Source organism: Phyllostomus hastatus, unplaced genomic scaffold, assembly GCF_019186645.2.
Source record: "Phyllostomus hastatus isolate PE091 unplaced genomic scaffold, TTU_PhHast_1.1 phas_contig_150, whole genome shotgun sequence".
Lineage (NCBI taxonomy): Eukaryota > Metazoa > Chordata > Mammalia > Chiroptera > Phyllostomidae > Phyllostomus > Phyllostomus hastatus.
In genome coordinates this window covers 19,521,368-19,650,236 of record NW_025333611.1, presented here as the reverse complement: position 1 = coordinate 19,650,236, position 128,869 = coordinate 19,521,368, and the positions used below count along the sequence as shown (strand labels likewise).

The 128,869-nt window shown below is 50.6% G+C and overlaps 5 protein-coding genes across 12 annotated transcripts; 2 read left to right on the top strand and 3 right to left on the bottom strand.

Annotated features, from left to right (window-relative positions):
* Positions 1–2,777: 2,777 nt before the first annotated feature.
* On the top strand, positions 2,778–21,213 carry SMIM3 (small integral membrane protein 3). Of its 2 annotated transcripts, none has more exons than XM_045824077.1 (2): positions 2,778–3,163; positions 19,850–21,213. In XM_045824077.1, exon 2 carries the CDS (start codon positions 19,861–19,863, stop codon positions 20,041–20,043), a length of 183 nt encoding a protein of 60 aa, XP_045680033.1. In that variant the 5' UTR covers positions 2,778–3,163; positions 19,850–19,860; the 3' UTR covers positions 20,044–21,213. The 2 variants fall into 2 exon arrangements, with proteins under 2 accessions (XP_045680033.1, XP_045680024.1); XM_045824068.1 differs by lacking the exon at positions 2,778–3,163 and adding an exon at positions 13,888–14,409.
* A 20,341-nt stretch (positions 21,214–41,554) lies between these two features.
* LOC123809169 (zinc finger protein 300-like) lies at positions 41,555–51,656 on the bottom strand. 2 transcript variants are annotated; one of them, XM_045824048.1, is made up of 6 exons: positions 51,547–51,656; positions 50,745–50,842; positions 50,123–50,166; positions 45,469–45,595; positions 45,137–45,232; positions 41,555–43,982 (listed from the first exon to the last, which is right to left on the bottom strand). In XM_045824048.1, exons 2-6 carry the CDS (start codon positions 50,773–50,775, stop codon positions 42,424–42,426), a joined length of 1,857 nt encoding a protein of 618 aa, XP_045680004.1. In that variant the 5' UTR covers positions 50,776–50,842; positions 51,547–51,656; the 3' UTR covers positions 41,555–42,423. The 2 variants fall into 2 exon arrangements, with proteins under 2 accessions (XP_045680004.1, XP_045680012.1); XM_045824056.1 differs by having other exon boundaries at positions 45,469–45,553.
* A 7,489-nt stretch (positions 51,657–59,145) lies between these two features.
* Positions 59,146–69,761, bottom strand: LOC123808221 (zinc finger protein 300-like). Its single transcript, XM_045822734.1, is given in 5 exon segments — positions 59,146–59,841; positions 59,843–60,177; positions 60,180–60,286; positions 60,288–60,544; positions 69,669–69,761. Coding segments are annotated over 5 exon segments (1,488 nt in total).
* Positions 69,762–80,410: 10,649 nt separating this feature from the next.
* On the top strand, positions 80,411–88,180 carry GPX3 (glutathione peroxidase 3). The gene is made up of 5 exons (XM_045819137.1): positions 80,411–80,577; positions 84,937–85,090; positions 86,243–86,360; positions 86,751–86,850; positions 87,228–88,180. The coding sequence occupies exons 1-5, from the start codon at positions 80,491–80,493 to the stop codon at positions 87,447–87,449; spliced, it is 681 nt and encodes a 226-aa protein (XP_045675093.1). The 5' UTR covers positions 80,411–80,490; the 3' UTR covers positions 87,450–88,180.
* Positions 88,181–88,612: 432 nt separating this feature from the next.
* TNIP1 (TNFAIP3 interacting protein 1) lies at positions 88,613–128,394 on the bottom strand. Of its 6 annotated transcripts, none has more exons than XM_045819114.1 (18): positions 128,221–128,392; positions 113,309–113,480; positions 112,018–112,152; positions 110,685–110,770; positions 109,169–109,252; positions 107,111–107,302; positions 105,092–105,186; positions 103,424–103,544; positions 100,171–100,260; positions 98,608–98,673; positions 98,325–98,456; positions 96,204–96,332; positions 94,101–94,232; positions 92,752–92,877; positions 92,178–92,243; positions 91,497–91,688; positions 89,990–90,080; positions 88,613–89,307 (listed from the first exon to the last, which is right to left on the bottom strand). In XM_045819114.1, exons 2-18 carry the CDS (start codon positions 113,442–113,444, stop codon positions 89,276–89,278), a joined length of 1,905 nt encoding a protein of 634 aa, XP_045675070.1. In that variant the 5' UTR covers positions 113,445–113,480; positions 128,221–128,392; the 3' UTR covers positions 88,613–89,275. The 6 variants fall into 6 exon arrangements, with proteins under 6 accessions (XP_045675070.1, XP_045675061.1, XP_045675077.1 ...); XM_045819105.1 differs by having other exon boundaries at positions 88,613–89,381; positions 128,221–128,391; XM_045819121.1 differs by having other exon boundaries at positions 88,613–89,381; positions 89,990–90,076; positions 128,221–128,391.
* Between the last annotated feature and the right edge of the window lie 475 nt (positions 128,395–128,869).

The window sequence follows — 128,869 nt, the reverse complement described above, 5'->3', positions numbered from 1 at the left end:
CAGCTACAATTTAAAAAGCTATAACTAAAATAAAAATTCCCGCATCAGTTTTCAGGCTAAATGCTTATTTCCTTGGGGAGTGAGCAAGCAAAGAGTATGACTCCCCTGAAGAGTTGGAGGCATTTTGCCCAAGAATCTATAGAGCAAAAAGAACCTGGGAATTCTTCCAGGGGAAAAGAGGAGGGGAGGGAGAGGGAAAAGGGGACTCTCAGGAGCCGAGGTGCCCAGGGCCTGACTTCTCGGAAAGAAGTGAGCTGCTTAGGGGTCTGTAAGGAGGGAGCTGGTATCCCAGCCAGGACAAGTCCGTGAATGGAACAAGGTGGCTCACCCCACACAGGATATGCTTGTAACTCAAAACTGTAATAATCTTAAGGTCCTTGAGCCTTAGTTCGCTTTGAAAGAAAGCATTTTGGAAGTGCAATTGACTTCAGAAAATATCTGCTTCAACTTCCTTCTTTCACTTTTGGAATCAAAAGACCTAGGGAGCAGGAAGGCCACGTGGCAAACCAGTGATAGAGCAGGACAAGAAGCCACGGCTTGGCGCTATATTCAGCGCCAGCTGAGGGCCCTTGACACCGGCCCACGGTGCACCCGCTCCCCTCTGTCTCTGCAGACCTCCACCTTTTCAAAAGAATCCTCTGCCACATCTCTCTGCTTGTATACCTCCGTGTTAGGGAGCTCACAACAGCCGAGAAAGCTCACTCTCTTCCATTTGCCGGCAGCTCTGTTAAACATTTTTTAGAGTGAACAGAGGACTGCCTCTTCTCAGCGGACACCCTCGGTTCTCGCTCAGCCTTCCGCCCGGCTCCCTCTGCCTCAGAACCTACCTCAGAGGTTTGCTTACAGTGCCCACGACTCCCGTCTCTAGACCAAACCTTGGTTTCTTGCAATTCTGTCTTTTCCAGTCTGTTTTAGAAGCCGAGAGGATGTTTTTTGCATCTAGACAGACAATTAATTACCTGGTGAAGGTTTCCTTCAGACTGTGGTGGCCGGGAGGGAACACAAATGTGACTGTTGATTGTATGTGTCACCTTGGCTGGGCCACGGTACCCAGATACTCGGTCAAACATATCTTGGTGTCGCTGTGACGGTATTTTCTAGATGAGACTGACATTTTAGTAAGTAGGCTTTGAGTAAGGCAGATTACGCTCCGTGTCAGGGGGCCTCATCCAGTCCGTTGAAGGCCTTACGAAAAAAGACTGACCGCCCTGGAGGAAGAGGGAGTCCCGCCAGCAGATGGCCTTTGGACTCACGGGCAACAGCTGCTCTTCCCCGGCCTCCCGCCTCCTGGCCTGTTTTGCAGGTTTTGGAGTTGTCGGCCTCCACAATCACACAAGCCCCTTCCTTGGTCAATCTGTCTCACTCTCGACCTCTCTTACACACACACACACACACACACACGTGCACGCGAGTGCACACGTGTGCAGGTGGTTGTGTTTCTTTGGAGAACCATGACTGATGCAGTAAGTTTTCAAGGCTACAACTGTCTTAAGGCACAACCTGAGAACTCGAAGGAAAAGCCTTGGTTAACTTCTCATCTTCCTCTGAGCTTTCATTCATTCGACAAATGGAGCATTTGTTCTGCACCAAGTGCTGGTGATAGAAAGGCAAATGTTGCTATCAGAGTTCTGAACTTGAGGTCTTGATAAAAATCAGACCCTGCCCAAAATCGTGAGTGCAGAGCAGCTAGGATTTTAGACTCTGTAAACAGACAGTCCTATTCTGGCTTTGACAATTGGCAGCTGGTCACCTCGGGAGGTCACTCAACCTTCCTGAGCCTTCGTTTCGGTTTTCCATCTATAAAAGCAGGCATTTGGATTAGATGATCTTGAATTTTCCCTTTGATTTTGGACACACTCAAGGCCTGTGTTCCTGCTTTTCAGAAGAAAAGACTGAAGAACGCTTGACTACTGACTTAAAAGTTGTGGGCATCGAGATAGGACCTGCAGCCCTGGTTACTGGGTGGATCACATGAGTGGGGAGGGGGTGACCAAGTTGGTTTGTTCTGTGTGGCAGCTGGGCGGGGCCTGGTACGCAGTGACAGGCCTGCCTGAGGCTAAGCTCAAATGGGCGGTAGACCGTCTTGCATTAAGCTACTTCACTGTTATCAGAAAATAAACAGGATGCTCAGAGACACGTTACAACAGACAACTACCCAGCTTCACGCTGGTGCTCTAAGTCAGTGGTTTTCAATTGCTGCAAGAATTTTTAAAACATGAAACACCTGACTATTTAGTCAGGGACACTGACCTCTTTCCCCTTAGATTGTCAAATAAAAAAAAAACGACAACAGCCAACACAACAATAGCCATCCTGGGTGAATGAATCAGAATTATACCTTTTTTGTCATATTGGCAAATATATATATTTATGTGGTGTGTGTGTGTGCTGCAGAATTTTAGTAATCAGGTTATGTGTGCCATGAGATGATAAAGGTTGAAAATCGCTCTAAGCCAATCCTCACAACGGAGTTGGGAGACAGGTGTTCGCATCCTCACTGGACAGAGAGTGATGGTAAGCAAGGCGAAGGAAGTCTCTTGTTCAAGATCCTACACTCGGTGCATTGCAAAGCAGGAGCTCAGAGTCTGGCTCTTCCATCCAAACCCAGCTGTGTCGAGTACACAGCTCCTTGTGTGCCCCTTGGGGGACACATTTTGGGTCGGCTCTCTTGGTTTACAGTACAGACAGCGGAGCCCCCCGCCCCCACCCCGCCCCATAGACGTAGTGACTGTTCAGGGCATTACCGCGAGCGCGTGACAAGGCTGCGAGGGGAACCCGAGACTCCTCTGTCTCTGCTCTCCCTTGCTGCCTCTTTTCTCACCCCCGGCCCGCGGGGAGCTGGGGGAGGAGCTGAGCGCGGTGGCGGCGGTCTGCCCGGGCTTTCCGGGGGCGGTCCCTGGCCGCTGTGAATTCTTGAGCCAACGGGTTGGAGCGCCCCGTGCCCAGCCGCGCGTCCCAGCCGCTGCTGCGCACTCGTGCTTCTCGGGGCTCAGAGGACCCGGGCACATTCTGGGCCGAAGATTCCAGGACTGGGAGCCGCTTCCCGCTCCGGGGACCCGGAGGAGCACTCGAACCGTCTCTGTCCCAGGAACTTTCCGCAGATCTGGTGCGGTACAGCCGCGGCGCGGGCCGTGCGTTCCAAAAGCAGCTGCGCGAGACCGCGGTGAGTGGGGCCATCGGGTGTAGTGCGGGGGCCGTCGGGTGTAGTGCGGGGGGCCTCCAGTCCTCTCGCAGCCCGTTATCCTAGTGGGCAGCTCCCAATTCTCCTCTTTCATCCCCTCTGCTCCCTCACTTCCCGCCTCCCCCGCCCTTCGTCACCTTTGCATTTCCCTTTTTTCCTTCCGGCAGTCCTTAACTTCCAGCCGCCGTCTACGCGGACTCTTGGCCCTGGGGGGAGGCGTGAGCTCGGACGGGTGAGCCTCAGCCTCAGGAGACAGACTTCTGTCCGGTTGTCGGTTCTGATTGTGTCAAAGCCCGGCGGAGAAGACACCAGGAGTTTGGAGTCGGGGCGGGGGTGAGGGGGGTGGGGGGGTGTTGCAGCCCTGGTCTGTCCCTGGTCTTTTTGCCGCCCTATCTCCCGGCCGTGTCTCTCCATCTGTGAAATGGACAGAAGAGCCTTCGCATACAGAAATCAGATGAGAAAGGGGCGTGCGAAGTATCTTGGAGGGAAGACCTCCTCCCGGCCTCCCTCCTCTCCTCCTCTGTCTCTGTACTGAGGACTTGGTTGTTCCCATCACCTGTTCCCTTGCTCCCTGTCCCTTCAGAAAATTCCTTGAGGCCAAGGACTAACCCTCCAGGTTCATCTCTGAGGCATCCTCAGCAGTTGGCGCAGGCCCAGCAAATAGATGCTCAGAGCGAAAGAATGAAAGACGGGAACTATACAAACCTGTACCACTGTCAGAGGTTCTTATTCTGACTGAGTGGCCAGACGGGCCCGTGTTCTTGCAGCTCCACTTGCTTCTTCCTGACCTCACCAGTCCTGTTGGGTCCTGGGGCGCCTGCATCCCCCCAATTTGTCTATAGTCTTCAGAACTCTAGGCTGTTGTCGTGAAAGTTGCTCAGTCATTCCAGTGTCTAAGATTCCTTGCACACCTGCTATGCTCTGTACCACCACTGTTGTGTGCAAGTGGTCAGGAGGGATGTGGGTGCCTGAATGGGGTCAGTGGGGGGGGGGCGGTGGAAGTGGAAAGAACAGTCCCCTCGGAGTCAGGAGGCACTGTGAGTTATCTTGATGGGGCATTTCCACTGGACCTTGTCCTCCCCTCTGTAGAATGAGGAAGTGGGCGTTAAATGACTGGCGTCCGTGGTGGAGCACCACGCACTCTCTGGGTTACGCAGGCCACTCAGCGATCCTCTGAGCACATTTGAGACAGCCCAGCTGAGGGAGCTCTGGACATCTCTCTCTGTCATACACACACCTGCAGTAACAAGTGCTTCTCTGCTCTACCAGGAATCTCCCGTTTTCAGCTGCCCCTGGGTTATGAATAATGCCATGGAGGTCACACATCGCGCTCCATCAAATCTTCCAAACAGTGATGTTTCAGGGCGTCAGGACTGTGGGCTCTACCGTGTAAAAGGTCTGGGGAATTCCCCCTTACTGGCATAGCCTGAGAATCACTGAGCTGTGCTGTGGTGTTTGAGACGTAAAACAAACTCGAGACTCTGAGGAGTCTGATTGAGAGCGTCACATTCTGAGCTCCGGGGTGACAGACACAGGGGTAAGGAGGTGGCCACAGCCTCAGCTGTTCTCCCAGCCATATTCTGATCCTTCTTTTAAAAAAGTGCACTTCTGTTTCTTCTCTGTGGATTAAATATGCAATGGAAGTGTCTCCCAGGAAAGGGGCTCTTTATCTGAGTTGGTCTTACGCTGCCACTGTTGGCTGTGGTCTCAAAGACAGAGACACATGAACTCACACTCACAGTTTCTAGGAGTCAGTGTTGGTGTTACCACAGCCTGCAGACCCCCACCCTGATTGGCTAGGTAAAAGGAATGATGTAAGCATTATTTGACATATATTGAGTGCTATGAGCCAGACACTATTCTAAACATTTTGTATGTACTAACTTATTTAGTCTACATCAAACCTCTGAGGTAGGGACCATCATTACATCCACTTTATAGATGAGGAAACTGAGGTCCGTAGAGAGAGTAAGTGACTCGCCCGTGGTCGCTCAGGAAGTAAGTGGCAGAGCTGTGCTTTGAATCCAGGGGATGTGGCTCCCGGGACTGTGTTCTGACCTACACTGGAGTTGAGGGCCTCTGGGTTCTGATCTGGCTTCTGTCACTTACTTGCAGGGTAACCTAGGGGGAGTTCAATGAGAATTTGACAGCCACTGCACTAACAAATTACTAGGGACCCCAGTACCCTGCCAGCTCACTGAGGAAACAGACAGTGAACATCAAGTGAGAATGATGTATTTCCAGGAGTTAGGTGGCCAGGAAGGGCAGCAGGTCAGAGTTGTAATTGCCTTATACATTAGACAACAGCAAACCAGACTCAGCATGAAATCACGTACTTTAAGTTGCCTAGTTGTGTATAAAGGGAGCTTCCTTAATTTTATTTTTTAAACGTTTTATTGTATTTTTCCCATTACCATTTATCCCCTTTATTACCACAATCCCACACTGTTGTCCACTGGCCAGTTGGGCATGTGAATTGCTGGTGACCCACTATTAGGGTCGGGGAAAATGAAATGGAAGAGAGAGAAAGAAAGAGAGACAGAAAGGGAAGACTGAAGTGTGTTTCCACTGATGACACATACCTGACACACTTGTCCCTACTCCCTCCTCCCGCGGCCCAGGCAGATGTTGGCAGTTGGGATCTTGCGGATAAATAACCTCCATGGGGCCAGGAGTCCTTCTTAACTCGGTGTTCGGACAGCCTGCACCAGCTGACTGGAGGGCTTTTATCTTGTTCTCCCAGACTTCCCGCTTCATTCCCTGGGGGCAGGGGGCATGGTCAAGGAAGGACCAAATGACCAAACAGGAAACATTTCTTTCTAAGTGCCCCGGTGGCATCTTAGGAAACACCTTGAGGCTTTTTAAAGGTTAATCTTCTCTCCCCCTCACTTCTTTCTGTTTTTTTTTCCTTTAATGGTTTTCAACCAAAGACCAAAGACCATCCTGGATCTGGGACAGGGCTCCAGGGGAGGTGGGGTGTCAGACCAGAGACAGCCTTTGAGAGCGGCCAGACCTTTAGGGACCCCTTTGTCCATCCTTCCCAGCTGACTGACAGGAAACTCAGACCCAGTTTGAAAGAAGGAATTTAGAATCACCCAGTGTGTTGGTTTTCTAATGCTGTCACAGGTTACCACAAATTTAATGCCTTAAAAAATCAAATATATTACTACATTACAGTTCTCTGAGTCAGAAGTCTCTCTGGAATAAATCAAGGCACCATTAGGCTGTGTTTCTCTCTGGAGTCTTTCAGGGAGAGTTGGTTCGCTACTTATCTGAGGTGTTGGCAGACTCCGGTGCCCAGGGTTGTAGGACCAAGGTGGCTGCTTTTTGCTGGCTGTAAGCTCAGGGCCATCCTCTGCTTCTGGACGCCATGGTATTCCTTGGCTCGTAGCCGCCTTCCGCCATCAGCCAAGCAAGCAACGGAGAGTCGTGTCCTTCTCATGGTGACTCTTCTACCTCCCTCTTCACTGTTAAGGACTCGTGATTAGATTCCATCATGAATAATCCAGGATCACCTCCCCATCTCAATGTCTTTAACTTTAATCACATCTTCAAAGTCCCTTTGCCTCTGTTCTCATGACCTTGCCCTCTGAACCATGTCTCCTTTTTTATAGTCAAGGTTCTGGGGGCCAAGACATGGACACCTTTGAGGGGTCATTATTCCACCTACTGTGCACAGCAAGGTGGGGGTTTAACGCCACTCCAATGCCCTTGCAGCCGTCACTGAGCTCCACTGACAGCACCCCCTGTGGACAGCCTCCTTTGTCAGGCCAGCATGCAGCAGGCACTGAGTCACTGGCAGATCACAATGATGGAGGTAGAGGTATAAACAGGACGCCGTGGATCTGGCCTGGGATTTTCCTCTGCTGGCTCCCTGTTGGCTTCTGGGACTCCGTGATTGGCTGGGTCAGATGGTACGTGCAGTCTTCCACAGCTCTGGCTGCTTTCTGATCTCTGAAATATCCTGGTGTTTTTCCATGCTCCAGCCACAGAGGAACAGATAGAAACTCAGACAGAGAACAAGTCTTTAGAGAATTTTGGAGGAGATAAGCCAATTGGGGTAAAATGAGAACAGAATGCTCCTCAGAGATGTTGGCTCATCGAAGAAATGTCTCTGATTTGATTCAGTTCACATTTTTGACAGTTGTATGTCCTGCCCATTTCGTCGGAACATAAGTCCCTGGTGCAATGGACTCTGTGCTGGGCTGGTAAATGCTTGAGGCTCACTCTTATATAATGGGAGGGGAACTATTTTCAAGAATCAATGTGAGCTGGGATGGCCTTTTCACCCTGAACTTGGCATGGGAAATCCCCTTCCCTTTTGTCAGCCTCCCCGTCATCTTCTAGGAACCCAGAAAGAAAAGGTTATACCCTGGGCAGCCACCCCCACCCCCCTCCACCCCCTCAACACCCAGCTCCTGAGCACAGGGCGTCAAAACTCAAACCCGAGCCACCAGCCCACGTAAAACAGCAAGAGCGCAGATCCTGGAGGATGCTATTCTGAAAGTCCAGTCCTCTTCTGCCTCGCATGCACAGGGTGGGCTGGGAAAGAAAGGTCCCCATAATCCCTCCTGGATGCACAGAGAGCCCAGAAAATGATCAAATCAACAATGTCTTTTTACTTTATAGATAGGGTTCTGACTCTTAGGGTTGTTGGATTTTCTGCGGGAATGAGGATCCTTTCTGGACCTCTGCCACTGAAGTTCCAGGAGTTGAGCTCCAATCTGAAGTTCCCGAGTCTGCCCATATTCTCTCCTTCACTGGCCTCAGGTTCATTAGACACTTGCCGTGTGCCAGGGCCTGTGACGGGTGCCGAGGGGACAGCAGTGAACAAGAGCGGAGGCTTCTGCTCTCCTTGGGCTTGCATTTGAGCAGGCAAAGATGGCCAACAGAAACAAGCAAACAAACAAGCTAATTTTATTTATTTTTTAAAAGATTTTATTTATTTATTTTTAGAGAGAGGGCAAGGGAGGGAGAAAGAGAGAGAGAGAAACATCGATGTGCAAGAAAAACATCAGTTGGTTGCCTCTCGCACTCTCCCAGCCCAGAGCCTGGCCCACAACCCAGGCATGTGCCTTAACTGGGATCTGAACCCATGATCTTCCAGTTCGCAAGCTGGTGCTCAACCCACTGAGTCACACCAGCCAGGGCAATAAGCTAATTTTAGATTGTGAAGAGTAGATGAAGAAGATAAAACAAGGTCTGAGATAGAGAATGACTGGTTGGTGAGGGTGGGTCCGAAAGTTTTCCGAAGAGGTGACTTTCAAATTGAGATCATGGACATTGAGACACTGGATCTTGAAAAGGAAGATCTGGGGGGAAGAGCATTCTAAGAAGAGGAAACAGCAAGGACAAAAGTCTCAAGGTGGGACCAGCACTTGGGACACAGGTCATTAGGTTACCTGGCTCTTAGGTGGCCAGTGGGCCCCATTCCTGGTACTTGAGCGGTCCTCTCTGTCTGGTCTACATGCTCCATTCTCCTCTGACAATCTCACCAGCTCCTGAGGTTAGAGCTTTACAGGGTCCTATAAGCCGTGTGAGGCTGCTCAGCTCCCAAGTCTACTGCCCCCGGAACCACCAGCCCCATTGTTCACATTCTGTAAGATGCCTGAAGAGAGGCCCCCAGCCTCGGTGACTCAGATTCTGTTCCCGCGGCCCCTTCTCTGGCCCCTGTGTCTAGAAGGAATGAAGCAACCACGAGCTCTGGCAGTGGTACCTGCAGGAAGCCACCTGCCTCTGTCTGCCTTTTCTCCCACTTTGGGACAACTAAGCGTGCCTGCCAGCAGGAAGTCATTTCTTTTATTGCCTTCTTCCTCTGAACTCCTTGGCGATAAAACTGGTTGGATAACTACTGGCAATATCTCAGAAGTGAACTGTTAAGCAGCAGTTCCGATGTGGAGGGTGTGTGTGCATTTGTGGTGGAAGGTCAAAGCTAGTACAGATGATCAAAGGCTGTTTGTTTACGAGACTGTCACTGTGGTTTCCTAGGTCAGAGTCAGAGTGGTCACTGCACCCAGACTAAGAGTGGGGCCTCTGAGCTCTTTGGATTTAGCAGCTAGTGCAGCTGAACACATATGAAGCCTTACCATGTACCAGACATCGTCCTGAATGCTTTGTGTGCCTCAGGTTATTCAGCTTCCCTGGTGTCCCAATGAAGCAGTTGCCATCATTCATTATTATTCTCATCTCATAAGCGAAACTGAAGCTGAAAGAGGTAAGCCTCTTGCCAAAGCCACAAGGGCGACATAGGCTCCCAGCACACGTGCAGCTCATCACCTCGGGCCTTTGCTGGTGCTGTCTGCTCTGCTTCTCCTGTCCGTCCTCTCCTTTCTCCCTTTCGAACTCCTGCTTATCTCCAAAGCCCAACTCCAAAGGCCCCCTTCTTCGTAAAGCTTTCTATTTTACGTAGACAAGAGCAAAGGAGGGAAGATGCATATGTTTTGAGTATCAGTTATGTTGCAGGACTGTATGTATTTGCCCCACTTCGTCCACACAGCAGGAAGGCACGACACAGTGCTCTCACCGTCCCCGTGTTCCAGGTCAGAAGACTGAGGTTTGGAGACTTAAAACAACTTGTCCACAGTCACACCTCCGAGGAGGGTGGAGAGCAGGGTTCAAATGAAGATCCTCTCGAGCGCAGAGCCCATGCTCTCTCTACCTCTCTCCTCTTCTCCAGCAGCACGTGGCTTGTGCCTTCAGCGTAGCACTTCTATGCCTTGTACCACAATTAGCAATCGTGATTAAGGCCTTTTTGTTCCATAAGAGAGTGAACTCCTTAAGGACAACCACTGTGTAATCTGTCTCTGTCTCCACACCACTCCTCCATCCCCAGTGTTAATCACGGGGCCATAAATGTTTTCTGAATGCAATTGAATTGCTACTCTACCACTTTCATACTTGGACTGGAGGGATAGGTCAGGGGAATCGAGCATGCAGTTGGTTGATTTAAAAAAAATCATTAATACTGATGAATCATCTATCGTCTTTGTTGATAAAGACATGGTCCAAGTTGGGGATGCTAGCAAACTAGCTGTAGAAGGGGAGAATATTTGCCCAGGTCACTAAGTCCCTACATAAGGACAAGAAGTATTAATCACAGAACAAACGATTGTAGAGTGCTTACTGTGTGCCGGAACAGTGCTCAGTGCTATGCGTGATTATCCTGAACCCTATGGGGCAGGTACCATTATTGTCCCACTTTCATTTTTGTTTTCAGCTGAGGAAATGAGAGCATTAGCAAGTTCAAGTAAGTTGTTCAAGGTTAGTCAGTGAGAAAGTAGTGGAACCAGATTTAAATCCAAGCCACCTGGCCTCCAAGCCTGCGCTTTTAACACTCCTCTGTAGTGTGAGTGTAGAGAAAAGACTTCCCTGCCATTTCCCAGGATTCCCTCCACCCAGAAGAGCGTCCATCGCCCTCCCAGAACGCAGGAGCCTGGGGATTTGTGGGTCAGGGGTTGTTTGTTCAGCACCTATACCCCTGAGGGCGGAGGGAAGGCATTCGGCTCGGGGAAGCGAGCTGGGCTGGGAGAAGTCAGTGCCGGGACAGAGCGGAGCCCGGACAGAGTCACCCCTTCCTCTGCTGGTCTTCCACCCTGTGTGCACCTGAGCTCGTCACGTTGTGCACACTCTCCCACTGCAGGTGGGATTCCAGGGTCTCCCCCTCTCTTCTCGGACGTTCTCACCCAGAGTGAGGAATCAATAAGTTACGAGGCCTATTCATTACTTTCTTCACTAGGTGTAATTGCATTTGGGCCTTGAGTCAAAGGGATGGAGTGCAATTTGGACCGGCATTTCTTTGTTTTTATATTTGTGTGTGAGTGTGTGCCTGTGAGGGTGTTTTCCTGGGAAAGCTGCTTAGGGCTCTGGGCCTCTGGGCTGTGTGTAACCTTTTACAAGTAAAGAGGTCTAATTAAGAAGCCTGGCTGGCTCTCACTGTTTACATCAGTTTATTCTCCACCACTGCCTTCTCGAGCCTGACCCCCACTTTCTTCTCTCACCTCCCATCTCGAACAGGGCAGGGAGGGAATTGAAAAGAGCATTGAACACCCGGAGGCCTGAGCACTCCCCTCTGTTCTGCCATTAACTTGCTGTGTGACCTTGGGCAAGTCACTGCCTTCAGCCTATAAAATGGGAGGTAGGGTATGTGGTTTAAACCAGAGAGTGTCTATTCTGTGCAGAATACCATTCGCTTGTAGAAGTCTCATCTGCACAGAACAAACCCAGTGAGATATTTTCCTCTGCACAGAACAAACCTGGTATTGTAATATTAGTTTTCTATTGCCACAAATTTAGTGGCTTAAAATGTACATTCATGATATCATAGTTTCTGTTATTTTTATTATTATATTTTCCACTTCTAGAATTTCTATTTGGTTCTTGAAAAAATATCTGACCCTGGCTGGGTGGCTCAGTTGGTTGGAGCATCGTTCCTTAAACCAAAAAGTTAAGGGTTTGATCCTCAGTCAGAGCACATACAAGAATCAACCAATGAATGCACCAGTAAGTGGAACAACAAATCAATGCCTCTCTCTCTCTCTGAAATCAAAAAACATGTCCTCAGATGAGGATTCAAATAAATAAATAAATAAATAAATAAATAAATAAATAAATAAAATCTGTTGTGTTCTTTCTTGTAGTTTCCAGTTCTCGAAACTCTCAGTCTTGGAGTTTTTCCTCTTGAACATAGTAGGCGAGGTCATCTAAAGTCCGACAGTCCCACTGTCTGGGGCTCTGTAGATCTTTTTCTGTTGTCTGTTGTTTCTGAGGGTTCTGTCCTGGTCATCTCATTTTTTTTCACTCCTGCTTATTTTCCGTTGTGTATTGAACATTATGTGTGAACTGGAAAGTCTGACGCCTGTTGTGATGTTATCTCCTCTAGAGAGGATAGACCTTTGCTCCTGCCAGGCACCCGGCAGTCTGGGACGACCTTAATTCAACTTCAGGAACTCGAATGAGGCCAATCTGCTTGTTTCTCAGGGATTGGTATACTTCTAGTTCACTCTTCGCGTTAAAAGTGCTCAGTGGAGTCCAACCTCCAAGTGCAAGGGATTCACTCCCCCTCTCTTGGCGGGCTTGAACTCCCAAGCCCATCGGAAACACTGCTTAGTCTCACTCTGTCCTCCGCTAGTGGGAATGCTCCTTCACAGGCCAGGCTCACCACCCTGGGTGTCCACCTGCTCCCAGGTCTTAGCCTGGTACTTCCTCGTTATTTGTTATTTCTTGGTGCCTTCAAGCATATTCTTTTCTTGGTCCAGTTTCTCTAGTTGTCTGCAGTAAGAGTGTTGATCAAAATGGTCTAGCTTGGCATTATTGGAAATAAAAGTCCTAATCTTGGTAGATTGCCTATCACTTCTTACTTCTCTAAGTCTAGAATGGCTTTTGGAGAAAAGTAGTAAGAGTCTGTCCTGGACTTAGAAGAGAGCTGTGGATCTGGCCCACGCCACGCACACACGCCGGGGTCTCTGTGGCTGCTTCGGAGGTAGCTGTCGGTGGCAGCGAAGACAGGGTCAGGAGACTTGCGTTAGAATCCCACCTCCTTAGCCTTGAGGTCGCTAGCCAGGTAGCCTCCTTCAGCTTTAGTCTCCACATCTATAGAGCAGCGTATCCCACACAGGACTACTGTGCAGCTGGAATAAGTTAACGTAGGAGACGAGGACTCGCACAGTACTGAGCACTCAGTGCTGGCTAAAGAAATGCGGGCTTATGTGATTTCGTGTTTGAGGAAAAAGGAGAGAGGGGTACTCAACTTCTCTGTGCGTCTGGGAAGTAAAGGAGCTATGTCTTCTGAGTAAATAATGCTAATTCCTAAAAGAGTTTCTTGTGTATAGCAAGTACTGGACGAATGAATGAATGAGTGAGTGAATGAATGAATGAACAAGTATCCTGGACAGAGTTACTTTTTCTGAAAGTGCCCAACCAAAAGCAATATTGCTCTGTCAGGGGGTAAAAGTCGCTGCTGGGGAGTAAGCCTCGTAGTTAAAAGGTGGACAGACAGCGCAAACTAGTCACTTTAAATTCAGTCATTCTAAAATTCAGACTTGTAGGAAATTCTAATTTATGAACTAAAAATAATTTATATATTTTGTCAGAACTAGAAAATTTGCCATATGATGGAATTGGCTGGAACAATGACTTTCATTTTTTTTGCAAGAGGACTTTTAGTTGCTTGGAAAAGTGGTCTCAGACTAAAACATGACGTTTCCTCAAGCCAGTGGCAAGCCCCGCCCTGCCCCCGCCCTTCCTTCCTGTAGTGGACCAAGTACAGGACCTGATGATAGGATGAATTTTCCACCTTTGGAGAAGGTGCAATGTTTTCTTCCTTTGGAGGAAGTACAATTTTGTACCCTTACGCTTAGTTGTGTTAATGGACACAAAAACAGCCATTTTGGGATTATCCGCTTTTCCGCTGAATTGTCTGTGTTGCTTCAACCCGGGGCTTGTGGCCCACGGATCCGATGGTGTCGGTGGTAGGTGACACCAGTGGCTTCCTTGCTTGTCGGCTCAGGGAGGTATCAACACAGTTTCTTAGACAAACTTATACTGAACATATGTCAAGGTTTATTACTCATTAACGAGGCCAACAGATAAAGTATGGCAGTTTGAAATGCTGCGGTTTAGGGCTGACGGCTATTTTCCCTCCCAGTCATAAAAATGTCGTATTTTTATTTATCAGTGACAAGGTGAAGTTTGTGGCATGAATGGTTTGGGCCATTTTCTGGCGTGACCCATTATATTCAGGAATAACAAGTAATATATCTGCAAAGCCACTGATAAGCGGATCGATCTTTGGTTGTTAATTAAATGTGCCAAGGCGCTGGGCTCTACGCACTCACTCACGCGGAGCCGCACTCACGCGGAGCCCGCGCACCCGGATGCCAAACAGGGGTCAAACAGAAGTCAGCTGGCAGCGGCTTGGAGTCCTGCTTTTTCTCAAGCAGATTTCTTCCAGCACGCCATTAAAGAGGCTGAACATATGGTTTGCGGAGCTGTCGTTTCGGGGACAAAGTTCTTCTTTCACAGCGGCGGGAGGTGGAAGTGACTGGAATCCCTGTTACGTGGGACGGATCGGCCCGCTCGAGGACACACAGCTGAGGATTGGGAGGGTTGAAAGGGAGATAGAGCTCCCGGTGCCCTCTGTCGCCTGGCCATGCGGGGGGCTGCCAGCCTTAGAGCCCTGGAGCCTAGGGGGCGGAGGCACGGGGCGGAGCTAAACTGCTGGGCTGCACCAGGTGAGCATTTCTGTGCTGTGGTTGAGTATTAGTTTTAGTTTGAACTGTACACGTGAAGGGGGTGAGCACCCTATTCTCTAAGGATATTGATCCGGCCCTGTTGAGTGAGTAGAAGCCCCGCCCCTCCCTAGACCCCTCCCTAGCACTCCAGAGCAGCTGCGCTCCCATCTGCTTTTTTGTGATGGAGGTTTTAAAAAATTTTATGTGTGAAAGAGTAATATTGGTACAGTCAAAAATACACTTTACAGAAAAAAAGCTTCATTTATTCATCTTGTTCTATTCTGTTTTGTTTGTTTGTTTGTTTAGGTAGGGGCAGTAACTTGATCAGAGTTATGTCTTTGAATGATTATTCTGGAAGGGGCGGGGTGGAAGGGGGGGTCATTGTTCTATGACTGGTTGTGGATGAGTCCCGAAGCCCGAGTTCCTGGAAACGGCAGGTTTTGCTGACGAAAAGCAGCCAGGGAGATTATGTGTTCCTGGCACTCGTAGTCACAGAGGCTCACGTTAATGGGCTTACCAGAAAGGGCTTTTGTGGGGTTCCTTCGGCCCAAAGCAAGCTAGCTGTTGAGGTAATCAGGACACCACAAAAAATAAACTCTCCCGCCCCCACACCTCCGTAGCAGTGTTCATGAGTCTCCTATGACTCATGCTTTCGTGCCTTTGAACTTGGAGAAAGTGACCACGTTTCCAAGGCTGAAGCAGGGCCAGCCTGTGCATCTGCTTCCTCTACAGCCCCTAGCCTGATACTCCTGTGGCCTTGGGGAGCCTTTCCAGAGGCTTCTCCTTCATCCCAGACTTGCCCAGATCTGACCACACTGGCAACGGAGCACCTAGGAATCAATTCTCAAATCGTAGTGCTAGAAAGGGTTGTAGAGGCCTTAGAGATCATTGAGTCCAGGGGTTCCCAAACCTGGCTGCACATTCAAATCACCTGGGAGATGAGGGGGAAAGCCCTTTCCATCTCCTTTTGAGTCTAATTCACTAAGTCTGGAACAGGACCCGGAAATCAGTGGGTTTTTTTTTTATACTGTCCAAACATGGTTCTCAGCATGCTTGCTATATAGAACTTGGTGACCACTGACCTAGCCTCATAGTTGAACCTTATTTGACTTAAAAATTATATATGTAAAACAACCATGGGACATCTACACAATGGAATTCTACTCGGCCACAAAAAAGATGAAAATTTAGTGTCGCAGGTTCGATTCCCAGTCAGGGTACATGCCTGGGTTGCAGGCCATGACCCCCAGCAAATGCACATTGATGCTTCTCTCTCTCTCTCTCTCTCTCTCTCTCTCCCCCTCCCTTCCCTCTCTAAAAATAAATAAATAAAAATCTTTAAAAAAAAGAATTACTACTCTAAAGCAAAAAAAAAAAGATGAAAATTTTACCCTTTGTGACAATGTGGATGGAACTGTGGAGAGCATTACGCTAAGTGAAATAAGCCAGTCAGAGAAAGACAAATACCATATGATTTCACTCATATGTGGAATCTAATGAACAGACTAAACTAACAAGCAAAACAGAGATAGACTCATAGATGGAAAACAGATGAAAACTAGTTGGGGGACGACAGAGTAGGGGGTGGAGAGTTTGAGCAAAAAAGGAAAAAAGACTCATGGACACGGACAACAGTGTGGTGATTGCTGGGGAGAGGGGGACAGAGGGGACCAAATGCTAATGGAGAAAAATATACTAAAGATTAAATTTAAAAAATTATATATGTATGTATTTACTCTTTTTAAAATAGAGAATTATAAAGACCCCCCCCACCCCAAATGCCATTTTCCCCTCAATCCAGTTGATGTGAAAAATGAAAAGTAAAGAAGACCTACAGACGACCAGCAGGTACATAAAAAAGGTGCGCAGCATCACTAATCAGGGAAATGCAAGTCAAAGCCACAACGAGGTGGCCCCTCACACCTGTTAGAATGGCGATCGCCAAGAAGAGATGCCAAGTGCTTTGTTGTACCCAAGGTGAGGACACAGAGAAAAGGGACTTCTGTGCTCTCTTGGGAATGTACACTGGTGCAGCCACAGTGCAGGAGACTATGAAGCTTCTTCAAATATGAAAAACGGAATTGCCATATCACCCAGCCATTCTACTCTTAGGTATTTACTTGAAGAAACTGAAAACGTTGATTTGAAAAGACCTACACCACCCCCATGCTCACTGCAGCATTAATTTGCAATAGCCAAGATGTGGAAACAACTCAGGTGGCCATCAGTGGGTGAGTGGGTAAAGAAAACGTGGTATAGAAATAGTGGGATATTATCGAACCATAATAAATAACGAAATCTTGCCATTTGCTACAATGTGGATGGACCTGTAGGATGGTCCATTATGCTAAGTGAAATTAGACAGAGAGAGAAATACCACATCATCTCTCTTATACACGGAGTATGACACAAAAGAGAACAAAACAGAACAAAACCCCAAACTCATGGATCCAGAGAACAGACTGGCGGTTGCCAGAGGCAGGTGGTAGGGGGTGGGTGAAATGGGTGAAAGGCACCAAAAGGTACAAATTTCCAGTTCGAAAATAAGTAAGTCATGGGGATGTAAGGGGCTGCCTGGTGACTGCAGTTCAGAGTACTGCAGTGCATATTCGAAAGTTGCTAAGAGAGTAGATCTGAAAAGTTCTCACCACAAGAAAAAAATACGTTCAGCTATGGGCAATGATGTTACCTAGACTCACTGTGGTGATCATGTTACAGCATATACAAACTCCAAGTCATTATGCTGTGCGCTTGAAGGTAACATCATGTTACAAGTCAAATTATAACTCAACTTAAAAAAAGAAAGAAAATGGGGCTGCTTCCTTGACAACAGCAAACTCCTAGGGCCCAGGACTCCTCCTCTGCGCCGCTCCCAGTGAAGAGGAAATGTCTGTCCGTGAACCTGAGAACAGGATAGGCAGGTAGCAGATGTTCTGTAAATATTCGTGAAAGGAACAAAAGCAGTACATTTTCATATGTGGGCAGTGCCTAAAGAAGAAATACGTGTTCATGTTTAGAAAATTCAAACACTATGAAGACACGAAGAATGAAAAGCAAAAAACTTAAAGGTCGTTGCCATTAACACTGTTTTGGGAGTCTGCCCATAAAAGATTTTTCATTTTTGTACCGCCACCTGTCTATCTACTGGATTCTACAAAATCTGACCCAAGGGAATTATCCTACCCATATTATCCTGCACTTCACTTTTTTCCACTTACAGTATTTTGGAGCTCACCACAGACCATCATTCTTTTGGATAACTATTAAATAAGTTAATATCTGTAATGCACTGGAGCAATGCTTGGTGTGTAACAAGCATTACATATTTGTGAAAAGAATGAATGGAAATTGCTATATGGCATTCCATTATCTGAATATACCCTACTTTTACTATTTATGGACACTTCTGTTATGTCAGCTGTTGTAACAGACGATGCAGAAATGAACATCCTTGTATGTGCACCTTGGGGACTCTATGCTGGTAGTCAGTGCCAAAGTTCGGTAGTCAGTGCCCAAATCAGTACCATCAGTATGGCAATCAGTACCTTCCTCGCAGTGGCAACAGTGGGCGTGGAGCCAAAGGGAGTAGAAAGAAAAAGTTAGTGACAGGTAAAAGCAGGAAGTAGGACTAGAATTGGGAATTTTGCTTAGACCTAGAATCACAGGATTAAAGATCTTTCGCTGTAGGAGGAGCCTTAAGGAGGCTGTTTGTTGTCGGCTCTGGGTGAGGACTGTATTACATCTGGGGTTCTCGAGCTGTGTGCTGAGCCCTGGGGAGCCATAGCGAACTCACTGGAAAAGTGAGTATTGGAGCTGCAAGATGCTTAACATTTCAAAAATATCTTTTGTTGGTTTTTAGAGAGAGAGGGAGAGAGAAACATTGATGTAAAAGAGAAAAACCGATCAGTTGCTCCCCTGGCCTGTGCCCTGACCGGGAATCGAACCCCCAACCCTTTGGTGTACAGGCTGACACTCCAACCAACTGAGCCACGCTGGCTGGAGCAAAGCCTTTAACATCTCTGACAGGAACAGTGATGTTTGACATCTCTCAGACATTGAGTAAACCACGGGCTCAGGACAGTTTGCAGTTGAACCCTGACCTCACTACATTCCTTGTGACGATGGTATGATTTGTGGGGCTGAGTCTTCAGTGGTGGCCGCGACGCTGCAAGTACCATGGGCCATGCATGTGGCATAGGAAGTGAGCACCCATCATCCGATCTGACTCTGAAGTTTCAAAAGTTGCACAGTGCCCAGTTGGTGCACACGCCCCATTTGTCAGTGACCGGTTAAGAATGAAAAATGTATTTTTTTCTTTTAATTTGCGCCTATCATATTTTTTCAGACAGCTACTAATTAGGACACAAACGCTTATTATGTTGTTTGAAACTATGGAATAAAAGGAACTGTTAGGTATTTCTTTTGGCCTGCAGTGCTGTCAAGAAATTACTAGAACACTAAGGGTGCTGTGCGTGAAAGAAGTTTTGGAACAGCTGACTGACATACTTTATCCATTAGGACTCTTGTAGCTGCAAGTGACAGAAACCAGATTGGCCCTGCTTAAGCAGAGTCAGAAATTAATCGGCTTATCATCTGGGATGTCCTGGTTTGCAGATGGCGTCAGGCTGGGCCGGGTCCAAGTGCCCAAATGAAGTAACAAGGCTCCGATTCCCTTTGATCTCTGGGACAGGCCCTCCGCATATGGGCCAGAGAGCCCCCCACCCGTCAGTTCTGGACTCACACCCTTGCAGCAGAAAGAGCCATTTTTCCCAATGGTTTGTGCAGAGAAGCCGTGGGGGGACTTTGGTCCATCTAGCTGGGGTTGCTCACCTGTCCCTAAATCGAGGACGTGGAGATTTGTCATGGGCAAACCTGAGTGACAGATCCATCCCTGTGCTCAGGAGAATGCCCTAAGACACAGAGTAGGTAGGTTCTTCGCAGAAAAGAAGGTGTTCCGTTACCACAAGGATGGGAGAAGGGGTACAGGACTGAAAGCAATGAGTCTCCCCTTTTATGGCAAAGGCTATAGACGGTAACATGGTAGTTTAATAGTGAAACATGGAGGCTCTGGAGTCCCACCCACCTGGCTTCACTTCCTTGGGCAAATTAACTACATCTGCATCTTTTCAGGCTTTAGAGTCCTCATCTCTGAAATGGGAATAACTGAAGACAAAGGCCAAGAAGTAAAAAGCCCCAACAATAGTCCTTACCTGTAGGGGTGGTGGTTGAAGTGAGTTTGTACAGGTGAGTCCCTAGCACCACGCCTGCCACTTAGGAAACCCTCAGTGAGTGAGGCCATTGTTGTTGTTGATCAAGCAGCCGTGAAGATCACGCGGCCCGTGAGGGGCCCAGGCTTCCGACTCCCGGAGCAGGTTTCCTTCCAAGAGGGAGGCAGGGCGAGGGTCCAGCGCACTGATTTCCTCTTTCCTGTCTGTTGCAGAGCGAAACAGCATGGACGCAGCCAGCCAGGTGCCTGCGGAAGTCGAGCTCCCCAAGCACATCCTGGACATCTGGGTCATTGTCCTCATCATCCTGGCCACCATTGTCATCATGACCTCCTTGCTGCTGTGCCCGGCCACCGCAGTCATCATCTATCGCATGCGGGCTCATCCTGTCCTCAATGGGGCCGCCTGAGGTCTACCCAAGAGGGGCGGGGGCGGGGGAGGGCAGCGCCCCCTCCCCCGGGACTCTTGCCCTCTCAGAACAGCAGCAGGAGGGACTTTGGAGTATAGATTCTGGAGCTTGACATGTGAGGGGAGGCCCAAGTTCTGTTTTGGTTCTTCCAGTGGCCAGCTGTGTGAGTTCCGCCAGGGGACCTGAATCCATGAGTTCCAAGTCCCTCATCTTCCAGATGGGGATTGGGACCCCTGCCCTTTCTACCTCAGAGGGTCGTGGGAACCCAGGACTTGGAGGAGGCCCAAGCTGTCTGGGAGCAGACACACAGATGGTATTGCTGAGTGCCGGGAAGCTCCGAAGAACCGAAGAACCTGACGGCTGACGCTGGCCTTCAAGGTGGCGAGGGAGACGCTCAGGGCACAGCGGCCCTTGTCGGTGCCCCTCTGGTCACACCACTCAGAGGCACCCTGTCCTCCTTCCAAGGGGCCATCAGCACACTGGTTCAAAGCTATTTTCTTCGAGGTGCCATTCCCTCGAGTTTTCTAATCTGGGAGGGAATTAACTATGCGGGGGAGATGGGTGGAACTTTCTAGGACCTTCTCTGTGCCAGAGTCTGCCCCTGTGCAGTCTGGAGGGGGCCTCTGCCGTTTCTTGGCAATGCCGAGGGAGCTGGGGCAACTCTGTCATTCTGCTCTGGACTCGAGTAGCTTTGACACTCTGGCAGTGTTGGAAAACGCAGAGTGGCTGAGCTCCCTGGCCAGCTTTCAGAGTCCCCAGCCCTCTCCCTTTGTGTGCCCCACACCAGGGAGCTCTGTCCCTCCGCCCCAGCTCCTGCTACGATTCACTCCAGGTGTCACTCCAGGTGTGGCCTGCACCCCCTTCACTCCCTCCCACTGGCACTGCAACCCATCCAAGGCACAGCCTTACAGCGTAAGAGGTGTTCCCAGGACTTTTGAAACCAACCCAAAACAATGATGGTTCTTTAGATGCTATGACTTATATTTATATAGAGAGATTTCTGGACCACTCAAGCTCTTTGACCCAAATCAGGAGCATCTTGGGGTGTATTAAATTATGTAAGAAGATAGCACAGATATCAGGACACCATAGTGTGTAAATGAGGCTTTTACTCTGATATGATCTCATTGATGTACACAACCAATTAACAATAAAGTGCTGGAACAAGCATGTCTGGGGTCTTTCTTTACAGAGTACATACGACACCCAGGAACTCAGGTCATAGGGCTCCACTGAATTCATGGGTCTGAGAGACACAGTTTGAATGTAGGAGCAGAAAGAGAAAGAAGAATCAAATCAACCTCCAGGGTTCTGGCTTCGGCAAGCGGGAGCATAGTTGTGCAATCCACGCAGACAGAGAAGGCAGGGAGAAGAACGAGTTCTGGAAGGAAAAATGAATTTAGTACTGGACGTGTTGAACTTGGGGTGCTTCAGAAAGACCCTTTCAGGATGCAGTTGGAAACTGGGTCTGTTTGTTGGGAGGTGACTCATGGCTGGAGGTATGTTTGGGGGTGCCATCCGCATATGGTAGCTATGGTGCAAAAGTGGCCGGACATCCAGGCAGACTGAGGGGAGTGAGGCATAAATGCGGAACTTGGAGTCCACTGAGCGGGAGTGAAAGGGGAAGAGAAGAAAGTGCAGCGAGGAGCCTGAGCAGGTCCTGTGGTGAGAGGCGATCTGGGAGGGGTGTGATCACACTCTGAGAGCTGGAATGAGGGGGAGCTTAGGAAGTGGACACGGTGGGACAGACCACTCTTTCCAGGAACAGGACTGTCCTGTGGGGGTAGGAGGTAGGAGAGGGTATCAGGAAAAGAGGTCAAGGGTAAATACGAAATGTAAACGCTGGGGCCAGCATAGCGTGGTGTGTACTGATGCACAGCAAACTTCTTACTATGAGTAGAAAGTAACTCTACAGGGTCCAGACCCTTCATCCTCTTCATGGACACACCGGTGCAACAACACACAGGCCAGGCCCATTTCTGAGAAATCCTAAGGTCAGTTTTGAGGCTCCCGTACCCCATGTAAGCACAAACCCAGCTGTACTGGAGCCAGTTGGCACACCTGTGGCACCCTCTTGCCGTAGTCCCTCCCACAGCACACAATTAAAATCTTCTCCCCAGGAAGGAGAGGAGAGGATTGCACTGTCCACCCCACATCTGACTTGCTCAGCGGGCTGCCTGAGGGTCTGGTCTGGCTTCTGTCTTGCCTGGCTCGAAACGTGGACAGGAAAGGACCCCGGGTGGGAGTCACTGAGAACCACAGCGGCAGTGTCCACTAACACACATTCATTTTGTGGCTAACAATACATTTACTTTAATTAAAGTAAGTTCTAAAGGCACTGATAATCCTTGCCAGTTTTCTGGAAGTCAGCGTGTGTGTCCTGAGGAAATGGGCAGTCACGTAGCCCAGTGTCTGGCTAGTGGGGCAGGTTCAGCTAAAGAACTTCATTGTGTTACCGCTCTCTGGACAGTGTGACCTCGATTTTCTTCCACACAGTAACACAATGGAAGAGAACACAAAGGCACCGGAAGTAGTCATGGACACCGGTCAGTTTAGACCTTCAGTCATATTGCTGGTGACACCCAGCGGAGGCACCTGCCGAACATATTGAGAAGGTAGGACAGTCTCTGGGAAATAAAATAATTTTACTATATGGGTTTTTAAGAATATAATGCTTGCAACTAACTTCTATAGTGTGCACTTTAAAATTGATTCTTAGAGACAAAGAGAAACATCAATTTGTTGTTTCACCAATCTATACATTCATTGGCTGATTCCTCTACGTGCCCTGATGGGGGATTGAACTCACAACCCCAGTGTATGAGGACGATGCACCAACCAGCTGAGCTACGTGGCCAGGGCTAAAATGTGCATTTATGAGGCAATTGTGAAACTGGTCTGTGGTGGTTGGTGTACTCTGTTGTTAAATTCAAAAAGAGCTTGTTAAAGTTTATTTATTTATTTCTTTACTTTTACCAATTCAAAGTGTCTATTTTGAATTTAAATTTTTTATGACACACAAAAAAATAGTACGCTGTGGAGGGAGAGCAGACATGGTCTGCAGGGCGCCAGTGAGCAGAGCTGACTAGGGTCCCTGGGGGTGCATTTCCCTTAAAGAAGAACTTCACGTCCACAGTTCCCTAACGTCTCTGCGGGCAGCTTCCGTAGCAGGTGTTCTAGAGTGCTGAGGTTAACTGCAGTTCATGATGCTCTAAAGGTCAGGTGTGGCAAGGGTGTGAGGAGCCAGAACTAGGGAAGCCTGACTCCTTAGCAGCTCTCAGCTTTGATTCCAGGATTCTCGGAACACACCTTGATTTCCTAAGTTGTGAACTTCTGGAGTGATGGTCTGGGACAGACAGTCCGGTGCTCCGTTGACAAAAAGAGCCACACCGCCCTCTGGTGACCATTACAATTATTCTTTCTAAAATTTTTAAAAATTTAACCTTTATTATTTTTTCCTTTTCATTGACTTTATTGGGATGGCACTGATTCACAAAATTGTACAGATTCAGGTGCACACTTCTACAACATGTCATCTGTACACTGTATTGTGTGTTCACCACCCCAAGCCAAATCTCTGTCCAATTATTGTTTTTTATTTATTGGTTTTCAGTTATTGAGGAAAAGCTCATTAAAGTCCATCAGTAATTAATAAAAATTAATAGAAGTTTCCTTAACTTTTTGACATTTTTTCCCTGCAGGGCATTTTCTTTGTATCACCCCCCACCCCCTCAAAAAAGACATACTTTGTCCTACTTTTCCTTTTGGTAAGTAACAGATTTTTGCATCTGTATCCCTGCTTGGTTGTCTGATGATTTCTTGGCAATAAGCTCCTAAGAAAGGATCAAAGATTATTGCTTAATTTGAAAGCTTTTGATATGCATTTTCCAATCGCCCTTCCAGAGAACAGAAAAAGATGATACACTCTCCACCTTGTTTTATAAGGGCAGCATAACTTTGATGCCTAAACCTGAGGAGGACATTACAAGGAACGAAAAGTATGGGGTACCATGTTAGCAATCTGCATCAATTTCTCTCTCTCTCTCTCCATCTATTTATTTAATGGTATGTTATATTTGAACCATATTAAGTTTATTTTCATAATGCAAGACTTATGAAGGTGTAAAATAAACTGTTGACAACCACCTCACTGTAAGACACAGAAGAAAAACATGACCATCTCAGTGGGTGCAGAAAGTGCACTGGCGCAGGACTTGGGTGCCAGCGCTTATTTGGAACATGATCCCAGGAAACACAAGTGAGGAAACGGGGAGAGTGAGGCAAAGGTGGAAGAAAAGCTGGGAAAAAATGCATCAATGAGAAACTGGACAAGCTTGCTAGGGACTCTCCATGATAGTGAGAAAAATGCCTCAGAATCACTCTAGCAGATGACGAGGGGCTGGGCCTTTTTTTTTTTTTTAATCTGCTCACTGTCTCTGGGCTTCTGGGTGTTCCTCCTGGCAGCTGAGCAAGCCCCCTGGTGCTGGAGGAAGCGCTCGGCAGGGAAGAGGAAGCCAGGCTCCTGATGTGAAAAGCTGCTGAGGAAAATCTCTCCTGTGGTCACTGCTGACCAGATGGGCCGAGGGGATACGGGGCAGGTGTCCACAGTGTTGCTACAGCATCCCAGAGGACACCTGAAGAGATGGGGAAAGTCACCCACAAAAGGGTGGTGACATTTTTTTTTAGAGCTAACTGGTTTTTCTTTGTCAAAAATAAATACAAATGTTGATCTAAAGGACCAGGAAACATTGACGCAGAAGGTGGTGGCGGGTAGCAGACACAGCTTCTGTTCTTTTTGGTCGGGTAGCTATGGAAATGTATTGGCTTTAGAAATTATGCTCATGTTTAATAGTAAGATTAATATGGAGCATATTATATAAGCATTACTATGAAGTGTATTTTTACCTGCAATTTTTAAAAAATAAATTCTTGTAGCAACCTATCAGGTAGTTCTAATAATTGCTATCATTATCATCCCATTGTACAGTTAAGAACATGAAGCTTATAGGGATTTAGAAACCCGCCGAGAGTCACAGCCAATGGAAACGCTGATATGCAGCCTGACTCCACAGCCAAGGCTCTTCTCCATCGTGCTCTCCTAAGACTTGATGTTTAAAACTTAGTTGTAACTACACAGCAGATCAGTGAAATAGAAAACATTAAGATGCTAGAGCTAATTCAAAATAAACCATAGATAAGTCACAAGTTTGTACATCTACACCCCCATACAGTTGTAAGCTGAGTGCAGACTATTCTGATTAAAAGATGAAGACTGTCAGATTGGGTAAAGTACCCAACAACACATTCCCTCTAGGAGACACAACTTCAATATAAAGACAACGGGAGGTTGAAACCAAAGCTGGAAAGAAAGCACCGCAGAAAATCTACCCAAAGGAAAGCTGGGGTGGCTGTGCTAAATTAGTCAAAGTAGACTTTATAGAACAAACAACAGCAACAACAACCTAGACGTAGGAAGGGATACACTTCAGTACTGTAAAAAGTGAAGATCACCAGGAATATATAATAAATCTTCCAGCCTCAGTATCAGCAACAGATGAATAGTGGCACGCCTCCGTTGTGTGACAATGCACGCGTGTTCATTTCTACACGGACTCTGGAAAGGAGACAAAACGCACGCTGATCAGGAAAAGAGGCCTTTAGGTCTTGAAGGGAAGGCCAGAGGTTGCATCACGTGAGCTCTGTTCCCAGCCTACGTGCTGCGGCTCCGTGACTCAGAGTTTCCGCAGCGGCTGAGCGCATCTCCGATCTCACTCCCAACAAGTAACCCGCCGCCCTCACTGTCTGGAAACCCCTGTAGCAGGAATGGGCTTCGGGCAGGAGAATTCATTACCGTAATAGGGCGCAGGGACCACCGAGTTGGGGGAGGGGACTTTCAGCGGATGTTTCTTCCAGAGCACTGGAATATCCTGACCTAAAGCAAAAGAAGTTTTTGAGAAGTTTTAGGAGATTTGAGCATGTCCCTGTGGCTTGACCCAGGCAACCTCGCAGGCAGGGATGCAATTATGGATGAACTGGATGATGTTGAACGTTGAAGACTGGGAACGATGGCTTCCTTTTTGTTAACCAAATACGAGCGTTTAAAATCTTGAGCTGATAAGCCAATGGGAACTTTACGCAGCTCTCTATGACTCTTCCGGCAGGGCAGGCTGTATACCGGGCTGGTTGAGGTCCACCTGAAAGACCCAGGGTGCTGAGCTACGCGGATGACGTTTACTCTTGGGATCTGGCTCTTTGCACCGCCCCCTGCTGCCCTCCCAGGGGTGGTCTCCCTTTTGTGTTCCGTTTCCCTTCTGCTCTCTTTTCTCCTCCTTTCTACTTTCGCATCTCTGTCCCTTCTTCACCTCTCTGTTCACCCACCTCTCTCTGCCACTAAGTTTAGGCCAACTTTCCAGGGGGCCTGCAGAGAGGCCCCGGGAGGGAGGGCACAGCTAGGGGTTAGGTTTTGCTCAACCAGCCTGTCCTGCTTCTCCCAGAGGCCTCAATGGGAGGCGTAGAGAGCTCTGCCTCAGCGTGGTGGGCTCCAGCCCCAGCTCTGCCGTTCACTGGCTGGCTGACCATCTCCTCAAGGAGCCTCATTTCCCCATGCATGGAATGATAAAAAACTGGACTGGCCAAAGCAGTCTGGAGAGAGAACAAAGCCAGAGGCATCATCCCTGATTTCAAACTATATCACGAACTGTATTACAAGACCATCAAAACAGTACGGCATTGGCATAAAAACAGGCACCCAGATCAATGTGACAGAGTAGAGAGCCCCCCAATAAAAACAAACTGGACTGCTATCTTACACCACACACAAAAATGAGTTCAAAATGGATTAAAGAGTTGAATATTAGACCTGAGATCATAAAACTCCTAGAAGAAAATGTAGGTGGTGAGTTCCTTGATATTGGTCTTGGCCATGATTTTTTTTGGATTTGATACCTATGCAAAAGGTAACAAAGCAAAAATAAACAAGTGGGATTACATCAAACTAAAAAGCTTCTGCACAGCAAGGAAACCATTAACGAAATGAAAAGGCAGCCACCCCAATGGGAGAAGACATGTGCAAACTGTGCATCTCACACAGGGTTGGTACCCAATTCACTCTTTCATCCACAGTCTCCCCTGTGGCCCCAGAGAAGCTCTCATCCACAGTTCCCAGTGTGACCCTATGGAGAATTCTCTGCGTGTACGGGTGCGTCTAGTTCACGTCACAGGAAGCAGCGTAGTGCAGGGGCACAAAGATTCTGAAGCCACGTCGCTCACTTTGGAATGCCACTGCCACTAATCGTGTGGCCCCGTGTAAGCAGTAACCCCTCTGGGCCTCTGTTCTTGTGGGAGGCAGGCTCTGAGGGGGCCCCCGTGATCACTACCTCCTGCTATTCACTCTTATATAATCTTTTCCTTTGGAGTAACTTGCTTCCAAAATTGTGTGACTTCTATCTTGCTGGAAAACTCTTTTTCTGGCTTTGATAAAGAAAGTGGACATGTTGAAGAGGCCCATGAGGCGAGTAACTGAGGGTGGCAGCTCGCCAACAGCCAGCAAGGAATGGAGGCCTGCAGTCCAACAACCCTTGAGGGACTGACTCCACCAGCCGCGTCTGTGAACTTGGAGGCAGACCCTTTCCCATCAAGTCTTCGGATGAGTTTTTGAAACTGGCTAACACCTCGATGGCAGCCCTGTGAGAAACCGTGAGCCAGAGGACCTGGGGGAGCCATGCCCAGATTCCTGAGCCCCCAGACTGTGAGATAATAAATATGTATTGCCTCCAGCTGGTGTTTGGATAATTTTCTGTGTAGTCATAGATTGCTAATATATTTCTGTCTTCTTTTAAAAATTTTTTTATTTATTGACTTGAGAAAGAGAAACATCAATTTGTTGTTCCACTTACTTACGCATCTATTGGTTGATGCTTATGTGCGCAGTGAGTGGGAATTGAACCCACAACCTTGGTATACGGGGGTGAGGGGAGTAATGTTCTAACCAACCCAGCTACCCGGCCAGGGCTGATATATTTCTGTCTTACGTGAAAAAGAGACAGCAGTAGTTACCTACCTCATAGACTCATTAAGAATATTAAAGATTATATTTGAAAGGATATAGAACAGTGACTGAAACATAGTAAGCATTATATAAGTGTTTTTAAATAAATAATATTTACAACTAAAAGAGAAAATAAAAATGAATTTTTCCCACCCAATTCCATTAACTGCCTGAATTCTGTCCACAGACCGAAGGGCCCTATGGCCCCAGGTTAAGAATTCACGCCTAGAACCAATGGAGACCATCAGGCAAATGCTTCCTCCCTTGTTACCTCCCCGTTGTTCCTGCCCACACCACCCTTGCCTCCCGCACCAGAGGAGAGCGGTCCTTTTCAGACCTCACTTTCCCTTCGTTCGGGATCCCAGGCCGTCCCACCTCACCAGGGGCTTTGTGCAGCACGGCACCCCCATTCCTTGTACACAGCTGTGTTCCAAGATACAGAACCTCTGCCCACAACAGACACTCATTGGTTTGTACGCAAGCATCATGGAGACACCAGGACAAAAGGTAGGGGCACAGGGGCGAAAGCAGGGGTGCAACTGCCATGGCAACGAGCATTACTTCCTGATGCTGAGATGGGCGTGGGCCTGACTCTGAGATAAAGGGAAAACACTGGCGGTCCCGAACCCTGGGACATGAAGCCTGAAACAGAATAACCGTGTGCACATGCAGTCGCCTGCCTCCACCCCTGCAGGGGCCTGGGCTGCCTCTGAGGGGACAGCGGCAAGCAGAACGGGCGCTGAGTGATGGGTACAAATGGCACGCATCGTGCATCACCTGCACTTTCAGAGCCAGGCAGGGCACCAGCAGGTAAAACAGTTTAAACTCTGGGGGAGGCGGGGAGGCCCAAGAAAAACTGTGGATGATCACCTAAGGGACGGCCATCTAAATAAAAGCGGCTGGCACCCGGTGATACTTTGTGGTGTCAGCGGGGGTCACTGTGACTTGGGCCCAAATTAAGTCCATCTTTTCAGCCTTTCTTGCTGTATTGGGTGGGGCTGATCACTTCCCCCTGCTAGACTAGACACTCCTTCTTGGCACCCACGATAACATACTCTCCTGGTTTCCTTATTTCCTCGACTGAGTCCATTTCTTCTCCCCTGTCTCTGGTGAACTCACCCATGTCCTGGTTGAGGACTTCCCAACTCTACCACCACCAACAGCAGCTTCAGATTCATAGCCAAACATCTGTACAGTTGGCCACCTCCAGCTGATGACCCTTCGAATCTCAAAATCAACATGTCCTGAACTGAACTCAGTAATCGCCCCACAGACCCGTTCTTTCCCATTCTCTGGCTTGGCTGGTTCTAACACCATCTTCCAGGAGCCCAAGACCCATGCTCGCACCACCCCATCTAATCCATCCCCATGTCTTGTTGATCTTGAATATGGCGCCTCTTCTACCCTCAACCATGTTTACCCCACTCCAGGTCACTGTCTCCTGCCCACACTGTGGCAACAGCCTCCTAACTGGTTGGGTTCCACAGCTGTTCCTCTTAAAGTCATTTTCCAAGACACTACTGCAACCTTTTCCCTAAAACCTAAGTGTCATCTGTCATCGCCTTGCTTTAAACCTCTCGCCTCTAAAAGTCCTCTTCGGCTTGACGCTGCTGACCCCACTCTCAGCCCATGTAGCGTGGTCGTTTCTAGCAACACAACACAGTTTTAGCCTCCTGCTCATAACCCCAGGGTTGTGAGCAGGCCCCCAGCTCTGTGATCACCCCCAGCAACCCTGGCCCTACCAAGAGGTGACTAGAAATAAGCCTGCTTCTTGTGGTGGGCCCAGAAGTCTAAGGGGGCACACCTCGGTAGTTCCATTTATGCCTACCTCCTTTCACAGCCTGGGCAGACTGGACTGAGTTCCTGAATTCCTCCGCAGGATCGCTGGGTCTGCAGCACGGTAGTGCTGTGTTTGGGGGCCTGGGGGTAGGACGGTGTCCCTTCCCCTGGAGGGAGGCTGTTGGGGGGTGAGGACAAAGAAATGTGTGATCTGGTGGGTCCCCATGGGCAGGAGCAGATTAAAAGTAGCCAGTCAGTGGTGCTTAAGCAGAGGTGGAGGCCCCTGAGCTGGGCAGTTGCAGGGTTGTTGCTGGCTGCTGTCACGTGGCAGCATCAAAGGCAGAGGCTGCAGGAAACTGGCCTGTCAGGCTCCAGCAGGCCCCTAGGAGCACTTCTCCATGTGCTCCGTGGGAACGGTCCAGGGCCAGGGGTCAGGGCATCTCAGGTACCAGGGGCTGAACAGTTGGCAATCAGTGGGTCCACCCCATCCCCTGTCACTCTGGGTTTGTCCTTCTCTCCTGGGGTTCTGCAGGACAAAAGAGGGCCTGTAGAGGACTGCCAGTGCCCCCTGCTGGAAGGGGAGAGGACACCCAGTGAGGTGTGTCTATGAAGGTGCTCAGGAGCCGGAGGAGGTGAATGCAAAACAGAAGGCGTAGAAGGACCCAGACTCAGACGGGGAGGAATGGAATGGTGTGTGTGTGTGGGGGAGTTCCGGGGGCCACATGGGGAGGCTGGGGACGTAGAGTGGGCCTTGCATGGCAGAGTGAGGGGGGGGGATTTGATGTGCCCTTTTTGGTAGTGGGGGGAGCCATTACAGGCTTCTGAACCGAGGCACAATGAGATCTGTGATGCACTTCATCAATGTGAATTAGGGCCGGACCTGTCAAGAAAAGGGGTGGATGTGAGACTTGAGGGCGGATGCGCAGCTCTCGGTAACTCCTTTGTCAGAGCGGGTGGAGTGTGGCTGGGCCAGAAACGTAGCCGCCCTTTTCCTTCACATTTGTCTCCTCCTTACCTCCCACTCTTGGACTCCCCACGGGCTGCTGCCCTTGAACTTAAGATATCAATCTGTAGTCATGGAAAAGCACCTCCATCAGAAGCTCCCTGCTCTTTTTTACCTTCTGCTGTGTTCCTTTAGGTGCCAGACATCTTCCTGTTTCTTATGTAAACCTCCTTCAGCCCCTGAGACCACCAGGGGAGGGTTCTAGCGGTGCTCCGGCCATCCCAGCTGGGACACAATGCACAAGAGCTGTCCCTGATCGTTGAGGCAGAGGACAAGAAGAGCCCAGGGGGAGACCTAGCAGAAATATAAAAAAAAAATGGGGCCAGCTGCTTGGGCCCCCGCAAAGCAGTTAGTGCCCCGAGGCTCACTGGAAAATGAATTGTATTTGGGGGGGCTGGGGGGAAATGAGCCACCATTTGGAGGCCTTGCCACAAGGAGGAGGCTCCTAGTGCTTCCCAAGTGTTTCCTGCGGGTGATTTCAGAGGTTCCTTGGATGTCAGCTCCCATACCCCCATCTCACTGTTCCAAGGCCCTTGAAGGCACACCGGCCATCCCATCCATTCCTGAATGCTTACAATGCAATGCAGGCAGCCTGGTCTGTTTAGGACGTTTTTAACCAATAGAAAGGCCTCCCTCATCTGAGCCATCACCTCTCTCCCTGGTTTCTGCACACCGGGGGCCGAGCAGCGTGTCCTGTGCACGTGTGGGACTGGTTAGCAGCTGCCAAGATGTACAATGTGCATTCTCCTCGGCAGTGGTTTCGCTTCTGGGAATCTGTTCTGCAGACATACGGACAAAGGGGTATAAAGCAAAGGCGTGTGAGGATGTTCACCGGTGACCTGCAGGAGCGCTCTCTCTGACACCGAGACTGGCTGAGAAAAACGTGAACCACCATCACGCAGACACCATCGAAGGGATTCCTGCATCAAACAGGAGACTGGACTCTATAACTTCAGAGGGGCTTCCCATTGTGAGCTCATGAGTGATTCGTCTAGAAGAAGAGGAGGAGCAGACTTTCTGGGCTCACTCATTTTCTTCTGCATTTGTTTCTTTTCCCCTGAGCATAGGTCAGGGATATCCACGGAGAAGGGCATTGAGATGAGGTCAGAATCGGGAAACGTTTTATCATCCCCACATATTCAAGGTCACCTCTTCTGGGCATGCCTCAGGAGGTGTGGGGGGCACGCAGGAATCCGACAGCCCTCCCAGGCAGACTGTGCTTACCGAAGTACACGCTGTCTTGTGATCACAAAACGTACAGAGTCGGAAAAAGGGGCCACGGCGGGGCGGCAGCAGTAAGGAGAGAAGCAATGGCAGATGCGGTGGACACAGCGTTCGCCAAGTCTTTCTATCAGGAAAGATCAGCGTGGCCCTAGCAGGAGCGGCCTTCATGCGTCAGGCGGAAATAGAGGCAGCACGATCAGGGCAGGGACTCGTGAAATGTCCCACCTATGAGGTAAGGCCTTACCATGTCAGCAGCGAGTGCTGTGAGCACCTCCTCATCCCCAGAGGACAATTCCACTGCGCGAGAAATCGTGCAGGGGCTGCCAGTCTCCCCCCAGAGGGGAGCATGTGTGTGGCACCTGGAGGAGCAGAGACAACTCTCGAGCCTTGAAACTGTCCAGCTGCAGCAGTGAGACTCAGCATCGCAGCCTGCAGACTGAAAGCGCAACAGCTCAACAGGATGGAAGCTGGAAGGTCTCCCAAACCAGTGCTGCCGCCCAGAGGGAGAGAAAGGAAAATGACAGAACTCCCAAAAGAAGGCGTTGCCATCACCCTGCCCCTGGAGAGGACAGGGCGACCCTAACATCACCCTTCCACTGGTGCTGCGCCCGCCCTGAACCGTTGGAGGTGGAGAAGAAGGGGAAGGCCAGAGAAGCCCAGGAGGCAGGGGACACAGCTCCCCCTCCCATGGGAAAAATAATAAATAATAATAACCATCAGCCTCAGCTTCACCACAAAGGCATCTGGGTGGGCTGGTGGTAGGGGATCAGATTTCTCTTCCCTCCTTACTTTCTTTTGTGCAAATTAAGCATTTTGTATGCACGAGCATTACCCATCCATCTTTGTCTTTGCTCGTAGCTTAATTGTTGTGCATTGTATTGAGATAATGCCAAAAATTTTTTGGAAAAATTTTGGCTGAAAATTTCCCAAAATTTTTTTAAAGATTTGATTTACTTATTTTTAGAGAGGGGGGAAGGAAAAGAGAAAGACAGGGAGAGAAACATCAATGTGTGGCTGCCTCCTCTATGCCCCCAACCCACAACCCAGGCATGAGCCCTGACTAGGAATCGAACCAGCGACCTTTTGATTTGCAGGCCAGCACTCAATCCACTGAGACACACCAGCCAGGGAAAATTTCCCAAACTTGATGAATGGTACAAACTCATAGATCCAAGAAGCTCAGTGAACCCGAAGCACATGAACCATGAACAACAGAGAGGGTGGGGGAATAAATGCTCTAATCAGCTGCGGCTCTGCAAACACAGGCAGCCTGGGAGTCAGGCAAACCCACTCAGTAGAAGGTGTTCATGACCTCCAAAACTGAAGAGAAAGATCCAGGGCAAAGCCAGAGAGATCTGCCCTAAATGCTCCTGAATCAAACTTCACAAACTTCGAAAGATGCAACAGAATCTATGCTGTGATGCAACAGTAATCAAGGAAATTCTAAAGCAGCCAAGGTGAAGAGGAATACTACATACGGAGGAACCAAGAAAGGAATCACTGCAAACCTCTTGTTCCAAACCACGGAGGTCATTAGGAAGACAGTTTTACAGGGTTCAAATGTGAAACATTTCTATCTAAAATTTTGTACCCAGCAGAAACAATGTTGCAAGACACTTTGATTCGGTTTCAGATGAAGTCTTTCAAGTTCAAGCATTTTTAGGATCCCTCTGAACATGAGTAGAGCTGTGCTGAATTGTTTTTATATTCAGCATCAGCTATCACACACACGAACACTTTAGCTTCTCTAATTCCGTAAATATAAAAACATTAAAAAATTTTTTGACTGTTTGAGTCTCTTTTTTTTGGTGAAATATCACAGGTTGTTGGAATGAAAATACGAATTTTGTGTGCACTACAACTGAGATTTTCTCCATAGGCCTCTTAATTTAGTAAGAATGTAGTTTTAACGATAACACCAATATTTTTATCCATACTACCATCACAAAACATATAACTTTATATTCAACGTTAAACTTTTGAGCTGGATTTATACTTCCAATTCTGTCATTTGTTTCATCGTCTATGAAATGAAATTCCAAAATCATTCCTTTTACTATGTGAAATGAATAAAAGAACCAAACTGTTATTAGAATTCACTAATTTTCTGGTAGATGCCCCTAATGACATGGGTAGAACTTGGCCTTATTTCAACTCTTGGCAAAGTCTTTCCAGCGAAACAACAGCAGCACCAGGACCTGCTCAGGAAAGCCTGCACCAGACAAAGGGGCACATCCCTTTCAGAAGGACAGCGACGAGGCCTCAATGAAAGGACGTGGCCGCGAAGTGGCCTGTGCCCCCCTCTGCTGCCCCATGTGTGATGTGAACAATGTCACAAACATTTCCTGTAAAAAGTACATACATCATCAAAACTCTCTTTAAAAGGAGTAAAGTTAATTATGGAATATTAAATGTAAGCTTCTAGGAGTTTTTGGGGGTTTTTTGGTGGGGGGTGGGGCTCATTGTTGCCAAATGAGAAAAATGCTTAAGCAATTCAATAGCTGAAGGCTTGTACATTTAGTAGCAGCCGCCATCTCTAGTGTTCAGATGACTCTCTTCAACTCTGCACACAGTAGGACCACTTGGCCTCTACTGACCATACACATCCCATCACAACTGACTTGTCGTTGCCCACTGAGAGTCCGGAGCAGCCTGAATGCACTGGCAGCTGCACAAAGAAAGGCCCAGCCCCTTGCTTTGGTCTGACGCCACCATGCAGGCCTTTCCAGCCCCAGAGCTCCTCATGGGAAGGGATGAGCCTCCCTCTCGCCGCAGCCTCGCAGTTCACCCTTGCTCTCCCCACTGCCTCCCTAACACCCTCCTCCTGCACTCCAACGTCTCCTCTGAATCTGCCTCCCAGACAACTTAACCCCAAGACCAAGAGCCTGTGTGACCCAGCACGCTACATTTCTTGAAGGCTAAGAAGAAACAGTGCAGGCGAAGGCTTGCCTGGGAGCTGAAAGGGTCGCCTGGGGCAAGGTGTTCCCGCTGAAGCTGCCACGCAGCAGCCCGGGGAGGGGCAGAGAGGAGCCTGGGCCGGGGCGAGGCTGCCATAAACACAAGGACGCACAGGTGACTGGGAGCTCCGAGACCTGGGTGCTGGAGAGCAGGAGAGACCTGGGGGAGGTGGAAGGAGTACTTACGTTCCACCCTGACTTGTATTTCAGCCGCTGGCGGCTAGGGGTACAAAGATCTAGCAGTCTGTTCTGTGGACAGGGAAAGGAACACCCATAGGTAATATAAGCTTACAGAAAGGGCCATAGTAGCCAAAGGATTTCTTAGGTTGGTTGTAATGCATCAAGGCGAACGGGATTTTCTTTAAATCATGTGACGCTACTGTTAGAGATGTTCCAGTTAGCCTGAGAGAATATCTTGTGTTCAAAGAAGCTTATTTGTCAGACAAGAGGTATTTGGTTTGTGATCTTTGTCATTCAATAAAGGCCCCTCCCTTGCAACTCTCACAGGGATTGTACCAAGGCAGCTCTCGCTTAATCAAGACACATCCCCACGCACAGCTTAGGGGCTTTCACAGGAGCTACAAAGAGAAAGTTCAGGATTGGTCTGAACGGTGACCTTCGTGTGCTCCTGTCTCAATGATCTTTTGCTCTGTAACAGCTCACCCTCCGATTCGTGGCTGTTGCAGTCAGTAACAGCTATTAGCGTGGCTCATGAGTCACGGGTTAGTGGGGCCCACACGGATAGCTTTTCTCTATCTACATGAGGTGGACGGTGTGTCTGCAGTCATCTGAAGTCTCACCTGGTCTGGAGTGTCCAGGATGCACCCCCTCACCCACGCCCCGAGGCTCAACTGATTTGGAGTGTCCATGACGGTGGGCATTGGTGCCGGCTGAAGGCTGGGATTTCATGTGGGGCTGTCAATCAAAGCCCTTGGATCCTCCCTCGTGTGACAGCTTCAAGTGGCTCCCTTAGGCTCCCTTAAAAGTTTGGTGGTCTCAGGATAATCTGGCTTCTTCTGTGGAGGCTGGACCCTAAGAGTGCAAAACTGGAAGTGGTCATGTCCTTCAAGTGAGAGGCCAGGGAAGACACAACGCCACTCACGTCACATTCTACTGTGTAAAGGGGCCGCGGGGCCAGATCAGATTCAGGGGGAACTGTGCATCGACGTGAGCGGCGGTTACTGCAGACTTCCGACCCGTCCATGTCCAAGCAGGAGGGCTCACAGCAGTGACCCTGCCCCGCTCCTTCGCCAAATGTCGGGCATGTGGGAGTTTTCGTTCACACACCTCTGGATTAAGAGAAGGCACATCTGAAACTTGTGCCGAAACTATCAGGAGACCCTGAGCTTTGAGCTTTAGGACAAATGATGGAAATTTTGATTGCTTCCCATAGGGAGAGAGCGAGGATATTTTTTACATTAAAGGAAGGAAAATGAGTATTTATAGATCATATGTAATATTAATATTAAATATATGATATACTAAATAATATATAGTATATCTATAACTAACATAGAACATTTTAGAAAGCCCCTCTAAAATGACTGAATTCTGAAGAAGCTGTTTAAGATGAACTTGGTGGATGCCAGCAGTGATCTCCCTCATGGACTTGTTTCAAAGACCAAATAAATTACTGTTTCTAAAGGATCTAGGCTTGTGACAGGCACATAGTAGTAGATACTGTGCAAATGCTTGCTAGATAAATCCTTTCCATTTACATCAAAAATAGGACACAAATATTTAGCCCCACCATAAGTCCCTAACTCCCTGAATTCTAGCCACAGACCCCTGAGGGCCCCATGGGCCCCCGGTTAGGGTCCTTTGGTCAAGAACAAGTGAGGCATTGGGTGAATGCCCCCTCCCTTTTACGTCCTCATTGTTTCTGCCCACACCCCTGCTAGGGTCTGAATATTTATGTGTGTCCCTCCAAATTCACATGTGGAAATCACAAACCTCCTGGTGCCAGTGTTAGGGGGCCTGGAGCCTTGGGTGTGATTAGGTCATGAGGATGGAGCTCTGAAGAACGGAGTTAGCCCCTTACAGAAGAGCGTTCTCCCCAGGATGGGACCGTGCTGGCACCCTGACCTTGGTCCTTTAGCCTCCAGAACTGTGAGGATTAAGTGCAGGTTGCCAATGGGTCACGCTATCTGTGGAACTTGTTACAGCGGTCCAGGTGCACTGAGACACTATCCTTGCCTCCTGCATCAGAGGAGAACGGTGACCACACTTTCCCTCTGCTTGGAACCCCTGGCCATCCCACTTCACCGAGGACTCAGTGCTGGACGGCACCCCCATTCCTTGTACACAGCTGTGTGCCGAGACACAGCGCCATCAAATCCTTTGCACACAGCAGGTACTTATCAGTCTGTGCCCCGCCAGGCCCAGACCAAAGTTGGGCAAAGGGGCAAAGGCAGGGGCACCGTCCCAGTTACAACATTACCTGCTGATGCTGAGAAGGGCGCTGGACTTGCCTAGAGGTGGAAGGGAAAAATTGACCCGAACCCTGGGAGACAAACCCCACGGTGAGATTCCGTTTCACTGGTGGGTGCCGGGACCTCCCGTTTCACTGGCCTGGGCTGACTCGGAGGTGACGGTAGCAAACAGAAAGGGCGCTGAGTGAAAAATACGGAACGACACCCACGGTGTTTCCATAATTTCAGAGTCCGTCGGGAATCCATAAAAAAATAGTTTAAACTTTGAAGGGGAAATGGGAAGGCATGAGAACTTCTATGTCTGAGTCCCCAAGAGAAGGCCAGAGGGTGAGCCGCTTAAATCAACGAGGCTGACCTCCGGCTGCTGCTGTGTGACATCGACCTAGGGACACAGTGACCGTGGCCTTGCTCCCACTGAGCCATTTTTTAGCTCTTGTGTCATCGGAACTTTCTTGCTGTGTTTGATGTGGCTGCTCACTTCTTCCTACTAGAAACTCCTTGGCACCACGCTCTCCTGGTTTCCTTATTTCCTTGACCGTTCCTTCTCTGTTTCCTCCTTGAGTCCCGCTTCTTCTCCCTGACTCCGGTGAACTCACCCATCTTCTGGTTTCACCCACTTCTGTGCTGAGGGCTTCCCAGCTCCACCGCCCGCCCAGCTGTCCCCCAGAGCCTCAGAGCCTCAGAGCCTCAGAGCCAGAGCCGGACACCTGCAGCCGGCTCCCCCACCAGCCACTGTCAAGCTTTGCCACTGGCTGCTCTGCTCACCTTCAGCTGCGTCTCCCTTTTGGATGCAAGGGAACACGTTTTTGTTGATTGTAAAGACCTCACTCACCTCCTGGGACAGCCCCTAGAGTGAGACGTCAGCATGCAGGCCATTTCACTGAGGGCACATGGTACAGCCTACCTGCCGTTGAGGTAAAAGGCAAGCAGAGCCCAGAGGTTAGGACTCAGCAGAAACTCTGGAAGACGGGGCCAGGCCGCTTTGGGGGAGGAGCCAAAGGCTGCTTCTGCAAAGTCTTTGGTGCTGAGACTCATGTGGAAAACATGTTGTATTTGGAAGGCCCTGGAGGAAAATGAGCCACATTTGAGGTTTTCCCAAAGCCGAATTTCAGAGAGTCCTTAGATGTCAGCTTCTCTAATCTCAGATCCAATGTTGTAGTGCCCTCTACAGAATCCTGACCGCTACACCTATTTTTGTTTTTTTTTTTAAATATTTTATTTTTTTAATTTATTTTTAGAGAGGGAAGAGAGGGAGATAGAGAGAGAGAGAGAGAGAAATATCAATGTGCGGTTGCTGGGGGTTATGGCCTGCAACCCAGGAATGTACCCTGGCTGGGAATCGAACCTGGGACACTTTGGTTCCCAGACCGCGCTCAATCCACTGAGCTACGCCAGCCAGGGTACACCTATTTTTGAAAACTTGCTACTCCAACCCAGTCAGTCTTATCTGGTATGGGTCACTTTTAACTATGAGAAAGCACCGTTTTTTTAAAAAAAAGATTTTATTTATTTTTAGAGAAAGGGAGGGAGAAAGAGAAGGAGAGAAACATAGATGTGTGGTTGCCTCTCGAGTGCCCCCAACTGGGGACTTGGCCCAAGACCCAGGCATGTGTCTAGACTGGGAATCAAACCAACGACCCTTTGGTTTGCAGGCCAGTACCAATCCACTAAGCTACACCAGCCAGGGCAAGAAAACACTATTTTTAACCATGATCTGTCTCCCCATGACAGCAACTCACTGATTCTGTACGTCAGAGGCAGTTCAACACACTTGTGCGCACATGAACAATTCGCTAGTAGCTACTCCAATGTAAAACGGGCATACTCCTTTGCCAGCAGTCTCGCTTCTAGGAATGCATTCACCAGCTATAGAATAAAAGTGTGTAAAACGAAGGTAGATGAGGATGTTCACTGCTAAACTGTAGTTGGTCTTTTTTTCCTCATCAGCTCAGAAGAATTACAAGTGCTTTGTCGTGGGTCAGGCAAGGCAGATAGGTAAGTACCATGAGAAAGCAATCGAGTAATGTTACAATGACCTGGCTGTTTTCCTCCTTGGATTGTGATCTCCATGGGGCACTAGGTCAGCTCTACTGTGCGGTGAACTGATGTCTCCTGTGGGAAGAACCACCTGCTGCTTGCCTACTCCATGCCAGCTGTGGCACCTGGCACTTTGCAGTCACATCTGCTGCTCCTAACAGTTTTATTATGGTCAAGGCACTGTCACCTGCCTTCACCGACAAAGAAAACGGAGGCGCAGAGGATTGGCGTGGGCTGTGTCTGTCATCAGAGCTGGGGTTCCAAGCTACATCTGACTACATAACTTGTGCTCCCTGCCAGATATTGGGTCACATCTTTTACTTACTAATATAATAAGCAAAAATGGATTCCTTTTTTAAAAAGAATGTATTTTAGACTTGTAGAAAAGTTGCAAATATAATAGTGTCCTGAAACTACTATAAAGGACACATGGACAAAACCAAGGGGGCGGGGGGTAGAAGCAAGGGAAAGAGGCGGGTTTGGCTGGGGTGGGGGTGGGTGGGAGGAAAATGCAGATGACTGTAATTGAACAATAAAACAATTTAAAAAAATAGTGTCCTGATATCCCTCACCCAGCTTCCCCTCACGTTAACATCATACATAAACAGAGCATAATTACAAGAACTAAGAGATTAACATTGGTACAATATTATTAATATTAAATTCATATTTGAATTTCATCAGTTTTCCACTGTGTTTTAAAAGCCCCTTTTCTGTTCCAAGATCCTCTCCAGTATCTCAGGCTGCATTAGGTTACTTCTATGTAGAGGTCTTAAATTTTGTGATTACATTTATTTTCAGTGTTTTATATTTTTTATGCTAGTGTAATAGTATCTTTAAATATCGAACCTGGGACACTTTGCTAGTTTGTTGAATTACTTTATTTAATATTAAAACTGCATAAAGCAACTAAACTCCTTTAGTTCTAATATTTAATCAGTGTGTTTACTTTCCTTATACACAATTGTATCATCTACAAATAATGTTCATTTTACTTTTTCCTTTCTGACCCTTGGGTCTGTCGTTTCTCCTTGCCCCCCATACACTGGGTAGCCCCTCTAGCAGAATGCTGAAGGGAAGGGCAGTGTTACACCTGTAGATGCTAATTCTGAAGTGGGGTTTTTACAGAAACCCGTGACTAGATCAACGAGGCTCGCTGGGGGCTGGCGGGGAGAAGACCGAATGGGAGGCTTGCGAGGTAGGGCTGTGAGTCTGCTGTTCCGTCTCCGTCCCTCTCCATCCGCTGTGTGCGCGCCCAGCAGGACCCCTTGTCCTTCTCAGGCCCTCGGAGGAGCCAGCTCCGACATCTTCCATGAGGAACCCTCTGAGTGGCTCAACCCATGGAATGTCCCCCAGGCCTTCTTCCCCGGGCCTGCAAGGTCAGTGGTCCCTGGTGGCAGTCACCTCGGCTCACTGTTCACAGTGAGACCAGGACGGGCCTGCACAGGCCCCCACGTCCCGGTGAGGTGTGCCCCCTCCCCTGAAGAGGTTCTCACCTAGAGGGGCCCTGTCTTTCCACAACCGACAGTTCGGCCATGCAAGAAGGGGCTCAGGAGAGCAGGAATGTGAAGGATTCAACGGGAACTAGGTGAGCATGGGTAAACTATGTTCACCCACACTGACACCCTCACCCTTGCCAGGTACGCTCCTGGTGGGGCACCTCCAGTGTGGGTCCTCATCCGCAGCTGCTTGTGGACACACAGGTGAAAGCACAGGAAGGAGGGTGGGAAACATTTTAGAGATGCGATGTTCCCAAGTCTATGGCAGCCATGATTTCTCACCCCAAGAGCTTTCCTCTGTAAGTGCCCTTGGTTCTCAGGGAGAACAGCTGAGGCCACAGGGCAGGGGACAGAAAGGAACTGAAGAGACATCAGACGAGGGTCTCTATGTGTGATCACCACAGTTTATATAAATAAGTGCAGGTAAAACACTACAGTAGGTACAATAAAATGTCACTTTACCATACCGGTAACCAAGGCCACCAGACAAATGACAGTAAAAGGAACCAGTCATAGGAATGAGATATCAAAACGAGGGTGTCTGGGATACAAAGCAAGTTCAGATGTGTCTTGTAAACATTAGTCTTAGCATTCTGTTGCAGCAGGGTAGAGAGTAAAGACTACAAAGAACTAACATTAACTAAAACTGTGTTCTGCATTGTACTTTTATTTACCAATAAGAACAAATATTCAGGTGGGTGAAGCAGGCTTGCCTGAAGTCACACCATCTGCATCGTTGAGCCAGGATTTAAACCCAAGACCATTTGGTTCTGTGCCCAAGTCTTTCCCCCATTCCAAATCCTCAGTGAGGTAGAAGAAAAGGGAGACCTGGTCCAGAAGCATCAATTTCAAGGTCCAGGGAACTTCCAGAGATATAGGTGGACTTACACATTTGAGATAAGAAAACACATAAATAGCACCTTTATTAAATTCAGTTAACCTACCTTTCCATCTTCATATAAGAATTTTACATGTATCTTTAGGGGTCAAGCTAAGTCCCTCCTTAAAATGCAATTTCTAGGAATTGATTTTTCTTTTTTTACTCAAGCTTTCTTCATGTCCTTTATAGGCCATGGCTGTATAGCCAAAATTATGATAAGCCAATATTAGCAATTTCACAATGTCTGGTTATTGTTACATGGTATAATAAAGAATATGTAACTTGATAACATTCTGTATACATAATTTGTTCTACTGACCATTCAAATCATAGGTTAAAAAGCTTTACATACCATGATGATTTAATTTTCCATCACTGCTGAAAGAATTAGGTATCATCACACTATAAACATGAACCCTCTTGTAAAATTTTACATATAATATGCTTTTCACAAACTTATCAAATTACTCAGGATTCTAGTATTTATTAAGGCTTGAGCTAATACTGAAGGCTTTTCTGCACTCAGTTCATTAAGGTTTTCCCACTGTTGTGAATTCTCTGGTGCACAGTGAGCTGGGACTTCTGGATGAAGGCTTTCCCACACGCAGTGCACCCATAGGGTCTTTCCCCAGTATGAATTCTCCGATGTAAAACCAGGTCTGACTTCTGGGAAAAGGCCTTCCCACACTCAGCACAGATGTAAGGCTTCTCTCCCGTGTGAATGCGCTGGTGTCCTGGCAGGTGGGACTTCTGAGAGAAGGCTTTCCCACACTCAGTGCACACGTAAGGCTTTTCCCCTGTGTGAATTCTCTGATGTCCAATGAGATGCGACTTCTGACAGAAGGCCTTGCCGCACTCACTGCACCTGTAGGGTTTCTCTCCAGTGTGTGTTCTCTGGTGGATGATGAGCTGTGACTTGCGGGAGAAGGCCTTCCCACACTCAGGACATGCATAGGGTTTCTCCCCAGTGTGAACTAACTGATGTGTGATGAGTTCTGTCTTCCTGCTGAAGGCCTCTGCACACTGAGCACACTTGTAGGGTTTCTCTCCAGTGTGGATCCTGCTATGTATGATGAGGTGGGACTTCTCACAGAAGGCTTTCCCGCACTCGGCACACTCATAGGGCTTCTCCCCAGTGTGAGTCCTGTGGTGGATAATCAGTTGTGACTTCTGGGAGAAGGCCTTGCCGCACTCCCTGCATTCGTAAGGCTTCTCCCCAGTGTGGATCCTCTGATGTATAATGAGGGGTGATTTCTGGGAGAAGGCTTTCCCGCAGTCACTACACGCATATGGTTTCTCCCCCGTGTGAACTCTCTGATGTATAATGAGGGATGATTTCTGAGAGAAGGCTTTTCCACATTCAGGACATTCATAAGGCTTCTCCCCAGTATGAGTTCTCTGGTGTACAATGAGGTGAAACTTCTCACTGAAAGCTTTCCCACATGCATTGCAATCATAAGGTTTCTCTCCACTATGAATTCGTTGATGTACAATAAGCTGTAACTTCTTAGCAAAGCCTTTCCCACATGTGATACATATACAGGTCTTCTCTTTAGTTGCAGTATCCTTATAATGAATAAGGGATCGTTTATTGCTGAAAAGGTTTCCACACCGGTTACCATCAGAGGGTATTACTACTTTTTGAATTTTCTCAAGATCAGAACTGGACACATCATGGCTAAATGATTTTCCGCATCCAAAACTTGCATCAGGGGTTTTTCTTGAACTAGTCTTATCACAACGAGGTAGGTCAATATTAGATTTCAAGTACGTTTTAAATGCTTCATAGTTACAGGGTCTTTGTCTTGAAGTATCTGGCTCTATGAACTCTTCAAACACTGTCCCCAAGGTGTTATATTTATGGCCTGACTCCACAGTCACCGTCTTGTTTCTGATAACTGTAACTTGACTGGAAAGTCTGTCTTGGTTTTCTGGACCTCTCTGCCATTGGCCATCACCTGGACATACTTTCAAAATGGAGCACACAGAACCATCCTTTGTGACACCTTTCAGTGTCTTATTATGGAAGGAAAAGGACCCCAAAATACATGACTGGGGGTCATCAGGGCGATGCTTCCTGTCTGAAGAAAAGAAAGATACATAAAACAATCATGAAGAACACTAAACAGGGCAGAGAGGCTGAAACAAATAACTGATGTGACATAGGTGGCGAACTCAGAAAACAGGGACAGAGACAGGCCATCTCGTGAGACTGCACAGCATACAGTGTGGTCAGGTGATGGAGAGACAAGGATGTCAGAGATATATTCACAGAAAAGCTAGACTTTAAGGAGATAGAAAAGTATCTGGGTTATTATCACTCTAGCCTTGGATTATTATTCTAGAATCCTCCCAATTCCCCCACTTTCTGAATGAAAATATTTTTCACCTTTTGAAATCATTTACTTTATAAATCATTTCACACACACACACACACACACACACACACACACACACACACAAACTATCCTGCTGCTACTGTCTGAATAAACAAGGTCTCTCTGGTACTCAAAATAATTTAACTCTCCTCAGTCTAAATTCCTAATTAACAACCAACACAAACAACAGAAAAAAATGGATTGTGATGTTATGGATTCAGTATCAGATTCACACCAAAATCCAACCTTGAACTACACGTAGCAAATAAAATGAGCAAGGTTCACCCAGAAGAGCCACATTCCGTAACTCACATACTCCCCTTGACCACCACCACCACCACCACACTCCGGCAGTGTGCCTTCGCCCTCCTACTTCGTCATCATCAATACTTAGCATCTTTCAAAGCAGCTACTGCTGCATGCTCTGAAAAATGCCTTCTCAAATTCTGTTGCATCTCTTTAGATTCTAGTTTTCTCTTAACTTTTAAAAACAGTAACTATATGTGATATTTAATTTTGTACAGCCATGCACCTGGAAGTCTTATCTTCTAAAGTACAACCTATGTGCCCTCTATTGCCTAGTAAGCCTTTTCATAAAAGGCGTTTACACATATATATACACATACATACATATATATGAAAGAGTGAGAATCAGCAAGAAATAGCTTCCCCTATAAAGATTCACAATTATGTAATTGATTATTAGTTGAATGCCTACCAAATTCTCAGCACAAGAGCAAAAAAAAGGGATTTCAGTAAGAACAGAAACATAAGCTTCAGGCAAAAATCAATGACATAAAACAAAACAAACAAACCGATATTTTAATTCCCTTGTCTCCCATCTGCTTGATTTTTACCTGGAAAAAACCAATTTGATATGTCTCTCTTTATGATCCACGGATCTTCTCCTTGTTCCAACTTGGAGATGACGTCTGGTTTGGAAACCGGATGCCCTATTAAATGGAAAGGAGGAGTTGGGACACATGGCACTGAAGGAAGAAGGGAAGGTGCCGTTCAAGTCTGTGATGAAGTGGTCCAGTTGGCCCTCAGCAGAGTAATGATCTCCACTTGGGAAGGTATGAAGATCATGGAAGTCATTACATATGTCAGGAACCACCGAACCACAGTGGCTGCCAGGGAGAGGCATTTGATTGTATGAATCTGAGTTATGCAGGGAAGCCGTTCTTACCCATGGAGACCAGGTGGCTGTAGTTCTCCAGCATCACGTCCCTGTACAGGGTCCTCTGAGCGGGGTCCAGTTGCTGCCACTCCTCCTGGGTGAAATCCACAGCCACATCCTTGAATGATACTAACCCCTGTAACAGTATATTCCTGTTCAGTCTGAAGTGATCCTTCTTATTTCTGCTATACCATGCAATACCATACCTACACCTACTTTTGTATCATGATATTTGGGGGAAACAATGAAAAATCCTTTCATTAGCAAGAAGAGCTGAACGGATCAGGAAAACAGAAGAGGTAAGTCACAAAATGCCTACCTGATCCAAATGGTAATTTAATATGTGATAGGGGCAGCATTCAAATAACCAGGAAGAAAATGGAGTATTCAATGAACAGTACTGAAAAAAACTGCACAGTCAACTGGAAAAGAATAATGTGGAATACATGTGTTACAGGCTAAACTGTGTCCCCTGAAAACTCCTGCGTTGAAACCCTAACCCCCAGTGCTGCAGAAAGTCCCCTTATTTGGAAATAGGTCACTGCAGATGTGATTCCTTATATATGGTCATTAGGGCGGATTCCAATACACTATGACTGATGTCCATACAACAGGAGAAATTAGGAGTGACAGACAGACAGGGAGAGGAGATGATATGAAGAGACACGGGGAGAGCATGGTCATCTATGATTCAAGGAGAGAGCCTTGGAAAGATCCCCCCTCCCGGCCCTTCAAAGGCACCAGTCCTGCTGGCATGCTGAATTTTGACTTCCGGCCTCCAGAGCTGTGAGATGATAAACTCCTGCTGCTGAACCCACCCTGTCTGTTGTATTGTGTTATGGCAGCCCCTGCAAACTGACACGCCGTATCTTATGTCTTAGAAGACTGAAAGAATACAGTCTGGATGGAGCAAATATCTCAACTGTAAAAAATACCCAAGGCCACAAAAGTAAAAAAACAAAATGATTTTTTATTAATAATTACAGAGGAGAGAAGGCCTTTTTCAGTATAACATTTAGAGACTCACAGAATGTCAAAGTGCTCGAAAATCATAATCTACGCCTCCTCATTTTATAGAAAAATACCGTAGTTTCTCCTAAATCTAACAGTTCTAATATATACATATACACTTAATAGCTAATAATATCATTAAATACATCAACTGAAATAGAAATACCAAAGAATGAACTTATGAAACATGTGGAAAACATTCATGAAAAAAGCCCCCCACAACAATTGACCAGCCGCCCACAACAAATTATTGATCCAGCATTAAAATAAAGGACTCGGGTAAGTGTGGAGCCCAAAAGATGTTTCTGGAGGCAAAAGTGACTATTTTAATTATGTCATCATTACTCACAGTAGTTGTCATCTAACAGAAGTTGAGTGAGCTGTATTATTTTAAACTATTTTTCAGGTTTTCTCTTAAATATTCCATCACTAACAAATATTACTTTCAGAATGAAAACTAATTAAATACTGTTTCAAATATCAAGAGTCCGCTACTCACAAAGCCTCCTTTGGGTCCACTCTTGAATATACAAACAGTCTCATTTCAGTCTTATGGTTTCTCTCATCCTGCACCAAGTCCCATATTCATATCATCAAGCCGCCAAGCATTCAGTTTATCCTCATAACAACTCAATTAATGTTCCCATTTTACTTTTGGGAAAGCTGAGGATTACAGTGCTTCGCTCACTGCCTGCCAGAGGCTACCCACGGAGTACATGGTTGATTCAAACTTAGACTTAAAAGCAAGTGCTTTGATTCAATAGCTTGGGCTCCTGACCACTGCCTCCTTGATACTGTAAATAAGCCCTTTATGTTTCAATGCTTTAATACCATCCTTAGTCAAACTTTCCATGAAACACCCTCCACTTTAGTTTCCCTCCGATTCTCGGCCTTCCTAAAGTCACTCTGCTCTTTCTACTTTTGCAAAATGCTGTTTCCCATCCTCAACCAACCTCCCTCGTGATCCAAAGTTCAACAGTCTTTTAATCCTACTCCCAACTTCCTTATAAAGCTCATTGCTCTCTCCCCTTACAGTAACAGTTCCTAGCTCTCAGGTCTATATGTCAGTGTTGATTTCCACATCATTAACCCCATTGTTCTCCCTCGCTCCTCTCAGAAAAGAACAATGCCTAAATGTCCCTGAGATATTCCACAGCTAGCCAGTGCATATGACAAATATCAGGTACCCAAGAAATCTTTGGGTATCCTTTGCTACAGAGGAATGAGTGAAGATGATAGAGAATAAAAGAAAGTTCATTTTAAGTTAAAAATATTTTTGTGTATCAATCAATTATATTCTTTTGATCTGAAGAACAATAACATGAAAAAGATAATAAATATGGAATGTAGAGGAAATCTATTCTGATAGAAAAATTTATACAAGTAGATATAATTCTAACATTCTGGTTTTGTTTTATTATTGATATTTAAATGGTTCAGTTAACTAAATATATATAAATCTTGTTACTTTTGAGAAACATATCATGCATAATCAGTGCGAAATTGTACTTTTGTCATCTACAAATAATTTTTACAGCTTGGACGACTGGGAGAATGGAAGACATGGGGGAAATGAATACAAAACTTAGAATAGCCAAGTTCAAAAAGTGGTTTTCAATAATATATATCTAATATGTCCAAAATGTGATTTTAAACATGTAATCAATCTTTAAATTACTAGTGAGTTAAAACTGTATCTTCAAGATCCAGCACGTACTTTATACTTAAAGCATGTTTCAGTGCAGACTGGCCAGTTTCAAGTGCTCAATAACTGTATGTGGCTGATGGCTTTGTGTTGGACACATGGCTCTAAAGTTATGACATCCAGGAAAGAAAAAACTGTATCTTTTCACAAGAGAACTCAGTCATTAAACTCTTCTATAAAAAATACATAAGGACTTCTAATACAAAAGCTGATTGAAAGATTGACAATAATAATGATGATATAATAACAACAGCTAACATGTAAAGATAGAACAAACCATCCCCAGTTACATAGTTCTGAGCATGGTTGTTTTTTCCTCACTTAATTCTCACAACAACCCTATGAGGATTACAGTCCCCATTTCACAGATGAGGAAACAATCCCAGTCAACCAGGCCACAAGGAAATATTACACATCTGCTCGAATAATAAAGGAGAATGCTAGGTACTGGCATGGGAAGTTATTAAAAATATACACAAAAATCATGCCCTGGCTGGTATGGCTCAGTGGATTGACTGCCAGCCTGTGAACCACAGGGTCACTAGTTCCATTCCCAGTCAGGGCACATGCCTGGGTTGTGAGACAGGTCCCCACTAGGGGGCACTCGAGAGGCATCCACATATAGATGTTTCTCTCCCTCTCTTTCTCCCTTCCCCTCTCTAAAAAAAAATTAATCTTAAAAAAAAGGTATACAAAAATATATTGGACAATGGAGTCAAAAATCACATTGCAGACAGAATGTTTACTATGACATTATTTTTCCAAAAGAAAAGTGCAAGAATATGTGCACTCACATATTTGTACTTTCACATATACACACTTGCAGTTATACGCATATCAATAAAAGGTTTGGAAGGTTAAAAACAAATGATTAAAGCTGCTATCTCAGGAGGAGCGTAGTTTAAAGGTTAAAGGTCTCTCAGCTTTTAATTTTTATCTTTTTATATAGTTTAGAATTTTTGTACCAAGTATTTAGCAAATGCTGACAAGGAGAAAAATATAATACAGACTGTCAAAAGAGGAAGAGCAGGGAAGGCACTGGCCTTGAGTTGAACAGCAATCCTACAAAATCACAGGACAGGACGAGGAGCATGGGCGTCCTGGCTCTCCAGGCTTTTGACAGATAATTATAACTTAAGAACTGCTTTTTGAGAGAAATCTATTTTTTGGAAGACTATTCAAAATGTACGCATCCTATGTTATCTAGATTTTACCAGCGGATGAAGCAGACAATCGGAAGCCTCTGCATCAAACTGGTCCTCTAGAGCAGAGATCGACAAACCTTTTCAGGAAAGTATACGTCTTCATCATTGCAGGCCATGCAGTCCCTACTGTACTTGCCCAACCCACCACTGGAGCAGAAAACAGACCCGGACAATACGCAAACAAAAGGCACGGCTGCACTGCCCATAAAACGTTGCTTATAAAACGTTGGGTTTGTCCCAAGGCAACAGTTTGATGTCCCTAGCTCAAAAAGATAAAGTTCAAGGAGTTTGGCTCTGACACTGATCCCTTCCCTCTGGAAGAGATCATTCTATGATACAGCTACAAGAAATCTATCATGGCATTTACCACAGGAATGAATGTTGGTGAGAACACTGTATTCTATCACCTAAACACAGACCTATATATAAAAGGAAGCTTTAGCCGTATGTGGCTAGAAATGATCTCTTCCCATGGAAAATGTATCTGCTTTCTCTTTAGAGGATTGCAAATTATGTAACTGACGTCTGCAAGAAAGATCAGAAAAATTGGTACATCGGTTTTTTTAAATGGCTCAGGCCAGGTTAGCTACATGGTGACCTAGAAACTCTTTCTAGGTCCTGATCTTTATTTTGGCTATTGTACCTTTTCCCTAATCCAAATTTTAGCTCTTCTTACTTTTCCATTTGATTGTATGGAAAACCAAAGAGGCAATTTAAAAAATTAAAAACAAAAGCAACTCACCTGGGACTTCATCGTTTTCTGCAGTCTTCTCAAAGGGCAGATGCCTGAAAAAGCAAAACCATTGATCGGAAGGACGTTTTCATGGACTAGACGCAGACTGCAGCTTCCGCATCCACCGATCTAGAAACCACGCCCACCAGAAGTTGTAGGGATGACAGGCCAACCTGGGGAGGAGGCTGCTTGGCTCTTACAGACTGGTCGGCAAGCACATGTGCAGGAAGTCCTCTTGTCACAAGAGGACTCAGAGCTCACACAAGGTTTCTGAATTGTATGGATGTAAAGATGTTACATATTGATCTACTAACAACTTACCTTTCCCCCTGTGAACCAGCCATTATATTTGTAAATGGCTGTCACAAGGCAATACACATGGGTAGGTCTGCATAAAGATTTAACGGTAGATGGAGTCCCCTGGCAATTAGAATGGTAATGACCAAATGGAAAACTAAGGAATGTATTTCTTTATTCCTCAGAAAGAACCAGCAGCTGAATTCCCATTCTCTATTATATTTTCTCTCAACTCAGTAAACTCTCCTGCTAATCAATATTCATGGACCTAAATGTTAATTTTGAGATGTTTTCTGTTTAAATGTTTCTTGTCTCAGTGGAGAAAGGTACATACCTGGTAAATTTTTCTCAGTCCCTGGAGTCATGCAGACAGGACTGAACTGCTTCAGAGGAAGTGAGCGCCCATGACAGGGAGACTTTATCAAGTTATATCTGGAAGGAAACAATCCAAAAACATAATCATACTAATCTCTGGGTGCCCAGCAGGTGCTCAATAAATGTTTCTTGAATGAAATGTAAAATGATTTCAATAAGCTTAGAAAGAGGTAGGACTAAAAAGCACACTTTTCATAATAATCCTATTGTTTTTGTTTGATGTTGTTTTAAAATAGTCATTTCTTTAGGGAGCGCCGGATTAAGGGCGCAATAATCGCTCCAGAGGGGGGCTGACTTTTAAAAACCCAACAGCTGCCTATGACCTGTGAAAGTTTTAATGTGTGTAAAAACCTTTCCCAATAAATCGGGGCTCACATGATGATGACTGCTCCTTCCAAGTCCCTGGATCCTCGGGCCCATGGATCACATATCGGCCAGAACTCCCCTGTGCCCATCACATCACTGACCACCACGTGGACGCCCCCTCCCCCCCCCGTCATTTCGACCTCAGCCCCCGCACCCATCACCCACCTCAGTCATCCCCACCAGTGTGTCCCCCTACGTGTCATTTCTGACCCCACAGACAACCCCATCACTGGCACATCACTCCCCAATTACTACTCTCATAGCTCACACCATCCCTGCCTCGACAAATGAACCCAGCACCAATCCCACATTCCTTTTCCATCACGACTTCTTAAACCTCCAATCACTGACCTCCAAGGGCCGCTCCCTTCCCACTGCCAATCCAAAACACTCACCGCACGAATCAACCCTCAGACCTGCGGTTCTGTTATCAGGTGCCGAAACGCCGGTCAAAGCTTAAACCGGGACAGCTGTCAGATCGACAGTATTGAACTCTTGCGCTTCCTGACGGGGTGAGCGGAGCGCGAGGCTTCTGAGCTTGCGCTGATCCCTGCTGGGTGGTTCCGCCCACTTCGCGTCTCAGCGGCTTTGTTCAGGAGGCAATGTGGCTGCCGCCATGCACTGTGTGCCAATAGGGGCCGCCATGTTGAGAGTCTGTGCAGTTCCGTACACGCAGGAATCCTTTTACAACGAGCCTGTGGTTGGGCTGCACCACCAGCGGCGACAGGAGGGGAGAGGGTGGGGGAGTTGACGGAAAGGAGGATTGTACCAATCCATAAGGTGCAAGATTTGTAAAGAGACTTTACAAAAGTACTGGGAAGAACTCTGAGTGCTATGTCCTCTCTTAGAAGACTGCGTTTGGTGAAAGAGGAAGGAAGACTTTGGAATACTAAAATATTCTCATTGACTCTATTTTACATGTTTGTAAATGGTAAAGGCCTATAGCGGGAGGTTCTACTTGCTGAAAGGGATGGAGAGGCGGAATGGTACAGTCCCCTTGGAGACGGTTCCACTGTGGGAACGGGGTCAAAGTGATGGAGGAGTCGGAGTGGCGGGGCGGGGAAGACACAGTCAAAATGAACTTTATGCTAAAAACGATGAGAAGGAATACTCTAGGGAAAATTCCTACTGCAGTAGTAAGCGGCAGAGGCCGACTAAGGAAAAAGAATAACTGAGAGACAAGGAGAAGAAGACGGGCACAGAAAGAGGAATGCGAAGTGGAGAATCAGACACGAGGAGACAGCAGGGATAACAGGGGCAAAGGTCAAGCGAGAGAGAGGGGAACAGAAGGGCACAAATGGGAGGCACAGGGACAGAAGTGGGAAGCTAAGGGACAACCCAGGAGGCTCAGACAGCGAGGGAGACTGAGACAGGGAAAGGGGGGAGTACAAAAATAAAAGAAAAAAAAAGATGATGAGGTTAGATTTCAGGGTGAAAAAACTTAACTTGATTAAAAATAATGAGCCAATAAGACGCCATTGTTATTATCATCTTGAGACTTTACATCAAGCTTTTATACTTTAGAAAAATGAATGTTAAACTGGAGTTTCATGTGCATAGATATAATTTGTATCACCAGTTTCCCTAGAAACCATGATTTGGGGCTTATGTAATTAAATGAACAGCAATTTTACATTTAGCAGTTTTATTTCTCATGTCAAAAACAAATCTAGACTTAGATAAGGAGAGGTTTTATTTAAAAAGATAATCGCAATAGGGAGACTCCCACCTCAGAGATCTGTAAGCATCTCAAAATCAAACAGAAAAAGGCTTTTCTTTTATAGAGAGGGCCAGGAAGGGTTGGCAGGAACTTTTAAGAGGTGGGGTGTACAAGCGGCAAAACCAGGGCACATCAACAAGAAATGTTTCTGGAGTCCCTGGATTCTGAGACTAAGCTATGCAGGGAGGCTGTTCACACACACTGCTCCTTCGGGGTGTGTTTAAACTTGGGGGCAAGGCACAGTTTAGGGACCTGTGGGGAGGAAAGAGGCCTGACAATGTTTGGTCAAGACAAAGAAGAGGGTAAGAAATGCGCAGTTGTGATCATTCACTTCAATGTAGACTTCCGGTTACGTCAACACTTATTGCGTGCCCTGTGCTAAGACAGGGCCCTGTACAGCCACTGTGTTAGGCACTAAGGGTGCAGTAATTATTCATTCAGACTCTCGAGGAGTAATGCCATGGGAAACACAGATTTGGGAAGTAGTCAGACCGTAGAGAGCCTGGTAGGAATTGTGAAACTTTAGCTCTTAATCCTGAGAGTGATGAGCAGCTATCCTTCTGTAGTATTGCATTAAAAAGTAAGTTGAAGGAGAAGTCCCTCATGATGAAATAAAAAATGAAGCCACAATAAGATACTGTTTCTCATTTATTAGCTTATAAAGAAAAGTATGCTAACTTTGGAAACAGGAATCAGGAATTCTCATGTTACTGGTAGGACAGAAAAATGGTGTAGCCCCTCTGTAGAGGGATTGGCTAGCAAAACCACATGTATTAATATTAATTATTGCTGTGCAGTGGAGTTGCTGAAACTTAGCTCTTTGAAACTATAAACATTCAATGTCTCATGGTTTCTATGAGTCGAATCTGGAACAGCTTCAATGGAATGGTTCAGGGGGAGTCTCTGATGAGCTTCAGTCATGCCGTCAGACTAGCTGCAGTTATTTTAGGACTCAGTGGAAGAAGTAGATGCTTCCAAACTCAAACAAGGGGATGACAACAAGCCTCAGAATACCAGCTTCCAAGCTCAGCTCCCCACCGTGGAGGCTTTTCCTCAGGCCATTTGATTATCCTCATGACATGGTGGTGGCCTTGGTTCTCCCCAAGCCCACCTGGTGATGTGGTAGCTGGCTTCGACCAAGGCCGAGTAGTCAAGGGAGGGAGAGAGAGAGGGAGCACTCAAGACAGAAACCACAGTCCTTTTATAACCGAAATTGGAAGTGGTGATTCATTACTTCTGTATTGTTTGCTAAAAGTGAATGGGAATTGAGCTGCACCTCTTAAGAGGATTATCAAAGAACATCCTGGTAGATTCTATTGTCTTTATTTTACAAAAGAGAAGATGGGGTTCACAAGCATTAAGTGACTTACCTGAGGTCACTCCACTAACAGGTGCCAGGGCTGGAGTCCAACTCCATCCACTGTTCCCAGAGCCGGGGTCCCTTACACTGCCCTGCACTGCCCATGCGGTCTCCATCCTCTGGTCAGCTTGGCCCGAGGGCTGGAATAAAGGGAGACCACCCCCTCATTCAGTCTCAGCTGGAAATGTGTGCATGGGGCAACCGAAATATTTCACTGTTCTGGGCATGTCTGCTAATGACTGCAAAAGCACTGCGAGTATTGCTTTTGGGGGGCTACAAATAAATTTTAGCAAGTAGATAACTTTACAGATACAGAATCTGTGAATAATGAAGATCAGTTATGTATATGTTGACCTTAAAAATAAAAAGCAAATAATAGAATACACCATCAAATAAAATATTACATATAAAGGGTGTTATTAATTGTCTGTGTATTGAAATGTAGCCACTTACCCAAAATTTAGTGGCTTAAAACAACATACATTTATTGTATCAGTTTCTGTGGGTCAGGAACTGCCACATGAATTATCTGGGTCGTCTGCTGAATTCAGGGTCCTCCATAAATGTACAATCAAGGTACTGGCCCAGATCTGGGTTCCACTGAAGGCTCAACTGGAAAGAGATCCAGTTCTAAGCTCAACTGGTGGCAGAATTCAGCGCCTCAAGGACGGCTGGCCTGAGGGCACTCACAGCACTGCTGGCTGCCGGACAGAGCCACCCACAGCACCTTTCCATGCAGGACTCTCAGACTTGCAACTGGCTTATTTACTGGGCCAAGAAAAGAGCCTATAAGCAAGATGGAAGGCACAGTCTTTTACAACCTCATCACAGAAGTGACAGCCCCACAGTGCTGCCATTTTCCATAGGTTAGAAACTACTTACTCATATGGAGCTTATCGCAAAGGCCATGAATACCAAGAGTTAAGAATCATTGGTGGCCACTTTAGACCCTTTGTACTACAGCTAAATATTCCCACCCCAGTCATACTTAAATGCTACCAATGTGGATAGACCATACAAACAAACAAAATACATTACAGTATGACATAGAAGTCATTCTACCTGAACTAGAGAAGAAGAATATGAAGAGCAAGAGGAAAAAAATCAGAATAAAGACAAGGAAGAGTCAGAAACAGCTGGAGGACGAATATAAACACAAGTACTCTAGAACATACGATGAGACTCAGTGTTGCAGACCAGAATCAACTTCAAGATCAACCAGTCCAGGGGACGGGGAGGCAGTATAAGGAGGATAAAAGGTAATGGAAAAATATGCAGTTAAAAATTTAAAAAAATAAAGATCAACCATTCCATCCTCTTGATTTTCTATCTATCATGAGTAATTAATTCTATGCTTCAAGTCAACCAGATGGGCCAAGTAGTTTTGTAGGTATAACTTCTGCTTACTCCAGAGTATTAACAGAAAAACATGAGAGGGAGGAAAAAGAGAACAGGAAGAAGAAGATAAATCACAACTTAATCAGAGGATGATGGTGACTGAGAGAGAACAGATCTACGGAGTTTCATACTGGGGACAAAATAGTGAGGAAAATGAGCAAGAACAACCATCAGACCTGGTCAGGTGGTTCCGTTGGTTGGAGCGTCATGCCGAACACCAAAAAACCAGGTTCGATTCCCAGTCAAGGCATGTACCTAGGATTCAGTTTTGATCCCCAGTCGGGGCACAAATGGGAGGCAACTGATTGATGTTTCTCGCATGGGTGTGTGTCTCTCTCTCCCTATGCCTTCTTCTCTATCTAAAATCAATAAAAAGACCAAATAAAAAAAAATTCTTTTTAGAAAAAGAACAATCATACAGAAGAGGAATCAAGAAAGAAACTTAGCCAGAATCCATCTCAAGATGGAGAAGCAGGTTCACAGCAGCTAGCGATCAGTATGATTCTTGGCCGGGTCACTCTGTGTGATACGGTTACTTAGAATAAAGGAAACCTTACAGTCTCAGTCTGGAAGAGGATGATTCAACTGACTTTATAAAGCTTTGTGAACCAATTCTAGCTGAACTTGAAAAACTGAATACACAGCACATGATATAAATATGGAACTGACAGATTGTAAATTGCCATTGGAAATGATCACTGAGAGATAAGAAAGACTTTCTGAGGGGTTGCTATTGGAAATGAGGGGGAAAAAGCAATGAAGAAGTTGAGAAGGAAGAATATCTGAAGTGGAGGAAGAGCTCAAATGTTAGCAGACCTAAAAGCAGATCACCAGAAGCTAAAGAATAAAAATGGGGCCTTGATCGGAGTTATATGCAAACATTCCACATTTTTAATAATAATGAAATTGCACATGTTGGCAACCCCGTAGGCCACACCCGACCGTCACTGGGAGCCTGGGAAGAGTCCTGGGAGACTGTCATTTTCAGACATCCTGCCGCATGCCCACTCATCTAAGATTTTTGTTTCAGTTTTTTCTTGTTTCGATACCGTTGTTTCATGTTAATGCAGCTGCTGAGAAGCTTCTTTTAAAATGTTTTATCAAACTTACTGAAGTGACATTGGTTAATAAAGTTATAAAGCTTTCAGGTGTACAACTCTGTAATACATCATCTGTACATTGTCTTGTGTGTTCACCACCCAAGGCACATGCCCTTCAGTCACCATTTATCCCCCTTGACCCTCATGTACCTCCCCCACCCCTCCTTCCCTCTGGTAATCACCATACTGTTGTCTGGGGCTTTGTGGGGTGTTTTTTTTTGCGGGGGGGGACGACTGACAAAACCTTTACAGCTCCAGTTTATAATGTTCGAAGCCAAAGATGCCTTAGGTATTTAACCAGTAATAAATATTTTTGCACCAACAAAACCTTCCAGCTCTCAGAGAACAGTTATTCAACATTTCTTCTGATGTGCCCCAGTTTCCAGCGGGTGATACCTCATTTCTCTGCTCTACACTTAAGAGTGGGTTTGTGTTTTTCCTTCTGAGCCTTCCTGCGTCAGACTGTTCAGTTTGCTCCACTCCCTCACGCACAGGGGAGAGCTCTCCTCCTCCTCGGAGGTCGCTGCCCTGCGTGCGCTAGGCTCCCGCAGTGCTGTCCCCCGCCCGGAATTACGTTGCTGGGTGGAACATTAGCTTTCGCTGCTCGTGCAAATGCATTCCTTCCTGATAAGATCGCTTTAGAGTCCATCGAAAATCGATTCTTTTCCGTCTTATTTTCTGCCCTCACTGGTCACTTTTTAGTTCTGTGTGTGTGTGTGTATTTTTTTATCATAGTATAAACATTGGATTCTGTAATCTTCACGCTCCCTGTAGCAGGCACTGAGTGATGCTGGTACAAACGTGTTGTTTTGATTTTTAGGTCACCACACGGCATTTGACTATTTTCTTCTCTCACTCTCTGTTCATGCAGAGTAGGTGACTCCATAGTCGTGTTAAAAACAAAATTTGTTAATAACGAATATAAAGATTTTAAAAGGTACACAGCACGCGGAGCCATATCTTCACAAACGGTTGTCTGCCCTAAAGTGCTTTGGCTTCCAGTTTCCACTGGAAGGTACTCAGCCATGACTCAGGCTGCCGGCTGCTTCACACCCGCACACCCACCTGAGCGCCGGAGCTGCTCCGCAGACGCAGACGCCGTGCTGAGCCGCAGGAGCCCCCACCTGCGGCCTCAGCGCCCCCGCCCCGCCCCCATCAGGGTGCTTGTCTGGAGACTTCCATGGGCGAAGAGGAGGAGCTAAGCGAAGAACACGGTAGCAGTTTAGAAACAGCGGGTGGTACTTTTATGTCCAGGCATCATATTTGCCTGTAAAATATCCCAGGCAAGTCCTCCCCACTCCCGAAGGGTTTCCTGAGGGCCACTGAATTCTCAGGGAAAAGAGTCGGTGCTTCGGGGGCGGAGTAAAGCAGGAGCCGTGGAGGGAGCGCACAGCGTCCTTACATGCAGACACAACAATTTGTGTGTTTGCCAAGTAAGATAAAATTAATGGGAGCCTCTGGAACACCACATGAGTTAGGCCACCAGACACAAAGGCAGTGAAATGCACAGAGGACAGGATGGGAAATCTGGGAAATCAGAGGCAGTCGTGTCTGGAGTGCAAATCAAGTTTAGATGCGTACACACCGGTGTCAGCAATCTGCTGCGAGAGAACAGAGAGAGACAATAACGACGCAGAAACATGCTCTCCGCCAGGATTTCACACACGGATTAGGGGAGAGACACTGAGGGTTCAAGGCGGCTTTCCTGAAGTCACACCATCTGTGAGTAACAGAACGAAGACTAAACCCAGGACAATCTGACTTTAAAATCAGTATTTTTCCGCCTCAACCCAGCCCTAGTGGCGCAGGGTAAAAGGGAGAAATGAGCGAGAACTGCAGTTTTGAAATCTGGGCCCATCCACTGACAACGGATCAACTTCTATTCTGCAAACGGAAACACATGAAGGCCACATTTGTTGGACCTTATCAACCATATTTCCATCCTTTTACAATAAGAATTTTACATATATGTTTAGGGAGTGACAGTGAAGTCCCTTCCCCCAAGTACAGTTTCTATATCTTGGCATTTTTAATTCAACCTTTCTTCATGCCCTCTATGGGGAATTACTGCGTGACCATAATTACACTAGGCTAACATTAACAACATTACCACATCTGATTAGTGCTATGTAGTATAATCAGGAACACGTAACTTCAAATAGACTATATATGGAATTTGTCCTGCTATACTAATCATTCAGTTAGCAATATTAACAGTTTTACATGCCATTGTGAAAATGCCCATCACTTATAAAATTAAGATTTCTGTATTATTTTGGGAAAAAATTAAACACTACCTTAGGAAGTGGCTGTCACTTGTAAAATTTTATCAATCAAGATGTCCTTAAACTTATCACATCTGTGGAGTTTATATCATTTATTAAGGCTTAAGCTAATACTGAAGGTTTTTCTGCACTCAGTTCATTAAGGCTTTCCCACTGTTGTGAATTCTCTGGTGCACGGTGAGCTGGGACTTCTGGATGAAGGCTTTCCCACACGCAGTGCACCCATAGGGTCTTTCCCCAGTATGAATTCTCCGATGTAAAACCAGGTCTGACTTCTGGGAAAAGGCCTTCCCACACTCAGCACAGATGTAAGGCTTCTCTCCCGTGTGAATGCGCTGGTGTCCTGGCAGGTGGGACTTCTGAGAGAAGGCTTTCCCACACTCAGTGCACACGTAAGGCTTTTCCCCCATGTGAATTCTCTGATGTCCAATGAGATGCGACTTCTGACAGAAGGCCTTGCCGCACTCACTGCACCTGTAGGATTTCTCTCCAGTGTGTGTTCTCTGGTGGATGATGAGCTGTGACTTGCGGGAGAAGGCCTTCCCACACTCAGGACATGCATAGGGTTTCTCCCCAGTGTGAACTAACTGATGTGTGATGAGTTCTGTCTTCCTGCTGAAGGCCTCTGCACACTGAGCACACTTGCAGGGTTTCTCTCCAGTGTGGATCCTGCTGTGTATGATGAGGTGGGACTTCTCACAGAAGGCTTTCCCGCACTCGGCACACTCATAGGGCTTCTCCCCAGTGTGAGTCCTGTGGTGGATAATCAGTTGTGACTTCTGGGAGAAGGCCTTGCCGCACTCTCTGCATTCGTAAGGCTTCTCCCCCAGTGTGGATCCTCTGATGTATAATGAGGGGTGATTTCTGGGAGAAGGCTTTCCCGCAGTCACTACACGCATATGGTTTCTCCCCCGTGTGAACTCTCTGATGTATAATGAGAGATGACTTCTGAGAGAAGGCTTTTCCACATTCAGGACATTCATAAGGCTTCTCTCCAGTATGAGTTCTCTGGTGTACAATGAGGTGAAACTTCTCACTGAAAGCTTTCCCACATGCACTGCAATTTTTAAAGAGAAGTCCCCCACATGTGATACATGCATAGGTCTTCCCAGTTTCAACATTCACAAATTGAATAAGAGACTGTTTCTTGCTGGTGGTCTTTCATGCTGACCATCTTCACAGTGTGTCACTTCATCATGAAATTTTTTGCTACAATAGGAAGCTCTAGGTGTTCTACCACATCCAAAATTGTCATTAGGGTGTTTCTTGTATAATCTCTACTACAAAAGTTAGGTTTATATTATGTTTCAAGCTCCTCTCAAATGAATCACACTTATACAGTGTTTGTCTTGAAGTATCCAGGTCTGTGCAGTCATAAAACATGTTTCCAAGTGTATTATATGTATGGACTGGCTCTTCCATAACCGATCTGTGGTTGGCTGTGACTTGCCTAAGAAGTCTGTCTTGGTTTTCCTGCTCTCTCTCCAGCTGGCCCTCCCCTTGCCAGACCTTCAAAGTGGAGTACAGGGACTGAGGCACAGAAAACAGGCTCACTCCATATCATACACAATGATAGGAAGGGATATACTGTTCAACATCTTCCACATAGGGTTTTTAAAAAGAAATGGAACATATTTTCAATGTTTAAAATTGCCAGGTAATAAATACTTTTACTATATTTTCATTTCTCTATACAGTTATAGCCAATAGTAAGAGAATGTTTAATATATTAACAAAAAAAGTTTAAAGATCACAAAACAATTATAATTTTCCCCCTGATTATGAAGATTATTTTGCAAAGTTTGGCTCCATGGTGATTTTTATTGTGCCGCACTATGATACCATGTGAGGACTACCTGTACCTTACATGCTCACAACAGAAAACAAAGCAAGCCTCAAGTCAATGATCTAAGTTTCTCACGTAATAGGCTAAGAAATGAGCAAATTCAACCTCAAATAAGTAGAAGAGAAGAAAAATAAAGATCAGAGTGGAAATCAATGAAATGGAAAATGGACAAACTACAGAGGAAAATCAATGACATCAAAACTTGATTAATTAAAAAATTAACCAAACCAGTATGTTTTAGCTAGTGATGAGGAAAATAGAAGACACAAGGTATCAGCATCACAGATGAAAGACAGACATAAACGAACAGTAAGGGAATATTATAAAACATTTTGTACCAATGAATTTGACAATTTAGATGAAATGGAAAACTCCTTGAAGGACATGAATTAGCAAAACTGACTAAGGAAAAACTAGATCATCTAAACAGAGCCACATTAAGGAGAGAAAGTTCAGACCTGGACTGCTAAATTCTATCACTGCAATACACTGTCACCATGAGAATAACAGCTGTTCTAAGTCTGTGGCTCCTTCTAGTGAATCATCAAACCTCAGGGCATCCTTGCAGACCTGCACCTATGGACGGATACACAGACCAATAGAACAGTATACAGAGTCCAGAAATAAACCTTTTTCTTTACGACAAATTAATTTGTTGCAAGGGTACAAGACCATTCGATGGGACAAGAATTGTGTTTTTAATAAATGGTACTGGAACAACTGAATAGGCACATGCAGAAGGATAAAGTTAAACCTTACCTCACACCATATGTAAAAATTAACTCAAAGTGGATCACAAGCTTAAGTATAAAAACTCAAAGCATAAAACTCTTAAGGGAAAATGGGGTAAATTTTCATGACCTTGAATTTGCCATGGGACTCCAGCACCTGACACCAAAAGTATGGACAAAAGAAAAATAGATAAATGGGCTTCATCCAAATTAAACTTTTGTGCTTCAGAGGACACTACAAAGATCATGATAGGACAACCCACAGAATGGAAGTGTTTGCAAACCCTGTACCTAATAAAGGGACATATCAGATAAGAACTTTATATCTTTGCAACTCAATAATAAAAAGACAAATAATTCAAAAGTAGACAAAAGATCCTAATAGACTATTTTCCAAAGAAGATACAAACATGGCCAATGAGCACATGAAAAGATGTTCAATATAATTAGTTATCAGGCACTGTTTTAGTTATTAACTTGCTATATGACCCAGCAAGTCCAGTCCTAGCTTCCAAAGAAAAAAATAAAACATGTCTACATAAAAACATGTACATGAATGTTTACAGTGGCATTATTCATGTAGCCAAAAAGTGGAAATAAGCCAAATGTTCCATCAACTGATAATGGATAAACAAAATGTATTATATCCCCCTGGCTGGTGTAGCTCAGTACATTGAGCATGGGCTGCGAACCAAAGTGTCGCAGGTTCGATTCCCAGTCAGGGCACATGCCTGGGTTGCAGGCCATGACCCCCAGCAACCGCACATTGATTTCTCTCTCTCTCTTCCTCCCTCCCTTCCCTCTCTAAAAAATAAATAAATAAAATCTTTAAAAAACCCAAAAAAAACCCAAAAATGTATTCTATCCATACATGGAATATTATTCCACCAAAAAAGCAGCAAAGTCCTGGTACATGCCGTAATGTGGTTGAACCTTGAAAACCTCATGCTAAGTGAAAGAAGCTAGTCCCCAAAGACCACATTATATGGTTAGGTTTAAACGCAATATCAAGAATAGGCAAATCGACAGAGACAGGCTGTGGTTGCTTAGATCTGGGAAGAGGGTATGGGGGGACTGACAGCCAAAGGTGCAGGGTTCCCTTTGGCGGGGATAAAAAACGTTCTAAAACTGACTGCAAACAATGGTTGCACATATCTGTGAAAATACTGAAACCCACTTAATTCTTTACTTTAAATGGGTGAATTGCATGGCATGTGAGTTATACCTCAAAATTATTAAAAATAATAACAGAATTTCTGGGAATAGCTAATAAAACATTAACTGTCTACACTCACACTGCCTATTCAAGCTTATATTCCATTATTCCCTGGCACCGATCTTTTGCTGAAGTCAAGTAAGCCTAGTAAACTTCTGCCAGGAAAACCACATTGATTCCTTACTTCCAAGAACACTGGCCCTGCAGGTTCACAAAACGCTGGCTGGCCACAGGGATACTCCGCCAGCGCACAGGCCACTATCCCTGATCCACAGATCATACTCTCTCCCTATTCCGGTCCCCATGAGTACACAACAGTCCTCCCACCCCTGACCCCAGACCTCTAACCGCTGGCCCTCACAGACCTCCCTGCAGCCCGCACCACCGCCCGACGCCAATCCCAGACGTCCTCATGACTCAACCCATAAGTCCCTCCTCTGACTCGCTGTTTCATGATCAGGTCCCCAAACGCCCATCCCAGTTTAACCCAGGACGGCTGTCACATCCACACTGAGGGACTCTCCCGCTCCCTCACCGGATGAGCAAGGCATGGGGCTCTGGAGCCTGAGCTGTTCGGTGTGGGATTTGGGCCACTTCACATCCTCAGCGGCTTTGTCCAAAGGGCAACGTGGCCGCTCCCAGGTACTACGCCTGATTGGGAGCCGCCACACATCGGTTCCACACAAGCAGAGGAACTGGGTCTACTCAGAGCAGAAGACGGTGGAAAGGACTGGGAGAGGAAGAGGAAAGTAAGCTGCAAATTTTCCCAGAGAGATCTGACGGATGGACTGGGGAAGACACTGCTGTGGTACAGCACTTCATGGAAGGAGACCAACTGGTGAAACGGGAGTTTGGAGTGGTGCGATCCTTGCACAGGGCATTCTACTTAAACCTGCTGGCAAATGGTGCAGGGCTGTTTCATCAAAAGACAATGATGCTGGGAAAGACAGAGCAGCAGGAAAAGAGGAAGACCAAGGATCGGATGGGTTGACTCCATACGAGCAGCCGTAGGCACGAGACTCTAAACGTTGAGCAGGGCTGTCGACGACAGGACATGGTGGACATCGCCCAGTCATTGGGTCACCAGGAGTGAGAGCCAACTCAGCAGCAGGGGACACGACCGCCCGGCCCTCTGCGGGAGGACTGCGGTGTGGGAGAGGGGCAACAGAGATGGCAGAGTTCCTGTGGGCCGAGAGGGGGCATACACATTCCACTGTGCTCCTAAGCACAATGGGGAACCCTCCCAGGGGAAATTGCCACTCCAATACTAGGGTGCAGGGCCTGGCTGATGAAAAAAGAATACGGGAACAGGAAAGAGGAGACCGAGGCATAAAATTGTTGAAAAACAAAATTCAACTGAGTAAATTTGACTTAGCTGGCTTTATTTCATGATCCTGATGTGAGCAGCATCCCAGCTCAGCAGACAGAAAGGAACTCGGAGGAAGTGTAGATGATGTCAGGCAAGGTCACCTGCCTGTGGGGAAGGGTGGGTGCCTTCCAGGCAGATGACCTCACCAGTGCTGACCAGGCAATTCCAGATTGACTGGTTGAAGGTCACATTCCTGGGTAATACTGATTCCTCAGACCTGAAAGAGCCCTGGATCTGAAGATTGGAGATCTGGGTTCAAATCCTGCTTCACCACTAACTTAATTATTACTGTCAAGTGGATAAGGCATAGACGTTGTGCCTTTCCTAGTTCCCTATTACCATTTCCCCCCTGACTGCACTGTTGGAAACCACAATTTGCAGTTTGCAACAATGGATTCTCTATCATTGCATCACTCCAGAGTTATGTGATTGAACTGTGTAATGTAAGTGTATTGCAATCATAAGCATTAACAATCAGTCTTTGGCTTTGTCTGTGCATTAACTGTTGTGTTTTGTAGCAATATAGTGCTAGTTTAATTTTTAACCTAGTGAATATTTTTTCTAAGAGTTCTAAGTGTTTTTCTAACGAAAACAATTACTCTACCGATGACAGTATGACCCAGACATCACCTAAAAAAGACTCTTATTTTAAAGACACATCCATACCTGGATTGGGGAGGTGAATGCCAAAAACAGAGCACACTGCATGCCATGCGATCAAGAACCTGGGCTTGGGCGTGGTGGAGGAGGGGGTGTGGAAGCACACACGGAGACAGAAACTGACAGGTCTAGGAGGAGACAGGCAAGGGTTTAAGCACAATGTTTCTTGTCTCCCCCAAAGATGCCAGTGTGGGGTTGGACACAGTGGCTGCTGAATTAGATTGGCAGAGCACACAGACATGCGTTATTTTTTAAGCATTGACATACTTGTTGAAATAGGTATCATACCTATCTAAAAATAAACGAATGTCTAATATCTCTTTTCATGAACAGCAGCAGGAGGAGATGGGAAGTGTTTTAAAATCTCTTCAATCCATGTTATTCTGATGGCTTTTTGAAGGAAGAACTCAGAAAAACACTTTCCTTGGGTTTACCGTTTTATTGTGAAGGATACAATTGAGGACTAGCCCAATGAAAGAGATGCCCAGGGCAAGGTAAAGGGGGGCAGTTGTTCTCGGAGCTTGTATGCGCCGCCCGGGGCTGCCCCTCTCTGCCACTCTGATGCGTTCGTCAACCTGAAAGCTCCCCAGATCTCACTGTTCAAGAGTTCTTTTCACCCGGTCTCCAGCCCCGCTTCCTTCTCTGGAGCTCAAGTGGAAGTGAAAGTTCCCACCTCTGATCCTGTGCTCAACCTTCCCAGGGCCCCGCCCTCATCTGAAGCTGTCTGTGGGCCCCACGCTGATCCTCTCATTAGCATAAACCCAGGGTCCTTTTTCCAGGTCCCCTCTCCTCACTGGAACATGCCTGTTTTATGGTGCACAGGGGCAGTTTTCGTGGCTGTCTGCCCCTCACAAGGTGGCTCTCCTACAGATGAGCTGGGTTACCTACTGCAAGAAGACGTCACTTGGCAGCCAGCCCGGTCCCAGACACTGGACCCAGAGAAGACAGCCAGCTTGTCTATCACTGCCTTGACAACTAACCCCCCGAGGGATCAGGATCTTAAAATCATAGCACCATGGAAACAGAGTCATAGAATGTTGGATCTGGACGGCACCAGAGAACCCACACAATCTAACAAATTAACATCAACAACCAAATCCTGGAAACAAATCCTGGGTCTGATTCAAGATTTCCGATTGGGCTGGCCAAGAACGGTGGATACACAGCTCCCACTGGCCCACCTCTGAGATGCTCCCAGAGCATCTCTAGCCCGGGATCCTTTGTTCTCCTTGGCTCGCTGCTCCCGCCTTCTTCTGCCCAGGGCTCTCTGAAGGGAGCGGGTCCCTCTGAAGGGAGCAGGTCCCAAGAGCAGAAAAGTGACCGTTGGGGCAGCCCCTCAGAGAGCCCCTGCATCCATCTCAGGCTGACTTCGACGTTCGTTTCCTGCCTACGACGCTCAGGCATCGTGCTGGAGCAGGCGACGCTTGTAAAACACGTGAGTCAGGGCACTCCCTGACTCAGGTCTGCCTGTCACAGCAGGCAACTAACGGGGGGTTGGTTTTACTGATAGGTTCTCTGTAATACAGTAAAACTTTCTAATAGCAATAATACTTGCTCGTTGTTAAAAATCCAAACATACAACTATAAAGAAGAAAGTGAAAAGCAACGGAATTTTACCTCCCAACATAAACGCTATTATCATTAGATATTTACCAAAATGGAGCATAGTTTATATGCTTATAACAAGGGTTTTACTTAGCTGTACACCATAGATATCTATTTCATTATATCCAAATGGCTTAATAATATTCCCTTGTGTGGGTGTGACATAATATATTTAGCCAAGCTCCTATTTGGAGGCCTGTCTTGTTTTCAATTTTTCGGTAACAAAACAAAACAAAACAAAACAATGCTGAGATAAACCTCTGGTTCCTAGATTATTTCATACTGACTGATTTTAGTATGTGATTCCCATTTTACCCACAAGGGGGAAGCGGGCTACTGTGAGAAGACAAACTGAGAGGAACAGAGGAAAAAAAAGCACTAGAAAGGTCTTTGGCACACAGAAGCTTCCCCACAACCTTCCTTGTGAGGTGCACATTACTCTTTCCCCCTGTTTCTGGTGGAGGAAACTGGGTGTGGGGAGAGGAAGCGAGGGGTGCAGGTCATCACCACCAGGCCCCGATTCCGTCCAGCCGGCTCTCTCCACTGCCCTCCCGAGCTGACAGCAGTAAGACCGTGCCCCTGCGTTCGATTCCGTTCTAGGAACTGCGCTGCGACCCTACTCACAAATAAATAAGAGCACCCCTGCTCCTCCGGGGGTTATTATCAACTGTGAGGACAAACTGATATACAAGAATGACTGAATAATGACATGCCCCCCAGGACGCAGAGAGCCCAGGAAGGCAGGAAAGTCACTCCAACAGGGAGGCTGGGCACAGCTTTTAAAGAGGCATGACAACAATCAGAGTTAAGGTTTACTTAGCATTTTCTCTGTAAGAGGCAGAATCTCATTTAAAGCTCCCCACACACCCGGAGGGTGTTGTATCCTTTTCCCAGAGAAGAACCCTGGGATCCACACCCTTAATGTTTGTTTGGCACGACCTAGAAGGGATGGTGGACCTTCAGCAGGCAGAGCTCGGAGACTCAGAGAAGAAGACACAGAAACACGATGTGGGAGGCAAGAAATACCGGCACGTTTGGGAGTACAAGGGGATCAGTGGTGGTGGGGGCGGGGGGTGGGGGGGGGGCGGTGAAAGAGGAAGAATGTGAAGAGATCAGAAACGAGACGGAGAAAGTGGAGCCAGGCTGGGGAAGGCTGTGAATAGCAAGCCAAGGAAATCCTACAGTATTTTATACTCCGGCGGGGAACCAACCGCAGAGAATGGCTTCCTCTGTGCTTTAGGAAGATTACTTTGGGGTATTGTATACAAGGATAAGGAGACTAGTTGTGGGGGGGGGGGTATTAAGATAATCCTGGCTCAAGATAAGAAGGAATGAGAACCAAAAAGGATAGTACTGAGATAAAAGCCACAAGATTGGATGTCTCATTACGAATTGGGGCGAGAGAGAATACTCTGGTTAATGTTTTTCCATGTTTGGGCAACTGGGAGACCACGAGTGTGTATACCAAGGCAGGGGCCGTGGGGGAGGGGGAGAAGAGATAAGGTCACTTCTGTTGTATGAGATTGAGGACCTGAGGGGCCTCTGGGTGGGGTTGTCCAGTGGGAGTTAGACGTAGGAAGCTGGTGATTTACATAGGTTAACCTGAGAACCAGAAGAAATGACCCCAGAGGGCAGCCAGGGAGAATCTATACTTGAGATCCAGCGGAGCATGTTCATCCCCTAGTAACTGTGGAGAAGAGACTGCCCCGAGTCCTGACTGCCATCTGACCTGTGAGCTGGACCCGGGTCACAACGGAGATCGCCTATTGCAAGCCCCCCTTGGAGACTGACCGTAATCTATGCCCGTTCTGACATAAACCAGCCCCCTCCCCTGCTTCCTGGTACATGCCCGTTCCTGGACCAGGTCATTGTCCTGACCTGGCCAAGCATGGAAAGTAACTTCCCACACCTGGTAGCACGCACGTGCTCGTCCCCGTGAATACTTCATATGTGATCCTTTGGTGCCTGCCAAGTGGTGCAGGGATCCATCTGTCTCACAGCCTCCCCAGGGTGCCTGCTATGTAAGTTTCCCTCAAGAAACTCTATTTATTACTGGACTGAAGTAGCCTGCCTCTTTCCCTGCCCTCCGCTTGCGGAGGTAGGTTTTCAGACCCAGGGCCTTTTTCTGGGTCTGTGAGTAGTTCAGGTAACCTATAACTCCACTGCCAGACTCCCGTCCTGGGGAGGTAGATGACAGGTACACAAGGAAGGCTATTCACAGCAGCATCATGCGCAGCTGTGGGAGGATGGGTGAGGGGAGGAGCGAGTAAATAAACCCTAAAACATCCACCTTGTGCTGTGGTTAAACATTAAGTAGATAAAACATACTAAGATGGACAGATCTCTAAAACATACACTGGTGAGAAAAGCAAGCTGCAGCACAATAATAATGCATAATACTGCTCATGAAAGACGAAGTCCAAAAATGCTGCCACCAAACAGATTTCAATGGGGTGTGTGTGTGTGTGTGTGTAAAGAGAAAGTTCTGGAAGAATGAACATGCTGCTGGTGACACTAGAGATGAGCTGTGACAAAAAGGGAGATCAGGAGGGATGAAATGGGATTTTAGCTTCAGCTGCCAAATTTTAATTTTACAAGAAGAATGTAATCACAAATTATTCAGGTGCATAAAAACTCTCAAACTATTTTTTAAAAATATATAGATTCAGCCCTGGCTGGCGTAGCTCAGTGGATTGAGCGCAGGCTGCGAACCAAAGTGTCGCAGGTTCGATTCCCAGTCAGGGCACATGCCTGGGTTGCAGGCCATGGCCCCCAGCAACTGCACATTGATGTTTCTCTCTCTCTCTCTCTTTCTCCCTCCCTTCCCTCTCTAAAAATAAATAAATAAAATCTTAAAAAAATCTATATATATAGATTCAATGGGAAGAAGAGAAAATGGAAGAGATGGAAACACCCCGAGACTCGGGGTGGGGCACTGCTATTGCAAACACTGGGAGATGTTGCTGGAAGTGCAAGATGGAGGGGGCGAGCACTGCACTCGTGAACCCTGCAGAGACGGCCAGCTGGGTGAGCCCTGTGAGCTCAGTTAAGGTTTTAGCAACTTTCAGTTACAGCCACAATTCCTGTGCCCTCGCAAGGTCACGTGCCCCCACCACTTGCCTTGGAACGAGACTGTGTTTGCACTGCTCTCTTCCACACTGTAAATATCTGAGGACTTTTCATCCAATTCTGGTGTTTGGACATGCCTTCCCTTTCCTGGAAATTACACAGGGGTTGTTCCTGACGTCCCTGTTCCAGTCCTTCAGGTTGCCCACGAGATCCACTTCCTCTCGTTCCACTCCAGCAAATACCTGCCTCATCGCTTGTCTCCCATTCAGAAAACTCCCACTCCAGGTCGCTTGGGAGGCCTTCCATGGACTCCTCAAGGGACACCTGGAATGGATGAAGCTAACACCGAGCACAGAGAGGTGCCAGGTGCTGCACCAGGCTGCCTGGAACCTGTCTCATTCATTCCTCCCAAGAGCCCGGTACTCTCAGCACCCTCATTTCACAGCCGAGACTCGGTGCAGCGGGGGGTGTGGGGTGGGTGAGTCTGTCCTGAGGGACTGAAGGAAGGCCGGATGCAGGGACGTGGGAGGAGGAAGGGCCTGGGCCAGAGAGCAACTGCTCAGGCAGCTCAGCTTGCCAAGTGCCTTGATTAGCCATGATTTCCTTTGATTCCACCGCAGTGCTCTAAGGGTGGGCTCATTAGGGAAAACACAGAGTCAAGCTTTAATTCCCTTAAAGTGTCAACCATTGGGTCAAAGGCTTTGAGGGCCCATTCACCTAGTAGGTGGCCTTGAGCAAGTGGGCAAGCGGTGGCCACAGACAGGCTGCGTGCTCCCTGTGGCCCCTGTTGGCCCAGTTCTTCAAGGATCATTAGTTCCTGGCAGCCGCTCCTCCCAGTCTGGAGACTCTTGGCCGGCCACCTCCGGCCCTCCATGCCCACCCATCTGGGAGTTAAAGCAGAGCAGCAGAGGAGTCTGTTTCCCCGGTTAATGAGCAGGCTGTTTAGGTCCTGGGGCAGTCACGGGTTAGGAGCAGCTGGGGGAGGGAGGGGGGTCACGGCCCTTTGCCACAGTGAGGTTTCTCATAAACATTTGCCCAGGGAGCCTTCTGGGATCAAGGACGGCTCTGGGCCCATCGCCTTTGCCGGGCGGAGTGCCAAGGCGCCCAAACCTCAGGTCCTTGGCCCTCCTCGGGCTTAGAGCTTGTGGGGGAAGCTTCTGGGCCCGACTCACCCCAACTTCAGCCAGGGCCTCGGCTGACTTGGACGGGAGGATCAGGAACAAACGGGAAGTGGGAGGAGAAGCAAGAAAGGGGGTGACCTGAAAAAGAACTTTTTCCTCTCAAAAAACATAAAGTTTACAGTTGATATGGATTTGGCATTTGGACGTAGTGTAAGAAGTGTACGTTTTGTGTTATACAGGACGCCCCCCCACCACCTGCGCAGAACCCGTCTGTGATGTTCAGTACAACGTGCTCAGTGCCCAGCCCAGGACCTGACTGCAGTCAGTGCTCGATGAACACGAGGCATGAGTGAGAGTATGGGTGGAGAGAACGCAACCTGGGTCTGAAAACCTGCATTTCAAGGCTTAGCTCCATGACTCACTAGGACCCTGGGCAAGTCACTCCGACTCCACAGGCCTCAGTGTCTGTAAAACAGAGACCGTGGTAGTTCCCACTTCAAGGGCTTTAACATCATCGAGTTCAGGCTGGGGAGCTGTGGCTTACACAGTGAATAGCACACTGATGACTGTGTCCTTCCAGAGTCCGACAGATTGCCGGCTTCAGCAATCTAGTCAAAGAGCCTTGCCAAACCAGGCCTGCGGAAGGCCACAAGCGTGGCTTTAGGAATGGCAATTAAACAGGAAAAAGACTGTAAAATGCAGTCTCCGAGGAGGGCACAATAGGCAAAAGAGATTCTTTCTCCCCTACAGGTTCTTCAGCTTTGCCCATTCAGGGATCAGGGAGCATTATCTGGAGCACAGCTAGACTTCCGTCTGAAGGGCTTATAGCCCATCTAATCCACATACTTCCCCCACCTTCTGCAGGTGAGAAGACAATAGCCCAGTGAGGGGTTTAAGGGTGAGTGGCCAGGACCAGGTAGTCTGGTGTCAGCTCAGTGCTGCTCTCACTGCACCATGTTCAAGAGGGAGGATGTGCAAGGACAGGGAAGTAATGCCTCCACACAGCAATGGTTTACTTTATTTTATTTTTTTAATTCTCGCTCGAGGATATGTTTATTGATTTTAGAGAGAGAGGAAGGGGGAGAGAGAAACATCAGTGTGAAAGAAAAACATCTACTGGTTGCCTCTCGTACACACCCAGAGAGGGGATTGAATCTGCAACCTAGGTATGTGCCCTGTTTAGGGATTGAACCTGCAACCTTTGGCGTATGGGGACAATGATTCAACTAAATGAGCCACCCAGCCAGGGTAGCCATGGTTTAAAAAGGGCTAAAAAAAGAGGAGAAACAGGGGGAAGGAAAGGTTATAAACAATCTCTTGCAGCTATGTGAATTATGTTTCATGTGGGATAGCTTGTTAAATGTATGGTTTTATTTTTTAAAGGTTTTATTTGCTTATTTTTAGAAAGGGGAAGGGAGGGAGAAAGAGAGAAACATCAGTGTGAGGTTGCCTCTCACACACCCCATACCCGGGGCCTGGCCTGCAGCTCGGGCATATGCCCTGACTGGGGATTGAACCGGCAACCCTTTGGTTCACAGACCAGCACTCAATCTATTGAGCCACACCAGCCAGGGCTAAATGTCTGGTTTTAAAGTGGAATGTTACTAACAGGGCATCAGAAAAGCCATTTTTTAAAAAATTTTTAGAGAGGGAAGGGAGAGCAAAAGAGAGAGAGAGAAACATCAATGTGTGGTTGCTGGGGGCCATCGCCTGCAACCTTGGCATGTGCCCTGACTGGGAATTGAACCTGAGATGCCTGGTTCACAGCCCGCGCTCAATCCACTGAGCTACGCCAGCCAGGGCTATTTGTGTTAGAAAAGCCATTTTAATCACCCAACTCTGCCATATACAAGCCCTGTGACCCTGGGCAGATCCTCTTTCTGATCTTCAAAATGATTGTTTGAAGAGTGAGGATAATAGTGCCTCCCCTACAGAGCTGATTCTCAGGGACCCGCCGGGTAATGGATGTGGAGGGAGTCTGCATACTCCATAAAATACTTTAAAAACAGGAAATCTGGCAAGGTAGTCCCAAGTGAGGACCCTGGAGTCAGCGCCTGTTTCACCAGTCTCCAGGTGTGCAATTTAGACCGTGCACTTAATCTTTCTGTGCCTCAGTTTCCTCATCTGTAAAACAGGCATGGCAGGAATTAAACATGAGCACAGATAAAGTGTTCAGCACAGTCCCTGGCGCATTCTAAGCACGCAACACGTTGTCAGTTATTGTTCCTGCTATTTGGATAGGACACATTTTTGCATTTAATTCTCACAGTAATCTTATAAAGTGAAATTGTTGAAATTGTTGTTAGTCTCATCTTGGAAATGGGGCAGCGAGAAAGAAGAACTAGGCCTATTAACAGGTAACGAGGCCGGACCTAGATCCCAGCGCCCTATCGCACTGGATGGGACAAGACAGGTCAGGCGCGGGGCAGGCAGCTTTGGGACTGTCTGTCAGTGGAGTCCAAGGGCTACATTTTGAGGAGCAAGGAACTAGGTCACCTCTAAGGACGCTTCTGGCCTGGTAGTCTCTGTGAGGTTGAGAGATCAAAGCCTGAGCAGAACAAGGGCTGATTCTGACCCCGTGACTTCGGAGTTCAGTGTGAAAGCCAGGTTATTTATTTCCCATGGCCCACAGGTTGCTTAAGAAAAAAAAATTATGTCCAAAGATCAGTCAGGCTTTCAGCTTCAGGGTCAGCTAACCCAGACCCTCCTGCCTAACTCATTTCTTAGCCTCACCTGCACTTCACTACCTGCAAGCAAGAGACAAAGCTTTCTGAGCCACACCCCTCCCCTGTGGAGGGTGGAAAGCAGAGGCTTGGCCCTAAATAAAGGCAAAGGATGACCTAGGAACAAGACACTTTCTCAAATCTATGTGTCCCTGCTTTGTTTTTCTCATCCATCCATCCATCCATCCATCCATTCCTTCTTAAAAAACTTGACTGACTGCTTGGTGCCTGGTGCTCTGCTGGGGCCTAGAGTTACAACAGAGAATAAAACATCTATGGTCTCAGACCTCACACTGGCTTACATTCTCCTTGGGGGGAGGATGGGCTAGACCATAAATAGGTAGATAATTAAATGAATGAGATTATTTTAAATTGTGCAAGTAACAGAAGATGAACTAAACACACAATAACAGAACAAAGTGACGGTGGTCGTCTTCTATTTACTGGCCTCGAGATAAACTCCAAGGCCATCAGAGCCCCTCCCCATCTGCCCTTGTTTATTGCCCCGGCCTTATCTCTTGTTGCTTTTTCCCTTCAGCTCCAAAGAACATGGAGGATCCAAGCTAGAAAGGGCCAGCCAGCCCTGGATCACACGGTTCCTCCCCGCCAAAACACTCTTTCCCTTTTCCCTCCCACTTTCATGCCTCTTACCCGACTTACCAGGTACCTTCATCTGGAAGCTGGCCCTGCCACCACTGGTCCTGGGTTGGTTGTCCCTTTGTGCTGTCACTTTCCGCACGAAAGCATCCATTTTTCTGTGCAGTGGGTTTGCTGGCATCAACTCACCAGGCTGTGGGCAATTTGAGGTCAGGGATTGCATTTTGTTTGCTCTGAATGGTCGAATCCTCAGCAGCTGGCACCATGCCTAGCACACAGTGGGCACTTCATGAACACCTGTTGAATGAATTAACACTTAGTATGCTTAAGAGCTCAGTAATATGAGGAAAAGGCATTGGCGAGACATGGCTTTGGAGACAAAGAATGAATTAGAAGGAAAAAACATGAGTCCTTGCTGGAGTTCATATTCCAGGGACTTTCGGCCCCCACCCTCTATCAATCCTCCTTAACGGTTTAGTGCGTAGGCAGGGAAGAAATTATTGACCCCATTTAACTGTGGGGGAAGTTCACTCTCCCCCCAGATGGGAGCCCAACCTCTTCGGCTTGCAGGCGATGTGGGATGGGGTGGTAACACGCAGACAGTGAACTGAGTGTTCTCGCTCATTTAAAATCAAAACAGCCATTTGAGGAGACAGCAACCACGAAGGAGGAAACAACATGACTGACCCTAGTCCACCCTCACCCTGTGACCCGACCCCACCAGGCAGGCACACAAGGCCACCACCCCATTTATCATCAGGAAATCCTCCCCTGGGGTCAGTTTATGAGAAACTGCAATTATAGACTGACCAGCACAGACGAAACCTCTCGATTCTAATTTCTTCATTGCAGAGTCCAGGCTCAGGGAGACGAGACTACTCTAAGGCACATGCTGAGAGGGGTCAGGGTCCCAGAGCCTTAGTCCAACCTTCTCCAGTACACTTCCACGCTCCCCTGACATGAACCTTCTAAGCTGGGGACAGGGCGAAAATGATGGAGACCTGACTTGGGCATTTTTAAAGCTGGGGGTCCTGTTGGGAGCAGAGAGGCAGGAGAGCTGGTGAGCTGCCTAACCCATCTGGTTGTCCGACTCCAGAGTTTATTGGCTCCTTCTAGGTCTCGTTGTTTGTGTGTTGTTAGTTAACCCACAAGAAGTAGGAAGTGGGCTGTTTACTGTCCAGTAACTATTTATAAAGATTGTTATTGCTACTCCAGTCCTGTGGTCTCCCAGCTAACAATAACCTAGAGAGGATGGAGGGTGGGTGGAGTGAGGCGAGCAGAGGCACAGGCAGGGAACCTTGCCAGGAAATGGGGGAAAGGGTACTTGTTTTTGGTTCCAGCAACATGTAAAAACATCGAGAAGGGAAGGGACTTTTTTTTTTTTTTGAGTGAGAGAGAGAGGAGAAGGGAGGGAGAAAGAGAGGGAGAGAAATACCGATGTGACACATTGATCAGTTTGCCTGTCGTACATGCCCCGACCGGGGACCAAACCTGCAACCCAGGTATGTGCCCTGACTGGGTATCAAATCTGCAACCTTTCGGTTTTCGCGACGACGCCCAACCAACTGAGCCACACCAGCCTGGGTGGGAAGGGACATTTTGACTCAAAGCTTGGAACTGTGGACTCTTACACACACCTGTACTTGCTGTGGGACCCTGGACGGATAACGCAATCTCTCTGAGCCCCAGCCTCTCACAAGAGAGGGTTGAAAGAGGTAGTTTCTAGGGCCTCTTGCCCTTCTTATCATGCTCCCTCCAACAAAGCAGACTTGGGAGGGAGTGGGCGTCCTGTGCCGAGGCCTGTGTTTGCCAGGCCAAGTCCTGTTGAAATTAAACCAGGAGACGGAAGAAGAGTTTGGGAAGCAGGTCTGAGACTGCTATTCTCAGAAGACCTGCTTGCACAGTCGGTCCGGGGCGGCAGTCAGGAACTTGGATCTCAGGAGGATTTCTGTCCTTCCAGAACTGATAAGAGTGGCTCCCTGTGCCTCCACTGCCTGGACTAACGATGCGGTTTGTGCTGCACACCAGCTTTCCTCCTGGGAGCCTGCAGTTCTGTGCTGTGCAGACGATGCCCACACGGCTGGCCCTCAACAGAAGCCCTGGGCACTGAGCATCCCTGGTAGACAGCACGTTACACGCGTGGTCACGGTCTGTCGCTAGAGGAGTTAGTTGAGTTCATCCTGTGCAGCTCCCCGGGGAGAGGACTCCTGGAAGCTTGTACCTGGCTTCTTCCAGATTTTGTCCCACGCACCTTTCCCCTGTGCTGATTTTGCTTTGTATCTTTTCACCGTAATAAATCATCGTGCGAATGTGATCACCGGCTGGGTTCTGTAGGTCCTCCTAGTGAGTCACTGAACCTGGAGGTGGTCTTGGGCGACCTCAGACAGGAGGAGCTAAGCCTAGATTTCACAGAGACCATAACCCTATACCGATCTCCTATAAGCAGATAGCTTAAACTAGCACTGTCCAACAGAAATCAAACATCAGTTCCGTGTATCATTCTAAATTTTCCAAAAGTCACCCTTTAAAATAAAAACAAGTGAAGTTAATTTCAAGAAAAATGGGTTTTCTTTAACCCAACTATAAAAATACTAAGATTTCAACATGTAATGATGTAAAGATTTACTGAGATATTTTTACATTCTTTTTTTCATACTAAGTCTTCAAAAAACAATGTGTAGTTATGTTGATAGCACATCTCAATTTGGATTACATGCATTTCAAGTGCTCACTAGCCACACTCATTCAGTGGCTGGTAAGTTGCCAGCACAGGCTTGGAGATGAATGGCAAGGACTCTGGAGACAGTATATCTGGGTCAGAATCCTAGTTCTGCCACCTACCAACTGCATGGCATTAATTAAGTAAATACATGTAACTTCTCTGTGTATTTGTTTCCTCATCTGTAAAATAGTACCTGGTACAGACAGGATGTTGGGTGAGCACTGGCTGTTACTCTTACTACCCAAAAACTTGGCCCTTGAGATGAACTTGTCTGACTCCCCACTCCACAGATGAGGAAACCGAGGCTCGGAGCTCAGAAGGCACTGGGCTCCAAAGCAAAGGCTCCAGCCCCCTCCCCTCTTCATAGACTCCCTGTCTCCTGGCTGGCTCTGAGACTGGATCTGCTGCTTCTTCAGAAAACCAGCATCTGGCCCAACCTAGGTTCTGCAATCCCGTTTTGATTGCGAAACAGGGCCACTCTGGGAAGTTGGCGCTGAAGCGATGGGGGCTGGGCCTCCCTGCTGTTGCCTCCACCCGGACCCACTTGCTGGGCGGCTGACCCCATCCCTGAGTCCAGCACTTACTTAACAATGACGGGGCTGGGTTTCATCATTTGGGCTTTTACAGCCTTTTTAGTTTATTAACTCATGTTCTATGTTCCTTGGAGACACAAAAACATCAACACTTCTTTTTTAATCTCCTTCTAAGTCACCTGCAGCCCCTATTCGCTCACCAAGCATATATTCTGGGTATGTAGCACGCTCCCTGTACATGCGTCAAAAAAGAGGGTGAAAAGGTACTACGTGCCCACTGGTTGGGGATGTAGCAGAGCACTTCCTCGGGCTGGAAGCAAAACTGGCTTATGACTTGTCTACAGCATCCGTCTCCACCCTTCCCTTCCCAAAACCCCATGCAAATCACCTACTCTCCTCTGACAGGCTCACTCGGCATAATTCAAACAGCTGAGTCTTACTAGCAGGTGGAATCAGACCAGTTTTTGTGGGCTCAACCTTGTTAGCATGTGCTGACCTGAAACTCTGCTTATTCTTTACTCCAAGTACTGTTTTACTGAGTAGATTTTGATTGAGTATCTACTATGCATTAAATCCTGTGCAAAGTACTGGGAACAAAGCTTTTGTGTGCCTTATGATTTAGTGTAGAAAACAGACAAGAAATAATAATAAAGTATTGCAGAGGGTTAATATAGAAAGTGTCAAATGCACTAGGAGCTATAAGGGGATCTGAACTATCATAAGGGGACTCTATAAGGAGACCCAAACGAAACTTTTTTCTTAAGAAGTGACTCCAAGTGGAGACCTGACAAACGGTAGGAGAGAACCTGTGAAGGAGAGACCGTGGTGCGCTCCAGACACAGCAGAGACAAAACCCGGAGGCGAGAGAGAATGGCATGTTGGAAGAGCCGACTAAAGTCCAGCACAGCAGGGAGACAGAGCAAGAGCAGTGTGGCAAGACGGGGAACTGGCTGGACTTTGAGGACGTTGTCTGAAGCGCTGAAGAATTTGGACTTCAGCCTGAGAGCAAGAGGAAACAGCCTGGTGGAGCATAACACCTTTCAAAACAGAGGGTTCCTGGGAACAAATCGACCAAATTGTGCTTGAAAACCGGTGGTGGGAAGACTGGGAGGTGCTGTTTTCCTTCTCGCCTCCACGCGCTCCGTGCTGAGGCTCAGACCTCGGCTGGAAGCTGTCTTGCGGCCTGAAGGCCTCCTCAGCACCAGGTCGTGCTCCCTTCACCCCTCACCCCACTGTCCGTGAGATCAGGCCCCCTCAGTTTGGTGCAGCATGGCCTTCCTCAGACCCCTGGCACTGCAGGGCCACAGAGGACACCCTGAGGGACTGTCAAAATCCCTCGTTTACCGGATGGGTCCATGAAGGCCCGGAGAAGGGAAGCACCTTGTCTACAGCCCCACAGGCGGCCTCGGCCTCTCAGACCTTCTCGTTTCCACCAGAGAAACTGGACAGCAGGGCTGGGGCTTGGGTGAGGCAAGTCAGCACATGGGGTGCAGAACCCTAGGAGGTGCTCACTCTCCGGTGCCAACTCCACACTTGCAGGACCCCAGGTGCTCAACGTGCCCCATCCCAAGTGCGCTCTTGCCTCCTCCCAATCCTCACTATAACCCCTCGAGGGCAGGGGTTATCACTTCTAGAAAACTCTGACATCTCTCAGGGTGTTAGCGCCATGCTAGGCACACATTTTGAGTCACTAGAGGGTTACAGATGCAAACGAATGGCGGGTTTCTGACACATGGATAGGTGTGCAGGTGTGTGTGCCCCTGGGCATACATGACAGTGAAAAGATGACAGAACAGAGTGAAGGGGGCCTGAGCCTGGAGTCTAGAGACCTGGGTTCTGGTCTCCCCTCCACCTCCTCTTTGCCATGGGCACTTAGGGAAATGGTTCCCCATCCCCGAGCTTCAGCGGAATGAGGTGGTTGAATAAATCACATGCACTGAGCACAGACTCCACTGTGTCAGCCGGTGTTCAAATGTTTCTGTGCTTTCCTCATTCACAGACTTCCTGGCCTTCATTTCTACAGCTATGGTTTGAGGTGAGGAAGGCTTCACAGAGAACCTGGGCCTGGAGACTGACCTGGGAAACTCCCATAGGAACATAATATTTTAAGTCATAAAAAAAAAAGTGGTACCTCAAGATCCTTCCCCGTCAGAAGGCTCAGGATCACCTGCCTCAGAATCACCCTTGGAGCACGTCTGAAGGCAGATTCTCAGCCTCTGCCCCTGAGGTTCTAAGGCAGTGACTCTGCAGGGGGGCGGAAAACCTGCATTGCAAACTTCCGAGGCAGCCAGACAGCTGCGGAGAGCGAGCTCGGATGTCAATGCACTCCCCTGTCTGCGGGCAGGGCCATACCTGGACAGCACGGACCTGGAGCTACCTGGCCCGACGATCAGCATCTCCCAGCAGAGAAATGAGTTCATGGATTGAGTAATGCAGCAAATAGTAAGCATGTTGCATTCTAGGCTCTGTTCCAGGCAGTAATTATGCGCCCTACTCTCAAGGGACTCCTGGTCTGTTGCTTATTTTAGAAGCAAGTCATCCAGCCAGAATCAGCAAGGCCTTGAAAAATCATCAACCAAGCCCATTACACAGTTGGGGAAACTGAGGCCCAGAGAGGGAAGGCAACTGGTTCAAGACTGTACAGGGAGCAAATGTATTTCCTGCTCCCAAAGCAGCTGAGGTGTCCCAAGGTCCTCCCAGGAGGGGGCTGCATTCAAAGTCCTAGAGCAACCAGTTTGCTTCTGAAACATTAAACCTACACAGAGTAAATGTTGCTGGAAGTCTAACTTCAGGTCTTGCTAATAATTTAAATCCTCAACATACTTTCAACCAGAATGTGGGCAGTAGGGAAGCGGGAGCACCACGGGGTGTTTAAAGCCTGGGAGTAAGAAATGCTTCTGAGGACTGAGCTCTCCATCAGTTTTTCGGTGCTGTTTGAAGCCCTGGCTATGATGGAGGCACTGTGCCTGCCCCCTCCTGCACTTTAGAGCCAAAAGAAGAGGGGCCCGCCTCCCAGGTGCACGAGAATCGACTCCGGATCTATGCCCAGACTTGCTTACGTCACTGTCGCCCGGAGCCCGGGGAGGGGGAGACACGGGTAAATCGTGCCCGCCCCTGAAATGCCAGCCGCCCTGCGATTGGCTACAAGGACTCCGGGCCGGCCACGGATTGGTCACCACTGAGGGCTTGAAAGGTGGCTGAGAGCGCCCGACACTTCAGTCGGACGGTGGCCCGGGATCAGACAGTGTCTCAGGCAGCAAGCCTGAGACGCCCCCCAGCCCGCCATGGCCCGGCTGCTCCGGGCATCCTGCCTTTTGTCCCTGCTCCTGGCCGGCTTCGTCCCGCCGAGCCAGGGGCAGGAGAAGTCGAAGGTGAGTAGCCTCTGGGGTGGGGGGCCAGGGAATGCACATAGTCCCCAGGGGTCCCGCTCTCGGTGGAGAGGCACCCCTCTTCCCGGGCTCCCCTCCAGGAGGCCGACACCTAGGTGAGAGGGATACCCTATACTCCGTTGCCTCCCTCTCCTGCACCGTGACCCCCACCCCCAGACCATCAGTTGCCTTGCAGTTCCACCTATGGGAGAGTGGGGTGCCCTGGGGGGCAGAGTGAATAGGGGAGCCAAATCCCTCTCCCCGAGTTCGCAATTTCTTCCCCAAGGCTACCTCAGAGTCGCCTTGCGACATCCCTGCCGCCTCTGGACCTAAGCTGCTGCCCTCCAGGCAGGTCTGAAGGGGGTGCGGCCACAGAAAAGGGCCTAGAGCTGTGGCACCCGGAGGTTCCCGGGGAGACTGGCAGCCCCCAGGGGTAAGGGAGGGAGCACTGCAGCTGGCGGGTCCCCTGCTTTGAAGAACTGCCTTGGGCGCTCTTCTAGCCCAAGAATAAACGCAGGTAGAAACGCACTTGGATTGGGGGCATCGGTAGAAGGGGCAGAGATCTGTGACAGAAAGAGCTCTGGACTGGCAGCGTGCCACGCCAGGACCTGACTCGATCCCTGCTCCTTTCTGGGCCTGTTTCTCCATCTTCAGGAGGTGTGTGTTTTGGGGGGAGGGGGTGGCAGCAGCACAACGAAGCTGATGATTTCAGAAGGGAGGCTGGGAGAAGCTGCAAAATCCGCACGCTCTTCTCTGAAGAGCACACCTGGTGTTCGAACGGCTCTGTAGGAGAGGCGGAATTCTCCTGAGCCTCAGTCTGCCCCCAGCAAGCTGTGGGGCCCCCCGCTAGACCAGGGTGACCTAGCGTGTCCACCTCCTTGGATCACACATGCCAAGGTGGGCCCTGTGGACTTCTCCCCTTCCCCAGGGTAGGAGGCAGAAGCCAGGTATAGACCCAAAGAGAGAGATCTCCGTCTCCAACCTAAACACCGCCCGCCCCCCCTCCCCACAACCTTGTGTGAGCTCAAGAGAAACTTTGAGCCCCTGGGTTTCTAATATCTTCTGGGTCCTTATTCTGAGATCTTAGGAGTCTATGATTCTGTTTCCAAAATTCTATCCACTGCTCAGGAAGCCCATTCCAAGTACAGGGTTCCTTCTGTCTGTTTCTGTCCCCTGTCCTGTCCTCAGCCTAAATCCCATGCAGCATGCCCCTCCTTGGAGTCAGCCTGGAGACTAGATGGCTATCAGGCCACTTGCTCCAAGCCTCCACCTTTGTATCCAGACCTGTTCACAGTCTCCAGCCCAAACGACGTTTTTCAGGGCAGGGATGGGACTAGTTTCAAGAGTAGGGTGTGGAGTGGAGGTGGGGACAGACCACGGTCAGATCAGCAGCATGGAGTCCGTCCTGAACCCTCAGTCTGGGGAGAGCTGGAGAGGGGAAGATTGGGCGCTGCCTCAGGAAGGCCGGAGGTGAGGACTTGGGCCCATGAATAACTCATCAAGGCTGCGTGTTCTCTGCGGAACTCTGGGGAGGCAGAGCTGGGTTCAGAGGGAACAGGATGGGTATGGTCTAGAGAAGTCTTAGGGTGAGGTGTGATGATATCAGATGCTACCAGCTAGGACTTGCTGGCTAATGAGAGTTTGGGCATCTCATCTCTCCTCCCAGGTCCTTAGAGAGTGGAGATGTCAACCACCTACCTTACCCTGCCACCCGCACCCCAGGGCCAAGAGGTGGGACATGGGATGGGCCGCAGGTGATGATGGCCCCAAAGAGATTATTTGTCTCCTCCCAATCAAAGGCATGGGCTAGAGAACAAAGGGAATCCTCCTCTCCTTGCTCTGTCCCCTCTGTAGTCCAGTCTTGAGGCTGCCCAGGCTCTCTGTCCTTGTTCTGCAAAAGGAATGTGCAGAAGCTGGAGACAGTAACAGCTGCTGACGCGCACAGGACCCTAGTAACCGCTGGTTTCTAGGTGACTAAACCAGGCAGAGAGGATCATGGACCCACAGGCTGATGGAGCTGAAGGGCCCTCAAGACGGCACTGAATCTGACCCTATCTCATAATGGAGGAGCGGGAAAGGAGTGGCCAGAGTCTGTGGCCCAGAGCTTAGGTCTCCTGTGCAGCCCTTCCGTCCCCCGTGCCCCGCCAGGTTACCCTTTCATAGCATCCCACTGATGGGGCCATGAGATAGGAGAGGAGAAAGACAGAAGACCAGCAGCCCAGCCAGCGGGGTCCTGGCTGAGTCCCCACCCCCTCCCACTCTCACCATCAGAACTCTCCTGTCTTGTCCAACTGGGAGAAGATTGAGGCTCTCCCGCTGCCCCTCTCCTCCGGCTCCTCTGGCCTCCCCTGTTGAAGGTGCAGGGCTCTGGGGTTCCATGGGCCTGGAAGAGGGATGGGGGCTCACGTAAGAACTGGGCTGCAGTGGTGAGTGCAAGCCATGGCTTCCCTGCCGGCCGGCTACACACCGACCACCCCCACCCCCACCCCCACCCCCGCATCGGTCTGGTCTCTCCTGCTGGGGACACTCTGCCAGTGCATCATGCTCTTTGAACTGGCTGGGAAACATCTTGACAATAATGTGAGAACAACAGGGCCCTTTGCCCTAGCTGCAGGCGGCATAATCATTGTCCCTTAATGTGGGGATTTCTTTCCAAGAGGCTTTGAAGACAGTCTGGCCAGCCAGCAGATTCTCACAATCATTTGGGGAGGCTCAGAGATCAAAGTGACTTGCCAGGGGCTACACAGCCAGCAAAGACTAAAACCTAAACGGAGGAGACGCCCCTTGCCCCACCCCCACCCTGCAACTGCCCAGAAGTTGATCCACCTGTTGTTTGTGAGCTTTCACTATTTGGACAACCTCTTGGCTTTTCTCCCTCTCCATTTCCCGGAGTTTGCTTTCCAGTCCGGGCGGAGTGGAGGAGGTGGAGAGGTGTGCGGGAGGCCTGCCTTCCGGCTGCTGGACCTCGGTGGCCAGCTGGGGCGTGTTTGTTGTGCCCTCTGTTGTTTGTATTTTGCAGGGGACCTGATCCCAGCTGGGCGGGGCCTAGGAGGCCCAGGGGCTGCAGGGACGTTGGGCTCAGGTATAGCGCCCACCAAGTCAAGGAGTGGGAACACTAGGCTCACGTAAGGCAGGGGATTGGCACCAAAGCTGAGAGAGCTGGCGGTTCTCAGGGGATGGAGGGGCCCAGCCTCAGCTGGCTCAGCAGCCTGTGGCGTCTTCAAGGCAGAGGTGGCTTTTCTTCACCCTCCTGGAGCAAGTCTTCCAGGACTGATGGGAAGAGAGGGCGTGGATTTGCTCCTGAAACTCTCTAATCACCTGGCTCTGCCTCTCTCGGTTAGTTTGTCTTCCCCCCTTTCACAGGTAGTCAGGGCCAGAAAGCACCTCAGAGAATAGTGGCGAGCCCTTTTCTTCCCCGTCACGACCAGCCCACCTGCTGATTGGTATTAATGTCCTGACATCCTTTCAAGAGCAGATGCAGATCTTTTGTAACCTGGGCCAGACATGAGGGAGCAGCAGAGTCAAATGTGATCTCCTGCTTGCCCTCGGTCATCCCACTGGTAGGATGCTGTCAGGCCGTCGTGGTTGAGAATAGCTGGTCTAGTCCAAGGCTTGTTTTATACAAGAGGACACTGAGGCTCAGAGAAGAGAAAGGGCCACACAGGGAGTTAGGGGCAGAGCTGGACACGGGATCCAGGCCCACCGACTCGCAGCACGGTGCTCTGTCCCTACTTGTCCTGGAGCGGTGGCCGGGCAGAGAGGAAGGCACAAGGGCCGTCGTCACAACCGCTCACTGACAGGGACGTCTAATAGATGTGAGCCGCTGTTCTTCGCCCTTCACCCTCATGGCAGGCCTGTCCCCGTTCCTGGCTCCTGCTGCTACATCCCTGTAACAGCAGCCTCAGCTTTCTGGGCCTCCAGGTTTGGAATCTCTGAATCACCCCTTTCCATACCGCCTCTTCTTTCTTTCCGCTCAGGTCTCCCTTCACAATGGCCTAGTTCAGGCCCTCCTCACCACTTGCCCGGACTATTGCAACAGCCAGCCAACCAGTCTCCATCAGCCCATCCAGCAACACAACTACCCGTGTCAGGGGCGACTCGTCAGGGCCTGGCAAATATTTATAAATGGGCACGTGCTGTGAGGTGCTGGCTGCATTAAGTAATTCTCTAGGTTTCCATAGCGCTCACCAGCACGTGAAGTTCTTCCATAATCGTTCCCTGGCACAAGGAATTAGGAGACCTCGGTTCTAGCCTAGTTCCGAAGCTTGGAGTGGTCTTGGTACCTTTCCTGGTCTTCAACATGGAGATACCCCAGTTCCCTTGCAGCTCTGACCGCTGCCTGGCGCTGGTCTTCTGTTGCAGACGGACTGCTACCCTAAGGTGAGCGGTACCATCTATGAGTATGGAGCCCTCACCCTCAACGGGGAGGAGTACATCCCCTTCAAGCAGTACACTGGCAAATACATCCTCTTCGTCAACGTGGCCAGCTACTGAGGCCTGACGAGCCAGTACATTGGTAAGAGGCCACCCCACCTCCCCTGCCTTATCTGGGGCTGTTTCTGCCGGCTGGGAATATTCCAATCACAGGTGCTTCTCTGGTGCAAGGGGGGAGGGGCCCCAGTGATCATGAGGTTCCATGATCCTCCATGGGTCCCAAGTCTGTGTTCCATGGCTTTGTGAAGATGGTGACCTAAGCCTGAGATCTGATTGCCTCGGACATGTTCTAGAAGGTTCCCTGTTATCCTGCTTCATCCCTGGTCACCTCACCTGCCCTAAAAGCAGAGGGAGGGAGGAGATTGGGTTTGCGCCTAAAGCGTCCTTTCCCTGGGGTAAGAATTGGTAGCTTTGCCTTGCTGGGAGTTCCTCACCTGCCCTCAGCGCCATCGCCCTTGGCATTGCTCTTGGCCCGTCTGGAAAGCAGGCGAGGGGCTCAAGGCTGCTCCACCTGGGTTTGTGATCTCTAGTGTCCCCACCCCTTTCTTTTTAGCGGGGGCAGAGCACAGAGAGGTCATGAAGGAAAACACCCCTGGGTTGTGCACAGCCGGCTGCGAGGGCTGGAAGGAGACGCAGGCAGTCTGAGTGTCCTGCCAGGCAGTGACGGGCAAGTCCCTGCACGTGGAGTGACAGCGGGCTGGAGGGCCCAGCGGTCGGGTGCTCTGCCCAGAATGCTTCTGCCAGGCCCCTGGAACAGATGATGCGTTTGGGGAGGAGATGGGCTGGGTACTGGCCTTGGGTAGGCGGCCAGGGGGCCACTGAGGGAGCCGGGCCAGGGCCTCCCTCGGATCCCTGGATTGCCAGAGTACAGGAGGGTCGTGAGCGCCCTACCCTACCCCAGGGAAGTCCTCTGCCTTCTCGGGGATGGATAGTTTTTGCTCCAGGAAACCCGACTGTGAGCATCCTGGAGGAGCCTGGCCCAGGTGGTGGACTTTGGCCGTGGGCAGGTGACTCACTACATTGCCTTCTTTCCCCCTCAAACCTCCAACTCATCCAGCTTAGTCAGGAGGAGGGGACTTGAGCCTCAGCAGTGACACATTCACAGAGTGATCTTGGGCCACTCCCCCGTCAGGCCTCAGTGATTTCACTTGTACGAGGGGCGAGCAGGTGGTGGTACGAGGAGGCAGGGCTCCTTGCTGGGCTATCCGGTCTCCGTTCTCTCTCCCCGTCCCAGAACTGAATGCACTACAGGAAGAGCTCGCCCCATTTGGTCTAGTCATTCTGGGCTTCCCCTCCAACCAATTTGGACTACAGGAGCCGGGAGAGAACTCGGAGATCCTACCTTCCCTCAAGTGAGTGCTTACTCAGTGTCCACAGAAAGCTCCGCCAGCACAGCCAACCCCGTGTCCCAGCCCAGGCATGTCTTGCACCAGCCCCCAAGAACTCCTCTGCCTTCCCAGGAACCCCGTTTAGTAATGAGGGGAAAAGGGGACAGGAGAGGGACAGGGCTGGCTGGTTGTGAATGCACGATGGGGGGAGGGTCACTGAGAAGGCACCCAGCTGGAAAGGCTGCAGACCCACACTGTGCCTGTACCCGTTCATATTCATGGGCTCCCCCTGCCCCCTATGGAATCCAACCCAGATTCCCAGAACACCCCCTGCCCTGTTCTGTCCCTTCCTCTCATTTCTGAGCCCTGTGCCCTTCCACCTCCTTGGGACCCACCTGAGAACATTCCTCGTAGGCATGTCCGACCAGGTGGGGGCTACGTCCCCAACTTCCAACTCTTTGAGAAAGGAGATGTGAACGGGGAGAAAGAGCAAAAGGTCTACACGTTCCTGAAGGTGAGTGCGCAGCAGCCCCCTCTGCAGGAGTGGCTCTGGACAGGGCCGACGCCCCTCTGGGCTCCAGTCACTCAAGGACTGGGCCCCTGCCACCCTGCCCCAGTCTCGGGCTCTCGGGAATTTCTTGGCACCTGTCACTCCAGCTACAGGGCTTTATAAACCTTAGGATCTCACCAGCGCATTTTACAAGACCCAGTCAGGGCTCCCAAGGGGACAAATTAAAGGTCTCACAATCCGCTAAAGCCAGGACGGTCCTGGGATCCAGCGTTCGACCTCCCAAACCGGTGCCGTTTTCTCCCCGCTAGCTGTTCCCCTGCCCTGGGGAGGTAGGTGGGAGGGGCCCGGAGCAGGGCTAACATTCCTCGTCCCTGTTCCAGAATTCCTGTCCTCCCACCGCGGAGCTGCTGGGAGACCCTAAACGCCTCTTCTGGGAGCCCATGAAGTCCCATGACATCCGCTGGAACTTCGAGAAGTTCCTGGTGGGGCCGGACGGTAAACCCATCATGCGCTGGTACCACCGGACCACGGTCAGCAACGTCAAGATGGACATCCTGGCCTACATGAAGCGGCACGCAGCCCTGGCGCTGAGGGGGAAGTAACAGGCCTGCCCCGCCCCACACCCACCCTGCGGGGCCGGGGAGGGCCTCTGGTCGGGAAGGAGTCTGCTCCTCCATCCACACCACACTCCCAGCCTAGACCCCTTCCTATCATACAGGGCCCCAGCCTGACAGAAGCGTGCGTACAATGTGTCTGTACTGCTGTGCAGGTGGGTGTTTGCCCACGTGCCTACAGGTGTGTGACCATGTGTGCCCCCAGCTGTGTGCTGTGGAGAGTGCTAGAGAGTGACACTCCTCTCTCCAGGGATAGCACACTTTCAGCTGAGCCCAAAGAAAAAAACAGCTCCAGACCCAATTATTTCGCTCTGCCTGGACCTCAGCTTCAGGGCCAGCATCTCCCACGGCCTCTAAATACCACCACTGAAGTGCCCGAGGTTTCTGGGTCTACCACACTGCCCAGCCTCCCTCCTTCCTGAAGGGCCCTCCCAAGCCCCCCACCCCACCCCACCGCGCTCCCTGAGCAGCCACGGCAGGCGTGAGGGCGAGGCACATTCCCGCGTCAGGAGTGGTGTCTCCATGAAGGAGGGGCCCGAAGCCCTTGTGGGCGGACCTCCCCTGAGCCTGTCCGCAGGGCCAGCCCTTAGTGCATTCAGGCTGAAGCCCACGGGCAGGGATGCCACCCCTGCCACTTCGGACAACGTGCCCTCCCCCTCCCCCCTGACCCACGGCATGAGACTCGCCCCTGTGTGTCCAGTAAAGGCCTTTCTGCAGCAGCTGAGCCTACTGTGGTGCTTCCTCGAAAGGCTGGGGGGAGGAGGGAGGGGAGACACGAAGGGAGTGCTTTGGCCCTGGTTTTGGTCTCTACCTAGGCCCGCTCTGCTTGTCTCACTCAGCACTGGCAGTTTGTGAAACACCTGTTCTCGTTCCCTCCCACGATTCTCCAAGGCGGCTAGGGCTGAGATGAGGTGTCCCGTCTGCAGGTGAGGAAACAGGCGCACAGAAGGCCCAGGCCTTACACGAGGTCTTCTGGTGCGTGAGGCGCAGGGCTAGACTTTAGACCCCGGGCACCTCACTCCCGGCCCCCCTCTCCCAGGGGATGTCAGCTGAGACTGATGGTGATGCTCCTGGGAGACGGAGGAGTGGCACAGAGGACAGGGGTTCACTGGGAGGGGAACGCTGGCGGGGACATAAAAACACCAGTCACGGAGTCTTCCACTTGATTTATATCTTTCGTGCAAAGAGCTGCCCAGGGAAGGACGGCCACCCCGATCCGGGCCTCCAGCACCACAAACCTCCCGTGGTGGGGCAGAGGGCCTGGCGGCTCCAGGCCGGGGCCACCTGGCTGGTGTGGCCGGCGTGGCCTTCATCCCAGGCCACGGTGGCACAAACAGGGCTGCCCCGGGCGGGGGTGGAAGGCCCTGCAGTGGAATATCCAGTCGTGATCTTCTGTTCCCAGAGGCAAACCTACTCTTCCCGCGGGTCCTTGCAGAGGGGAAGGGGTGGGTGTGGTCTAGGTCTGCGACTACAGGGCTTGAAGCGAAAGTCAGACACACAAGTACTGAATGTGGTTCCCACAGGGGCTGGCCCACTTCTGGGGCCGTTTTGGGGAAAAAGGGGTCTCAGCTGCATCCCGCTCTTGAGATTGACGTCTCCTGGCAGATCCCACCAAGGACGGCAGGTTCTTTCTCCACTTGGGGGCAGGATAGCGAGTTTTTTCCAGTCACGCCGAAGGCAGGGCCCGGATGGAAGCCTTCTGGGCAGACCCTCCCCAGTCTGCGAACAGTTCGGGTTGGAGCCTGGGGCGCAAGCTGGTGGCCCATCTCAGCTTCTTGTCGGCTGACACTCCGGCCACACAGAGCACGGGACTTCTAGGTTTTTGGTAATCCAAAGTCTGCTGGCTCTGCAAGACGAAGGTGGAGCCAAGTGATGTACTCTGGTCTCATTGAGGCCCCTTGTGGTCATTTTTTGTGGAGTCTAAATAAACAAAAATTTGGAGGACTTAAAGATGAGGTAGTAGAGTAGGTTTCAAAGTCCTGTGGAAACCAGTGCAGTAACAGGGAAAATGACAGCTGGAGTTATTGTGTGTTTGTACCCAGCGCCAGGCTCTGGGCTAAGTGCATTAGGTACGTTCATCATTCCACCCATCCGGCTCCGCCCTGTGAAGGAGGCAGACTGCTGTCCTTCAATGGAGGACGGAGCTGGGCACACAGCGGTTTGAAAAAACCTGCCCACAGTCCCAGATCTACAAAGTACTGGAGCCTAGTCAGTCTGGCTCCAGATCCCAGAAGTGGGCATATTCTGGGGGAGGGGACAGACCTGCCCATCTGGCTACCCTCTGCCCCTCATCAGAGCGGCCTCCGAGGGGCCCACAGAGCCCCAGGACTCGGGAACATGAGAAAATGATGGAGCCACCCAACCCCTCCTCCCAGCCACTAACTCCTCCAACCATACTCCCCCCAAGTTGCCCGCAGTCTCCACTTGCACACCTTCTAAGGGGCACACTGCCCCCCGGCAGAGCCCACTCCGTTTCTACACAGCTGAGACCCTTCCAGGAGTCCTCTGCACCGGGGGACCACGCTTACCTGGTTCTGCGGGCCGAGCCGCAGGCGAGTCCGTCACTTGGGAGGTCTGATTGCGCATCCCTCCGTAGTGTGGCCTCCAGGTGTATTCTGGCTGCAACAAGACTGGTGCTTAGTGATCAATAACCACACTTGAAAATTACAGCAGCAGCTGTCATACCAAAAAAGCACTAACTACATATTAGTCAAGTATACAGTTGCCCCTATGTATCCTCGAGAGATTGGTATCCCCCACCTGAGAATAACAAAACCCGCACATGTTCGAGTCCCTTCAATGAAATGTTGTAGCATTTGCCTATAACCTACGCATGTCCTCCCATACACTTTAAATCGTCTCTGGATTACTTATATAATACACCATAAATGTCAGGTAAATAGTTGTTATACTGTCTTCTTTAGGGAATAACGACAAGAAAAAAAAAAGTCTGTGCGTGTTCAGTAGAGACACGACCACCGCAGACCTAATTACGCAGGACCTGTGAGCGACAGTGACATTTTCCAAATATTTTCTTTTTATTGAATCTACTGCGGTGATGTTAATAAAATTATATAGGTTTCAGGTATACAATTCTACGATACACCACCTGTATATTGTACTGTGTGTTCACCAGCCCAAGTCAAGTCTCCTTCCGTCACCATTCATCCCCCAACACTCCCTTCTACCTCCCTGAATGTTTTCAACCCACGGTTCATGGAATCCACGGACGTGGACCCAGTGGACAGGGAGGGCCGACGGCAATCGCACCCTTATAACAACCCAGGCCGTCACCGCCATTTTACTGGTAAGGAAACTAAGCCTCTGGGGGGTTATGTAAGTTTTTAAAGGTCGTCCATCTAGGAAAGGGGCCAAATTTCTATTTGAATCCAGGTCTCTATGACCCTGGTCTCTTAAGCCCCACCCCACATGCCAGCGTTTAAAGCTGCGTGTAAAGAATCGTCACAGGGAGAGAAGCTGGAAGAGGCGGGAGAGCAGGCTGCTGTCCCTGTCCCGGTGAAAGCGGGGGTGCCTGAGACAGCGTGGCAGAGGGACTGGACAGATGGGACTGGTGACAGCAGCTGTTTGGAGAAAGACTGATAAGCAAGGAAAAGAAAACAAAGTGAAAAAGGGAGAGAGAGAAGAAAAGAGGAAAGGAAACTGCAAAAGGGAAAGAGAAGGAAGAGAAAAGGAAAGGGAGAGAATGCTGGTGAGGATCGGTGCTACCTGACCACATGGGGAAATTATAAGAAAAAGTCCAACCCAAACTCTGATACGCCTGGCCTGGCTGGCTGGAGGGAGCCCTCCATGCTCTTTCTCAGCCTTTTGTGTCCTACATCAGTGACCCTGAGCAGCTCTGGACTGGGCAGCGCCCCCCAGCCCCGCCCCGGGAGAGCAGGCCAGAGCCGGGCCCCGGCACCTGAGTGCGGGCAGGAGGGAGCTGGAGCTTCTGACACCCTCACCTGGCCTTGCCCTCTGGGAAGTGTCTGGGGTGGCCTGTGTGCGTCCTAGAGCGAAGGAGGAACACGGACTCACCAGATGGAAGAGGCGCGAGTTGGGGAGTGGGGGCGGGTGCTCCATGGGCATGGGGGGCGGGAGGTATCGGATCTGGGACCGGTCCTCGAAGCCGGGGTGTGGCACCATGGCTGGCATGGGCGGGTAGGCATAGGGGTAGGCGGCGCAGAGGTGCTCCGGGTGGGGCTCCACGTGGTAGCGTTCCGCCGAGGCCTACGAGAAAGGCTGGGGTCTGGCTCTAGCCTGTGCAGCCTGTCACAGGCCATCCCCAGTGACACCCATCTCATCTCCTATCCTCTACAATTTTAGTTCTCTGAAGGCTGGCCCCTGGGCATGGGGGCTGCTACATAGGCATCGAGCACTGGCCGGTACACGGGCAGGGAAGGCTGGCCCCTGGGCACAGATGGCTGGCACATGGGCACAGATGGCTGGCACATGAGCATGGAGGCTGCTACATAGGCATTGAGCACTGGCCAGTACACGGGCAGGGAAGGCTAGCACATGGGCATGGAATACCAACAACGATGACAGCTAATGGGACCTGAGTACTTACTCCGCCCCAAGTACTCTTCTGAGGGCTCTACCGGCACGGCCTCATTAGTCAGCTGGGCACCTGAACAGGCACTGCCTCTCCCATCAGACTACGGCTCCCTGAAGGAGGTCAGGCAAAGTGCGTGCTGCTGCCTCCCTCAAGCCCCTCACCTTTGCCTTCCTCTTCTGCTGTTTAAGGGCTTCTTTTGCCTTCTCTTCATCTTTGAATGCTTTCAGCTAAGGGAAGACAGGAGGGAGAGACGACGGTCAGCTCCGGGGCTTCTCCAGCAGCCCCAGGGCTGACGAGCAGATGCACAGGGCCAGCGGCCTGGGCTGTCCTCCCTGGCCCAGCCCCGGGGAAGGGCCCTGAGGGGCACAGCACGGCCCAGGCCGGTGGCTGCAGGAAGGCCTGTTCACCGTGGGAGGTCAGAAGGTTCCCGTGAGCTCACTGCTCCTGTGCTCCCACAGTAACACTTTTCAGCTGCATGCTGGGAGACAGTGGGGAGCTGGGGGCCAACCCCTGAATTTGCTCTTTAAAGGCATCAAGCGTGGCTGAGGAAAGTCAGAGCCAGAGGCTAGAGTGGGGGTGGGCTGTCCTGCTGAGGCTCACAGAAACACAGGAGCAGAGCCGGCAGGAGAAGCAGCGAATGATGTGACATCCAGTCTCACCAGGGACCTTTCAATCCGTGCCCCCCCCCACCACGAGGACAGGCCGACGGCCCCTCCTTGGGCCACCTCTTCTCACCTGGGCGTTTGACTGGGTGACCTGGGCCTGCAGTTTCTCCACCTGCTTCTTCAGCTCCTCCTTCTCCTCATTCATGCGCTCCCGATCGCTGCGCTCCCTCTGGAAGTCCTCCTCAAAGATCTTCACCTGGGGAGCAGGGAGGGGCGAGGAGAGGGGAGGCAAGGGAGGAGGGGCAGCTCTGAGTGGAGCCTCAGACCCGCTGAGGCCCAGAACTCCAGCCTGTTGTCACCCCATCTCGACAGCCCTACCCCCAACTTCAAACAGAGCACTTCCGGAACCCTCGGTTTTATAGCCTGGGCGTCCACACAGGGCTTCGCTTAAACAAGGGGATATACGGCCACTAGCCAGGCCGATCCTTTCACTCGGCTTCAGCCCCAGAGGTGGAGGCCATGGGACCCGAGTGTGGATGGAAGACCCTCCGAGAGCAGGCCTACAAAACTCTCCCAGGACTCCCGGGGGTTCCTGGCAGGGAAGGGGCTGGCACGAGGCTCTGCCTCTGCACCTGCAGATTCAAATCCTCACTGGGTCCAGATGACTTGGAAGCGTCCACAGCATGGCACCACATGGAGACACACATGGGACAACTACAGCCTTTTCAATCACCTTTCAAATCTCCTGTGTCCTCCCTCAAGGAGAAAGTCTCCATTTTATGCTAGTAGGTCTTTAATGCCTTGCTAATATGTGTTAATTTCCCTTAAATGACGGGAAAGAGGACTCAAGTTCAGAGTCTACATCAGACAAGAGTAGCCAGCTAGAGTTCAATAGCACTGTTTGGCTTTTACTGTATTTCTTGTTTATGGTGACTTTCTATTTATGCAAATAATAAACAGGTTTTTCTATTTATAGTAGTGATATAAGGCTACCTTTTAATTGCATTTATTGAAAGTAATTTATTTAAAATTAATTTTCTTAAAAAATTTTATTTATTTATTTTTAGAGAGAGAAGGAGAGGGAGAGAAACATCAGTGTGTGGTTGCCTCTTGTGCAGACCAAACTGGGGACCTGGCCTGCAACCCAGGCATGTGCCCTGACTGGAAATCAAACTGGTGACCCTTTGGTTCACAGGCTGGTACTCAATGCACTGAGCCACACTAGCCAGGACTAAAATTTATTCTTAAAATACTAGGTGAACAATGGCACAGCTCGGGTATAGAGATGGCTAAATCCTAGAGGGGGCAGAGGAATGACCAGTGAGGGGCACACTGCTGGAAAGGCGAGCCTACCACCGGACCGGGTCCTGGCAGTGACTAGAAGGTGGGCTACTAAGCATGGCCCCCACGGGACTCCAAGCCCCTCCTGGGTGCGCAGGAATGTTCCACCTCCCACCTGGCCCCTCCCCTCAGGCTCACCTGCTGTTTCAGCAATTCGTTCTGCGTGACCAGCTCCTGTTTTCTGAGGAGGCCCCCAGCTCCCTCGGGGCTCCCAAAGGCTGCTGGTGGAGAGGATGGGGAGGCCTGGATGCTCAGTGCTTCCTCCAGGGCCTGAGATCAGGAAGACAGGGGACGGGCCTATCAGCAGAAGTCCTGAAAGTCGGGCCCCAATGGTGGGCTCTTCCTCAAGGACCCACTTCCTGACGATGATCACCACCACCACCAGCACCATCTTATAAACGCTACCCTGTTTATGGACACGCTTCACGACACTATACACGTTTATGACCTTTCACTGAACCCTCTCCGCAGTCCTAAGACCATCATCCCCATTTTACAGATGCGCAAACTGAGGTTCAGAGACCTGAAATGATTTGTTACAAGTCATAGCTAATAAGCAGTAAAGTGGGGATTCAAATCCAGCATGTGCTGTTAACCGGCAGCCTACACTAGAGTCTTCATGCAGAAGGGAGAATTTCCCTTTCTCTGAGCAGGTGTGGCCCAAGCCCAGAACCCAGACCTAGAAGGAATATGAAGTCCTTTGGGAGAATCTGCAGTCTCCTTGACCACTGCCCTGCCCTGAGAACTTTAGCTTCTACAGCCCATTCCCATCAAGCCAACCCTTCCATCCTCAGCATTTCTGCAGTTAGATTAGACTAGACTTTCATTTCAACTTGCTCAAACATTAAAAGGTTTCTAGTCACTGGTTTTCTCCTCTAACCCCGTTAGTGTGTTACTCAAGGACTCTGGAACACCCATCAGGACTGGCCATGCGCATCACCACTGAACTTCAGCCCCCGGACAGCAGGGCCTCTGCCCGTCATGTGTCAGCACAGCCCACGGCACCTCCCCGGATGGAACAGATGAGGAACACCTTGCTCAGCTTGGACCTCAGTCCCCACGCGGTCCCCTTGACTCCCCCAGAAACACGGGGAAGCATCTGAGCCGAGAAGTCCGTTCAGGACGCTGCAAGGGGAAGCCGTGGCTCCCTTGCACTCCCGCTGCGCCTGACCCTTCTCCTCCGTGAGGAGACGGAGGTGCGGGCTTGGGAGAGCCTCGCACCGGTAACCCGCCCCCCCACCCCACCGTGCCTCCGCCCCAGCCATGCCACAGAAACCCAGAGGGCAGTGGTCCTGCCTGCGCCGTCTCTGCCACCAGCACCGTGGTCCCACATTCTGCCTGGATTTAGGCCCTAAGTCCCCCAGCTCGGGACAAATCACTCTTTTCTCTGAGATCAAGTCCCAGGGACCTCAGACTCAGCATAATCAATGCTTTTCAAATGCCAAAACCAAACGGGAGGGGGAAGCTGGCCCACAGATGGATAGGACAAGCCCTCCGCGCCTCCGGAGGACACTTCCTTTCAAAGGGCCCTCCCTCACTGTGTTCCACTGACCCCTGCACTGCAAGGAGAGCGGGGCTGGGACGAGGCCAACCAGGGTTCAGAGGGCAACACGGAGGCCCAGAGAGGGTACAGGCCTGGCCCGGCCCGCTGCCATGCGCCTTGGCCCGGAAGATAGGGTTTCTGCTTCACCCAGCCCACCCTGGGCGCCCCTGTGCTCATCCGCCCCCGTCGGCGAGTATTTCCTGAACATGTGCTTGGTGCCAGGCACTGCGCCAGGCGCCGTGGGGACATGCCCTAGAGAAGACGCACCCCTCCCACCACTGCACGAGAAGACAGAACGTGAAATAAGTAATTGCAAGACACTGCGAGAAGAGGTGTGAAAGATGCTGCCTGTACTCTAGAGGCACAGAACATGGTGACCCGAATGAGGTTCTGGGAAGGTCTCGCTGACCTGGGCAGGGTGGCACCGTGTGAGGAAATAGCACGTCCAAGGACAGAGGGGGGGAGCAGCGGGCACAGGTTCGCCCAGGCTGGTCACCAGTGTGAGGGGAGGGAAGGGCGGAGGAGGGAGAATCTCGGGGCAGCACCGAGGCCCTCAGCGCCAGCGCCCTGACCCAGACTTGCCCCTGCTCTGCGGAGGGTCAGAGGGTTGGAGGGTCGGGGGCACTGGTGATGGGGGGTGTGGCGGCCGGGCTCAAGGAAGCTCTGCCTGCCCAAGGAACCAGGGCTGAGGTGCCCACCTTGTTGAGCCGCTGGATCTCCTTTTCCTGGTAGTCCCGCTGCCGGGTCAGAGGGCTCAGCTGATCCTGCAGGTGCCGGACCATCTGGCGCAGCTCCCTGGCCTCTGTGGACAGCCGCTCCTTGTCAGTCTGCAGGGAGCACAGGGCTGGTGAGCAGGAGCCTCCCCTGGAGGCCAGACCCCTGGCACTGCCTGCCCCATGCTCACCCAGGCACACCCACTCTCCTGCTCTCACTCAGCAGCCCTCACCATGTTCACACACAACGCACAGTGCAAGACACCTGGCGTCAGAGCAGCGAGGCCCATTTTGGTGAGTGAAGCCCTGGGTTCTGACTCGGGCTCCTCCACCCGCCATCTGACACCTGGGGTGCTGTCACAGCCCTCCCTGGTCTAATCTTATCTGTCTGCCATAGGCAAGGGCTTCTGAACACGAGTCCCACGTGGGCTTCAGGAGGTCTGAGAGCCCCAAAACTCAATGTCAAATTTCCTCTGTGCAATTTTCTAGGGAGAAACATTGTAGTTTCTGCCAGATCTGCACAGGCATCTTCTGTGACACACAGAACATGAGAACCACTGAGACTCTAAAGGACCTTCCTGCTCTTAGTCTCTGAACCCGGAGAAGACACTCAAAGGCCTAACGGTGGCATAGGGCAGGAAGTGTCCTCCACAGGGAAACAGTACAGTGCAGTCAGAAGAGACAACACTGCATTCGAGCTGAAATCAGGGAAAGCTTCAAGGTGGAAGCACTGCCCCCACACTCGCTATGGAACAATCAGGGCTTCTTCCCTGCAGCGGGCCACAGTGGGCTTGGCTGGTTGAGAGCATCGAGTCCTAGCCCCCTTCAGTGAAGGGAAATGACTACAGGGAGGGGGAGGTGACTTATCCCAGGCTACCCAGTGAGCTGGGGCTGGAGTCTCCTGATTCTGGTGCGCTCTCTCACCCTGCAAGTCAGAGGAAGTGTTTAAAACAGGGGAGGGCAGCCTCAGTCGGAACCTGTGGGAGCTGCCTAGACTCCCGCTAGGGAGCCTCCAGGGTCAGCGTGGCTTGTCTTTCTCTACGGGCCAGCGGCGCGTCCCCTCAGCTGACAGGGGGTACTGTCAGATCCACCTACTGATGCATGCCAGGGGTTGGGCTGACAGTCACAGGACCAGGACACCACAGCACTCAAGAGATAAGATAGGCAGTGTCCTCCCTAATCCTCATCTTCAAGGGGAGGGGAGGGGCAGTCCCTGGGGCAGGCTGACAGCCCAGATCTGGCCCCTGGGTGTCACATGCCGATGAGAGGGAACTCTGAAACACAATCTGTGTTGAAAATGTCCATTTTTAAGCTAAACAACAGCAGCCTGGGCCCAGTTCCCATGAAAGGAAAGACACTGTGACATAAAATCTCCCCGAGTCTGGGGGTCAAATGGCCTCTCCTCCTTAAGCTGTAACAGGACCCTGCAGGGCCCCTGCTGGTTTCAGTCACATGCCGCTGCCCCAGGCCACGCATTCCTGGCCCCCCAGAACAAATCTGGTACCTCTTTCTGCCCTCTCCCTGACCCCTGTAACAACCTCTGTGCAGTCCTTAATACTTGATGCACTTCCGCTTGTTTGCTGCCGTGACCCATTGTTGGGCGTCTCCTCCCCCTCAAAGGTGGGACTGGAATGCTGCAGCTGAGTCCCTGCGCCCAGCCCAGAGCCAAGGGCGTGCTCCGTAGAACAATGAGTGGACGAACCAATCGGGAAGCTTCGTCTCAGGAGCGAGCCCCTCCCCCTCCAAGAGCCAGCACAGCTGGAAACAATCAACAGCACCCCACTCCCACCCCGGTGCTCTCTCTTTTATATTCTGTGCTTTCTGAGCCCATAAGACTGTAACTGAACAAAAAGTTCTTCTGAAAGAAAATAGGAAAATACAAAAGCAACAGCTAACCCAACCTTCTCCGTTTTTAGAAGGGAAACTAGGGCCTGGGGAAGGAAAGTGCTTTTGCCTATCGCCACACAGCCCTGTAGCACCAGAGCCAGAGCTGGAACCCCATCTCCTGACCCTTGCTGCTCCTTGTCTACCCCCCTGACTTTGGTTAATGAGAACGGAGGAGTGGGCCTCCTGGAGCTGAACCTGGGGCCCAGAAGTCACACTTGCCTCCTCCACTTCAATCTTGGACTTGGCCAGGAGGAGCTTGCGGTCAAAGTCACGCTGCTTCTGCTCCCGCTCAGCTTCCAGGTCAGTCACCTGCTTCTGCAGGTCCGCCAGCTTCTGGCGCAGCTCAGTGATCTGGGTTCAGAGGCAGAGGGTGGGGTGCGTGAGGGCGACTGTCCGAGGTTCAAAGCTGCTGAGAAGACAACAGCAGGCGGGACAGGGGGGGATGCGCCGACCTCAGCCGAGAACCCGGTGCAGCCTTGGCTTCCCACAACTCCCACGCTACCTTCTGCTCGTACTGCTGCTTCATGGACCGGAAGTGCTGGTCCCATTGCTTGTTCACTTCCAGCAGCTGCGGGGAGACACGGGGGTTAGAAGGGGCTAAGCAGAGCAGGACCACGGAGGGCTGCTCCACGCACACCAGCGTCCCGAGCAACGCGCAGTGCGTGCGAACGCTGGCCACACGCTGCCTCAGTCCCTCGCTTCTCAGCGCTGCCCAGAGAGATCCCCCTTTACCAACCGCCATCTCCGTCCTCGCCAGGACAGCGAGACGAACACCAAGGCATGAAAACAGTGCCATGTGCAGTCAGGTAACACACACCCACGTAGAGGGCGGTCTGGGACTGTGTGTGAAAACTCTAAATTCCTACTCTCTCTAACCCAGTAATTCCACCATAAGAAAAGTAACCAAAGGAAGCACTTGCACATAAAAACATATGGACAGCACTGATCATCTCGACAGTGTTTGCATCACGGAGAAACCTAGAGGCCAGCCGAAGCAGGGGAACTACAGTGTGATCAGAAAGCGGAGCACCGTGAGCTGCTCAGGTCTGAGATGAGGACACTGCTCATCTGCCACACTCTCCATGTAGCAATTCCTCAGGGACAAAGAGCGTCATAAATAAACAAAATAGTGGGGAAGGGCATCCCAAGTTCAGAAACACAGAATAAAAAGTGCTCCGAGTTGAAGGTATATTTATATATGTATATACTTACATAGACCCTCAAAGATGGTTTCTTTTCAAGAAAAAAGGGGAAAAAATTGCAATGTGATATGTATAACCTTTTTCTACCTTAACAAAAATTATACATCAGTAAGTACATAGAAGAAAACAAGGAACACATAACGAATTGTTATTAACTGCAGTCATCTTTAGGAGATGAGATTCTCAAATCCTTTTATAATGAACACTATATTACTTCTGTAACTGGAAAAAAATACCTTACAGCAACACAAACACAAAACTGAAATTAACGTGCGCTAAGCGAAGGACTAAGGGAGCCTGACTTCCAAATGCCGCTGGCGGACCGGACCGGGAGGCAGGAAGGCCCAGGGACCTGGGGAGGAACCCGAGCTCCATGGAGAGGAGGCTAAGAGGACAGGGAGGACTGGGCTCCGCCTGGAAGCACGGCCCAGGGGTGGGAGACGGAGGAGCGCACATGAGACGCAAGGGAACGCCTCAAGGGAATGACTCTCGGCTGGTTGGAAGCAGTGTCACAAGAAGGCATGGGATCTCTCCTGCTGTGACAGTCCCTGCCTAAACCAGCCGTGTGGTGACAGATGAACTCCAGGCTCCCCACTGCTGAGGCTGACACTCACCTACCTTATCACAGCCTCTTCTTACCATCCGGGTTCAGCCTTCCTACACCGTCCCTCCCCTGTCAACAATTCTGGGCTGTGCCACAAATGCCACCTCTTCACAGTGACCCTTGTGGGCAAGGGGGCTGATCCAAGAGACAAGAGTCCAGGATAAGACAGCCAGTCTCTCCCATGAGCAGACGGTTCAGTGGTCACCATGGCAGAGCCAAGGGAGGGCCTTTGTCCTGTGGGTCCCAGGAGGCCACCTACCTCTGTGCGCTGCTGCTCCAGCATCTTCACCTTCTTCTCAGCTGCACCCAAGGCTCCCACCTCTGGGATCTTGCCTGCTGCCACACCAGCCTGGGGAGAAACAGAGAGGGGCCTTTAACAAAGCCTCAAATAACTCTTCTCTCGCCACTCGGAGCTCCTCCAGGGCCCCTGACCTCGTCTGCCACCGTTCTACCCTCCCACCCACCAGGACACTGCTACACAACCCGCCAGGACTCAGTCCCCTTGGGGAAGAGAACATTATCCACCCTCCCGGACCCACAGTGGCTCCCAGGTCCTCCTCCCTGCCCACCTCCCCCCTGCCTCCCAGCAGCCTCTCCGAGTAGTGCCTCCTCCCCCCACCCTCCATCAGCCAACAATCCTCTGGCCTGGGAGGCAAGAGTGATGTTTTTAAATGTCTCATAAAATGATTATTTAAAAATGCTTTTAGAAAGACACAAAAATGAAGATGCCTATATTTGTGGTTAGTGTGTGTACACACGTTTCCTGGCCCTGACCCCCGAGGGGGCCTAAGGCAGTGACCCTCCAGCGGCAACGAGCACACCGAGGGCCCGGAGCCTGGCTGCTCAACACCGTTCTCCGACAAAAAAGGGACAGAACTGCGTGGACGAGTGGCCAATTCCAGGGCTGGGGCAGGGAATGGGTTTGGAGCATCTTATGGTGCCAGCAAGTAAGCAACTGCTTAATAATAACAACAACACTGGCATGTCAGATGGGCACAGGAGACAACATGAAAGAGCTTCCTACAGTGAAGCTGGAACAAGGAGAACAAGAAAACAAACCTCAGCAGTACTGGATTATAACCCAAGGAGCACAATAAATGTTCCTGAGTCCACACTGCTAGAAAGAGCGAGCTGAATCACTCAGCAGGGGGAAGGGACCACTTTCCTTGAGGAAGAATTCCAGCTGGTGGCTGCAGAAGGCAGGAGGGAAACAGAACTGCCATCATAACACTACAGGGACCACCATCACTGCAGCGGGAAGCCCCGCTGCGCACCGCAGTCAGTGAGCGAACGTGCGAGGAGAGGCGGGCCGGGTGCACAGCCTCGGAGTCTCTCCTCGAGAACAAGTACTCATCACAAAGAGAAAACATGCCACTCTGTAGAGAGAAACCCGCCAGCCACCCCTCAGCCCCGCGATCCAGGCTGGAAGTGGCAAGACACACCGCCTCTCACAGCCTTGACACGGCACACTGGGAAGGGCTCACGGTCACTCCCGTGGGCTCCAGCCCAAGCCCCTTACTACAGCCCGATCTCGAGAACACATCCAAGTGAACACAAATGGAGGGGCATTCTACAAACACCTGGCCGGGGAACCCCAAAGTGCCAAGCTCATGAGAGTCGAGGGGCCGCTGGGACCTGACACAGAGTGGGGAGACTGGAGGGCAGTGACAGCGAGACGAAACGTGGGACCTGGAGTGGATCTGGGCACAGGAAAACACGAACGGGAAACCAGTGAGACCTGCAAAGTCGGCAGTTTAGTTACCAGGGCCGGCAGTTGTTTTCTAGTTCTGGTCACTGAGCCGTGGCTGTGTGGACTTGAAGCTGTGGCGTGAGCACTGAGGGCAGAACTCGGGGGGCTCAAGTGCCTACTGCAGGCTAAGGGCTGTAGGCACGCCACAGAACAGGGGTGCAGGGAGCAGGCTGGGGGGGCCCTCCCGGAGTGGGCACTGTGCGTAACATTACTGGGGAAGGAGGAAAAGGCGGTGCCGGGCTCCCACAGGGCACACTCTTAAGCTCCACAGAGAAAAGAGGACTCAGACTGCCTGGCTGCTGGCACCAAATCTGCCACTAAAAGCAACAGCTAGTGCTGACGGCTGACCACGGGCCAGGCACTAACCCCACTATCCAGCGTCACATCATCCCCAAACCCTCTGGCTCAGCTTAGTGTCTCCATTATGCAGAGGGGGAGACCAAGGCCAGCGAGCGCATGTAGCTCGTTCAGGGCGGCGGTGGCATTCCACCCACGTGCGACTCGGGCACAGGCGCCACCACGGGCCTGCCTCCCACGGGACCGTCCTCTGGGCAGGGCAGTAAGAACATCTGGCCTTTCCAAGGAGTCAAGTGTGACAAAGTGGTATTAAAGGGCTTTGGAAAAACGGAGGGACCTGCCCACAGAACCCCAAGAACCCAGGGGAGAGCAGGGGAGTCCCCAAGTCCACAAGAGGGCAGACGAGGCAGGCTCTGGCGTGAGGGGTAAGCGGAAGCAGAGAGGGGCTCCTTGGACAGGATTCAGAAGGCGGCTTCTCAGCACGGTTCCCTGCTGGACCCAGGTCTGCCAGACAGCAAGTGGTGCAGGATGGCACGAGGTCACCCCTTCCAGCCTCCTGGCATGGCTGGGTCCTGGAGCAACAGCCCTGGCCTTCCTACCTTACAGGTGGAGAAGAGGTCCAAATCGGACAATGGATTTACCAGCCTTGGGTAAACTCTTCAGTAACAAGTAATTAAGTTATTAGGATGATTACAACTGTCACATAGGTGTGGGTCTTGTTAAAGACACCAAGTCCTGTACTGTAACCACGGGAAAGGCACAGCCAAGCAAGAAAAGGGAGAGCCAGCTTCTGCTCAGGGACTGGGTGTGAGCCAGGGCGCGAGCAGGGGGTGTGGGCCAGGCCAAGAGAAGGGGGGTGTGAGCCAGGGCTCGAGCAGGGGGCAAGTGGGCTGGCCTGGTGGCATTACCAGGCCACGCCCTCCTCTCTCCAGGTCGGAAGCTCCAGGACAAAGTCACAGGAACTTAGCAGAGTCCCCTGAGAGGCTTGCAGGGGGCTAACAAACACCCTAATTCCGCCCAAAATATCGGAGAGGTTAAACTGACGTTTGGGAGCCACCCAGTGAGAGCGACCTTGACACACTAGGATATGTTTAGGGAATGTGCTCACACCGAGCAAAGGACTCGCTGCCACCTTCTACAAGCAATGGCTGCAGGAACTAGAGCTCTTCAGCCTGGAGAACACAGGGCTTGTGAGGGGGCACAGAGTCACGGTGGTGGCAGGCAGCCTGAGTGTGTCACGGGGAACAGATGCTCCATGTGGCTGAAGGCAGAGTGTGGGCTGAGCAGTGGAAGCTCCAGTGGGTGGACTATCGGGTGGAGCCAAGGGAAAGCCATCCGACAACCAGAACCTCCGAGCAGAGGCGCCGGCTGCAGCAGGAGGCAGTGAGCTCACTGCCACCGCAGGCAGCCACAGGGGCTAGGCACTGGCCCCGGGGACGCATGGAAGGAGTTTCCGACCACGTACCTGTGGCTGTCCGGCTACTCCCTTCTTGCCCGTGCCTTCCACCTTGGGTGAGCCCAGCTGCCCGCAGGCATCCTCTTTGCCGCCGCTCATCAGCAACTTCTTGAGCTCCATGTTCTCCTCCCTGGGTCGAAGGCAAACAGAGGTCACGTGCTGGCCCTGGGTTGGGGAGGCCAGGGGCCTCGGACCTACTACTCATCTGAATCCTGGGGTGAAAGGACCGGGGGGAGCCCTGAAACCTCCCTCAGCTGGAACCAAAAAGGACATCCTTAAGCCACGTGGGGGCAATCTGTGGGCCTCCCTAGAAGTCGCCAATCAGCAGCAGGGTTTCCCCAACGCTGGGATGCCTGTACACAGAAGATCTTCAGGACACAACCTAACCTGCATTGAATAACCCTGGGCCACACTCTGGTGAGGAAAGGACATCTTTTCCACTTGTGTTTGAACCTCCCATGTACAGGAAGGGAAAGTCGCAGTTAGTAGGTGCTAAGCACCTCTCCAGCACTCCCCAATCTCCAGCTCAGAGCCTTCAGTGGGCAACGTACTTTGCCAGAATTATGAACACCCTCCCGTTTCACTGCATTTATTGCTGGAGTTATAGTTTATTTATGAGAGGTAACGCAGTCTTCTACTTAGTCTAATGAAAGCTTTCCTCGTAACAATTTTAAGTCAAAAAACATGGTTCGAATTAAAGTAAATTCTTAAGTAAATAATAAGATAGGTGATACAGGATGTAATGAAAGTGGTGACACAGATTTCAGGTGTGACTGGAATGTGGAAAGTGTTTAAGTTCTATTTGTCAGCTGGGTTTCCACGTGACAACAGAGAAACAGAGAGGTAAAGTGGCTTTCCCCAGGTCACACAGCGGGGTCCTGACTCTTGCCCTCTAGTCATGAGTCTTTCCTCCAGCCCGGGTTTTTGGGTCCATGGATGGAGTCCTTATAGCTACAAGACTCCAACTGCTTAGAAATAAATAAATGCATGCAGATTAAAAGTGGACAGAGGCTCAGTAGTTGCTCATTACTCCACCTGGACCTCACGCACCTGTCTCTGAGACTCAGTCTCCCTCCACACAGCGAGGTCACGGTTTAGCCCGCATGACCTCAAAGGGCCCTCCGAGTTCTGACGGTCAAGATCTGTGCTTCTCAAATGTGATCCTGGGCCGGCTCACAGCAAAAACCTTTCCAAAGGCCCTCTGGAAAATGCAGATGCCTAGATCTTGCCTCAGACCCATGGGCTCAGAATCTTGGCAGAGCAGGGAGGGTGGGAGTGTACACCTGTATGCCTTCCTGACCCTCGGTGACCCCGATGCATGATCAGGTCTGGGACTCACTAAGCCCTGACTGTTCTCAGGACAACTGCAGAACAGAATGATGACCAGAAGGGGGAGCAAAGTCCCCAGCCCTCTCTCCTACAGCTAACCAGCAGCTGTTAGCTTAGGGGCAAGTTCCCAAGGAAGAAGTGCAATCTGCACAGACCTGCTTCTGAAGTTCTCAAGACACTTTATAAACAGACACTCCCCAAGGTACCCAAGGAGAAGAACCAAGAGGCATCCAAAGCAGGGCCATGGGCACAGGCCCCAGAGCCCTCAGCAAGGAAATCAGTGCCATGCACCACCGCCTCCTCCTGGCCATCCCACTCCTCACCCCGGCTCTGGGAGCCTGGACCTACCGCAGCCTCTCAGCAGCCTGGTCCCGCTGTTCTAGGCCCTTGTCCAGTTTGGCCTTCAGAGCCTCATTCTCCTTCCGGAGCTGCTCACACAGGGTCTGCAGGGCAGAGGGACAGATGAGGGCGAGGGAAGGGAAGGGGTGCACCCCTAGTGCAGGTTGATGCTGGAGGACAGGACAGGGGCTACAACCACAGTGATGGTGCTGCACCGTGTCATTACTGAGTTCTCAATCTTTCAACAAATACTCAGTGAGCACCTAACCGAGCCAGCTACGTGACTGGGTGCTCTTTCACTCACTGTGTCATCGGAGTCTCACAGCGTCCCCAAAGCTACTACATAATTCATCTCTGTTTTCAAAGTGGGCCAATGCAGGTGAACTAATTTGCATGAGGTTGCACAGCTGTTAAGAACCACCAAGGGGATTAAACTCCATCTGGCAGGCCCTCACCTAGTCTCTTTCCCTGCCCCCCTTCCTCCCCCAAACGCCCTGTAAGAGCAGAGAAGGCAGTTAATGGCCATGAGCTGGGCAGGGGGCAGAGACTCTGAAATTTACCAGATGGTCCACCTGTTCCCTTCCACTTCCATTTCCCCAGGGCTCAATGCAACCACGTGACTAGTTCTGGCCAAGGAATGTCAAGTGCAAGGCATGTGCCCTTCCGGCCTCTTCTCCCCAGTACCTGTGGCTGCCTCACATTCTAAAGGCCATGAGATAAGTGGGCCACTAAACTAAATGTGGAGCAGAAACAAGGCATTCCCTGCCATGTGGAACGAGAGAAAACTTTTATGTTCTCCGAAGGGATTTCAGAGCAGTTTGGTTCGCAGGAGAGACCTGGGAAGGCACTGAAGCCTGAACCCGGGGGTGGTCAGATAGGAGGGGTCCAAGGCGAAGGGAAGAGAAAACTACTATAACTGCTCCCACTGCCAGCAGAGGCCTTGTACCATACCCGGCCTGGACAATGTCTGTCGAGTAAACCAAGAAACAAGTCAACGAATGAATGAAGAGGAACTGGAGGAATGCGCCTCTACCCACAGGTGGGGCAGATACCCAGCATGCCACAGCCCTGGGCGGGGCCTCCAGGGAACAGAATGTCCTGCTCCTGGCCACTGAGGGAAGTTCAGGACGTGGCCTCACGTGTCGTCCACCCTTCTAGGCTAGAGGGCTGTTTCTTCCAAGTTTCTGGGAAAATGCCCCAGGGCACGACGCAGCTGATGGAGAAAGGTCGTCACAAACGTCATCGCGTCCCGTAAAAGGGGCTGAGAGCTCACCTGTGAGTTCGTTAGTTTGTTTGTTCATTCATCCATTCATCCGTTCACCAAATGTGCATTAAGCACCTATTAAGTGCCAGGCACTGGGATACACTGACGACTATGACAGACAAGGTACCTGCCTCTCTTGTGAGGCTTACAGTCTAGAGGGAAGTGCAAGGAAAAAACCCACAAAGTAAACAAACCACCTAATAAAATAAAATTACTATAAACTCTAGCAAGAGCTAAGAAGGAAACCAACAGAGAGGCCTGATACAAAAAATAGCAGAGGTTGACAGGACTCCCTCTCGAGGGCTTTGGAATACGACAGACTGACGTTGAAATCCCAAGTGCACCATCTACCAGCTGGGCAACATTAGGCCAAAAAAAAAAAAAAAAAAAAAAAAATCACCTCTCAAAGGCTGCGTCCCCACCGGTGAAGTGGGAATAATGCCTTTGCTCCCTCCCTCTCCCCACCGATCTGCAGAAAACCAGGCGGGGCCTTTGCCACCTGCCCACATCCCCGGCCTGAGGGTACCCTGACCATGAAATATGCACTGCCAACCCCGATTTCCCAATTTCCTTCCTCTTCCTCGTTCCTCCCCACAACTTCCTTACCCTGCTCCCCACCCCAAACAAGAGGCCCAAAATCGGCCCCCAACGTCAGCGTCACTCTCGGAAGTCCCCAGGGCACCCGGGGTTCCCAAGAAGAGCGGGAAGAGGTGGAGAAGGAAGCACACTGGCCCGTCCCGGGGACCCTCCCCAGCCGGCCTCACCTGCAAGATGGAGGTGCGCTGCTCATTCTTGTGCACCTTGGAGGCCAGCCGGTTGAACTCAAGGGCCATGCGGCCCAGGTGTGTGAAGAGCTGGCTGTGGTCTGGCTCCTCTGCGCACACGCTCAGGGTGGTCTCCAGGCGCTGCAGGTGCAGCATCAGGTTGCTGTCCTCATGGGGCAGGGGGCCCAGCTCCTGGTGGGGGGAGGGGGCAAGCACCATACTTTAGCAGAGGCTGAGCAGGTGTCGCTGGCCATTCTCCCTCTGCTTCCCGATTCCTCATGACTCAGTTTCCCCCTCTGATCCCAGCTCGGCCCAGGGAAATTCTCCAGTTACACAGGTTCCCTGTCTGGGGCTGACTCACAGGGCAGGACCCGGGGCTCCCAGGCCACCAGCTGGCTCGCCAGCAGTGGAGCCATTCTCCCTCCTCCCACACCCTCCTCCCACGAGTGGGCCTCGCTGAGTGCCTGAGGGCGGATCACGCATCGTGGGGCCTCAGAAGCCTCCTCTACCGAGAGGACACACACCCTGTCCCCTTCTCTGTCTCTCAGGGTTCTCAGGAGGGCGAGCCGGTAAGTGGCAGCAGCAAGCCCACGAAAGGGGTCTCACTCTAGATACAGTCCTGCCTCTTGGGCTCAGGGAGTCCTGACCAGGGGGCCACACAGAGACCGGAACTGCCTGACTTTTACATCTATACATGTGTCTTCTGGGAAACGGCCCAAGCATTCAACAGCTTCTCAGAGGACCCAAGACTCAAGACAGGTTAAGAATCACAGCTCTAGATATTTCAAAGACTCCCAATCCAGTAGACTATATAAGCAAGAAGCACACCGTGGGCAAGACAGTCCAATTTCAATAATCAGTCAATCTCTCTCCATCGCTCCTGTGCCTAAAACAACTCTTCCAGAGACAGCACCTCAGTGTGCCAACACCGCACCTGCAGGTCCACAGTGGCACCTTACAGCTCACCACCGCAAGCACAGCTCCCCGGCCACCACCTGAGACCCCACCGTCCTCTGGTGGAGGCCCCTCACCTTCTCAGGCTTTGCCCCCCGTGTCCCTGTGCTCATCCTCCCTCGCCCTGCCCACTTTCAGCTCCTCTAGCAGCACCCCCGGCCCTGAACATGTATGGAAGTTTCAGGGGGGCTACGGGGAGCCTCAGGGTCCGGTCTGGGAAACCAGGGTATGGGGGTAAGGAACTTGCCCAGAGTCACCCAGTGGGTCAGTGGCAGAGCCAGGACTGGAACTTAAGCTTCTTGAAGTTCAGTGAATGCCTGTGGAATACCGCTAGCACCTTGTTCTAATGGGAGAGAGCACTACTCCTCCGATTCTGCATTCGCCCCTACTGCCCCTCCTCACAGAGGACTGCAGGTGGCGAATGCTGCTCTATTTCAGGCTTGAGAATCGCTTCATCCTCTAATCTGTCCAATTAGCCTACACGTGCCTGGGAGGGCAGGGCGGCCATCTTTTCTTTGCTCAGCACAGACTAGGCACATGGTGGGGCTAAGGAGGAACTTATTAGTGAGATGAAGTTACAGGTCCAAGGTCATAGAGCAAATACTTTCTGAGCAGGAGGTCCTTGCTGTCTGTGCCAGCTTCTCAGAGAGAGCCCTCAGGGACAAAACAGGACAAGAGGACAGAAGTTTTGAGGAGACAAAACACTGGACCATTCTAATAGCCTGCACAAAAGGTAAATCACCTGCCACACGCTGCTCTGGGCCTCCCTGACCCTTGGTCTCCCACCCGGGCGGAAGCCCACCGGCCCCGAGGCTGAGTCATAGTGCACGGAGGTGCCCGGAATTCAGAGAAAGCCGGCGGGGCTGGGGATGTGCCCAGGCTTTCACAATGATCGGGCAACTGTGTGACCCAAGTAGGGGAAGTCACCAGCAAGGGATTTGCATAGGCGAGTGAGAAGCATCCCCTGCTCGGGCCCCCCATGTATCCCCAAGTGACCCCAGAGTGCCCCAGGGACCTGAGCGGGCCGTGTGCCTCTCGCCCAGGGCAGGTGACTGAAACAGAGAGGAGACATGGGATACGCCCAGGGATCTGCCATCCACTCACCACTGTGTTTCTGGTGCGGCCGCTGCTCTGCGGGGGAGAGCTCTGCTCCTCGGCAGGGACCACTTCAAATTCGGACGAGGTGCCCTGTGCAGAAAGGGAGTTAGGGGCTGCCTGGGAGAAGGACCCCTCGCCCCTTGTGTGGGAACCCACAGCTGAGAGCAACAGGGCAGGGCAGAGATGGAGGGACAAAATCTCTTCCCACATCCAGGTCAGCTGGGCAGCCCGTGTGTGGAGCTGGGCTCCCCGGCCATCACACCCCAGTTCACCGGAACCTCGAAGCAGGGTTCCCAACAAGTCTGCCCACAGCCCACCCCCTGTGAGCTCGCCTCCCCTCTGTGACACAGGGAGACTGGGCCAGATGATCTTAAACCACTAGACTCTAGGGCCTTCTTTTTTTTTAATTTGCGCTTTTAAAATATTTTCAGGAGCTCCAGTACAGTGACAGGGTTACAACCCCTTGACTAGACGAGGAAACTGAGGGCACTCAGTGCAGAAAGTAGGGACTGAACCCAAGGCCTGCAAAGCCCACATTCCTGCTGCGGCACCAGAGCTGTCTCCCAGGCCCTGGCGCCCCCAACTGGTCACCTGGAGAACACAGATGTGGTCAGTGTGGCCACTGTCAAGTGGTCCTGCACCAACCTTGCCAAACCCACTTGGGATAAATCCCAAAGATGTGTCAACTAATGTGGGTATTTGCAGGATTCATCCAAAACCAGGATGGTCCAGGGTTCCCGGTCTTTTTCTCATTTCTCAGCCACTCCAAGCAGAATGCACTCGTTACCAGATGGGCCGATGGTCCCTGGGAACCAGCGACTGGCTCTGGAGTTGCTGTGGCACCCCGGAGTGTGACAGCGAACAGGGAAAAGCCCCGGTGCCGCCCCTGGACTATGAAGGCGATGTTGGCCTCCCCTCGGAAAGGGCAGGGGGGTGAGCATGGCCAGGAGGATCTCCGCTTGAAGCTTTTGCTGAGCCTCACGGCCACCAGGAAGCCAGCTCTGAATCTTGGCCGTGCCCTAAAAAAATCTCCCTTCACTTCTATCCTTCCTCTGCTGTCTCCCTGACCTGGGAAAGTGCTCCTCTCACTCTGAACCTGATCCATAGGGTGACAATGCCAAGTGACACAATCCCTGAGTCCCTTCCGACCCCAGGACACCAAGTGCAATTTCTCAAGGCAAACCCGTGCCAGACAGTTTCTGAACCCCCGCGGGAGGTGGGCTCGCCGTCACGCCCACCCATTTTCCTCACGCTGGCCAGTACACACTCCACATCACGCAGCTTGGTGTGCTGGAAGGACTGCTTGTGTGCACCAGGGTCTCCCTGGTGATTTTAACTGTGACCTTCATTTAAACGTGGGGAAACCACACCCCAGAGAGGCTGAGACTGGCTTGCCCAACATCTGCCAGCAAGTCGGACTCTGGGCTTCCAGACCCCAACCCTCTCTGGTCATGCCCTTGTATGTGTCAAAGCGACCTTGAAGCCCAGGCAACTTTCGGCCAGGACACCAGATGCAACTTACACTGGACGGAGGTTTCTGGACGGGCTCTGGCTTGTCACTGGGGTGTGCAGGGCTGGTAGGGGGTGCTGGGACATTCGCATCTTTTCCTAGAGAATTGAGAGAACGTAAATGAGCAGCAGGGGAGGGGAGGAGCCCGGGAGACATCTGGGAGGTATTCCCACCGGGGCCAGGGAGCCTGGGGTAACGACCAGCCCTGGAACCACGGGAACAGAACCTGGGCAGAGAGACCATCGTCCCTGGACTTGCTGGCCACTGCTCCTTGCTACCCGGGACCTGCCTCAGTGATGACAGGGAGGACGGTTTACACTCAGCGAAGTGTTATTGTATTATCTCAGCCAATCCTCACGGCAGCTCTGAGTTCCCAGTTTAAAGGTGAGGAAACCAAGGCCTAGAAAAGTCACCAACTGGCCCTCAGACACACAGCCAGAGACTGAAAATCCAGGACTCACACTTGGCTGTCCCTCCCGGACCCCCTGCGGCTCTTGTCACAGGGAGCCCCTGGAGGGCGGCTGCACACCTCACCCAGAGATGGATCTGGTGCCAAGCCGGGGCTCAGACAACATGGCCGAAGGGAGAAGCGGAGGCTGGATACGCCCACCGACTGGACCCCGAGGTCATCACTTTCCTCCACTTGTGCATTCAGCTGACGTGACCACCAGCCAGGTGGAAGGCTGGCACGCTGGCCTGGGCCGAGTATGCGGGCGGGGCTGCAGCAGGAGGCCCCCCGCCAAGCCCCATGTGTGCGACCTCTCCCCAGAGCCCCAGGCCCTGCCCTGGACTCAGAGACACACCAGAGGACTGTAACCTTTAGTCACTGTCGGCACTTGCCACTAGCGGGTAGCACATGTGCCCTTACACCTGAAATACACTGTGGGAGGATAAGAGGCAAGTCCAGATTCTCCCATGGGCCTCAGCTTCCCCAGCTGTAAAATGGAAGGAGGGGGGCCAGGCCAGAGAACCTTCGACTCCTATGCCAACCCCGAGGGACTCTAAGTAGATGCCTAGAGCGCTCTGCCTGGCACACAGTAGCTGCTCATTAAACATCTGCTAACTAAATAGGCTGATAAAGATGCTGAGGTCACATCCCGGGTCCAGGGGATTGCTATGGTCCATAACTAGTGTCTGCCAGGGTCTCCAGAATGCTGAGTCACCAGCCATTTGGGGACAAGAACATTCTGACATCTCACCCCAAGCATGACTGGGGGCAGGGCCTGCGGCCCAAGGGCAAATGAAGGAGATGTGGGCTTCTGAACAAGAAGGCAGTCCCCTGCTGAGGGTTCAGGGAGTTGGGAGTGCAGGGAAAGGGCGAGGACACCCCGGGGTCCCCTTGGACCTGTGAGCTCGGGCAGGTGGTCAAAGGAGGCCAATGTGGGAGACAGCGGGGGGAGCGGCTCATTGTCCTTGACCAGCTCCTCTGCCTTCTGCCGCAGCCGGGACGCTTCCATCTGGGACTCCTCCAGAAGTTCCCCTAGAAAGAACGGGGAGAGGAGGAGCGAGAGGAGTTAGCTCTGTGCGCAGGTTCTCCCCACCCCACGCCACTGAGCCTGCTGTGGCCTGGCTTTTGACACTCCAGGCCCTGGACCTGACTCCCACCATTGTCTTGTAGGTCAACTGGGACATACGTCATTCCAGCCCACAACCAGAAACAGGCCGGTAAGGAAGAGGGCCCTGCGATCAGGGAAGAAGGAGTGGAGGGGAATCTAGAACAAACTCCTGGCCCCGGGCACCCTCTTGCTGCCTCATTCCCCCCCGCAGTTGGCCGGGACTCCACAGAAATCCAGGGCTCTCTGAAACCCACCATCAGGGCCCAGGGGCCACCCTCAGCCTGCACCCACAGTCAGGGCCAGTCTGAAGGGACGAGACCCTCATTAACACCAACCCCTCTGGGCCTCAGCTTTCCTTCCCCCACAAGTGGAGAAGGGGCGGTTCCACTCCTTTTCCCCCAATCTGCCATTCCAAGCAGCAGTCTGCGATGCAAGAAGAAAGCATTTGGAAAATTGGGGAACTGAGCTCGCCCCCAAAGCCTAAGACTGGAGAAGGTGGCAGCAAGGCAAAGGAAGAGTCTTAGGAGTGTGGAGAAAAGAGAGACCCCTCTGCACAGGGAAACAAACGGGTGTCTCTCAAGGAGGAGACGGCGGCATCGGAGCTGGTGCTGACGGACAGGGAAGACTCAACTATGCGGTGCAGGTGGGGCTGCTCTGGGCGGTGGGGACAGTTCGAGCACAAAACAGATCAAGGGCCCTGCTCCGGCCCTGCTCCGGCGGGACTGAACCCCGGTTGCCCTGGAGATATCAGTTCTCCCTCTCTCTGGGGCTTCTGGGAGACAAGGCCGCTCTGTTTCCACATCCACAAAATGGGCCTTCCAGCTCCCTACTCCTGGCCCCACACCTCCTCCTCAGCCCCTCAAGGTGTTCTGAGTCCTGTCCTCATGGTTCCGGGGTGCTGGGGACTCAGGGCTGGGAACGCTGCCACCATTCTACAGAGGTGCCTGAAGACACAGCTGGGGGGCAGGAGCCAGCACAGGGCCAGGAAGGACAGAGGGGGACGTGGATGGGGGCACATGCCAGCGGGCGGCGCGGGCTACAGGGAGGAGGCTTGCGGGCAGAGTGCAGGGTCTGCTTTACCTAACATCTTTATCCCTTGCATTTTTTCCTTTAGTCGGGAATTCTCCTCCACTAGGCGCTCAAAAGCTGCAGACGCCTCTCCTGGAGGCACGCCGCCCCCAGGGTCGTAGATCCGGTAAGGTCCTCTCCCTTCCATGAGGGTGGCTCAGCCCCTGCCGTGGTGCCCGCCTGGCTGTAAGGACAACAGCAGGAGATCAGGGGGCTGGCCAGACCACTGAGGGGCCCCAGAAGGCAGGTCCCATAGCCCAGAAGAGAACACGGCACTCCTCTGGCCACAGTACCGCAGCACAGGACAGTCACCTTCTTTGATCTGGATGCTCTGCCTCTATTAATGCAACCTAAGAATGGCATCAGTTTCTTTCAGCAGCTTACTGCACGGCTGGCTCATTTGGAAAAGCAACCAACTGTGAGGTGCAACACGGATGGGGTACAAGAAAGTGCGGGACTTGGAGTCGAAACACTTGAGTTCATGTCCTGTCCGTGGGGTCGAGGACAGGGACCCCGCATCACAGCATCCCCAGCACCCGACACAGCACCAGCTAGGCAATGAGTACCCCACAAACACGTACTGCACAAGCCAGTGGCCTGACCATTAACTCGCTGTGCAATCGCGGGCAGTCCCTTCCCCTCGGAGGAGGGGAAATGAAAGTCTTACACTGAATCAGTGATCTTTAAAGTGAAATGCTTATGCCCTAAGGGATAAGCAAGTCAATACAATCCAAAGTTCCACTTACACGCGCACGTCATCTTTTTTATAAAGAATAAGAAAAAACCCTGACCATTATTTAATAAACTAATTAATACTGGCAGCCTCCTCCTTCAGCCTCACACCAAGTATGGTCTGTCCCTTCTGGTTCTAATGAACAGATGGATTTTCCACCAAACCCCTCTCTGCTTACACAGTAAGTGTTTTGCATTAATCTGTTAAATTTCATCTGCTTTCTTTCAGTTGAAACCACTCAGCAAAGTGATTTCAGAATCCTAGTTCTATGGCTTAGTATAGAGAAACTTCTTTTTTGCGTTCGTTCATTCATTCAACAATTTTTTCATTGAGCACCTACTCTGTGCTGGACATGAGTTTGGGTGCTGGGAAGTTACCAGCCAATAAAACAGACAAAAATCCCTCATGGAGCTTACATTCTAGTGGTAGGGATGATAGATAGACAGACAGACAGACAGACACAGACAGTCAGACATAGTATTAGGGGTGATGAAAATGGATACGGAGCCCTGGCTGTGGCTCAATGGATTGAGTGCAGGCCTGTGAACCAAAGGGTCATTGGTTCGATTCCCAGTCAGGACACATGCCTGGGTTGGGGGCCAGGTCCCCAATAGGGGGCACACAAGAGGTGACCACACACTGATGTTTCTCTCCCTCTCTCCCACCCTTCCCCTCTGCCTAAAAATAAACAAAATCTTTTAAAAAAAAGAAAATGACTATGGACAAAAATTAAACAGGAAAGCATGTGGCAGGGACTTCAATCGTAAATGGAACTGTCGGGCAAGGCCTCACGGAGAGTTATTTCAGCAAAGACCCGACGGGAGGGGAGGGAACCAGCCACACAGACATCGGGGGAAGACTAGTCCAGGAAGACAGAGCAGTAAGTGCAAAGGCGCGGAGGCTGAAAAACCCATTCAGCCACCAGCACCACAAAGAGCTTCCCCAACACAAAAGAGTTCCACCAGACCTCATAAGGACTTGGGGCCCCGAAACCTCCCGCCAAAGATCACCACCCCCAGGGCAAAAACTCTTTCAGTCAGGAATCCCCAACGGCCCTTTGCGCGCCCACACAATGCTCCCCGATAGAAAAAAGTGAAAAAGGACTAATAATAACGGCCACCATTCATGAATGAATCATCTACTTGCCAGGCACTCACTTTAAACGCTTCAGGTCCATTACCTCAGGTCAGCCACACAACCGCCCTAAAATACACACGCCACTGTCTTCGTCTCATAAGGGAGGCTTAGTGAGGTGAGGGTTACCTGGCCAACAGGTGACAGCAAAGATGGGAATCCCACTCTGCCTAAGAAAGCTGGGTTAACCCCCTGCCACCTCGTACAACTGCCCCCACAAGATGCAGGCAGAGGAGTCCAAGCCAGTTTGTAGGGTGACACGGGGCTATTAGATGCCCTCTAGGCTAGTTCCCTTGCCTTGACGCACAAGAAATAAGCAGGATTTTGTCCAGAGGTGCACAAACAAAGTTCTGGTGAGCGGGACCCCTCCTCCAAAGACTGACGAACAGAGGAGATGCACACACACTTGGAAGGCTCCCACGCCCTGCTGGGCCCCACGGAGGCAAAGGACAGCTGCCTGCCCGCCAACACGAAAGTCGCCCGCTCAGCTCAGTGGGTGGGGGAGGGGGCCTTGTTTTGAACTTGAAAGGTCAGTGCTACACAGCAGAAGGCGGCAGAAGAAAGCCCTGACCTGTTCACTGAACGAAGAGACGGAGTGGGCGGAGCCCTCGGCACAGAGCCTGGCCTACAGCAAGGTAGCGAGATGCTGGCAGATGCGGGGGCGGGGAGGGTCCTCGCTGGGTGCTCCCCCCTCTGGCAAACACTCACAGCTGCTGTGGGCCGACGCATCTGACTGCTGCAAGCACCTGTGCCTTTGAGAACGTCTCGCTTTTCACTTGGAAGGTGGGCCGTGGCTGACAGCGGAATGCAGTTCAGGCGGCGGAGACTGAGAGCTGGACGGGGCTCGTAGCCACCTTCGGTGGTAACTGGGGACGGGAGTTCCGGATCCCGCCCACCACTCTACACCCACCCCAAGTGGAACTGACCGGTGCCATGACGTGGTCATTTGGGTATATGATTTTTGCTTCATGTCTGGCTTGCCCAATAGACTGGTAAGCTCCATGAGAACAGTCCATCTGGTCTACCAGAGTATCTTCTGGGTGGTCCAAAACACGGCCTCGATAAATCTCGATTCAGAGCAGAAAGAGGCAGGACCAGAGGAGCCCCTAACCCTGCCCCCGCTTCCTGGGAGGCCCTGTGCACACACCCCAGGAGCCTGGCCGTGACCCGCTGACCAGAGGCACTCTGGCCGGCCACACACTTCTGGAATCAGGGCTGGCACAGCCCTGCGCCCTGAGAGGTGCCCAGATGTTACCGGGAGACACAGCAGGATGCAGGACAGAGGAACTGAAACCCCATCTCCACATCCTCCAAACCACACAACACTCAGGGCTCTCCCTCAGCACCGGGGAGCTGATGGGAAAGGGGGTTCAGGGAGGCAAAAGAGGGGGCAGGCAGCGCTGTTCTCCCCAACTCCAGCCTCAGTGGGAAAAGAACAGGCTGCCAGGCAGTGGGCAGATGGAAAAAAGACGGAACTGTCTACCGTGAGAAAACCCTCCCTGGAGATCAGAGGATTCACCCAAGGGAGGGCCTGGACTTCTGGAGGAAAGAGAGACAAAGAGAGAAATGGGGAATTTCCACGTCCTGCTGACCTCACGCCCAGATGGTCGTCAGCAGTTCCAGGATGACTGCCGGGCAGACGGGAACTCGCCTCCTGCTCAGCACGGTTTGTGTGACCTTTCCTGGAGACAGGGATCATTCCCAGGATGGCAGGGCTGCACAGGAACCTCCAGGCCAGCGAGGCCGAGACCACCCCTGGGTCAGTGTCCAGGGACTCTCTGGATGGGGGACTGCGTTACCACCCTCCCCTGAGGCTGACCTGCTCTGGTCACAGCCCCCGCCCCTTGCCTGGGTCAGTGTGGGAGGAAGCTCAGCACCTAGGGTCCTGGGGCCCTCTGACTCTCTCTCATGGTATGAAGGCCGCCAGTCAGGACCAGAGCACAAGGACCAAAGTCCCCAAAAGTCAGGCTGGAGCTGGAACCAGAGGGCCCCCGCTCTCTCCCCAGCCTGCCCAGTGCCCCACCCCCGTTCCTGCTCCAGCACCGGGATCCCACTGCAAAGTAGAGGCCCCGCTCCACATTCCTGTACAGTCTAGCCTAGACTCCGTATCCACCTGGGCCTGGTTCCCGCAGCCACAGATCAGCAGGTGAGCAGCTGGTGGTGAAGAGGCAACCAGCTCAGACCTTCTTCCAAAAAAACGAGACCTCAGCTGGGGGCTGGGGAGGATGGGGGTATGGGGTGGGGGGGTGGGGGCGTTCCCACAGCCAGCCCTGAGGGATGCTGGGGTGCCCACTGGAACCAGAAAGGCCTGGTTTGGGGGCAGAAAGGGGCCCAGACAGACAGGCCAGGCACAGAGTGTGAAGACAGAAGAGAGTCTGTTGAAACCAAAGAAGCCACCAGCCCAAAAAGAGGAGGGGGGGTGGCAGTGTGACAGGCGGCAGCTACGGGAACGGGGGCATGGGCCCAACTCGCAGCCCCCACCCACAAAGAAGAGGTTTGGAAAGGTGAGATTCAGAATTAAATTTACATCCCAGCTTCTGCCCTGAAATGCTTCAGCCCTCCTGAGACTGTCATGTGCTGTCACCAGGAGAGGGGCTCCCAGACCCCCAAATGATAGGCATTTACATAACCAGTAACATGTGCAAAATACCTCGTAGTTTTCCAAGCACTGTCTTTCCATCTGACTGTCACACAGCCTTAGGAGGAAGGCAGGACTGAATGATGTCTGCTGGACAGATGAGGAAACTGAGGCCTGCTGAGGAACTTAATCAGTCCCATCTGATGCTGCTGGGCCCTGGCCGCACCCTGGCGCCAGCAGCCCCTATAGCCCTGGGGGGAGCGAAGCTCTCCCTGCCCCGGAGGGAAGGAGGGAACAGTCTGGGCAGATCTCTGATACTGCGAGTTGGGAAGTCACAGTGGCCAACGGTCCCCTCCCCCAGCAGAGACGAGTGCTTCCAGGAATTGCTAATGGGTGCAGGTGACAGAGAGGTGAAGGACAGGGGTCTCCAGACAGGAAGGCACAGGACAGAAAGTCAGGGGGTCCTGGTGTCTACTCTGCTACCCATGGCCGTGGGTGAGCCTGTCCACTCTCTGCACCTTAGTTCCCTTATGTGCACAAGGAGGAGCCTGGCCTGCGGACTGACTGGGACCCAAGCCCTGGCAGCCTGCAGCAAAGCCGAGGAAAGACAGGGGACTCAGCACACTGGAGATAACATGGCCTTGGCGTCAGGAAGGAAGGACCCAACCTAGGCGGAGCTAGGGCAGGGGTAGAGGAGCAAGCACGCCCCCTGAGCGAGAGTCCTCCTCCTGGCTGCTGCTCCTGGGGCCTCACCTGTGCTTGTCTCGCCCTAGTCCCAGCTCTGTCTAGCCTGTGGGCTGCCATGATACTGGACCAGTCCCTCACCTCTTCTAAGCTGCAGCTGCCTCATCTGCAAATTAGGAATAATAGAATCTACCTGGTATCAGGGTAAAGAAATTAAATGAAACCACATGTATACAGTTGGAAGGGAGTTCTCACTTCATACTTCCTCATCATTTGGTTTATTTAACAAGAAATGTATTCATTTTATAATAAAATTTCCAAAATAACAATAATGTCTGTATAGTACTTGGCTAAGTACCTGGTGCATAGTGGGTTCTTAGTGCAAGGATGAGGCAGCCCCATAGCTGGGCCCAGCTGATTTAAGGGCCAAGTTTCCCCCGCCCCATTTATTCCTTCTTTTAACAAGTTTCTAGGTTCCTCTGCAGGCTCAGCACGCTAGGTCATGGCATCCACCCAATGCCTGATAACTTCAAATGGCCGTTACGCAGGGACACTGGTTCGATGCCATAACCAGTGGAGATGCAGGTACGGGGAACCCACGGACCACAGGGCCACACACACTCATGCAAGACTGAGAATCATCTGAACCTCATTTCCTTCAGCTGTGAATGGAAACAGCCTTCAGTCCCCCCAGGGATTAGAGGGAGAGCGGCATCATGAAAGCAAACCAGAAGCAAGAATCTGTTCCCACACATTTCACGGTCAGGGACGCTGTGGCCCCAGGCCCACCCATCGAAGAGCAGGTTGTACCCTCCTGATGACTGTCATCGAAGACACAGCACCTACTTCAGACGGAGTGTCCTCAGGGAGCCCACCCTGGCATCCTTGCCAGTGAGGGCCCAGGGTCTTAATAAGCCTTTGCCACCAATCCAGCAATAAAGAGGCTGCTGGCGCGGACCGGAATGTGCGGAGCTGGGGCTCAGAAATCATGGCATCTGGTCACGGTACCCCAGGGCAAACACCATCCCCTCACCGAGTCTGTTTCCTAAAAGGAGGGGTTCGCTACAACAGCAGTGATGTAACATAGTGGGGAGATCAGCGACTCTTTAAGGCCCCTTGCAGTTCTCACGTTCCAGAACTTGCAACTTATTATCACCCCTTTCTACAACCTTATGATCTTGAGGAGGTGACCCTCTGCAGCTTCAATTCCTCCCAACACCCGGGTGGATCTCCCTGAGCGGAGAGCCACCCCAGCCGGCAAAATGCTGTAAGGGGTGTTGTCGCCTCCCCAAGAGCAGTGAGAAACTCCCGGGTAGTGTCTGCAGCCCTTCACCAGGTCCTCTCCTCCTCTCCTGTGTCCTTCTTCCTCCCCCTCCCCATTCTCCCCTCCCCCGACTCACCCACAGAGGGACCCCTACTGCCTCCCCTCAGCCTGCAGGACCCAGGCTCCACACCTCCAGCCTGGGGACAGGGAGATGGACCAGGGCCATCAGCCAGCTGGAATCGCTGCAAAAAAAGACCAAGGAGCACCTAACCGAAGCTGGGAGAGGGCCTGACGGGTGTTAAGTGCTCCCATGTGCCAGGCCCTGGGCAGTATCATGATGTACATCGCCTCACTTTCCTCCCACCTCGGAGATAGAAGTTACTGCTCCTGTTTGCCAGCAAGGAAACCAATCCTCTTGGCTAGACAGCATTATCTGTATTTTTCAGACAAGAAAGCAGATTCAGAGAGGTTAGGTGACTCGCCTAAGGACACACAGCTGCTTAGTGGAAGAACAAAGAGTGGAGCCTCCATCCGGGGACTCCAACAGCAGTGCCCGTCCCACTGGCCTGCACTGCCCGAGAGGCAGTGGACTGAAGCTCAGGGGGAGGATGCCAGTCCTGCCGTGGCTGTCTGGACGTGCCCCCAGGCTGGCAGCCCCACCTCTACGTGTCTCCAACCTTGTATGCAGTCAGGTCCCAGGCTGCCCTTCATCACCAGCCGTCACCAGGGCTTAGAATCTTGGGCTGGAAGGAAGCTCAGGGCAAATTCAGCCCTGTGCCTGTCCAGTCCCTAGGGGAGCCAAGGGACTGAGGCTGATTACCTTTAGTGACTCAGACCTTCCCCCTCCCCCAAGGAGCCTCCCCTGGGCAGCCAGCACTGGCTGTAGTCAGGCCGCTCCCAGTTCTGCTTCCACCAGCCCTTGCTCTGCCTCTGGGGTCCCCGGGAACACGGAGCATGATGCCTCTCTTCTCCGTTTCAGCCCTGAAGAGATCTGGACCCCGCAGCATTCTCTTGTGGCTGCTCAGCCCTTGTTCCCCCCGCTGTTTCCACAGGGAACAGCTCCCAGACCCCTCCCTCTCCACCCACTCCCCTCCCCCTCCACCTCCTCCACCCTATCTGTAGCCGGTCCTGAAACAGAACGCGAACACAACACTCCAGGTGCGGTTTGCCTGACCAAACAGAAACTTTCACCTCCACCCTTTTACATATACTGTGTTTCTACTGATCTCACCTAGTAGAAAAATATTAGTTTTTCTTATAGCTGGGCCACCCACAATAAAGCAAGTCTTTTCTCAGTGATGTCAACAAGCTGCTCGTGTGCCTGACTGGCTGAGAACAAAGTTCCCTTGCAGAAAATATGCTTGAGGAGGTTTCAGTTATCTGAAGGGCCAGAGGTAACTGACTGAGTAATCCTCTAAGAATCTGCAAGTCTTTGCATCACTGCACACATGGGCTGCACAGAAATGTGCACTGTCACATGCTCTGCCATAGCAACAATGTCCCAAATGTCCATCAAGAGGGCACTGGCTTAATAAATCATGGGGCACTTATTCGATGGAATACTACACACCCACTAAAAAGAATGGGGTGGAATGCTTTGCAACAATGCACAAGAAAGATGCCAATAAAATATCAGTAAGGAAAAAAAAAACAAAGTATGGATTTATATGTGTAACAGGGATTTTTTAAATAAAACACTCAATTTTGTGTGTGTGTGTGTGTGTGTATAAAAATCTCAAGTATTCATAAAAAAGAAGGTCCGGAAAGATACACACCACACTACTACTAGTAGATAGCTCTAGAGGAGAAATTGGAATAGGGAACAAGAATCAAAATAAACTTTTATTTTACCTATAATTTTTATTTTAGCTCTTTATAAAGGAAATCTAGTCCTTTCTTTTCTTTTTTTTTATTCTCACCTGAGGACATTTTTTTTTCATTGCTTTTCAGAGAGAAAGGGCAAGTAAGAAACATTGGTTGGTTGCCCCCTGTATGCACCCCAACCAGGGACTGGCCTGCAACCTGGATATGTGCCCTGACCGGGAATCAAACCTGTAACCTCCCGGTTACGGAATGATGCTCCAAGCCCCTGAGCCACACCAGCCATGGCAGTCCTGTTCGATTTTTTAAAATTAATTTTACAATCCAATGGGGACAGCGCAGGGGAGAGGAAGAAGAGAGCAGATGACTTTCACTTTTTACTTTTGTATTGATTTGAGTTTTTTGGGGTTTTTTTTTTTCCCTCCAGTGAGCACATGTTATTTTGTAACTTTTCAAAGAGAGAGGATTGAAAAATAATTTTTAAAAAATGTACATGTCTTGATAAGGTCGGAACAATAGGGCAGGCCTGCCGTTTTGGCACCGATGAGGCCGGGGGGTGGGGGTGAGCGCCCCCGCACCGTGTCCCTGCCTCTCACTCGCAGGCAAGGCGACAGGGCTGTGATCACAAACCAGAGTGGAAAGTCCAGGAGCAAGTTTTCTAGTCAAGGAGTTTGGTGAGTGAGGAGTTGGCAACGCCAGGGGAGAATTTCAGCCTGGAACCTGCCAGAAAGGACCTGGTTTCGGGAAGGTCAGGGCTGGCCCTGTGGTGGCAAAGACGGGAAGAGAAGCACCAGACTTTGGATGACCACTCTCAGCTGGGAACAGGTGCGAAGCTCCCGACACTGGCTGTGCTGGAGAGGAAGCTGGGTCCAGACAGGTGCAGAGGGTGGTTCAAGGCCACACAGTTCCCAAGGGACACAGTGGAACCATCACCAGCCTCCAGCCTGTGCTCCCCATGGCCAACGGCCCTCTGAGGAGCGCTAGGAAGGCACCCAGGGCACCCCGGCCCGCTTTCCTGCTCCCCCACGCATGCCTCCTGTCAGCTCCTGGGGTCCTCGGTGCCACACCCCATGACTCCCCTCCTAGCAGCTGGGACCCCAACCGGCCCAGAAGGACCTCGACTACCAGCTGCAGGGACAATGGGCATTTTCCCAACCTTGGGAAAACGTGGTTGGGGAACTCCGCTGTCCTCCTGTCTCCCAGGCCCCGACATGCCCGGAGCTGGCTTGTCCAGCCCTGTAACTGCATCCCCCGCTCCGAGAGGGAGGATGACAACTTTTGAGAGTTCCTTTATACCAAACAGGATGGACAAGAGGTTTAGTAAGTTCAACTCCTGTCTCTGCTCCCCAACCAGGTGACCACGAGTGACCTCACTTTCCCTGTTTGTCGCTCTGGAAATGCGGAGAGGACCGACTAGAAACCAGGTAGCTCTCTGCAGAGTTTGAAGTGCTGTCCCAACAGGAGGCTGAAGGGCTAGCAAGGGGACAGCTGGGCAGGGGTGAGACCTCTCAGGTAAAAGCCAAACACATCTTGTTTTAACAGCAAAAGCTGGAAACTACCTAATGAAACAGAGAATGAGCAAATATAATGGAGCAATTTCATGCTAGGGAGTACTCCACAGCCATAAACAATGAATCAACCTTCAGCGACTCCGGGCTAGAAATATCAACCTGATGAATCTCACAAATACATGAAAGCAACACAAGCGAGTTTCAGAAGAATACACAGTGTGACAGCACTTAAGTAACGTTTTAAAATATATGAAACAATACTACATGTTGCCCAGGGGGGCCTACACTTACAATGAAACCAGGGAGAAACGCAAGAGAATAAACTGGACATTATGAGCAGGGAGAAGGTTCAGGCACACAAATGTGTCCCAGTGCGTGCCCAGGGATCGGCATGCCAATCCCTGCGTCTGAAAGACCCCTTCCTCTTTTCTGGAAGTGAATGTCGCTGTCCTCAGACCCTCTTCCCAGGGGCCGAAGGGCAGGTAGCACTTGCAGAGGCCAAAGTGGGCGTGTGGAGGGGCCCGGGCTCCTCAGCCTTCTGACGACACTTGGCCGCGATGAAGGCAGAGGGCAACGGCCGGCGGAGTGAGCCCTCTCCAGTGTGGGTGGAGGCCAAACCAAAGGCCCCTGACTCATGGGCCAGCCCCCCACGCCCGCCCTAAAAATACCACCTCTGGCCTCTATGACTCCTTGGTGACAGGACTCCCACAGCACCCCTCCTCCTGTCCCCCGCCCTGCCCCCAGTCCATCTGTCTGGGTCACCCAGTTCAGTTAGCTGGCGCTCGAGGCCATGGCAAACAGACTCGGGCGAGGTCCTTGGGAAGAAAAGAGCTCCCCGAGGGGGCAGCCGTCAGACAAAGAGCCAGCTGCTCCTCAGGCCACTCACCCGTTCCTATCGGAAGAGTGACTGTCCTCGGCCAGTCATTCGGAAAACACCAAGAACTTCCTTCAACCTGTCTCCAGGGGCTGGGGAGCGTCTCCCTGCCTCCCTGCGCCTTCTTTCTGGCAACTCTCCACGGGACCCCACACACCCTCCCTTCAAAGAGGGCCAGGGCAAGGAGGGGCGGTGGTGCAGTCTCTAGACACAGGAAGGGTGGGCACAGCAAGGCCTGGCACAGCAAGGCATGGCACAGCGGGACGAGCTCGGAAACTGCCGGAGGCCCCGCGGCTGGCCTGCAGAGTTCTGAGCCGGAGGAGGACACCTGAGACACCAGCAGGGCACTCCCGTCGTCCCGCAGCGGGCACACCGAAGCCGGCACAGCGGAGAGGCCTGCCCGGGGCTGACGAGACGGGAGTGACACACAGAGAGGAGGTGACCCGGGCCTTGGGGTGGCCAGCTGTGCCCTCTCTGCCACACCCTGCTGCCACCCTGCCTCTTTCCTTCCCTCCCTCCCCCAACGTGGTCAGGAGAGCAAGGAGGGAACAAAGAGGAGTGGGAGAGGAAGGACTTTCACAAAGCCCCCTCCCCTCTCCCACAAAAGCAGGCCATCTGCAACAACGCTCGGGGGCTCCCTGCCAGGCGGAGCGCTCCCTGGCTCAAATGGAAGCTGGAGGATCACCTGCTGGAGTGCCAGGTGCTGCACAGGGCATCTGGGGCGAATGTCTTCTGAGCCCCTCGCACATTAGATAAGTATCCACTATGCCGACCAGAGACGGAAAGGCGCCCGAGACAAAGCGAAGGACGCCCTAGCCAGAGAAGGCCTGGCACAGCCCGCAGGTGGCAGAGGGTCAAAGGCAGGTTATCCTGAAGCAGGGAAGAAGGGACCACCCTCATCTTCCCCAGCTGAAATCCCTTCGGTATCCTTAACATCATCAACAAGGTCAGCAGTGGGTATTTATTGATGGCTTAGCCGACGTCAGCCCTGTGCTGAGTGCTGGACACGCACTGTTTCATTCATTCGCACCACTCCAGGAGGTGACACTGTGGGCAGAGAATCCCATGGATGACGAGGCAGAGGCAGTGACCACCCAGGTGTGCCAAACTAGCAGGGATGTCCAACCTGAGGCCCAACACAAAATCGTAAATTTACTTAAAACGTAAGGTTTTTTTTTTTGTAATTACGGGTCACAATGCATTTAATATGTGGCCTATGACAGCTCTTGTTCCAGTGTGGCTCAGAGATGCCAAAAGGTAGGACCCCCTGTGAGTCTAAAGCGTGCATTCCGCACCAGGGTTCTCAAAGAGCCACCCGGACCAGAAGCAGTGCCGCCAGTGCCCTCCAGGTCAGACGTCACGGAGCACAACCCACCCAACAAGCCACCCGAGTGATTCTGATGCCAGCTGAAGTTTGCCAGCTAAGTGCTCTGATCACTTCCCAGAGCTGCCCACAGGGAAAAACTGACATGTCTCTCTGCCCGGAGGTCAAGGCCACAGGGCTTTTCCTACTCCAGCTCCTGGGCAGCTCCCCCAACCCAGCAGGGCCTTACCCCAAATCCACGGCCCAGGCCCCACTCTGCATCTCATCCTCTTTCTGGGGCCTGGGCTTGGAGCCATCTCCCTCCAGAAGCCCCCTGCCCACCTGGTGCCCCCAAACTGCTTCGAACCCCAGTCAGACTTCCTGCCGGGCACTTGCCGGCACACGGTGGCTTCCAGACAGTGCTCAGAGCACACTCCTCCCCTGTCCACTCCCAGGTCCTCAAGGGCAGAGTCAATTCCTCTGCGCCTGAGCATCACGCCACTTTCACAGCACCGGGCAGGAGGGCCATCGGGAGGTGTTTGGGGGCTGTCAGAAGGAAAAAAATGCTTTGGGCAGCAAGGTCCGGTTCTCACCCTGACTCTGCCACCACCTCCCCGGGACAAGGGCCTTCCCATCTCAAGGTCTCCGTTTCCTCACGTGGGAAATGCACCGTTATTCTAGTTTCTTCAATTCTGCTCACCCACTGAACAAAGCCAGGGGAGCCTTACTCTCGACACTCTTGTCTAGTAGCAGAGATGCGCACAGGAAATTAAAGAGGACGCACCCTTCTATCCTGGGAAGAGCAGAAGGTAACAGACAAGTAAACACTGCAATTACCATATGCCAGACACTACATTCTACACATATACCTTCTCAGTCACAAATAAACAAGATTATTGCAGAGCAGGGCAAATGTGTGAAAAAAAACAACAATAGTTTCATGACAGAAAGTGAAAAAAGGGGCTACTTTGCATAAAAAGGTCAGGGAAGGCCCCTCCAAGGAGGTGACATTTGAGCTGAGACCTGACAGGCAGGGAAGAACCAGCCGTGGAAAGAGCTGGGGAAAGGTGTTCCAGGCAGAAGGAGCGACATACAAAGGCCTCACGGAAAGAACAAGCTTGGCAGGGAAGGAAAGCAGGTGCCACGGCTAAACTGCAGTGAGTGCAGAAGTAAGGGAGCACCCAGTGGTACCCAGACAGGGAGGCGGGCAGACAGCCTCTTACAGTGCTAAGGTGTTCAAATCGGGTGGGCCCGACCCAACCCAGTACATCCGGGCCCAAGTCACAAGCAGCACTGGGGGCAAGGGTGTGAGTCAGACCCCACGGCTTCCTGAGGCCCCAAAAGACCTGGTGTGGGCATAAGGGTGGGCACGAACCCTCAGCATGAGTGCTGCGCCATACCCACGGGACACCCACAGGAGGGGGAGAAACAGAGTCACCTAAGCATATAAAACACAGGACACTCATGGCTGTAGCTTCCAGAGGGACATGATCAAGTGCTTCCACGAAGTACCAGTCCCTGATCACATTATTTTCCCGGGACACAGCCAGGGCAGGAGCCGTGGTCCGTGGAAAGGAAACAGGTTCCAGGGTTCAACGCTTACTAGTCTGCGGCAAGTCTTAACCCTTTGGGGCCTCAGTTTCCTCATCTGAAAATTGAGGCTCCTAACAGAGATGATCTCCTAGGACTGCTGAAAAGATTAAATGAGATGCTGAATGTAAAGCACCGTGCCTGGCACACAGTGAGTGTTCACAAATGTAAGCTGTTATTACCGTTACTGGTTTTTCACTGCCTCATCTCCCTCTGCTGTAAAACAGGGATACTGATACATCACAGCATTGCTATGAGTTTGTACTAATAAATGTGCCATCCTACAATGCAATACCCATTGTCAGGAATCAAAAAAAAAAATTGAGTCTCCTTTCCTGATCTCTCATCAGATGCCAAATTCCCCTCGACCATACCTCACTGTTTGGAAAGTGAGTAAGTGCTGCTTAAATTCCACTTTGACTATACTGTGAAGTAAAAATGATGCATTAGGAATCCACAGATTCCCCTGCACCGTCATTCTGCAAAGGGGTGGGGATGGATGTTGCTGATTCTTCTGCATCATCCACAAAAGTCCCGCCTCCCCCCCCACACCCCCCCGGAAGCAAAACACAATCTGTCAGCCCAGTCACACAAAATTCCCACCCACTCCCATACACACAATTAATGAATGTAAAAATGCCTTCACTTCCATACACATCACCGCATGCACACAAATATTCTAGAGTGGAAAAGTCACCCATACATAGAAACGCCACACCCCAAATCACTCCCTGAAACTCACTACTGCTACCCTGCAAACGCACACAAATGCTGTCTCCCACACTGTGCAAATAGGCTCAACAGGGCAAGGACTCTGGAGCCGAATGCCAGCTTCCGAAGCCGAATGCCAGCTTCCGAAGCCTGGCTTTGCAACTCCCTAGCTGCGCGACCCCAGTCTCCAAGTGCCTCGGCTGAAAACAAAATAGGAATAATAATAATAATGCTCATTTTGAAGATAGATGTGACAATTAAATGAATTTAATGCATGTAAAGGGTTTAGATCAAGTGCTTGGAAAGTGTCCAATGATGGTTATTATTCTCCTCTTCATTACCTTTGCACACTGCTTCCAAAACTGGTCTCCCACTCTGTAAACAGACTCAGGCCCGAATACTCCCTGCACCGGGATGGTGTACGCCGCCCACAAGCTCTGCGTTCGCTCGCTCTCCGTTTCTAGGCGTGCTTAAGTATGCAGTGCGCACGCGCACCCACCACCCTCCGCGCGGGGCAGGGTTTCCCCACAGAGCTGGACCCCCTGCCCCCAAGCTGTCCTCGGAGGCGCCGGGCACCCTGAGACCTCATGTGCGGGAGCCCAGGAGCCAAGGAGCCCAGGCCACCAGGCCGGGCCTGGCCCCGCACTCCTTGTCCAGTCACTGAACTGCCGGGTCTTAGACTCCCTTCCTCCCGCTCCATCCACAGGCCCTGCCTGCTTACCTGAGGATGAGGGCCTTGAGGGACAGCGCCCCACTCTCCCGGTCCAGCCCCAGGTCCACGGACTAGGTAGCGACCAGGCCGGGCTCCGGCGCCGCAGCTCTCCAGTAGCTCCTCCAGGGAAGGGGCTGGGACGGGGAAGGGGCTGGGACGAGGAAGTGCCCGGCGAGGGGGCCGGGCTGCCCCACCCCTGGGAAAGTCCCCGGAGATTGACAGGCCGATCGTCCAATCGCACCGCATGGTCCGGACGGGCCCGCGGCCAATAGGGTGGGACCCAGCGAGGTAAACAACCCGAACGGCAGCCGAGTGGCCGCGAGTATCCAGTTCCACAGGCCGGCAAGTTCCCCAGGTCTGGGCAGCTCCCGACCGCACTCCCCGCCCCGGAAGCCTCGGGCTGTGGAATGAGGCTACGGCCACCTTGAAAGCCCAAATTTAGCGTGGAGATGAGTTGCGGGGACCACCCCACAACTTCCTGTGCGGATGGACACCAGGCTAGAGTGAGGGGGATGCTTGCCAGAAGGCACGTAAGCCCTTGGAGCTAAGCCAGAACTAAAGCCCAGGGCCGCAGAGTTCTGTGCAGGACTCTCCCGGACCTCCTAGCAGAGCTCATGGGAATTCCGAGCTGAAAGGACCCTTCAGGACTGTTAATACT

Coding starts and splice junctions, on each gene's coding strand:
- SMIM3 (XM_045824068.1), top strand. CDS start 14,328: ATGCGGGGGGCTGCCAGCCTTAGAGCCCTGGAGCCTAGGGGGCGGAGG. Junction 14,410..19,849: donor AAACTGCTGGGCTGCACCAG/GTGAGCATTTCT, acceptor TGTCTGTTGCAG/AGCGAAACAGCATGGACGCA.
- LOC123809169 (XM_045824048.1), bottom strand. CDS start 50,775: ATGACTCCAGGGACTGAGAAAAATTTACCAG. Junction 45,233..45,468: donor CAGCCACCTGGTCTCCATGG/GTAAGAACGGCT, acceptor TCCATTTAATAG/GGCATCCGGTTTCCAAACCA. Junction 43,983..45,136: donor ATCAAATTGGTTTTTTCCAG/GTAAAAATCAAG, acceptor TCTTTTCTTCAG/ACAGGAAGCATCGCCCTGAT.
- TNIP1 (XM_045819105.1), bottom strand. CDS start 113,444: ATGGAAGGGAGAGGACCTTACCGGATCTACGACCCTGGGGGCGGCGTG. Junction 91,689..92,177: donor AGCAGAAGAGGAAGGCAAAG/GTGAGGGGCTTG, acceptor CCTTTCTCGTAG/GCCTCGGCGGAACGCTACCA. Junction 89,382..89,989: donor GGCTCGGCCCGCAGAACCAG/GTAAGCGTGGTC, acceptor TTGTTTATTTAG/ACTCCACAAAAAATGACCAC.